Source organism: Xenopus laevis, chromosome 8L, assembly GCF_017654675.1.
Source record: "Xenopus laevis strain J_2021 chromosome 8L, Xenopus_laevis_v10.1, whole genome shotgun sequence".
Classification (NCBI taxonomy): Eukaryota; Metazoa; Chordata; class Amphibia; order Anura; family Pipidae; genus Xenopus; species Xenopus laevis.
Window position 1 is genome coordinate 126,851,480 of NC_054385.1, and position 121,896 is coordinate 126,973,375.

The 121,896-nt window shown below is 40.3% G+C and overlaps 6 protein-coding genes across 7 annotated transcripts; all 6 read left to right on the forward strand.

Annotated features, from left to right (window-relative positions):
• Positions 1-21,511: 21,511 nt before the first annotated feature.
• On the forward strand, positions 21,512-42,017 carry svep1l.L (sushi, von Willebrand factor type A, EGF and pentraxin domain containing 1 like L homeolog). The gene is made up of 11 exons (XM_018231496.2): positions 21,512-21,663; positions 22,956-23,150; positions 24,547-24,720; positions 27,203-27,376; positions 27,454-27,636; positions 31,120-31,320; positions 33,222-33,404; positions 34,151-34,348; positions 39,526-39,699; positions 41,471-41,671; positions 41,864-42,017. The coding sequence occupies exons 1-11, from the start codon at positions 21,591-21,593 to the stop codon at positions 41,866-41,868; spliced, it is 1,761 nt and encodes a 586-aa protein (XP_018086985.1). The 5' UTR covers positions 21,512-21,590; the 3' UTR covers positions 41,869-42,017.
• Positions 42,018-51,179: 9,162 nt separating this feature from the next.
• Positions 51,180-67,390, forward strand: LOC108699136 (coagulation factor XIII B chain). The gene is made up of 8 exons (XM_018230994.2): positions 51,180-51,486; positions 54,302-54,493; positions 56,432-56,635; positions 58,441-58,611; positions 61,523-61,723; positions 62,958-63,131; positions 65,630-65,827; positions 67,103-67,390. The coding sequence occupies exons 1-8, from the start codon at positions 51,423-51,425 to the stop codon at positions 67,189-67,191; spliced, it is 1,293 nt and encodes a 430-aa protein (XP_018086483.1). The 5' UTR covers positions 51,180-51,422; the 3' UTR covers positions 67,192-67,390.
• A 3,230-nt stretch (positions 67,391-70,620) lies between these two features.
• Positions 70,621-88,215, forward strand: LOC108699424 (coagulation factor XIII B chain). 2 transcript variants are annotated; one of them, XM_018231497.2, is made up of 8 exons: positions 70,621-71,001; positions 72,186-72,377; positions 75,503-75,706; positions 77,273-77,443; positions 78,751-78,951; positions 80,996-81,166; positions 84,998-85,195; positions 87,959-88,215. In XM_018231497.2, the coding sequence occupies exons 2-8, from the start codon at positions 72,206-72,208 to the stop codon at positions 88,036-88,038; spliced, it is 1,197 nt and encodes a 398-aa protein (XP_018086986.2). In that variant the 5' UTR covers positions 70,621-71,001; positions 72,186-72,205; the 3' UTR covers positions 88,039-88,215. The 2 variants fall into 2 exon arrangements, with proteins under 2 accessions (XP_018086986.2, XP_041429543.1); XM_041573609.1 differs by having other exon boundaries at positions 70,622-70,923.
• Positions 88,216-89,565: 1,350 nt separating this feature from the next.
• LOC108699592 (SLAM family member 5) lies at positions 89,566-95,352 on the forward strand. The gene is made up of 5 exons (XM_041573610.1): positions 89,566-90,347; positions 90,524-90,619; positions 92,187-92,504; positions 94,164-94,412; positions 95,116-95,352. The coding sequence occupies exons 2-5, from the start codon at positions 90,571-90,573 to the stop codon at positions 95,235-95,237; spliced, it is 738 nt and encodes a 245-aa protein (XP_041429544.1). The 5' UTR covers positions 89,566-90,347; positions 90,524-90,570; the 3' UTR covers positions 95,238-95,352.
• Positions 95,353-99,265: 3,913 nt separating this feature from the next.
• Positions 99,266-108,195, forward strand: LOC108699425 (coagulation factor XIII B chain). Its single transcript, XM_018231498.2, has 5 exons — positions 99,266-99,404; positions 101,959-102,159; positions 104,148-104,321; positions 106,120-106,320; positions 107,960-108,195. Exons 1-5 carry the CDS (start codon positions 99,341-99,343, stop codon positions 107,962-107,964), a joined length of 645 nt encoding a protein of 214 aa, XP_018086987.1. The 5' UTR covers positions 99,266-99,340; the 3' UTR covers positions 107,965-108,195.
• Positions 108,196-114,598: 6,403 nt separating this feature from the next.
• Positions 114,599-117,687, forward strand: LOC121396960. Its single transcript, XM_041572618.1, has 3 exons — positions 114,599-114,881; positions 116,737-116,994; positions 117,409-117,687. The coding sequence occupies exons 1-3, from the start codon at positions 114,671-114,673 to the stop codon at positions 117,597-117,599; spliced, it is 660 nt and encodes a 219-aa protein (XP_041428552.1). The 5' UTR covers positions 114,599-114,670; the 3' UTR covers positions 117,600-117,687.
• Positions 117,688-121,896: the final 4,209 nt, after the last annotated feature.

Genomic DNA, 121,896 nt, shown 5'->3' on the forward strand with positions numbered 1-121,896 from the left:
TTTTAACCCATTCATGCCTTGCGTATGACCAGTTTTTTTTAATCGAAGTTTTTTAAATAAAAAAAACACAACCAAACTCTAATACCAGATTTGACCTTATTTATTATTAAAAAAGCTCAATTGAATCGGTTTGCGTAAAAACATGTTAAAATTGAGCTAAAACCCAAATCGTATGAACTTTTGTAAAATTTTTTCCAGAATTTCTCGATTTTTTTTTCAGGCTTTTTCCCGTAATCCCAAATCTTTCAGATTTTTTGCCTGAAAAGGTCGGATTTTCGGGCTAATTCCAGCGCAGACCACAGAAATTTCAAAATAGTATAGGGACCTCTGCCATTGATTTACTGAATATACTCGAGTATAAGCCGTCCCGAGTATAAGCCGAGGTACCTAATTTTACCTCCAAAAACTGGGAAAACTGGACTCGAGTATAAGCCTAGGGTAAGAAATGCAGCAGCTTCTGGTAAGTTTCAATCAAAAAAATTGAGGGTTTCTGCTCCCATTGGAGGTGCCAGCGTCTCATTTTTGGATGCCGGCGAATATTCTTGGAGACTATTCTTGGACGCGGGCGACTATTCTTAGACGCCGGTGACCGTTTTTGCGCTTGACTTGAGTATAACTCGAGGTAGAGTTTTTCAGCATATTTTGGGGGCTGAAAAACTCGGCTTATACTCGAGTATATACGGTATATACTGAACAAGCTCGACATGTCTGAGATGGTGGATTTTCAGATTCAGGCTTTTTGCTGCAACGGGCTTTATTAAATCTTGAAAAATTCAAGTTTTTTTAAAAAAAAAAAACCAAAACTGAGTTTTGTCCGAAAAAGCCAGACCAGAGTTTAGTAAATAATTAGAATTGGCACTGTTAATTCTACTCCCACTTTCATCTGCATTTTTATAGGGACTACATTTGTTATTGTCTGCAATTTTATTTTATGAGTTCAAAACACTTAATACAGCATGTGGCAAAAAAAGGTTAGAGAGATTCATATACACATAGTTAAGATGTTGATTACATGCCACTAAACAAAGCAATTATAGAAATGCACAGTGTACAGTATGGGATCCCTTATCCGAACACCCCTTATCTAAAAAGCTCCTAATTATGGGAAGGCCGTCTCCCATAGAATCAATTTTAATAAATTTTTTAAGAAATGTTTAATACAACAGTAGTTTGTACTTGATCCCAACCCTATTTGATTTAATTAATTTTTAAATTATATTTTAGTAGACTTATGGGTATGGAGATCCAAATTACGGGAAGATCCCTTATCTGGAAAACCCCAGGTCCTGAGCATTCTGTGTAACAGGTCCAATACATGTAGATATTGCTGAATCTTACAATCATCCCTATAATTGAAATCAACTGTAAGAAGAACAATGAATGCAGCAATTTGATTGGTTGCCGTGGGTTCCTGCCCATTGTTAATAAATGACCCTGAGTCTCCTCTTCCCCAGGAAGTTATATTTAGTGTTACAATAACAAACAAGGAAAGAGAACAAACCCAACAGAAGTGAAAGAGAAAAGGACCAGAGAGAACATGGTTTCCCTTTTTTTCCAGTCCGTAATACTTCTTTGTGTTTTGAAAAGTAAGTTTTTATTATTTTGTCCAAATTCTCTGTTATATGTCTTTTTCTTTTTCTCTATTCCCTCTAATGACTTATCTGTGTGTCATTCTCTTTCTCTCTACTGGTTTCTCTCAACTGACCACAAAATGGTAAAATAATAATGAGAAGGTTTATGGGTATTTTGCTCAACCGCACCTACAATTGCACCTTAGGAAAGAATCCAGTGGGAGAAAACCCCTCATTACCGACATTCTGCATCGTCTTCCTTGTATGTTAGTGATGTTATATTAGACAGGAACCATCATTAAAATGAAAATGTATCTAATGGAAACGAGAGACTTTATAATTATAATCTCTTAATACCATTTTTTATTTAATGAATTTACTCTGAGGGGGGGGATACCCTCCTCCCTGTCGCTCTACCTGCAGCTCTGTGTCAGAGTCGGTTATTTTGAAAGGCAGCTCTAATTCATTGTATAAGCAAAGGGGGCGCACATCAATGATGTATTTGACCTAAGTGCTGAGGGGGTAGTGAAGGGCAGCTTGATTATTTAAAAAACAATATAGAATTAGTAATTAATTATATATAAATGGTCTTAATTTTTTCTTTTCTATAATTTTTCAATTATTTGCCTTCTTCTTCTGACTCTTTCCAAGCTTTCAAATGGGGGTCATTGACCCCATCTAAAAAACAAGTGCTCTTTAAGTGTAGCGGCAGATGGGGAGATTAGTCACCCAGTGACAAATCTTCTTTACTTCGGGCGAATAAACTCCCGGAAACGCCTTCCCGTCGGTAACAATACGAATTGCCGGCGGGATGGTATAAGAAACGCTTCGGATTTCTGAAGACGCCCGAAGTTGCTTCACAATTGCGAATTGTCTCAGAATCAGTGTCGGACTGGCCCGGCGGGATACCGGGAAAATACCCGGTGGGCCACGACCCTAGTGGGCCCCGCCGGGCCAGTCCCCCTCTCCCAAACAGTTTTTTAAAAATAATAAAAAAAAATTCGCCGCATAGCAGCGCCGTTTGCGCATGCGCGCTGAGCGCCGTTTCCGTTTGCGCATGCGCGATGCGCCGAGCAGGGATTCGCCGAACAAGTAGGTACCGGGGGCCAGAGGGGGGCCCTGGACACCAGTCCCGGTGGGCCCCGGACCCCCCAGTCCGACCCTGCTCAGAATATCCCGCTCTACATCTTATTTAAAGTTGATTATTTAAGGAGGTGAACACTTATCCAACATCATCTACATTCTGCTTCCACCGTGACTTCCAGTATCTCATCTAATCAATTGGAATAGATCAAATGGATAAAAGGATAAAATCACCAGCAACAAGTAATACACAGTCTAAGCTGATTCTGGACGTAGATACAACTATGCTTGTCCTACACAACCCCCCAACTACTTTATAACCCAAACAGGGGCAGATTAGGGGGAGGTAAAGGACAAGCAGAATGTGGGGGAACTAAACCTGTTACTTTTTTGTGCATTTCAGATGCTTTATGCTTTGATTGTAATATGGTCCATGTGGAGGGCGAAGAGCGAGGTGCTGTAACTCTGCTACAGTCTGATGTAAGAACCATTTATAAGTTGACTGTTTATACTGGGAATAAATGGCAAGAGATTTTTCAGTCTGGAAAAATGACCAATTATGGCAAAGATAGATACAAAGGAAGACTGAGTATCTCCAATTCACGTGATGTTACCATGACTAACCTACGTATGAGGGACGCAGGAACATACAAGGCAATCACAGTTGAATATGATATGGTTCTTATTGAATGTTACCAGCTCAAAGTGACCAGTAAGTACAAAAGCCTCGTCTACCTTGCCTTGGTATTCCCTTGCCTCCCTATAAGATATAACCTTGTTTTACTTCTGACATTAGAGATTGAGGGTTAATAACTTTTTACTTCCATCTCTGTCACCTTCACAGCTGTAATTAGTCATAACATCATGACATCATAACATCATGACATCATAACATCATGACATCATAACATCATGACATCATTCAGTCACTGCTATGAATTTGCCACAAGTTAATAAAGGTTTTTATAAAAACTAGAGTGCTGTCTTTTAAAATATATTTTAAGTTGCACCTCTACTCGGCCATCAAGCTCCTTATAATGAGAAACTGAGGTGCGAATTGAGGTGTAAAGCACTACTAGGTTACTACTGCTACTATTTACTACTACTACTACTAGGTTACACAGCACTGTACAATTTCAAATGGCACCAGAGGAAAGACTCTTGTAGTCTGAAAGACGCTTGTAGTCCGAAACATGTAGTGCTTTGCATCTCTAAATAAATGGAAATACTTTGTTGCATTGAACCTGATCTCCAGTGGATCTCTATGGGGGGAATGTAATTAAAGTCGCAAAGAGAAAAATAATTCGCTCTATTAACAATAATAATGCACATCTCACAATGTAATATGGTCCCTAAACTGTTATTGCATTGTGAATTTTAATTGCACATTACCAATTTTAATTGCGCTCTCTTAAGAAGTGCTTGACGGTGTCGTAATATTTTGGAGCAAACATAACGGGGCTCATTTATAAACTTTGTGCAGTTTGATTCGCACAGTGAATATATTTGCCCTGCACATGATTACATTTATAAAGCTGAATAAGGAGCAGATTTACTAAGCTCGAGTGAATAGTTCGAATCCAAAAATATTTGAATTTCGAAGTAATTTTTCGGGTACTTCGACCATCGAATTGGTCAAATTCGATCAAATTTGATCGAATTGAATGATTCAAACTGTTCGAAGTAAATATCGTTCGACCATTCGATAATCGAAGTACTGTCTTTTTAAAAAATCCAATAAAATCAAATAAAAGCTACCGAATTGAATGTTAGCCTATGGGGACATTGTAGAGGTTTTGGGCACTTTTTATTATCAAATAAAAATCATACGATCGATCGCTTAAAATCGTACGATTTCGATCGAACCTTTTGCACTAAAATCCTTCGAATTCGATATTCAAATTCGAAGGATTTTACTTTGAGGGTCAAATTCGAGGGATTTTTAGCCCTCGAAATTCGACCCTTGATTTATCCGCCCCTAAGTGTGTGCAAACAGAATTGCAATTTTTTTTCACACTGTGAATGTCTATAAGAGCTTTTTAAATATGACAAAAATCACAATTGCGAATATTATGCGCACACTCTGCATTTGAATTATGCCACAACTTTGGTGGCGGTGTAAATATTCGTAAAACAGTTTTGCAAATTGTCAATTTAAGTTACTGTCAACGCTATTTTTGCGCACAATGACCTTGCACAGTGGGCGCACTCACGCCTGTCTCATTTGCGAAAATGTATTCTCTATACGAATTCGCAAAAACCGGAAAGACTGTGCAATATTTTAACGTTCAGGAAAAAATATGGGCAATACAACCATTTTCAAATGAACACTTTATAAATGACTCCCAATGACTTTTTCAGTAAGTAAAACATTTACTGCGCATTGGCGCAAACTATAAAATTCGCAAACCGTCTTCCACTGTCGGAAGTGGTCACTAAACAGTTTCCGGGTTCGCAAAAGCGATATTAAATTTGCGCAAAGCAAAATTTGTTCATAACTTGTGCATAACTTTTCACGTTGCGAATAGTTTTTTCCGTTACTGACTTTTATTACATTCCCCCATTTGTCTCCATGAAGTCCCCCTTCATCAGCCATTTATTTTCATGTTGTGAATTCTGACAATTTTATATCTTTCTTTTTCACACAGGAAACTTGTCGTTTGACAAGATAAATAATGTAAATTGCAAAAGCACCTGAGTAATGTCATTTCTTAAAAGGTTTACTTTGAAATATAGTGATTTAGGGGAATCTTTTCTGCATGGAAAATTCTAATAGAATATAAATATATAAATGCCAAGTCTTCCATTTTTATTTTGTGGCCTCAATTCAAACCAAGGTGCAATTCTAACCAATTTTATTATTGCCTTTCAGGACGAGCACCATGAAACAGAAGTTACAATATACAAAATATAATATGGCTTGTCCTGTCTGCATTTATACTCAGCTTTTACACATGAACAGGAAAGCAACAAATCTTTGGGATGTTATCATTCTACTATATTCTGCGTTATAATGCCACTCTTTGCTTTTATATTTAAAGGGATACTGTCATGGGAAAAAAAAATAGTTAATAGTGCTGCTCCAGCTGAATTCTGCACTGAAATCCAATTCTCAAAAGAGCAAACAGATTTTTTTATATTCAATTTTGAAATCTGACATGGGGCTAGACATATTGTCAATTTCCCAGCTGCCCCTGGTCATGTGACTTGTGCCTGCACTTTAGGAGAGAAATGCTTTCTGGCAGGCTGCTGTTTCTCCTTCTCAATGTAACTGAATGTGTCTCAGTGAGACATGGGTTTTTACTATTGAGTGTTGTTCTTAGATCTACCAGGCAGCTGTTATCTTGTGTTAGGGAGCTGTTATCTGGTTACCTTCCCATTGTTCTTTTGTTTGGCTGCTGGGGGGGGGGGGGGAAGGGAGGGGGGTGATATCACTTCAACTTGCAGTACAGCAGTAAAGAGTGATCGAAATTTATCAGAGCACAAGTCACATGACTTGGGGCAGCTGGGAAATTGACAATATGTCTAGCCCCATGTCAGATTTAAAAATTGAATATAAAAAAATCTGTTTGCTCTTTTGAGAAATGGATTTCAGTGCAGAATTCTGCTGGAGCAGCACTGTTAACTGATTCATTTTGAAAAAAATATTTTTTCCCATGACAGTATCCCTTTAAACTTTTTGGATTTTTGGGCTAATTCCAGAGCAGACCACAGAAACTTCCAAATAGGATGGGGACGTCTCCCATTGACTTACTGTATATACAACCTCGGCAGGTCTGACTTGGTGGATTTTTGGATTCTGACTTTTTTGCAGCCTGACGGGATAATAAATCTCTAAAAATTTGAATTCTATAGTAAAAAAAAGAACTCGAATTTAGAAGCCTCCAAAGTTTTACATTGCTTTTTACAACTTTCATTTCTGCATTCTTAACGAAGGAAATTTTCATGTAAAATAACCTTAATTGTTCTCTCTAATAAACAATCTTCACCAAATGAGTTTTTGCATCTCATTTACCACAAATAAAATGTAATCATAGCAAGCATAATATATGTCGTTTCTCTATCATGATGCTGACTCTGTTTTATAGATGCCATATGCCATTTCTTGAAAAATTACATAAAAACTTCATCTTCAAGATTCTTCCTAATTGGTTCAACAAACTCTTCGTTATTGGACAAGAGACTAAAAGATGTCCCTGCGTTCCCTCAGTCTTACAGCCCCATGTTCATTCCCTGTCGGCTACACTGAGATGTTTCATATTTCTTCTTACAAACAATTATCCCTGAAAGAAGAGCCAAGAATTATCTCTAAATGTGGGTGCTAATCTTTTGCTGTTAAGAAATTCAGATTTTCCTTTTTTACCTCACTTGGGCAGACATTCAAAGCTAAAGGTTTAATGAAATCAGACCCCACCACTTTTCTGTATATTTATTTCCTCTGAATCAAGCTGAGCTCCTCCATTGCAATACTCTAGTTCCTCATGATTTTAAAAGATTGGACCAAGAATGATCAAAGAAAACCAGCCCTTATTCAAACTGACTTTACCCTTTCACCCTGTACCCACTGTTTCGTATAAGGTGATGTCCATTCCATGATACTATTCTCCGAGAATCCAAATGCTACTGTGAGGGAGTTGGGTAATAAAACCATTGTGCCTCTATATTTCTTAATGTTCAACCTAATGAATAGAAATATTGTTGCATCATTTCCTTTCCCTTAATTCTTATGGGCATTGTGATCAGGGACAGAAATAAGGGAGATGGAAGAGGCGTGTGCTTAGGGTGTAACTGGGTGAGTAGTTGCTAGGTTTCTGCTGCCTTCTCTACTCCATCCCCCAAGCAGTGTATGCATCAGAGAGGGTACATGAGGGTGCAGGTGCGTGAGAGAGTATGTGGGGGAGTGGAAAATGAATATTTTTGTGGTTTGTGAGCAGAAGAGGGAGAGAGTGAATGAGAAAAGGTGCTGCAAGTTGGAAGAAGCAAAGTGTTGGTGGTTACTGAGCAGGAGAAGTATGAGGTTGTTGGTAGGGAGCAGGGCTGTGTGCAAAATGTTTTAGCATCTATCTACATTTTACTAAATATACATTTAATTGTGAAATATTTCAATAAGAATTCAGGAAATAAATACACACGGGCTATTTCCAAGACATGCAGATTACAGGTATTGTACCTGCCTTTTGACTGGCAGCTAAGGTTTGCAGGAAGCCGGGCTTTGTAATGGGTCTAAGAACTGGAAAAGTAGCCACAGGGGAAGAAGAAGTTTGTTGATTGTTACCTGTCAACTCACCCGATTTACCCATGAGTTACCTGGTTTGGACCCCTTCAGTGTCTGATTGGGGTGTCCGGGGCCCACCAGGGCTGCAACTTGCCCCCCCCAGCTGCAAGTGCCACCAACCTCCCCACAAAGCAACACCACTGGCCCGTTGGTCAGCAGGGGCCCTACGAGGGCATGTGCCCATCAGGTTTTTTTCTGACCCTAGACCCGTTACTGTCTCCAAAATTGTTCTGCAAGTACATCAGCTTGTAAAGCGCCAGGGTTGACTTCATGTACATTTATAGTGGAGAGTGAAGAAGGCCAAGTATTGCTTTAGAGCTGTTACTGCTAGCATGATGTTTTAATTGTGGTTCTATGAGTCTCTCGGAAGTAATTCAAACACACCAGCTACGTATAAGCAACAGTTTATTACATACATAGAATGAAGAAGATATAAATTACCGAGTGAGCACAGTGTGCAAGCCCCCCTCTCTACCTGTACGTCTAGGAGATCCCTGAACAGTCCACAGATTGAGGCTCAAACGGTTCACAGAAGGTCCTGCACCGGCACACGTAACCCCCGCAGGCGAATCTCAACTGACCGAATGGAGACCCCCAGTTTATATAGGCTTTGCAAACAATGAGCTCATATAGTAATTCAGTAAGAAGATAAAATGATTTGGTTAATAACAGATCTTGCTTCCCATGCGCTCATCAGAATCTGGCCAGACTCCCAACAAGCACATCTGAAGCAGAGATCTTATGTAAAGGTGGCCATACACGGGCCGATAAAAGCTGCCGACAGACCAAGTCGGCAGTTTATTGGCCCCTGATGGGCTTCCCCGATCGAGATCTGGCCGAAAGTCGGATGTTCGTTGATGCGGTCCCACGATCCGACCGCCCGTTTGCGAATGCTAGGATCCGATTGTTGGGCCTTAGGGCCCACGATCGGATCTGCCCGATATTGCCCACCTCAAGGTGGGCATATCGGAGGGAGATCCGCTCGTTTGGCGACATCGCCAAACGAGCGGATCTATCCATGTATGGCCACCTTTAGCTAACTGGTAGCTGAATAGCATATTGTGCCCCCAGCTACAATAAAGGAAAGTATGATAAGGGCTGCAGAAATCATAAAACATTATTATTATTATTAACATGTATTTATATAGCACCAACATATTGCGTAGCACTGTGACATAATACATATGAGAAAAATGATCAAGTATTAGGCCATCGAGTTGATTACTTCCCATGATTTCTCTTGCACAACACTTCATTATACAGGATTATGGATTATAAGGCCGCCTTGTATACTATCATACAAAGCTTTGTTATACACAATTATAAGTCATAAAGCCGTCTTTTTACACTATATTGGGCTCAACATACGACATTGGGTTCAACAGTAGAACAGTTCTTTGTGTTATATTTTATACAGTTCTTTATCAAAGTATTGCGATGAGCTATTGGGTTTAATCAGAGTATTACCATGAGCCATTATTGAAAAAACTCCTATTAATACACATGATGTCACATGTCAATAACACTTCCTCTCCAACAGTTTTTGAAATTTTATGCTGTTTCATTTTAGGGCCAATTCCTGTGGGGTTTACCAAGGAGAATCATATGTTGTTTATTTCAGAACAAACTACGCTTTGTATATTTGCCTTTGTGTAATTCCACTTCTCTGACAATATACGAAAACATCTTAATATAGGGACATATATTGGAAACAAACAGTTATCTTATTCATAAAAATACTGTTGATTTGGAAAGTCCCATGTCTCCCAAATATGCCAGTACCAAAGATGTATAGTTTTTGACATTGCTGACTCGTAAAAAACAAAACTCACATCAGTACTCTACTACATTTCCAAAGTACTACTCTCGGTATTGGCATACTTTATAGATAATAACTACTATATAGACATACAAACTGGCAGAGAGGCATGACATAGAGACTGACAGAGAGGCATGACATAGAGACTGACAGAGAGGCATGACATAGAGACTGACAGAGAGGCATGACATAGAGACTGACAGAGAGACATGACATAGAGACTGACAGAGAGGAATGACATATAGACTGACAGAGAGGCATGACATAGAGACTGACAGAGAGGCATGACATAGAGACTGACAGAAAGGAATGACATAGAGACTGACAGAGAGGCATGACATAGAGACTACCGAGAGGCATGACATAGAGACTGACAGAGAGGCATGACATAGAGACTGACAGAGAGGCATGACATAGAGACTGACAGAAAGGAATGACATAGAGACTGACAGAGAGGCATGACATAGAGACTACCGAGAGGCATGACATAGAGACTGACAGAGAGACATGACATAGAGACTGACAGAGAGGAATGACATATAGACTGACAGAGAGGCATGACATAGAGACTGACAGAGAGGCATGACATAGAGACTGACAGAAAGGAATGACATAGAGACTGACAGAGAGGCATGACATAGAGACTACCGAGAGGCATGACATAGAGACTGACAGAGAGGCATGACATAGAGACATGACATAGAGACTAACAGAGAGGCATGACATAGAGACTGACAGAGAGGAATGACATAGAGACTGACAGAGAGGCATGACATAGAGACTGACAGAGAGACATGACATAGAGACTGACAGAGAAGCATGACATAGAGACTGACAGAGAGGCATGACATAGAGACTGACAGAGAGGAATGACATAGAGACTGACAGAGAGGCATGACATAGAGACTGACAGAGAGGCATGACATAGAGACTGACAGAGAGGAATGACATAGAGACGGACAGAGAGGCATGACATAGAGACGGACAGAGAGACATGACATAGAGACTGACAGAGAAGCATGACATAGAGACTGACAGAGAGGCATGACATAGAGACTGACAGAGAGGAATGACATAGAGACTGACAGAGAGACATGACATAGAGACTGACAGAGAAGCATGACATAGAGACTGACAGAGAGGCATGACATAGAGACTGACAGAGAGGAATGACATAGAGACTGACAGAGAGGCATGACATAGAGACTGACAGAGAGGCATGACATAGAGACTGACAGAGAGGAATGACATAGAGACGGACAGAGAGGCATGACATAGAGACGGACAGAGAGGCATGACATAGAGACTGACAGAGAGGAATGACATAGAGACTGACAGAGAGGAATGACATAGAGACTGACAGAGAGGCATGACATAGAGACTGACAGAGAGGAATGACATAGAGACGGACAGAGAGGCATGACATAGAGACGGACAGAGAGGCATGACATAGAGACTGACAGAGAGGAATGACATATAAACTGGCAGAGAGGCATGACATAGAGACTGACAGAGAGGCATGACATAGAGACTGACAGAGAGGCATGACATAGAGACTGACAGAGAGGAATGACATAGAGACTGACAGAGAGGAATGACATAGAGACTGACAGAGAGGCATGACATAGAGACTGACAGAGAGGAATGACATAGAGACTCACAGAGAGGCATGACATAGAGACTGACAGAGAGGCATGACATAGAGACTGACAGAGAGGAATGACATAGAGACGGACAGAGAGGCATGACATATAAACTGGCAGAGAGGCATGACATAGAGACTGACAGAGAGGCATGACATAGAGACTAACATAGAGGCAGTGATAAGTTGTTTCCTGCAGGAAAAAGCTCTTGTTGAACCTAAAGGAGAACTAAACCCTAAAAATGAATATAGCCAAAAATACCATATTTCACTTATTGCACTAACCTAAAGTCTCAGCTTGTCAATAGCAGCAATGATCCAGGACTTCAAACTTGTCACAGGGGGTCACCATCTTGGAAAGTGTCTGTGACACTCACATGCTCAGTGGGCTCTGATTGGCTGTTGAGAAGCTAAGCTTAGGGCTCGTCACTAATTATCCAGCAGAAAATGAGCTTCCCTGGCTGTAATATAAGCTGATGCTACAGGTTTGCTGATTATTCAATTCTGATGCTAATTGCACTGGTTTCTGTGCTGCCATGTAGTAATTATCTGTATTAATTACTAATCAGCCTTATATTGTGACATTTCTATTCTATGTGTACTGTATATTGTGAGTGGGTCCCTAAGCTCAGTAAGTGACAGCAGCACAGAGCATGTGCAGTGAATCAGCAGAAAAGAAGATGGGGAGCTACTGGGGCATCTTTGGAGACACAGATCTTTACTTTAGGGCTGTGGTTGCCTTGGGCTGGTACAGAAGCACAAAACATCATGTACAACATTTCTACCTACTTCTTTCGTTAAGCTTTGCGTCTCCTTCAAAGGGGAAGTAAGATATAATAGTGGGGACTTTATGTAAACCCATCTACCCAGTTCATTGCAAGACATAATAATGTGTATAAATGTGGGATTGAGTGGAGAGTGTAAAAATTGGGTAAACATGCCCCTCAAAGGCAGCAGAAGTTAGTTGTCCCAGAAAAACAGGATTGGTTTGTGCATTAAATACCACACATTTCCATATAATCATCTTAGATATAAAGCAATTTTGGGTATGATAAAGACCAACCTTTGGGTAGTTATAGTGAGAAGATGTAGCATTATGCTCTGCTTATGCTTTGTTTCCTTTTGTGACCCGTCCCTACTCTATCTGAATTACAAAGGACTATGCATTGGTTTCATACATTGTGTACAGGTATGGGACCTGTTATCCAGAATGCTCAGGACCTGCGGTATTCCAGATAAAGGATCTTTCTGTAATTTGGGTCTTCATGCCTTAAGTCTACTAGAAAATCATTAAAACATTAAATAACCCCAATAGGCTGGTTTTGCTTCCAATAAGGATTAATTATATCTTAGTTGGGATCAAGTACAAGCTACTGTTTTATTATTACACAGAAAAAGGAAATCATTTTTAAAAATGTGGATTATTTGGATGAAATGGAGTCTATGGGAGACAGCCATTCCGTAATTCAGAGATTTCTGGATATCGGGTTTCCGGATAAGGGATGCTATACCTGTATTACTAAAATTAAGCCATAAGCAGGTGTTAGGTGCAGGGCTTCCCTATTGCGCTCCCATACTTGTATTTCATTCTAGGACTAGATGCTAAGAGCAAAATAATAATTATTTATTTTGTGTCTTGGTTCATAAAGGTAAATGAACCCTATAATCAATTAATATATTTAGCTTTTTTTTTTTTGCCACACCAAGGGGCAGATTTATCAAGGGTCGAATTGAAAATTTGGCAAATTTGACTAGAGAGTTATTCAAATTTGATTTCGAGTTTTTCAAAAAATTCGAATTAGATTTTCGAGGTTCATCATACTGTGGTCCTTTAAGAACTCACATTGCTGTTTAAGCCAATGGGAGACATCCAGGGATCGATTTGGAGTTGTTTGCTGCCTTCCTGACATTCAAGTTTTTTTCTGAGAAAAAACTCCAATCTGTTTTTTAAAACTCTAATCAAATTCGTTTCATTCACCCGAGTTTATAAAATTCGTTTTTTTTTAATAAATTACGATTGGTCGAATTTCGAGTTTATGGGAGTTTTTAAAAACTCAAATGAATTCGAAATTCGACCATTGATAAATGGGCCCCCCCATGTTACTTTGTTTGGATTTTAATTGCTGTTATAAATTTACCAAGATGCCTTTGTCTCATTCCTTTGTAGAGACTCAGTAGAGACGCTTTCTGGAATATACCAAAAATATTGTTTCAGACAAAATACCGTTGAATTGTAACTCCAATTCAATTTACTAAAAATTGTATTGTTTTTTTCACCAATCATTTTTTTCTCTAAACCTCTAAAAACTGGAGATTTATTGAGTATAAAAACCACAAAAAAACTCTAATACAAAACTTCTCCAAATAAAAGCAGTTGAGGACCTATACAAGCCAATGGGAGCTGCCCTGATCCAATTGGACCTTTTTTTAACCATCCATTAGTTTTAGAGGTTTTCATATTTTTTTTTTTAATTAATGCTTTTTATGATGGGATCTTTTAATAACTTTTGTGGTTTTAGAAAACTAGAGTTTAATCTTGCTTTCAAAAAGCTCCAGTACCACTAAAATTCAATCTTTAATAAATAGGCCTCCAATTCTTCACCCATCTGTGCAAGTATTATATTATTTTGCATACAGTGAGGCTCATTTATGATGACAGGTGCCAGTGCAAAGCACTCATAAAAGGTATAACCAAAGGAAGCAGGGTCACAAGAATGGACTCACCAAGTATTGGAGGAGGTTCAGGTGCACTACCCTAAACCTTCAGCTGAGGGAGCGGATCCAAGCCGTATTGCAATTGGACTACGATTTGGATCCACTCATAAAAGGTACTTGCATTTATACATGTTCCCTGCATTGGTGAGTATATGCTCCTTGCACCTGCCCAGAGTACTCTGCCTAGAAGTTATTGCAGGTCCATGGTTCCACTTGTGCGTTGGGTCAATTGATGCTAATGACTTGCTGCTACTCAACATCACACTATAATGCACGCCCCTATGTTTAGTGCAGCTCACAATTGATAAAAAATACACAAAGTGGGTTATGTAATAAACGGCATTTTTTGCCCAGGAGCAGTAACCCATAGCAACCAATAGGATGTTTGCTTTTAAAGAAGTGACCAGTAAATGCTACCTTCTGTTTGGTTACTATTAGTGATGGGTGAAATTGTCCCTAAAATTTCCCGCAAAATTCGCGAAACGGTGAAAAATTCCCGAATTCTCCTTTTGGACACCAGCACAAAATCGCAAGCGAAAATGTACCGGCGTCAAAAAAGCAAATTTTTACAGGAAATTTGCAGCAAATTCCCGCCTAGCGAATAAATTCGCCCATAACTAGTTACTATGGATAACTGCTCCCGGGCAAACTTAATGCCTTTTTTTACATAAGTGCCAGAGTCTATGGCAGGATCCCACCACTCCCAGCCCAGTGTAACCTATGGTAGTGCAGCCTTAGTATTGGGACGAGTAAATACCGTTGGGCTGCGGGCAGCTTAGGGGCAGCTCGGGTGCTAAAAATCAGTGCAAAAACTAGCAATACTGACACTTCACAGTTATAGGAACATCTCAGTATCACTTTAACTCAGAAGAAAGAAATAGGAAGAAGGAAGCAACTATGTTTAGGATATTATCATTTGTGCAGTGGCTTCTGTTTAAAGGAAGTTTATATAAATAAAGGAAGTATATAAATATAATACAAGTGTATAAATACAATACAATTCTGCATAAAATTGTATAATTTTCATGTTTGGGGGGATTGACGTGTTAGGGCAGTGATCCCCCAACCAGTAGCTCATGAGTGACATGTTGCTCTCCAAACCCTTGGATGTTGCTCCCAGTGGCCTCAAAGCAGGAGCTTATTTTTGAATTCCAGGCTTGGAGGCAAGTTTTGGTTGTATAAAAACCAGATGTACTGCCAAACAGAGTCTCAATATAGGTTGACAGTCCACATAGGGGCTACTAAATGGCCAATCACAGCCCTTATTTGGCACCCGAGGAACATTTTTCATGCTTGTGTTGCTCCCCAACTCCTTTTACTTCTGAATGTTGCTCATGGGTTCAAAAAGTTGGGAATCCCTGTGTTATGGCCTAGGTAAGTTTCTCTTACCAGCATTCTTAAGCCATAGATTCTCAAAAAGCACTCGAAATAGCACTCGAAAGTTGACAGAACAAGATCAGAAGATGTGGACAACTGACGGTCTCCTTGTTTTTAGCTTTAAACCACCAGATGGTGGGGCGGGATTGAAACTAAAAATCTTTTTAATATTCTCAGACTCTTTTACTTATCTATTTTCTCTTCTAAGGACTGTGGGGTTTGCAGTTTTGTAGGTTAAGTTAGCCTCTTTCAAACAGATAGAAAGGTACAATTGAGACCGCAGCCCTACAGGTCCTGTCGTTCTACATCTTTGTGGTGCTCCTAGGGACTTAGAAAAAACTATAGTTACAATCTTGGGAGCAACTCCACCCTCTATACAATTTCACTTTTCTCAATTTTTAATCAAGAGGTCGATAACCAGGAGGTTTTTTAATTTTGACCATAGTGATTAACTCCTAGATTTTAATTAATTTATGCACAAGTCACTAAATGGAATGGTGAACTAATTGATTGCACATGGCACTTTATTAATCAGAGCACATTAGAACTATTCAACTTTGAATCAATTGCACAGGTCACTTTATATTAATGAATTACAATAGTAAACCCCTTTTTTTTGGTTAAATTGATTAAGAATATTGAGAGTGAATTTTATGAATTTTTTGAATGAACTGGAATCCTTATAAGATAAACGGCACCTTAAATTATAAGTGATTGAATAGGGAGTAACTAACTCCTAATCTTTAGTTCAATTGGTTATCGACCGTGTGGGTTAAACTGGAATAAAATAACAAATGATACCAATTGTAAAGTTTTTTTCTGTATTAGAATCATTATTAAAAGGTGTTTGAAGGCGAATGTTGCACATGACTTGTCATATCCAGTAGAGAGGAGTCAGATTTACTAGACCTTAACAATAAGCAACATTGTAACTGTTAATCAGTTCATTTTAAAGATTACCAACATAGTTTCAATTCGGACTACTGTAACAATTAAGGGTTTCCCTTTCTAAATTATACAACGAATTGGAACTATATTTGGAGAGAAGTGGTTGAACTACAGAGGTGTAGTATTTGCTACAGTTACAAAACAAGGTTCCTTTCTTTTTCTTTTCTTTTTCATTAAGATGTGGACAACTTTGAACCATTACTCTTACAAGGCTGCTTGGCTTGGGGGTCATTAATCAACATTGGGCAAATTTGCACCTGCACAATAAGTAAATATTTTTTTTTCTGCAACTTGCTCAAAAACGCTTATCACTGATCAGTTGCTATGGGTTATTGCCCATGTGCAAATTTGCCCAGTGTTGATAAAGCAACACTAAGGCGGTTATGCAATATCAAGAGCAAAGCTTGCTTCACTTCTTATCAACCATAGCAGCCAATCAGCAGGTAGCATTCACTGGTCACCTGTTAAAAAGGAAGCATCTTATTGGTCACTGCTCCTGGGCAAACGTTATGCTTTTTATTACATATGGGGGCAAGTTCAGTAAATAAGCCCTGTGTCCCTTAATCTTGCATGATTGTACTCGATGTCAATAGATTACTGCCATGAGCGCTTTTCCTTTGATGCTCTGATAGGTTAGATAGCTTACCAAAGAATATGGCACTGGTTGGGGTTTAATCTACATAGAAAAACAATTAACACAATTCAAGCATTGATGATGGTTTATCTGAGTATTAACTTGTACAATAACAAACTAATTCCTACTCCTTCCCTCCCAATGGGGAGAGCCTTGTAATCTATTTGTTGCAAATAGAAGGCTAAATGATACATTAGATGGTACAGGTATGGGATCAGTTATCCGGAAACACTTTATCCAGAAAGCTCCAAATTCTGGAAAAGTCAGTGTTCCATAGACTCAATTTTATTCAAATAATCTACATTTAAAAAAAAATTATTTAATTTGTCTCTGTAATAATAAAACAGGATCTTGTATTAGCGATGGGCAAATTTTTTGAGTTTCGCTGAAAAATTAGTGAATTTCCCGTGAAATTCGCGAAATGGTGAAAAATTTGCGAAATTCGAAAAAATTTGATTCCAGTGACAATTTAGACGGCGACGACAATTTGACCCACGCCTATTTTATCCAATTACATTAAAGTAAATGGGCGTGTGTCAAATTGTCGCAGGCGTCAAAATTGTAGTTAGCGTCAAAATTTTTGGACGCAGCAAATTTCCCTTCATGTTTAAAACCAGACTGTGCAAATTGTGATGCACTTATGTGGTTACCAGATCACTAAAACAAATTAGAAGGGGAAGTGCAAGTCTGCAGTTTACATGAAATGCAAATAACACAGCCTTATATAAAAACAAGTTCTTCAGGGCTCAGATGGTAACACTTGCATTGCATTAAGGATCATTGGTCTCTGTTGACCTTAGGTGCTCAAGTCATGTTCATAGTTACATAGTTACATAGTTAAATTGGGTTGAAAAAAGACAAAGTCCATGAAGTTCAACCCCTCCAAATGAAACCCAGCATCAATACATCCATGTTAAGGGATTGTTTCTTCTTGGGGAAAGATAGGCTAGGAGACCTAAGCAGGGATTTACATCAGACCCATTGTTCTCAAGCTCTCTACATCTCTACCAGGTTGGCAGGTTAGGATCATGTAACAGGGGGACCTAAATAGTGTTTAAGAACATTATGCCAGTGAAATAAGGGTTACTCACCCTGGTGGTCTAGTGGGGGGACGGCAGGGACGCCTGCTGCCCCCTCGGCGGGGACACAAGCCACGCGTTTCTCTTCCTCCGAAGTATCTTCCCTAAGGCGCGCGTGTCGTGCGTCTCTCCTATTTAAAGGCGTATGCGCACTGGCGTCATGACGCAATTGGCGAGAAATTCAAATGTTTAAAAGGGCTATTCAGGTTTAGTATCTTTGCCCGTTATAGGAGTTTGTTCCTGGTGCTTCTGAACTTTAAGCTAAATCTGTTTGAACCTGTTTGATTCCTGTTGTGACCCCTGCCTGGCTTTGACGATTCTACTCTCTGTATCCTGACCCTTGCCTGAATACCGACTCCGATTCTGCTTAAACCTCTGATTGACTTCCTGGTTTGACCCTTGCCTGCCTGACTCCGATTATTCTCTGCTGACTCGACCCGGCCTGATCTGACTACTCTATTGCCTAACGCTTTGTACCACGACCTTCTGCCCAAAGACTTTGCTCTACAGTCGTGCCCCTCTGCCTATCCAGAACCTCTTGTCTTGCACCTCTCATTTAAGTCCTGGTGGCATCCAAGTAGCTGAGGTCTCCTCCTGAGGCTACAGGTGAAGCTCAAGCTGAGACCAGGGTGCTTGGCATTTGTTCTGGTGTTGGGTGCTGACCGTGACAGCCAGACCTAGCGGTTTCTAGCTATTTCCTTGTCAGCTACATGTTGCATCTTTTGTCAGCCTATGTATTGGGTCCCTTAATTATATTTACAAATATCCATGGAAGACTATAGTTGAATGGAGAGGGCCGCTTCTCCAAGGACTATAAGCTTTACCAATACATAGTGTGGGCCCTTGCATATGTTGAAGGCAGGGTGTTCAGTTATAGACAGATGGGGTGTCAGTGGTCCTTGAACTTAAACAATAAAGGCTTTATTAACTAAATCTACATATGAGTCTTGAAAGGATTATACAGGAGAACAAGATACAATGGTAGGCAGAAAGCCTGGAGTCAAGGATCGCTCAGTTCAATGTAAGGTTAAAACATCCATCTGCCCACATGGCTGTTCTATGGTGCATGCAACAAATTGCCTGGTTTCTTCCCAAATGGCCCCGGGTTCGAGCCTCTGCAGAAGTTGCCTTATTTTCCGGCTACATTAATGAGTAACTGATATTTACGATTCGGTAAAGCGCCTTTGCTAATCAGCTTCTCAAATGCTTTTTTTCAAGCTATCTACAGAACCCTGTCTTCGTTAAAAAGTGCACCAAGGTCCACTGTGAGCTAATGCAAGGCACAACCCAAAAAGGGCAGTGGGGGGGGTTCTTATTGAGAACCCCTTAACAATTCGGGAGCCCCCTTACGTGAGGTACCCGGGGTTCGTATTCACTCTGTTAGGCAGATGATGGACTGCTGGTACTGCCAGTCAATTAAGAGGCCCAAGAGGACATTCGGTTGTTACGGTCATCTGGAACCAGTCCCAGCAGGAACAAGCTCTGTGGTGTGGTCGGCTAAAGCGCTGGTCACCTCAAATGTTCTTTTTCAAGCTATCTACAGAAACCTATCTTTGTTAAAAAAATGTACCAAGCTCGACTGAGAGCTGATGCAAGGCACAACCCAAAAAGGGTAGTGGGGGGGGGAGTTCTTATAGGGAACAACTTGACCATTCGAGAGACTTGAAAAAAAGCAGAGGAACGGCTTGAAACTGTCACGGTCGGCACCCTAAATTCAGAACCAATGCTAAGCACCCTGTTCTCGGCCCTTGCTCTACCTTTAACAGTCGCCTTTCACCTCGGGAGGAGCCCTCGGCTAATCGGATGCCGCCAGGTCTTAATAAGAGAGGTGCCAAGCATAGGGTTCTGAACAAGCAAAGGGGCACGACCGTAAAGCAAAGTCTTTTGGGCAGAAGGTCACAGTACAGAGCATAGACAGATAGCATAGTCAAATCAGGCTGGGTCGGGCAGGCAGAGTTCAATCGGAGTCAGATAGGCAGAGGTCAAAACCAAGATATCAATAGAGAAGAGTCAAGACAGGCATGGGTCAGGATACTGATGTCAAAATAAACGGTTTACCAGGCAGGGGTCAGGAACACAGAAGTCAGGATAGTCAGGCAGGCAAGGGTCAAAACAGTAAATCCAATCACAGAATACAGAAGCTTAACAGCACAGAGGCACCAGGAACTCACTAGGAGAAAACCTATAATGGGCAATGCCAAATACATTCTGTGGCTTTAAATACTTTTAAGCTGCGCACTGGCGTCATCACACTAGCACGCATGCGCCAACAAATAGAGAAGTTGCTGCAAATAGGCTTCCCTGCAGACCCCCTCCCACTAGACCACCAGGGTAAGTTGTTACAGAAACATTGCTTGAAACCAGTATACAACTGCTTATGGGAGATTGAATATTGGGTAATACTTGCCATGGATGATTTGCCTAACAATAAGAGTGGGGTTCAGGACAACGTGCACCCGAACCACTTCATTTAAACGGTGAGCGGTCATTGAGCCCAGCAAGCTCCCTAGCAATATGAGTGGTGGTGAATAAGTATTTACTAGGAAACTCTGAAAAGGGTGCTGGACTTTTTTGTATACAATGGTAGGCAGATACTCACAAATATAGCTTAAGAGTCAGACATAGAATGGAGGATTATTTCAAGTGTCAACTCCATCTTTCAGGATTCCTCTCAAGTGGAAACTAGATGAACTCCTGTAGTCCCTATGTCTGTACACTTGTTTCCTGCTCTGGGCAGTAGTGTACTCAGGATTCTACTACATCTCCTAGGTGGAGCTTTAGGCTGCTATGATAGCTAGCCCTACTCCTATCTATCATATCTATTATGAGTATATCCTAACACTTACTAGGCCAGACTTAACCTAGTTTCCAATCTGGACCCACCAACCTGCTCAGGTGAAATCTCTCAGAAAATGGACTATATACTATAGAACAGTAGCACCCTCTGGCCAACTATGGAATACAATGGTCATACTTTGACACAGGAAGGGGAACTTATTTCCCAACTTTGGTAAGGACCCCCCTTAGCTGTCAAGACTACTAGGCTACTAGACTAAACTAGGGCCCACTTAGCTGACCAAATCATAGGGCTGCTAAGATAGCTAGCCCTACTTATTTATCACACCTAGTGTGACCTATAACAGAGTATATCTTACATGTACTGTATGTGTAGTCCAGCAACAGAGTACATTGTGGTTAAGCAACAGTTCCCCTGTATGAGAAAGCCCTGCAAAAGAACCTATTATTTGCAGCTTCAGGCTATTTTTTCATGGGGTTAGGATTGGTGGACGATAACTGGAAATGAACAAACCCAAACAAATCTTCTGAAATCCTTATCTGAGTTTACACAATCACAGAGATGGTGTAAAAGCAAAGCACAAGGTCTGTGCTAATTCACTCACAGAGAGGAAGAGTAGGAACTTACACAGACCTACATACTGGGACACAATGTCTTTCTTGGGATCTTTCTATGTATTTGCCTCCATCCTGTGCTGTGTTGTGGTGGGAGCCCAGCGAACAGGTAACATAATATATTATAATGCTATTGTGTATCTGTTGGCCATGAATAACAGGGCTTTTTTAATGTGGCAGTACAACTAACAAATATAGACTGGGCTACGCTGATATAAACTGCAACTGTCTCTGAATTGCCCTACTGTCACCATCATCCATAAACATTTCTGTCTTGCTCCACTGTCTTGGTCTTGCCATTCCATCACACCTCATCCTTCTGCCACCATCTTACTTTTCCCCAATCTTATTTATTGTCACTATTCCTACTTCCCCTGATGTCTCCATCTTGCCTGACACTACTGCTTTCTCACACTCTTCCTACCTACAACTGCTGCTCTCTGGGGCTATGACCATTGTCCCTATACTTTGCACCAAATCTTTAGCCATGGGTACAACTACCAGGGTGAATGTCCCCAGGACTGGAGCCAACAAAGTAAAACAAATACAAGTGCTTAAGTACAAGGTGGGACAAATTGAAGAATTGTGAAACCTGTGGTTATTCAGAGGGGGTATAATTCAGAGAAACCAGGAAAGGGATGGAGGGATACACTTGATACTAAACCAGCAGATACAAGATTGTTCATGTTTTTCCTAAACATATGTGTCCTTGTGTAGATTTAGCCTAAGAGTAAGTGCCCATCCTTGGCACAAAATGCGTTAGGCTAAAGCATGTCCTAATAAAGATTTTTCATTATTATATAATATCTCCTGATTTTTTGCTAATAGATTTAGCTGTAGTTACAAATGAGGTGCTAATCTCCCCAGATAAGGCTTGGTCAGTATGGTATGTTGGTATATGGCAGGGATCCCCAACCTTTTCAAACCGTGAGCAACATTCAGAAGTAAAAGGAGTTGGGGAGCAACACAAGCATGAAAACTGTTCTTGGGGGGCCAAATAAGTGCTGTGATTGGCCATTTGGTAGCCCCTATGTGGATTGTCACCCTACATTGAGGCTCTGTTTGGCAGTACATCTGGTATTTATGCAACCAAAACTTTCCTCCAAGCCTGGAATTCAAAAATAAGCTCCTGCTTTGAGGCCACTGAGAGCAACATCCAAGGGATTGGAGAGCAACATGAGCTACTGGTTGGGGACCCCTGGTATATGGTAAAACACAGAGGCAAAAAAGAGGATGGGAGCAACAAAGAAGTAAGAGAAATGAGGGGAAATTGTTGGAAGAGAAGGGTTATTAAATGGTTTGCTCTTTATAGAAACATAAAAGAGTGAGTATAAACAAGCACAATGAATTGTAAGCTGCTCTGCACGTAAGTTGAATACAATGTTGGTTGTGTTTGTGTAGCCCAACTGTGTGATGAACCTGAGCTGCAGAATGGAGAGTTCCGCTACTGGTACTCATTCCCGTTATCTACATTGAAAGTGATTGAGTATATCTGCCATGAACATTATGTGCCACTCAACAAGACCAATGAAAGTGACACGTATGGTGTAGCCAAATGCACTGAGAATGGATGGGACCCACGGCCCAAGTGTTTGGGTAAGTTCTGAATCTAAACCCCTAGTAACAATCAGGCCTTAGTAATCACACATTTGATACTGTAAGGAATTGTTTGTCCTCTAGAGAAGAATACAGTAAGTATCTGATATTGCCTGTCCCACTGTGTCAGTACAATATGGTCTACATGCTCTATATAGTGAAACTTTCACATTGTCTTAAAAAAGTCCTAACTATTAAAGATTTTTGTGTTAAAACGATTTTTTTTTTACCATTTGAGGGGCATGCCACATTTGTTTTAGGGTGGGCTCATGTGTAGGACATTAGAGGATCTATTTTGTCTTTATTTTGCTTCCTTGGACATGTGTAATAATAAGTGGCCACTTCAAGCATTTGCACCAACATCTCTAATAAAGACATATATTTGATTTATTGACCTAGAAGGTATCTGAATCACGGAGCACCAATCAGCCAAAGGGTCCTTTAAAAAGTATCCAATTTTATTGAAAATTACATCATAAAAACAGTATTCGGCAACAGTATATCTAGCCCCACGCTCAACGTGTTTCGTGGCCTCACGCCACTTCCTCAGAAGCATAGAACACGGCCTCTCCCAACCCTCTAAATAGAGGCAACCCACACCTGCCTAAAAACATGAACCCCTGGGACTCATTTATCAACACTGGGCAAAATTGCCCATGGGCAGTTACCTATAGCAACCAATCAGTGATTAGCTTTTTAAAGCCAGCTGCAAGTAGATCAGTGAAAGCCGCAATGTGATTGGTTGCCATGGGTTATTGCCCATGGGCAAATTTGCCCGGTGTTGATAAATGACCCCCCCTCACATATCATATAGAAATCGTGAGTCTGCCACACTAAGCAATTAATCCATAAATATATAAATACGTTAATACAAACCCCATATCACTACAATCGATCAAACCCTCATAGAAATAAATATATCTTAGGAATAATTGAGGCATTTTAATAGAAAAAGAGAACATGATGCATATGATGAATAGTTATAAATATCTAAGAGCCATAAAATATATAAATCTCAATTTATAATATTATACAAAGAAAATGTAATCAAATATATAATTAGTTGATTAGTATTATGCTCCCAGCAGATTAACATATTAGAAAACCAGCACCCGATATGCTCTGTGGTTTTTAATTGTAATTTAATTGTAATTTAATTTTAATTCAGTTGGTAATTACAGTGACCCTTTCTGTGCTTTGACTTTGCTCCATTTAAATGAAAGCAAATACCATGGGGGTATGTTAGTTTACTCAAGCAAAGACCTTTGGCACAGCCGAAATTCAGGAGAAATTTGTCAGGTGCTCCAAAAACCTGCTCTTAGTTCTGGGTGTGTAAATAATCACTGTGTTTGCTTATGTCCTGTATAATAAAATCACTCCCTGTTTATTTATACAGGAAAGCCATGTAGCAGGCCACCGGTAGAGGAAAATGGATATATTATACAATTAAAGGATAATTACACAGATGGGGAAAGTGCAAAGTACGTGTGCAATGTTGGCTATGAAGTGGCTGAACACAGTGAAGCACAGTGTCTAAATGGCCAGTGGATTAATATTCCTACATGTGTGTGTAAGTACTCACTCTTAGTGATTTTGCTTCGCCGAAAAGTTAGCGAATTTCGTGCGAAATTTACGAAATGGCGTTTTTGACGCTGGCGCCCATTTTTGACGCCGGCGTCCGTTTTTCGTAAAAAAATTTTGACGCCGGCGAATTTTTGCCGCAAATTTTCACAGATGTTTCGGAAATTTATTCACTGGTGGTGAATCACACAAGTTCGCCGCAAATTCGCGCCTGGCGAATAAATTCACCCATCACTACTCACTCTACGTGATTCTTGTGTTCCTGTCTCTGGAGGTGGTTTCAGTCCAGGGGCAGATTCTGAACTGTTACAATTTGCTCCATTAGTTGAACTATTTCTCAGCAGTATCTACTACTATTGTATGAATTCTAACAGCCACCTCCAGGGTAGAGGCAGACGAGCAGATTCGGGGAGATTTAGTGCCTGGCGACTAATCGCCTCTTCTGCGGGGCGACAATCTCCCCGAACTGCCTTCTTCCTGCCTTCCGCCTGCTTGAATGAGAAAACGCCAGTACAATGCACTCGTGGCGCTTCGATTTCTGAATCACACTTCGGGCAATTTCAGGAATCGAAGCGCCGCGAGTGCATTGCACTGGCGTTTTCTCATTCAAGCAGGCGGAAGGCAGGAAGAAGGCAGTTCGGGGAGATTGTCGCCCCGCAAAAGAGGCGATTAGTTGCCAGGCACTAAATCTTCCCGAATCTGCCCTTATCCTTAATGAAACTCAGGGATTCTGTTCAGCAGACAAAGATTAAAACAATGGATCAACTAAATGTATCAATGTAAAGCAGTTTAAAGAGTCGCTGACCCCCCCCTACCTCCCAGAGCTGCTTCAGAAAGATAAGAAGGTGAAAAATTAAACTTTACACTTCACAAAAAGATAATAGCAAGTCATTGGAAAAACGTCTTTATTTCTGCTGAACTGTCTGAAACCAACTGAACTGAAAAAATTAAAAAGGTAAACGACCCCTTTAAAGGTCTAAAATCATTGAATCCATTAAAGAGATATCAATTAGTGATGGGTGAATTTGTGTGAAATGGCAAAAATTCGTAAATGCGAATTTTGACACCGGCGACTATTTGGACGCCGGCGTCAATTCAACGTGCACCTATTTTGTCCGATTGCATCAAAGTCAATGGGCGTGCGTTAAATTTTTGCCGGCGTCCAAATTGTTGCCAACGGCAAAATTTATTTGGTTGTGGTGAATTTTCCCCGGCGAATTTTCCTGGCAGTTTCACTAATTTATTGGCCAGTGGCGAAATTCGCTATGAATTTCACGTCTGGCAAATAAATCTGCCCATCGCTTCACAATTTAGCCTCATGTGATATGGAACAAATTTCCTCCAATGTAAAGAAATAAAAATCCAAAATAGTGTAACACCATTCATTAAGTTAAAATACTTTAAAAACAAATTGCACTCACGTTTGGTTGTTTGAAGTCAATCACAGATAAATGCATAAATCTCATAGGCTGTTAGCTCCTGTTTGCTCCTGAGGAAGCCGATTGGCTCGGTATAATGCGTCAGGCAGGAAGTGACCTCACAGTTGATCTCAGGGAAACCGAAGAGGGGAATACACACGGGCAGGGTCCCCCTAACGGAGCTAACAATCTGTGAGATTTATGCATTTATGTGTGATTGATTTCAATTAGGGATGCACTGAATTCACTTTTTGGGATTGGGCCGAATCCCAGAATCCTTCATGAAAGATTCTTCAGAATGCCAAACCGAATCCTAATTTGAATATGCAAATTATTTTTACTTCCTTGTTTTACGACAAAAAGTCACGTGATTTCCATTCCCACACCTGATTTACATATGCAAATTAGGGGTTGGATTTGGGTTGGCCATGCACAAGGATTTGGCAGATTCCTGCTTAAAAAGGCTGAATCCTGGCCAAATCTCAAACCGAATCCTGGATTTGGTTTGTCCCTACTTCAAATAACCAAATGTGAGTGCAATTTGTATTGTTTGAAGTCAATCACAGATAAATGCATAAATCTAACAGGCTGTTAGCTCCTGTTAGCTTCTGAGGAAGCTGTGTGGCTCTGTAAAACGCGTCAGGCAGGAAGTGACATCACACGAGGGGAATACACACTGGCAGGGCCCCCCAAAAGGAGCTAACAGCCTGTGAGATTTATGCATTTATGTGTGATTGACATCAATCTAGGGATGCACCGAATCCCAAAATCCTTCATGAAAGTTTCGGCAGAATACCGAACCAAATCATAATTTGCATATGCAAATTAGGGGCGGAAAAGTGCATCCCTACTTCAAACAACCAAATGTGAGTGTAATTTATTTTTAAAGTATTTTAATTTAGTCTGACCCCTCTACTCTTTCACTTGTGAGTATTGGTCGGATTTCTGGTAAACAAAACATTTATTTGACATTATAACAAATAGGATCTTCTTTCATTTTGATTTCTAAATACTTCTATCCCATAATCCTCTGTTGTTCCCTTTGCCCTATAGCTGTCATTTGTGGACCTGCGCCAATTGTAGGGAACGCACGGCTTGTTTCTGAGAAGGCTATTTACCAATCTTTGGAGAAAGCAACGTATGAATGTGACAGCGGTTTTGTTTTTCACACAAATAAAGAAGCTCTTTGTAAAAAGGGTCAGTGGATTGAAATCCCAGAATGCAGAAGTAAGTCTCCATCCAGAATAGTAACCACTCCCCCCTCCTGTGAGCAAAATATCTAAATCAGTGCCCTTGTGTTTCAGAACAAGGGGCGAGCTGCGGGCCCCCTCCAGTGGTGCAGGCTGGAGACACCCTAATGCCCACACAGGCAACCAATAGACATGGCTCAGTAGCCCCCTATATATGTGCAAATTATTATGTGCTTGAAGGAAATCCCCAAGTTACCTGCAGAAATGGAAAATGGGACGACCCTCCAGTTTGTATAGGTGAGTGCAGTTTCACTTGGTTAAATATCTGCATTCATTTTCTATCTCATAGAAATATTACGATTATGATTACCGTATATACTCGTGTATAAGCCGAGTTTTTCAGCCTCCAAAATCTGCTGAAAAAGTGTACCTCGGCTTATACTCGAGTCAATGTGCACAATCACCTGAAGCGCGCTCATGCAATGTCCTTCATGCGGCAGTGGCATACATCTTCCCATGCGCGCTCCTCCCATTGGCGTCTATACTACTCGCCTAGCTCCGCCCACACATTGCACCAACTGGCAGCCTCTCGCCTTAGCGCCCTAGCTCAACAGACTATTGGCTGGCTCAAGCTGTCAGTCCTCCTGCTCATCGCAGGGCCTGCTGCCTGCTAAGCTGCACGGCGCCTGCCGAGGGGACCCGATCCGGTGCCACAGTGGGGCCCATCAGACAGGACCCCACAGGGCAACTGCTCCCGCCCCTGCCCCCATCTCCCCGCCACCACCGGAACCCGCCAGGGAAACAACACAGACGACAGCAGCACGGAGAATGAGGAGCAGCCGCATCGCAAAACACTGGTGAGACAGTGACTCCTCCACGGCCCCAAACCCGGACCCGTGACAGCCGCCAACACGCCGACAGAGAATGTGGATGCCCCCAGAAAGCGGCCGACCAAGCCACTGGAGCCCATGTGAGTAGCTGCTCACCAGGCTGAGTTCTGTTCATGCAGATCGGTGGCATTCTGTAATTAAGGTACCTTTATTTATTTGTTGTTCTGCTTTTTATTAGCACTGGTGCCTGCATAAAGAGGCATTGTATAGGATCCAATCACAGGCAGGACCCAACCTGTAGCTCAGCATATTATCCCAAGTGGGGAAACCACTGCTCTACACATCTCATGTGTGTATGTACAGATATCACAACACAGTGTGTACTGGAATGCACCCTAGGCTTATACTCGAGTCAATAAGTTTTCCCAGTTTTTGTAGGTAAAATTAGGTACCTCGGCTTATACTCGGGTCGGCTTATACACAAGTATATACGGTAGTTATTATCCTCTTGCTTTGTATTCCTCAACTTTTATAATCCCTGCCTGCAGTTTGTGTATTTTGCTGTTCTTCATGCTGTCCACTCAGGACTCTTTATTATAGGGTTATATAATAAAAGTCACTAAGTTTGCCCAGGGGCAGTAACCCACAGCAACCAATCAGCAGGTAGAATTTACTAGTCACCTGTTTAAAGGAAAGCATCTCATTGGTTGCCATGGGTTACTGCTCCTGGGCAAACTTAGTGCATTATATATGGGGGTTAGTGCCTTAACTTCCATATAAATCACTGGTGGCGAAGAGGTGAAGGCGGAATGGTCCATAGTCATTGGGAATGTGGTTGGCCAGAAAGAACTATAAACAGAATAATTTAGGCATCACTGTAATAAGAACAACTTTGATAATATCCTGCGGAGTGAGATACCATGAGACCACTTCATGCAATAAAGCTATATATATATATATATATATATATATATATATTATATAGATTGTAATATCTGATTGTATTATCCTAATATTATACTAGAATACTGTTGCGCATAGACTGGATAGAGCGATGCCATAAAAAATGGAAGTATATTGTAGGTGTTCCTATGAACTAAGCACCATTCAGCAGAGCAGCCCCTAACTTTGTATAGAGTAATACCACAAAGCTATACCACCATTCAGTTGCCCTGTACCAAGCAGAATTTAGCAGGACCAGCCTCTACTGAGTGATAACATAAAACAATGCCAGCATAGGTACCCTTATGCCAACCCTCACCCTTAAAGGAACTGTTCAGTATAAAATAAAAACTGGGTAAATAAATAGACAGTGCAAAATAAAAAATGTTTCTAATATAGTTAGTTAGGCAAAAATGTAATGTATAAAGACTGGAGTGACTGGATGTGTAACATAATAGCCAGAACACTACTTCCTGCTTTTCAGCTCTCTCTGAGTTAACTCTGAGTTAGTCAGTGACTATAAGGGGGACATAAAAGTGCAAAGAGAAAAACAATTCACACCAATAACAATAAAAATTCACATTCCGCAATGCAATAGTCTTCCTTATAATGCAAATACGGGAAAATGTGTAAATCGGAGCTCATCTATCTAGCAATACCCGAAGCCCATCTGTTGTCCAGCGCATCCCACGAGAACTATGCAGGCACGCAACTCCCGTGTCAACACAGCACAAAATGAGTTCAGCGCACGGGCGCCCAGCCGGAGTATTTACAGAGACGGAAAATCTTCATCCAAAAGCGGCTTTATTATGGCAAACAATGTTATACAGTGGTAATGTCCATGCAAATCAGCCTACGCGTTTCGTGCCCACATCCATCCAGCTAGCTCTGAAGAAGTGCCATTGGATGTGGGCACGAAACGCGTAGGCTGATTTGCACAGACATTACCACTGAATAACATTGTTTGCCATAATAAAGCCGCTTTGGATGAAGATTTTCCGTCTCTGTAATTACTCTGGCTGAGCGCCCGTGCGCTGAACTCATTTTGTGCTGTGTTAATATTCTTTCTTAAAGGGGAAGGAAACCTAGTCGGTGCAAAAACCCTCCCCCCCTCCCCCGTGTAGGTGTCATAATCTTTTGGAGCAAACATAATTAAGAAGTTTTATTACATTGACTGCGCATTGGGACAAGCTATAAAATTCGCAACCTTCTTCCACTGTCGGAAGCGGTCGCTAAACAGTTTCCGGGTTTCGCAAAAGCTATATTAAATTTGTTTGCGCAAAGCCTTAACTTTTCACATTGCAAAATTGTTCCGTTACCGTCTTTTATTACTTTCCCCCATTAAAGTCTAGATAAGCTTTAGATAAGGTCAATTGAGTTAGTAGTATTCACGTAGAATTTAAATGCTGTAAGGACATGACATAAATGCTGGGCGGGAGACATATTCTGAGCATTTTTAAAGGGGTTGGCACAGCATCACTCTTGCCATCACCCAATAAGAGCAGCTTTTGCACATGAGAGTCAGGCTGGTTGTACTGGTTACCAACAGATGGAGCAATAATTAATGGTGCATTATAGCTCAGCACAAGAACAACCCATACCCCTTGCTTCTATCTGATTTACCTGCAAGATGTTCTTGGTAGTGATGGGCGAATGTATTAAATTATTCGCCAGGCGCGAATTTGCGGCAAATTTGCACGATTTGCCGCCAGCGAATAAATCCGCAAAACGGCGTGAAAAAAAATGCGTCAAAAATGAGACGCCGGCACTATTTCACGAATTTTTCACAAATTTCGCACGAAATTCGTGAATTTTTCAGCGAAACGGCGCAAATTCGCCCATCACTAGTTCTTGGTTATGGACAAACTCTTTCATCTATGAACTTGCAGATCTGAATTCAGTTGTTATAGTTGGCATGGCTGAAGGAAAGAAAACAAGACTTAAATAATGTAGAATTGGTCTCAAATCATTTTTTTTTTAAAGTTGTTATTTCATATTTTGGTTTCAGAGCCGTGTGTTGTTATAGATAAAGACCTGAGAACCAGAAATACTGATTTGAGATGGAAAGTTGGATTGAATAAGATGTACCTGCGACACCACGACTTTGTTTCGTTTCGTTGTTTAGACGGATATGAAATATCTGACACTTCACTGCTGAGAGTGAAATGCATTAGTGGCACAATCAATTATCCCACTTGCACCAAACTAGGTAAGTATCAACATGTCCCAGCAACTTAAATAAAGGCTGCCGATTGCAACTTCTGAGATCTTTATTTTTTTAAAGGATAAGTAAACCTTTAAAATAAGTGAATGCAAAATGAATGAGAGTGCTATTCTATTTCGTAATTTACATTATTTATTATTTTTAATTCCAAGATATTAAGGGATACATGTCCTGTTAATATAAATACATTTTTTACAACAGCGCCACCTGCTGGTCAGTTTCTGACCACCAAGTAGTCAAGGAAGTTGTCAGGAGAAAGAAAGAAGCTGCTCTGATGATGTTCTGCTTCGGAAATGTTTCAGAGATGTTTCTTATTTTTTTTGACATGTTAAAATTTAGTCAGTCTTGCGTCTCCCCCCCCCCATTACCTTGACCATATTGCCTTTCTGTCTTACACCTCAGCAGGATCTACTTTATCCATATATTGCTTCCTAGGGGTCCATTTAGGATTCAGTTGGGGATTTGGCTAAATCATAAATACATTTTGCAGAATATGGCTGAATTGCACCAAATTGAATAGGACCCTTTAAAATCATGTGACTTTAGCAAACAGCTAAATGGTACCCATTTTTATTAGTTCATGATGAATGCACATTTTATAATTTTCCTTATATTTGTACATGCTAATGAGGTTTAGAATCACTGGCTGAATGGAAAAAGTGATTAGTCATGGCATGACAAAGTGGCTGTATGCATGAAATGCGTAAGGCTATTGTAGCAGTGAAGCATGCTATAATAAAGTATTTATCATTTTATAACTAGCCTGAGTTGGAGTTTGGTGAGTGCCTGTGGATTCTGCTTATTTTGGCCAATTATCCATGCTGGATAGTATATTGCAAGTATGGTTTCCTTGAGGAGCACCTCAAATTGCGCACATTAGGAATAGGTATTTATTATTACTTAATTAATGTCTAAAACTGGCACCATTTATGCATCTTCAGTCACAGATACTGAACTTACACCAAGAACATATTTTCTTAACTGTGCGAATGACGATAAAACCCCATCTACATCGTCTTTTTCATGTTGTGTCCCCCCACTGCCAACAAATCCATCATGCAGCATTTTATATATATATATATATATCTATATACAGGTATGGGACCTGTTATCCAGAATGCTTGGGTACTGGGGTTTTCAGATAATGATTTCCTGTAATTTGGTTCTTCATACATTAAGGGGCACATTTACTAAGTTCGAGTGAAGGATTAGAATAAAAAATACTTCGAATTTCGAAGGTTTTTTTTTTTGGCTACTTCGACCATCGAATTGGCTACTTCGACCTTCGACTACGACTTCGACTTCGAATCGAACGATTCAAACTAAAAATCGTTTGACTATTTGACCATTCGATAGTCAAAGTACTGTCTCTTTAAAAAAAACTGTAACCACCTACTTCCCAACTTAAAACCCACCGAGCACCAATGTTAGCCTATGGGGAATGTCCCCATAGGCTCTCTAGGCAATTTGGGATAGAAGGAAAATCGTTCGATTGACAGTAAATCCTTCGACTTCGATATTCGAAGTCGAAGGATTTTACTTCGACGGCCGAATATTGTGGGTTAATTAACCCTCGATATTCCACCAATAGTAAATGTGCCCCTAAGTCTACTAAAAAATCATATAAACATTAAATAAACCCAATAAGCTGGTTCTGCTTCTAATAAAGATTCATTATATCTTAGTTGGGATCAAATACAAGCTACTGTTTTATTATTACACTGAAAAAGGAAAACGTTTTTAAAAATGTGGATTATGTTATTATAATGGAGTCAATGGGAGAAGGCCTTTCCGTAATTCTGGGGTTTCTGGATAACAAGTTACGGATAACGGATCCCATACCTGTATATGACATATGTACTCATATAATGACTTTTCTATTGTAGGACAGGGAGAGAGCTGCGGGAAACCACCAGTAGTGCAATATGGAGACACGTTAGAGCCGCAAATGAAGTCACATGCCCACGGCTCTGTAATGACTTACAAGTGCCCACAGATGTATATACTTGGAGGAGAAGAAAAAGTTTCTTGTAGAAATGGAAAATGGGAAGAACCACCAGTTTGTATAGGTATAGTTATTTTGGCCACCCCCTGTATTATAGAATGTACTGTACATGACCAATTTCATTCTATCCACAGGTCCTGTATCCACTTTGCTAAATGAAAGGGGACTGGGAATTTCTCTCCATGGCAGTACCTCCACCTAGTGGGATTCGGGGATTACAAATATGAGTGGCTTCACTAGGAAATAATAATTACACCTTCGATCAGAAAAAACTTGGAAAGCCTATGGGGACCTTCCCGTAGGCTAACATGGACTTCGGTAGCTTTTAGGTGGCGAACTAGGGGGTTGAAGTTTTTTCTTAAAGAGACAGTACTTCGACTATCGAATGGTCGAATAGTCGAACGGTTTTTAGTTTGAATCGTTCGATTCAAAGTCGTAGTCGAAGGTCGAAGTAGCCCATTCGATGGTCGAAGTAGCCAAAAAAACACTTCAAAATTTAGTGAATGGGCCCCTAGTAGATCCCAATCTACCATTTGAACACTGGTGTGCTAAGGGCACCTAGGTCCATGATGAATGAAGTGTTTCAGGAGAGTCGGGGCTTCACAGAGTGCTCTTCACAAACCGTGGGACCTCAACACTATATTGCCACATTTCAAAAAGTATTCGAACTGGAGGATTACAGGATGTGCCCCTTCCTCTATCTCTTTGTATATGGATCCATTTATATCAAGCAATGATACCATGTACCAAGCAAGGTGCTGCAATATGCTCCCACCTATAATTGTGACTTTTATTATCTTTGTTTCTTAGAACCTTGCACTGTGTTCGATGAAGAGCTGAAAGCGAATAATCTCAGACTGAAATGGGTTGCTAACGATAAACTGTACATGAGGCATGGAGAGGTGGTTTCCGTTGGTTGTGTAAATGGCTATGAGATACTTGATGAGGGGCAGCTAAGAGTACCGTGCAATAATGGTGTGCTCCTTTACCCTAAATGCCATAAGTACGGTGAGTACTGTCAAGTGCAATAGAATCAACTTTAAGGATTACTTTAAAAAATAGTACCTTCAAAAGTATATTTCCATATAATGGAAATGGAATACTGAATAGTTATATTACTACTTGAAATTTTTCGAATATATATGGAAAGGAAGGGGGGGGGTTCTAGTTTTGTTTGGGACTTAAGGTTTACCAGATAATGGATCTTTCGGTAATTTATGTTTGTGAAGATTCTCATTCATCCAGGTCATGGTATATATGTGGAAATAAGTCAAATCAACTGGACTTGCTGTTTTTTTTTTCTTGAAGACATTTTACCAGTCATCCAACTGGCTTTTTCAATTCAGAATAACTTGTAAAATAAGATCTTTCGGGAATATTTCCTCTGGAATGTTTATCATAATCCACAATGATGTTATGAAGTTAGCTTTGAGGTTTTATTAGAGGTGCCAAAACAGCATTGTATGTGGCAGACAAAGCTTAACCCAGAGCAAGTATGTTCCTTACTGGACCTATGGCTAAGTACCGCCTATTTTAAGTAAAAGGATAAGTTCTACTGGCAGGAGCATGGCTCAGGGCCGGAACTAGGGGTAGGCAAAGTAGGCACGTGCCTAGGGCGCAAAGCTGGGGGGGGCACCAGGCATGTACATCTCTGTCGCCTACCCCATGTCCAGTCCCCTCTCTCCCCAACTGCCGCTGCCATTTTCTTCACCTATTGCGCTCCTGCGCATGCGCACGGTCCATTTTCCTGCATTCACGCAGGAGCTAGTTCTGTTTGCACGCACAAGAGAGCTCCATTGTGCGCGCACGAGCTCCAATAGGGGCATGTGCGCGCGTGAGCATCTATTCGCCTGTGTGCTCTCACCCGGGGACAGACAGGCTGCCTAGGGTGCCTGGCTGGCCTGGCCCGGCACTGGCATGTCTGTGCCATGGGATCTGTCCAAGAAAACACTGGCACTCAAAGGCTAGCAAAAGCAGGGTTAGTATTTATTCTGCAAACGTGCACGTTTGCAGAATAAATACGCAAGGGTATAACCCTGCTTTTGCTAGCCTTTGAGTGCCAGTGTTTTCTTGGACAGTTTGCTGAGGAGGGTGCCGATCCCTCCAACACCGTGCACCAGGCGCTGAATTGCTGAAGGCCAGGGTGTGCGAGCGGGCTACAACACATTGCTGTGCCATGGGATCGCCAGTTTCCCACATTGTGGCAAACCTGTACATGGAGGAAGTGGAAAGAAAGGCCCTGGATAGCTTCAAAGGAATCACTCCTAGTGATTGGTTCCGATATGTGGGTGACACCCGGGTTAAAATAGACACACAGGAGGTACAGAGGAGGTCCCATGTGTGAACATCAAGACAGGGGACCACAACATCAGGTTTACACAAGAAGATGTGCAAGATAACATACTGACTTTTTTGGACTGATTGGTATAAGTCAGAGAGGGTGGAAAGCTGGAAATAGAGGTCTACAGTAAACCCACCCACACAGACCAGTACCTGCTGTTTGACTCCGACCATCCACTATATCACAAACTGTGGGTCATTAAAACTCCACATCACAGAGCAGACAAGATCCTTACAAGCACAGAGGCTAAGTTGAAAGAGATGGAACATCTCAGAGGGGCCCTGAAGACGTGTGGGTATTCATATTAGGCCTTTGTGAAAACCCGTGGAAAGAGAAGCAATAACATCAAGACTACTGGTGAAGGGGGAAAACAGGACAAGGACTTGGTCCTCCCATATGTAGCTGGGGTTTAGGAAAAACTTAGAAGGATTTGTAATAAACACTACATACCTGTCTGCTTTAAACACACTGAGGCAGCAACTGGTTCACTCAAAAGACCCAACCCCAAAGCACAAGAAGAGAAACAGTATGTATTGTCTGCCACATACAATGCTGTTTTGGCACCTCTCCCTGGAAAGTTTAATAACACCTCAAAGCTCCAATCTTGCTAATAAAATCAACGCCTAACTTCATGACATCCTTGAGGATTATGATAAACAGATTATGCTAATTGGAGCAACATTCCAGAGGATATATTCCAAAAAGATCTTATTTGTATTCTGAGTTGAGAAAGCCATTTGGATGACAAGTGAAATGTCTTCAAGAAAAAAAACATAGCAAGTTCAGTTGATTTGACTTATTTCCGCAGATATTTCGGTAATTTAAATATTCATACTTTAAGTCTACTAGAGAATCATGTAAACATTAAATAAACCTAGTAGCCTGGTTCTAATTATATATTGGTTTAGATCAAGTACAAGCTACTGCTTTATGATTACAGAGAAAAAGGAAATAATTTTTAAAAATATTTATTTTTGTATAAAATGGAATCTGTGGGAGATGGCTTTTCAGTAATTCAGAACTTTCTGGATAATGGGTTTCTGGAAATCAGATCCCTTACCTTTAATACTTTTTGGGCCACTCCAAGAACCCATCTTGCCTCCCACTCTGTGTTATAGTTGTGTTCAGTTGATTGCTTGTTTAGTCTTTTCAAACCTTGCAGAAGAATGTGTGTGGGTCTACTCTCTGTCTCACTCTTTTGTGGCTATACCAGTGCTGTAATTTGGGCGGGATGCGGTGGGATGGCATCCCGCTCCTTCTTTTTCTTCAGTCATTTCCATCCCCTCAGAACGGATGAACCAGAGCAGAACTTTTTTCCCTGGGCAGGACAGAGCTTTTTTTATTTTTCCCTAGTAAGCTCCGCCAGAGTTACTATAGCAGGGCTCTGTGGCAAACTACAGGAACCAATGGCTGAAGGGTCAGAATGACCTCACGCCAACTACTGCCACCGGAATTGCAACAAACTGCGAGTGAACTGGGCGGAGCTCCCGGGCCCGGCCACCAATAGAGTACATCACTGTAGGAAGGAAGAATGACGAAACTCCAATAACAAGGGATGCTCATACAGCTGCTCATGATTCTTATTAGGGAGGGGAAGGGGTGAGGCTTTGAGGTAGCTATCGCGTGACCTCTCACACTCCTGCACGCATGCTATTGTTGGCTGGCCCAGGAGCTCCGCCTGGTTCACTCCAGTTTCTCACGACGGCGGTGGCAGCGGTTGGAGTGAGGTAGGCGCGTTCTGCTTCATTCTGACCCTTCAGCCAGGTTTCTGTATTTTGCCACAGAGCCCTGCTAGTATTTAGTAGATGGTTTTATTAAAGCCATGCGAGGAAAGGAAAGGTGCCACTATATGGGTTATGGGGGTATTAATACATGAAATCCTGATTTAATTCCTGATATAGTGGGGGCGTGGCCACACAAGTGGGCGTGGTCTCCTAAATGCGCGCCGCATCTGTGTTCCTGTAGTTTTTTACTGTAGGCGTTGCTTTCTACTGGGGCGTGGCTTCACATGCCAAACACACACCATCGCCTCACCTTTTTGTTCCCAATTCAAGCACTGGGCTATACATAAAAAATTTAGTCGTGGGGGTATTTATGCATGAAATCCTGATTTAATTCCTGATATAGTGGGGGCATGGCCACAAAAGTGGGCATGGTCTCCTAAAAAATTTAGTCATGCAGCGCGCGGCATCTGTGTTCCTGTAGCTTTCTACTGTAGGCGTTGCTTTCTACTGTGGGCGTGGCTTCACATGCCACACACACACCATCTCCTCACCTTTTTGTTCCCAATTCAAGCACTGGGCTATACATAATTATTAAGAGTCATTAGAAAATCAACTATACACTGAAAGCAATATAATTAAATCCATAGACACAGGTGGGGTGTATCAATATGTTTAGTGTGCAATTCAGGCCATGGCAATGCGACAATCTTGTCCCAGCATTCAGGGATTGTGACTTTCTACAACACTGGCTGTCAAACATATATGCCCACTTTTGTACTCCAACTCTTTGGGGCAAATTCACTAAAGCGCGAAGCGCCTAACGTTAGCGCAAATTCACCAGCGTCATGTCATTTCGTTACTTTGCCGATTTACTAACGGCCGCTGGCGTAAATTCTCTAGCGAAGTGGACATACTCTACTTCGCACCCTTACGCCAGGCGAAGTTGCGCTAATTTGCGCATTTTACTGAACGTTACCTCTTGCGCCAGACTTGCCTTCGCCACCTCAGACCAGGCGAAGTGCAATAGAGTAGATAGGGCTTGCTTCCAAAATCGTTGACATTTTTTCTAAGTCCCAAAATAAGCAGGCGTTTTTTCCTTTTTTAAGGGTGATAGGCTGAAAAAGATAGTAAATTTTTTTGGGGGTACCCTCCTTCCCCCCTACATTTCCTAACATATGGCACCTTAACTATACAGTGGGTACATGTGTAGGGGAAAATAACAACTCTATTTTATTTTATGAAGCTTTCCCAGGCTTGTGTAGTGTAATGTATTTGCTGCTACATCCATTGTACTTTAACTTGGCGCCATATGCAAATTAGGCATCGCTAGCGTAACTTCGCTTTGCTTGACAAATTAAAGCTAGCGCAACTTCGCTACCGTTCACCTCCCAGAGAGCAACTTCGAATTTTAGTGAATTTGCGTAGCGCTGGCGAAACTACGCCTGGCGAAGTGCGGCGAAGCTGTCGCTGGCGCAACTTCGGATCTTAGTGAATTTGCCCCTTGATCTGATAACAAGATTACAGATGAATTAAAAAATAAAACTCAGCCCACTTTAGTTCAAGCACAAACATGATGTATATTTACACTGATAACCTTCACTTTGGGGCATTGTAACTGTACCCTGGTGTTAAGGTGACCATATACTCACCAATATTATAGTACAAAACTAATTTCCAATATTCAGTGCGTGTATGCCAGGCTGGCAAGCCAACCAAAATCAGCAGATAGCTTGGATATAGGTTGACTTGTTGATTGGTCCAGGCAGAGAAATTTGATCGGGTGCCTTTGAAGGAATCTGAACATCAGCCACAGGTAGAATTCTATTGTTTCTTTCTATATATTGGACAATTCAGCTCTACATGGAAAAGATCTTTTCCTGAAAGATTGTAATTGTTACGTCTATGGCCACCTTTACTCTGTGGGATTCTTGCTGAGTCCCGCTTCACTGCTTTGTGCAATAGATGATCTATTCTATTATTTGGGAACTTATATTGTATGGAGTTCCTATCTTTGTTTTCCATTCCTGTTACTGAAGTGGTTGGTCAGTAGGCCTTCACAATGTTTTTACAGTATTTTTGTTGTAATACTGTTAATCCTAATCTAATTATCTTTTGTTTAGAGGGATGTGGGTATCCACCAAATGTTCCACATGGAGACACAATACAACCAAGACTGTCTTTCAATGCACATGGCTCATTTATGGAATATAGGTGCCCAGAATATTATAAACTTGAAGGGCCCAGAAGAATTACATGTAGAGATGGAATATGGGATGATCCGCCAGTCTGTATAGGTTTGTAGACTATTATACCACGTATTCAGCAATTTAAGATAATTACAAAACTGTCCTCTGTGATAAGTCTACGTCCTTTGGAAACTCTTTCCAAATCATTTCCACATTACGGTGATGTTGACATATTCCTATCACTGACAAGATTCCGGCAGAGCCACACAAATTTAGGACAGAGAACCTAGTAATTCCTTCTGTTGGCAGTTAATCCTACCCAGGGGCGATCCTGGCCCCTCCGCCGCCTGAGGCAGCAGCAGTTGCCACTGCCCCTCCATGTGCTTACATTTTTGCGCCTGAGGAGGTCCACAAGGCGGCAGAGAGGGCCAGTATGCTAGTGCAGAGAGCCTAACTGCGCTCTCTGCGCTAGAAGAGACGAATTTCTGGTCTGAAAACCGGAAATTCGGCTCTTAAAATACCAGGAGCTGCATTTTTGCAGCCCCTGGTACCTAGTGGGGTGCTGCTGCCTGAGGCGCCAGCCTCAACATGCCTTATTGGTGAAGCGCCCCTGATCCTACCCTTATTGTGTGGGGTTTAAGGGCTTTTTCTTCATTAGTCATTTCGACTTGGGGGATCAGAGTACCTTCATGCCATATCCAGAATGTTTAGGACCTGAGGTTTTCCAGATAATGGATCTTTCAGTTATTTGGATCTGCATACCTTAAGGGGGTTATTTATTAAAGTCTGAATGGCCAAAAAATCAAGTTTTTTTGTACTATAAAATACCACTTTTTAGTGGAAAAAATACCCTCAAATTTTTCATGATTTATTATCCCCGAGGATAGAAAAAGTCAGAATACGAAAATCTGGCATCTCAGACCTGCCAAGGTTGGATATAAGTCAATGGGAGAAGTCCCGAAGATATCCGGATATGCACTGGGTTTTGTGCAAAAATCCAAAGATTTTGTGCTTTTCAGTCAAAAATCCGAAAAAATTGATTTTTTTTGGGTGGAAATCTGAAGAATTGATATGATTCAAATTTATGGATGATTTTCATGATTTTCAAATTTTTTTCCCCGAACTGGAATTTTTCAGGAAATTTTTTTGATAAATAACAGGAAATAACCCATGCAGAGTTGACCGGAGTATATTTCAGAAAATAATGAGATACATTCGGATTTTGACAAATAGCCCCCTAAGTCTACTCGAAAATCATATAAACATTAAATAAACCCAATAGGCTGGTTTTGCTTCTAGTAAGGATTAATTATATCTTGAGCTACCATGTCCCAATCCGCCATATGGGTTTTACCTTGACGTGGTATGGTGGCTTATCAATCTTATGATCATAATTTTGTAAATAAATGCATCTGCATAGATTACTTATATGACAGGGGACCAGGGAATGTGCATTGATCAATTTGTCTTCTTTTTCTCTATGTTTGTAGTTAATTTGGCCAGATCAGTAGCACTTCCATTGTATTTTAGTACATTTTTATTAAGCCATGGAGTGCTCCCAAAACCTTTCCTTTTTAATTATATTTTAGTTGGGATCAAGTAAAAGTTACTGTTTTATTATTACAGAGAAAAAGGAAATCATTTTTAAAAATGTGGATTATTTGGATAAGGGAGATGGTCTTTCCATAATTCAAAGCTTTCTGGATAATGGGTTTCTGGATAACGGATCCCATACTTATCCATGTATTATGATTTATAATTAGAATATAATCCCATTCCTATCCATGTATTATGATTAATAATTAGAATATAATGCATTTCTAACAAAAAAAAAAGAAGGTAAAAGATGGTTTCGACTTTTATTATCTTTGTTTGGCAGAGCCTTGCACTGTGTCTGATAAAGACCTGAAGGCCAATAATCTCCGGTTTAAATGGTTTCGATCTAGAGAGAAACTGTACACCAGCCATGAAGACTTGGTTGCATTTCTTTGTATAGATGGATATGAGATACCTGATGAGAGGCAGTTAAGGGTACAGTGCAGAAATGGAGTCCTTTCTTTCCCTACCTGCCATAGACGTGGTGAGTACTGATGTTGCCATATGCATGGTACCAATGACTACAGTGAGAATTTAACCAAAAAACTCTACTTCATCCCACAATCGTGTTTAATATTAGGCAGCAAAGTTAATGAATGAAAAAGTCATGTTTTCTCGTTAAATGTAGGTTTTTAAAGATACCAATGTTTATTAATATTCTCTGTTTCCTTTCTAGGGTAACCCTGATGTACTGTGTGCAATGACCCATGTTGGCAGGTTTATTTGGTGATCTCCTTCTGCAAGCCGGAGAGATGGGATTTATTTTCAAAGGCTCATATTAAATTTCACCATTTGTTTTTTTAGAGATTATAAATAAAGTTTCCAAAGCAGTTTGTATTTGTGTCCAGTTCTACGTGTGTTTTTGCTAAAGGTATGATGCATTGATTGTTGACAAATATATTATCAGTATGTTTTTATACATCACTATACAGCTGGTTGACAGACTCTCAAGCTGTTCTTTACAACTGCTTTTGTCTTGGCAAAATGCCATTTCAGGAGGTCACATACCAATTGTTCTTCATTGGTGGGGGTGATATGACTCCATCTAATCTCAAAGGCTACTTGTCACTTTTATTGCCATTGGGAAAATAATACGAATAACAGTTCTTTGTTGATATTGTATATATATAGCCTTTGATTGGGTCCCCTTAAAATTTGGTCACATATTATAAGCCAGTTTAACTGAGCCCGTTCTCACTACAGGTGGTAATTTTGGATGATCATTATCTGGTACAATGAGGTTAAAGTTACAGTGTAGGATAATTCCCACCAACCAATGATCTGCATTGGCATGCATGGGAGCTGCTTGAGTGGCCTGGTTATACAATTTTATACACTCCATCTGGTATTTTTTGTCATCAAATCCTTTAACATTCACATGTAGCAAAACAATTTGCCCTATCTGTCATTGGCCTTGGAAAATAATCAGGGCTGGAACTAGGGGTAAGGCAGAAGAGACATGTGCCTAAGACTCAACGCTGGTGGGGTATTAGGTGTAAGAAACTTACCCTGGTGGTCTAGTGGGCAGCGGGGTCCACGCCGCATCCTTGACATGGACGCCCGCTGCGCCGCTCCTGTCCTGCCCTTGCCGGTGCCATCTTGGATTCGTAGGGCGCGCGCGGCGCGCCTAAGCGTCTCTTAAAGGCGCAGGCACGCTGCCGTGATTGCGCCAGCACGCAACGGCGAAATTGCGCATGTTTTGCCGCCAATTGGATCCCTATTTAAGGCCCATTCATACCTGTAGCCAGTGCCCGTTATAGGATCATATCCTGTGGTTTCCTGAGTTTAGTGCTACCTGTTCCTGAATTTGCTATACTGATTGATTATCCGTGTTTGACCCAGCCTGTTCCTGACTATTCTGCACTCCGTATCCTGACCCTTGCCTGCCTACGACCACTCTTCCTGCTTAACCCCTTGATTGACAACCCGGTTCGACCCTTGCCTGCCTGACGATTCTGATATTCGCCTGCCTCGACCCAGCCTGTCAGACCATCCTTCTGCCTTATCCAGTCTGTCTGATTATCTGGTTCTGACCCCTTGCCTGCCTGACAATTCTGTTATCTGCCTGTCCTGATCAGGTCTGTTCCGTTTCCACCAGACACCTTGTCCTTGACCTTCTGCGCAAAGACTCTTGCTATCCGGTCGTGCCCCTTTGCCAGTCAGAACTCCTCGCCTTGTACCCCACGTTAAGTCCAGGTGGCACCCAATTAAGCTGAGGGCTCCTCCCGAAGCTCAAAGGTGGTCACACTACTGGTGAAGCCGAGCCAAGACCAGGGTCCTTGGCATTTGTTCTGGTATTGGGTGCTGGCCGAGACATTAGGTTTGTACCTCTTGTCTGCATACCTCTAGTCAATGCCCTTGTATCCCTCCAGTCCCTCCCATACTGACCACTCACTGTCGCGATGCAGAAAAACAAAGCAACACTAGGTTCCTTCAAAAGCCAACATCACTAATGAGGCAGAAGAACAAGGCAACACTAGGTTCCTTCAAAAGTGAACATCACTAATGAGGCCGAAAAACAAGGCAAAACTAGACTCCTTGAAAAGTTAAAATCACCAATGAGGCAGAAGAACAAGGCAACAATACGGTCCTTCAACGGCGAACATCCCAGAATCAAGGTCTTTACTTACCTTCTCATAAAAATAAATTAAGTTAGTCTGGCAAGATCTATTACACATAAAACCATGCTGGCACAAACTCATAGTATTATGATTTGCTATAAAGTCCAATAGAGGCACCACATTAGCATTGTTTTGAGGGATTCTATCAGAATCATGTACCTTAATGGAATGACTTTACCTCCCCTTTAAGACCTTTAATTACATTGTCCCCATAATCACTATTTAAAAATATTTTGGCTAAATCCAGCACAGATGTGTATCTTAGAGGGGGGGTTTTCATCCTTCTCTATCTTAGCACTGCATTTAAAGTCACTCGCCTTTAAATATTTACAATTCATTTTTGTATGGACACTAAATTGATTTTGTGAATGTATCTGTTAGACAAGATAACCTGTTTCAATAAATGCTGCTATGACTGCTTTTTCAATTAAAAAAAGGCTCCCGTTTAGCCAGTTTATGAAAAAAATGTCTGTGATTTTAGATCTCTAGTAGACTGGTAATGGTAAATACTTTACTACTACTACTACTACACTAATTATAAGGGCCTTATTTATCAAAATCTGAATCTTTCCAAGTATTTATATAAAAAAAAAGTCTGACCAAACTAGAATCCATGATTGGACCTTATTTATTATTAAAAAAAAGCACAATTTAATTGGATAGGGGAAAAACTAGATAAAATCGTGCGAAAACCATGTGAGTTCGAGTTTTTTTCCTGCATCACTCGATTTCTTTTCTGACTTTTTCTCAGAATGTCTGAATGATTCGGATTTTTGCCTGAAAAGTTAGATATTGTCGGATTTTCAGCCTAATTTCAGTGCAGACCACAGATTCTTTCAAATAGAATAGGGACCTCTTCCATAGACATATATAAAACCTCGACAGGTCGAATTTGGACTTTTTCCACCCTCGGGGTATAATAAATCTCAAACATTTTAAGATTTTTTTCCAATAAAAATTTGGATTTTATAGTAAAAAAAATAACCCCCAAATGTAGCATCTATTGTTATTATACTACAAACATAGACACTAAGGGGGTTATTTACTAAACTCCAAATGCAAAAATCTTGAAAAAAATCATGATTTTTCTTTTATAAAACCAGACTTTTAAAAAAAAATCATGAATTTTTCGGAATTTATTAAACCCAGAGGATGGAAAAGTCCAAAAAATCCGGCATCTCAGACCTGTCAAGGTTGCATATAAGTCAATGGGAGAAGTCCCAATGATTTTTTGATTTGCGCTGGGTTTCATGCAAATCAAATTTTCGGGAAAACTTAATAATAAATAAGCGTAAACACTCGAGAGGATTTGCACGGAGTTTGTAGCAGAATATATTAAGATACATTCGGACTTTGATAAATAACCCCCTAATAATAAATCCAGACAGTGGATCCCCCTTGACAAAGGCTATTGTGCTGAAACATTGGGGTATTCTTACTGCTGACAAGTGTATCTGTTCCTTGTTGTTCTTCTCTTTTGCCTCTAACATTTAACTGGGTGGTATGTATGTATAACTGAGCATGTTGCTATATATATATATATTGTTCTGATAAGCTACCATTTTATTGTCAAAAAGAAATATAAAGTTTTTTTTATACCACCTGTGTAAAACCTTTTTGTTGAGCGTTGCATACCCATTATATATGATGTACAGCTTTGGCTTACTGGGAATAGTGGTGCCCGTGGGTTGTCTTGCACCTCATATAAATTTTACACATTTTTTGCTATGTTTATTGGAGTGTCCTCCATTAATTTATATTGTCAAATCACAGGTAGCAACATACAGTTCATAACATACCTGAATGTTAAAGTCCTCCAAGACTCAACCTCCTCTGATAAAGCTCTCGATAGGTCCTGGAGCACTGAGATACCTCTCTCATTATTGTAAGTTATCATATAAGATTTCACCAAATTATTGGATAATGTGTGGGGCCGCTTAACATTTGCATGGTCATAGTCCATGGGTTTCCAACAACCACCATTAAACCTGCTCCATCTACTGTATACATTCTATATTAAAGTATTCAGTGTTATTGTTACAAATTAACAATATTTCTGATTAAAGTAGTGCCACGTGGAGAAACACTACAAGGCCAATTGGAGTCATACGGACAGGGCTTGGTAAGGGCATATCAGTGTTCACAATATTATACATTGGAAGAAAGCAAAATGTTACATTTAGAAATCAAACATGGGATGATAAAGCAGCCTGCAGAGGTACATGCCCACACCCTTTCATAAATATAAAAGGAAAACATTGTTTACCCCATAGTACAAAGCAGGGGAGTAACAAATTCATACCGTTCCCCCTGCAAAAAACTTTGAAGGGGCCGTTGCACTGTAATTCCTACCTGGAACTCCTTCCGCCTGCCCAGTTGCAACCCCCGCTCCCCCTCTTCAGGTCACACTGGTTCATAGCATCAGATTAGTGGCATTAGTGTTACTAATCAGTACCCAATATTTCTGGTACAGAGAGTAATTTCAACCCCCAGCCCTTTAATAAAATAGCAGATGATGCAAAGCTGATCAGCAGTTCACATGAGGGTTGCTTGGCTGCATAAGAAGCAGTGCATTTCTCAATATGGAACCAAGCTGAGTATTAGGTAAATTGAATACAGTACAGTGCAAAGGATTAAGTAAAGTGTAGTGATGGGCGAAAAATTCACGAAACGCCGTCTGCGTCTCATTTTGGATGCCGGCATCCGTTTTTCGACGCCAGCGTCCGTTTTTCAACAGCGAAAATGCACCAGCATTCAAAAACCCGGATGCCGGCGTCCATTTTTTTGGCAGTTTCGCAAATTTGTTTGCCGGCGGCAAAACACTGGAATTTGCTGCAAATTATCGCCTGGCGAATAAATTCGCCCATCACTATTCAGGTGCTTTCCTACATGACAATATAATGAACTCTGCTGGTCAGTTCCTGTAAGTGTTCAATTGAAGAGATCCATCTTCAGAAGAGAAACAGAGAGGTGTTCTAAGGTTGCTCTGCTCGGGAAAGAGATGAGAAGCCTCAGATGCCCTTTCCCATCTCCTTCCTAGCCAGAGCAATTTTATATCAGAAAACTTTCTTTGTTTTCCTTCTGAAGGGATAGCTGTTTTTTTACTGTACAGTTACAGGAACCATAACAAAATTCATTATATTGGCAGTAAATAAAAACTTAAACAGCTCTGACAAACTGAAAAAGATAATTAATGTAATTAATGCAAAAGTGCTTAGAATTTTTTTTTTAAGGGGATGTAAAAAAAAAAATAAAAATCCCTTTTTCCAGTTTCCTTATAAAGAAACCTAACTCTAATATACTTTCATTAAAAAACTATTATTAAACATGAGAGTATGCTATTCAAATTTCCCCTTCACTTTACTCCTTCTGACTGCTGTGGACACAATTCTCTAGACGGATGCTGGTTTCTCTGCAGGGAACCAAATAGTGCCGCAGAGCAGAGGTTGGCAAAGGTTAACCAGGTTAGACAAATAAAACATGAAATAACCTTGGACATTTAAAAGTATGATTGTTGTAGAGCAGCCGGTGACCATCTAGAGCAGAGGTCTCCAGCCTTTTTTTCCAGTGAGCTACAATTAATTGCAAAAAGAGTTGGGGAGCAACACATGCATGAAAAAAGTCCCAGGGTGGTGCAAACAAAGGGCTGTGATTGGCTATTTGAGAGCCTCTGTGTGGACTGGTTCACTTTGGCAGTGGATCTGGTTTAATGCAACCATTAAAATAGGCAAAAAACAACACCTGCTTTGAGGCCACTGCACCTCATTCTTGTTTCTCGTGAGCTAGAGGTTGTGGACCACTGGTCTAGAGAATAGTGTCTGCAGCAGTCAGAGGGAATAAAGCAAAGGTGTAACGGTTGGCACCCAACACCAGAACAAACACCAGGCACCTTGATCTCGGCTCGTGCTTCACCAGTAGTGTGACCTCCTTTGGGCCTCGGGAGGAGCCCTCGGCTTACTTGGATGCCACCTGGAGAGGTGCAAGATGAGAGTTCTGGATAGGCAGAGGGGCACGACTGTAGAGCAAAGTCTTTGGACAGAAGGTCGTGGTGCAAGGCATGAGGCAATAGAGTAGTCAGATCAGGCCGGGTCGAGACAGGCAGAAATTCAGCGTAACAATTCAGGACGGGTCTGGGCAGGCAGTGTACAAAGCGAGGTCAGGCAGGCAAGGGTCAAAACCGGGAGATCAATCAGAAGGGATGAGGCAGAATCGGAGTCAAATAACAGGCAAGGGTCAGGTTCCAGAGTTCAGAGTAGTAAAACAGCCAGGCAGGGTCAAAAACAGGAATCAAACAGACAAGAAGCTTAACAGCACAAAGTACAAGGCACCAGGAACAAACCTATCACGGGCAACATAAAATTAACCAATACCCCTTTAAATATTTGAATTTGGCGCCATTGCGCGCTCACGTATAACGCCTGCACCTTTAAATGGCGCTTATCATCACCAGGGTTGGAGATTCAAAACAGGATCTCATATTTGAACTACAACAAGCCAAAACAGACCCCCACAGGCCCAACTGACTATGGCATCTTGCAGCAGTCCCTCTGGCATTTACAGATTGCCAGCCCAGGCCTGATTACCACTGATAATGGGAAAAAAATCAGGACATTTTAAACCTTAAAGTGACAAATCACCTAGAATTGCTCTGTATATCTATGCACTCAATCAACCCTAGATCATAATGTTGGCTTTTTACCAACAGGTCACCGTCACATGAACTCATATAACATTGCTGGGAATTCACAGTGTGTAATCAATGGTGTTGCAATAATATCCAGGATGGTAAAAGAATCAGAGAGCCATGGATCTCACTGCCCCAGGGTGGCTCTGGGTTGGTATCGTTAGCTCTAGATCTTTTCTAACCTTATACTTTGTTGGGTTTTAAAAACGAAGTTAAAAAAAAAAAGGAAATTGGCATGATTTTTCTATGCTGGGAATATTATCATAGTTCTTTTGTACAGGTATGGGACCTGTTATCCAGAATGCTCGGGACTTTAGGTTTTCCGGATAACAGATCTTTCCGTAATTTGGGTCTTCATGCCTTATGTCTACTAGAAATTCATTTAAACATTAAATAAGCCCAATAGGCTGGTTTTGCTTCCAATAAGGATTAATTATATCTTAGTTGGGATCAAGTACATGCTACTGTTTTATTATTACACAGAAAAAGGAAATCATATTTAAAAATTTGGCTTCTTTGGATAAAATGGAGTCTATGGGAGACAGCCATTCCGTAATTCGGAGCTTTCTGGATATCGGGTTTCCGGATAAGGGATCCTATACCTGTACTATAAAATTGTGTTTTGGTTCTCGTTAGAATCGTGCTTGTTTTTAAAAAATTGGGATTCTCTGGAGAGGAAAACATTGCCCTTTAGGGATGGAAACCTTAACCTGGCCAATGGCAATATTTGCATAGACTGCAAATACCATTTTATTTTGGCAATGTACTTTTTGGCCCTTATTCTTGTGTGCCTTGTTCTTGGACCCTTAACACCTGGACAGAAGAACTTAGTCAAGAACATAGTCATGGGTGGCTCAGACTGAAGCTAAGGACTAACTATGTGCCCCAGGCAGCCAGTGCATGTCCCTGGAAACTATTAAAACTAGCGGAATTGGCGATCCTGCCTGAACTAGGAGAGCGCAGGTAGAAGAGATATGTGCCCAACGCCCCACAGTACTAAGCCCTAGGCACGTGCCTCTTCTGCCTTCCCCTAGTTCCTGCCCTTTTCCAAAGCTCAGAAATAAAATTGCCATCTTTTGGAAAATGCATCTTTCTTCTCTTCAGCTGTCAGTGGTTGTCAGGTCCTCCCACCAGGCCCCATGGAAGGTGGTACTTGGTACGGTTACAGCCCTTGTCCACTCACAATAATCACACTTCTGGAGGTTGTAAAAAATTGTAGTTTATGGACAGACAAAGCAATATGGAGTCACATCACATCATGTTATCTATACTAACCAGCAGGTCTTTCCCATAGGGTATTTATTGCCAATACACTCATGTAGGTATATATGTAGGTATCTGTAGATCAACAGCTCTTAATAAATGGAAGACTTACTAATAGGCTTTACAAACATTTTTGTAAATGTACCAAGTCCGAGGCATAACTAGAGAGGAAGAAGACCCTGGACCCAGGGGGTATAGGTGGCCCCATGATGCCATAATTAATAAGCAATTTCAACATATATTTGTAAAAAAGGACAACCTCTGGATATGTTGGGGCCCTAAAATTAGTTTGCTGTGGGGCCCAATAACATCTAGTTACTCCACGGACCGAGCCTGTGATTTATTCTAGCTGCTCCTGATACAAATTTCTTGTATTAACTAGAAAGTCAGTTCACAGGACCATCAAGAAACCCTCACATTCAGCAATATAGTGCTGATTAGTAAAATAAAAAACTACCGGGTTACATTAATTAATTTAGAGTGAAAATGAAGTCTACCAGTAGAACATACTGTATCTCCTGGTTCAAATCAAGATTTCCACATAGATGTCACAGGAGACTTCACAACTTCATCAAACTGAATTGGTAAATCAGTCGTATCACTATTGAAAGTCACTTTTTAATTTTTCTAGCTCCTCAGAAGGGAGGAACAAGGCAACGGCCCTTTGTCTGGTGGCTGTTCCATGAGCCCCTCCCCCCATGCAACAAAATGTAAGGAATACAATGAAGCAAAGTAGATAATGGGTTTATTGTGATCCTTGCATTTGCTGTTATACTGTTTATTTCTGCAGTCCTTCCCTTAATTGTTAATTGATATAAACCCATAAACTGCACTGGTGATGATGATACATCTCCTCTGTTTTCTGCCTTAAATAAATTCTCTATGGATATTGTATCCATCCTAATGTGAATGTTTTTTGAATACAAGAGAGCGCCCGTCCTCAGCAACTATATGTATACTCAATCAACTCAACACATCATTTGGAGATGAGTACGGACACATTGAATTTGTTTTATAAATATATATATATATGTAATTGCTACAGAAAATGTTTAATCCTTATATGAGCCCAAGATGTGACCCAACCATGCTAGTATACTATCTACAGGAAATGGATAATCAGCATATTGATCTCAGATATGCCAATGTAATCATCTTAGAAATCTTTTTAGCAATTTTCTGGCATTTGTGGTTTTAGAGAAAATTCTTTTTTTTTTTGGTTTCAAAAAAACTCGAAAATCACAACGATTCCAATTTTGATAAATGGGCCTCCCCCAGTTTCGCCTTACTGCCCCTTGTTTTATACCACTATCAGTTCCTGTGAGTACAGAGAATGTTTATTTTTGTTACAGAGGTTCATGAACTTTAAGCTTGTAAAAGTTAAGAGCTTGAAATACAAAGTTTATGTTGAGCAACATTCTGCTGATACTGCTGATGTTATTGTTCATGTGTCTACTTTCCAGAGGCTATGGGCTGATATTTGTGAAGGGACGGAATGGATATATATATATATATATATAGGAAGGAGAGCAAAGCCCTTGAATTCTGGGCATATTTTTTTGGTGGTTACGAAATTAGGGAGGTTAAAAAGGGATGAGCTGAATCTCTGGCTGAGGAAAGAGCAGGTGACTGGAAACTGACGAGAAGTAGTCACAATTTTACAGCCAATGGGTCCTGTTGGGGTTTTGCTGTTGATTCTGTGCTGTATTGCAGCTGGAGCTCAGTCATCAGGTAAGGGGTTGTCTACATTTATCTCTGCCTTTTACGCAAAACAAATTAACCATTAACGTGAGTTATAATACGTGAAAACCCTATTGAATTTGGGTCCAGCCTTCCAAATATTGTTGAATCTGAATCTCTTTATGGCGGATTTGCACTGGAATAGTCAGTCGCTGCTAGACTCCTCTCCTCCCGGACAATCACCTAAAGAACAACTTTATTATAGTTAGTTTCCTGGAATTCCAGCATAATTCTGGGTGCTGAATAGGAGCCTTTGATTCAAACTCAGGTACAATTTGGCTGTATCCATAAATACAAGTTATGGCTATGTTTATATTACATACATAGTAACATAGTAAGTAAGGTTGAAAAAAGACACACGTCCATTAAGTTCAACCTTTTTAGTTTTTTTTTTAATCTGCCTAACTGCCAGTTGATCCAGAGGAAGGCAAAAAAAAAAAAAAATGGGAAAAAATGTCTTCTTTACTCCGAAATGGCAATGGGACCAGTCCCTGGATCAACTTGTACTATGAGCTATCTCCCATATCCCTGTATTCCCTCACTTGCTAAACACCATCCAACCCCTTCTTATACCTATCTAATGTATCAGCCTGTACCACTGATTCAGGGAGACAATTCCACATCTTCACAGCTCTCACTGTAACAAACCCCTTCTTTTCTTCTAATCGGAATGGGTGACCTTGTTTATCATCTACAAGGACTCCAAGGTCCTTTTCCATAATGGATTTGCCTAGTGCAGTCCCATTAAGGTATAAGTGGATATATTTACATCCCAAGTGCATGACTTTACATTTATCAACATTGAATCTCAAACAGATTGCCAGTTTGTCAAGATCCTGTTGCAAGTGCCACATCCTGGATGGAATTAATTGGGCTGGATAATTTTGTGTCATCTGCAAACACTGATATATTACTTACAACACCCTCCCCTAAGTCATTAATGAACAATTTAAATAAAAGTGGACCCAATACCGAGCCCTGGGGGACCCCACTAAGAGCATTACTCCAAGTAGAGAATGTACCAGTAACAGTGGCGGAACTACCGGGGGAGCAGGGGGTGCGAGCGGGCCAGGGCCCGCACCCCCTCAGGGCCCCCCGGCAGTCCGTTCGCCGATGAAAATGCGGTCAAATGCGGCCGTACGGAGGGGGCGGGGCCTGGCTGCGCGTCACGCACCAGGGCCCGCCCCCCTCTAGGATCGCTTCTGACCATTAACAACCACCCTCTGTACCCGATCCTGTAGCCATGTTCCTATCCATCTGCCCAACAGACCTTAGTTTAGAAAGCAGTCGTTTGAGGGGCACAGTATCAAACGCTTTGGCAAAATACAAATACATTAGATTTACTGCCCCTCCCCCACTGTCCAGCATCTTACTTACCTCATCATAAAAAGTCATCAAATTAGCCTGACCTGACCTATTCTTCATAAAGCCATTGTAACAACGTACCGTGGTGGTCTAGTGGGAGGGGGTCGGCAGGGACGCCTGCCGGCCCCTCGGCGGGGACACCCATGCGTCCTCTTCTTCCTGAGTTGTAGCACTAAGGGCTCATAACGGCGCGCCTCTGCTCCTTTTTTAGGCACATTCACGGTGACGTGGTTACGGCAGCATGCAATGGCGCGAAGTTTGAAAAGTTTAAAAGGCGCACTTGGGCTGTAGTTCATGGCCCCTTATAGATTCCTTCTTGTAAGTTCCTGGGTGCGCTACCTGCTTCGTTTTCCTGTTTCTGATACCCTGTTTGACCCCTGCCTGCTACTGACGAACCTGACTTCTGAATCCTGACTCCTGCCTGGTAACCGACTCTGCTGTATCTGTATCCCTTTCTGATTGATCTCCTGGTTTGAACCTTGCCTGCCTGCCTGCCAGACTCAGCTTGTACTCTGCCTGCCCTGACCTGGCCTGATTTGACTACGCTTTCTGTCTATGCCTTGTACTGTGACCTTCTGCCCAAAGACTTTGCTTTACGTTCGTGCCCCTTTGCTTGTCCAGAACCCTTAGCTTGGCACCTCTCTTAATGAGACCTGGCGGCATCCGATTAGCCGAGGGCTCCTCCAGAGGTGAAAGGCGGCTGTTAAAGGCGGAAGCAAGAGCAGAGAACAGGGTGCTTAGCATTGGTTCTGGATTTAGGGTGCTGACTGTGACAGCCATGCTGATTGCTGCTCATGATGCCATTTACTAGGACAAAGTTTTGAATGTGATCCCTTAACAAGCCCACCACAGATGTCAAACTTACTGGCCTATAATTGCCAGGCTGAGATTGTGATCCCTTTTTAAATATTTGAATAACATCAGCTTTTCTCCAATCCATGGGCACCATACCAGATGAAAGTGAAACTGAGAAAATCAGAAATAGGGGCTGGTCAAAAACTAAACTAAGCTCTCTTAGAACCCGGGGGTGTATGCCATCAGGCCCTGGAGCCTTGTTTACATTAATTTTTATTTAAGCTTTGTGAATCATATCCTGAGTTAGCCACTGACTAGATTGAGCTGAGCCATTAGTGCAACAATAAAGTGAGCCTGGGAACTCAGACTCCTCTATTGTATTGAGTCAAGACAGTTGATAGTGATGTGTCTCCTGCCTTTTCTGGGTCATTCCTTTGTCCATGAACTGTTTATCTCCACCTTGTGGGAGCCCTATGTGTATTTTAGTACATTGCACAAATATAGAGGAAAATGTAGTTGCTTAAATAAATTGTTGCCTCCATCGGTGGACTTTGCATTGTGCCTTATGTCAGTAAATTACCCCCCACAGGCTCCAACATTCCTGTCCACATTTTTTTTTCAAAAAATAAATTTTTTTTGTTTCTAGAAAAAACCTGCGAAAAGCCCAAGCTGCAACATGGAAGAGTTCCTTTTTGGTATTGGTCGGACCGTCCTATAAATACAGCCATTACTTATCACTGTTATATAGATTACATTCCGGTGAATAAAGTGGAAGACAGCAGTTATGGCACAGCCACATGTACTGAAAATGGCTGGGACCCTGAACCAAAGTGTTTGAGTAAGTAATACCCTCCCTTGCTGCATTTTTTTAGTTTGGAGGGGGAAGATTTATATATAAAAAACTGCCACACTCCCAAGATGTCCGACATGTACTGTTAAACCCCAGATATAGCTAATTTTGGCTATATGTTGGGGCAACATGCTATATGGCCATGAAAAAAAGAGAAAATAGGAGAACCCCCAAAATAGAGCTATGCCAAACCAAGGTTTATAAAAATGTAAAAAAAAGCTTTTTAGTTTCAGTTATTTCTAAAAAAAAAATGAATAATCAATTATCAGAAAAAAACAGGGATAGTTGTGAACTCATAGGGGCAAATTCACTATGCGCCGAAGCGCCTAACGCTAGCGTCAATTCGCTAGCGTTGGGCATTTTCGTTACTTTGCAAATTCCCTAACGGATGCTGGCGTAAATTCGCTAGTGTTACTTCGCACCCTTACGTCTGGCGAATTTGCGCAACGGACGTAACTACGCAAATTCACTAACGCGCGCATTGTTCTGAACGCTACCTTTTACGCTAGACTTCCTTCGCCACCTCAGACCAGACGAAGAGCAATAGAGTAGATAGGGATTGCTTCAAAAAGTTCAAATTTTTTCTAAGTCCCAAAAAACGCTGGCGTATTTTCTATATTATGGGTGATAGGCTGAAAAAGATCTAAAAATTTTTTGGGGCTCCCCTCCTTCCCCCCTACATTTCCTAACTCAAGGCACCTTAACTATACAGTGGGCACATGTGTAGGGCAAAATAAAAATTGTATTTGATGTTTTGAAGGTTTCCCAGGCATTTGTAGTGATTCTACGTGTTCCTCCATTGAAATTTGAATTTGGCGCCGTATGCAAATTAACCATCGCTAGCATAACTTCGCTTTGCTTAGCGAATCAACGCTAGCGCAACTTCGCAACCTTACGCTACCCCTGAGCGCAACTTCCAATTTTAGTGAATTTGCGGAGCGCAAAATACGCCTGGTGAAGTGCGGCGAAGAGCGGCGAAGTTACGCCTGGCGCAACTACGAATCTTAGTGAATGTCCCACAAAGTCTCTCCAAATCTGCAAATCGGTCCCTATGTACAACCCAAATGTCCAGTATGGTAACATTTGATTAAAATTTGTACTAGATGCCCAGGTTCATGCTGACCAATTTGGAGATTTGAAGGGACTGTGATTGGGACACTGAACCCCATTTGATCTATTATACATTATAGAGTTCACAACAATCCTTGTTTTTTTCTGAAAAGGTTGGTTTTTGCTCATTTATAAAGCTTGGTTTGACATTGCTCTATGTTTGGGGTAGATCTGCCTAGGCCTGTTTATACATTCCCTTCCACTATGCCACATCTCCAAGAAACAATCATTTATGCTCATTTGGATGCTACAGGTTCTTCACCATTAACTTAATGGTCACACTTTCTTGGTGCAATAAGAAATAAAGCAATACACACAGCAGTAAACCTTAAAAGATATTAATCTCTGGAATTTTCAAGGAGGGCTTCTCCCCAAACAGTTTTGGATGTCATGGGGCATGACCATGCTCACTGGTATTTATCCCCGAATCTGAGGTTTGACAACAATTTAAAGTTTGACCAGCCACATCTTATTTCATTCATCTCCAACAAATATGTGTATGTATATAATTATTTAAAATAGCTCCACCAAGAAATTACTACAGAAAAAATTAAAAATGTCCACACTGAACATAGACATGATAGAGACGACTGTCCAATCCCTTATAGTTGACTGGTCCTACTGATCAGGAATTTGTTTGAATGTCAGAACAAAGGTTCTGAAAAAAAAGCCTCACTATCTATCAAGCTTTGGGTTGTTGAGCTCTTGTTGGAAGAAATGAAAATCAAATTATTTTATAAAATGCAGAAGCGTTGAGAATTCCATTAATAGCTCACGAGCCTTTGAATATTTCTATATGTTTCTTCTCTACCTCAGAGCCGTGCGCTATTTCCAACAAAGTCATGGAAGAAAACAGTATCAGATTGGTCTTTGAATACTTGTGGTGGTTCACTCCCAAAATAAAACATGGAGACAGCACTTCGTTTAAGTGTTTACATGGATATGGAATATCTAACTCAAGCCTGTTGGATGTGAAGTGCAATGATGGCGTTATCCATTACCCTAAATGCACCAAACTAGGTAAATGCAAACATTTGGTGAATGTGAAAAGAGTTATATGTTGATGGAGCCTGGATAACTAGACATTTTCCTTTCATGCCTGGCAGTCTATGTATCACAAATCAAATATTTGTTCACCTTTAAATTAACTTTTAGTATGATGTGAAGAGTGATATTCTGAGACAATATGCATTTGGTTTTCATTTTTTTTTTAGTTATTTAGCTTTTTATTCAGCAGCTCTCTAGTTTGCAGATTCAGTAATCTGGTTGCTAGGGTCCAATTTACCAGGGATGCACCAGAGCTACTACTTTGGATTCAGTCAAATCCCTTCATCATTTGTGAAATATTTGTCGAATACCGAACCAAATCCGAACCATTATTTGCATCTACAAATCAAGGCTAAGGAGGGTAAAAGAGAACCACATGCTCAGCTCACTGCAAAAAATGGTTTTATTTCTTTGTCTTGTAACAAAAAGTCACATGATTTTAAGGATTTGGTTCGGCCAGGCACAAAGATTCTGCCAAATCTGAAACCTGCCGAAAAAGGCCAAATTCTGGCTGAATATCAACCTGGATTCAATGCATACTTACGAATTACCTTACAATAATTTGTAAAGGAGACTGGAATATGAATAGGAGAGGACCTGAATAGAAAGAAGAGTAATAAAAAGTAGCAATAACAATATTGTGTAGCCTTACAGAGCACTTGTTATTAGATGGGGTCAGTGACCCCCATTTGAAGGCTGGAAAGAGTCAGAAGAAGAAGGCAAATTATTCAAAAACTAAAAAAAAGATGAAGGCCAAATGAAAAGTTTCTTAGTATTAGTCATTCTATAGCATACTTAGGGGCAGATTTATCAAAGGTCGAGGTGACGTTTCAAAGTGAAAAACTTAGAATTTCAAGCTTTTTTTTGTGTACTTCTACTAAGGAATAGTCATACTTTGATTCGAATTTGAAAAAACTTCGAAGTTCGAAGGTCAAATTCTTTTGATGTACTGTCTCTTTAAAACTTCTACCATTCACCACCTAAAATCTGCTGAAGTGCTGTTTTAGCCTATGGGGGACCTCCTACAACCAGTATGGAGGCAATTGGGGGAGTTTGGGAGGTTGAAGTTAAAAAAACTTTGAATCGAAGTACGATCGTACGATTCGAAGTAGGCCGAATTCGGGCCACTTCGACCCCAAAAAAACTTCGACCTCCATTCGTCTTTTTGAATTCGAAGTTCGAAGTGTTTTTAACTTCGACCTTTGATAAATATGCCCCTTAATGTTGAGCCACCCCTTCAGTACAACTGCATTAAAAGGGTGGATTTGCTAAAAATGTTTTAAATCGATTAAAAAAAAAAATGTTGGCGTCTGCAAATTTTTTCAAAGGTTTGCACATTTTTCGGAGAAGCGAAATCAGACACATTCGCTCATCACTATTAAAATGGTAACATTTGTTAGCAATTTGAAATGTTCCAAACTTTCACATTTTGACCAAAATATCACCAAAGTGAATTTGCCGGCTCCGACTTTGGGAAGTCCTCAATGTACAAGGAAAAATTGCCTCTGACAAATTGAGCTAAGAAATCATTGATATTTTCCTAAATGTTGATGATTTAGCTGAAAGGAATTTGGGATCTCAATGGCATTTTGCTGCTGTGATTACATTTCAATTGCAGCATTTTGACATTCCAATTTTGAAACTCTATATAAAAAAGTAATTTCAACCTCCTCATTGTTCAGATGTCCTTCAAGCCCCAGTTTCCTTCATCAGCTGACATCTGACATTAGATGCTGAACCACATATGAAACTAAATATGTTTTACATTTCTGTTTTAGTTGGCTGTCGGCCTCCACCAAAAGTGCCACATGGAGAAACAGAGCAATATTACCGGTGCTATGAACATAACTCGGCTGTGACATATAAGTGCCACCAAAACTATACCCTTGTAGGGGAGAAACAAATTTCATGTAGAAATGGGCAATGGGAAGAACCTCCAGTCTGTAAAGGTACATTTGGATACATATTTGAGCTTGTTAATTTGTGTTTGGATTCAGTTTAGGCAAAACTTTGGTGGATGATTCTGTAGTCCTCCAAATCCAAAATATTATATAAAGTTACTGATGTCATGCAGCATTCTGCACGAATCATCAATCTATTGCCTCCAATCTCTTTAAAATGTCTCTGTTCATTCCTAGAAGTTAAAGGTTATAGTTTATTTGCAGGCAGAAAAGACAGCAAAAAAAATGTAAAATCTCAAAAAAATTCAGTCAACTAAAGCTTTGGACCCCTGGCATTGAGCTTTTGATATTTAGACTTAGAATCCCATTTTACTTATTCACAGGACAAAAGGCCAAGATTTTGTTGACAAAACCATACTAAATATCTAGTATAGGTAATTCTAAAACAAGTGGACTTGCTGAGTAATCATTGAAGATGTTTCACTACTCATCCGAGCAGCTTCTTCAGTTCAACTGACTGGTGTGGGAAGAAACATACCGTATGGAGAAACATAGTAGATGAAACATAGTCATTACATATGTAGCTGGAGTGTCAGGAGGATTTTCAACAAACACCACATTCCTGTGTTTTTCAAAACTAGCAACACTCTAAAACAGAACCTGGTACACCTAAAGGATACAACGCCTGAAGAAAAACAAAGCAATGTGGTATATGTAGTCCAGTGTAGCGAGGAGTGCACAGATCTATATATTGGGGAGACAAAACAACTGCTCACTGTAATAAAATCCTACCCTGGTGGGGTTTGTGGGGGTCGGCGGGGACGCCCGCCGCACTCCAAGCAGGTACGCCTGCCTCTACAGTGTGCTGCGCCGGGTCTCCTAGGGCGCGCGGCGCGCTTCCTTGAGTCTTAAAGGCGCAGGTGAGCTGACGTATGATGTCAGCGTACAATGGCGCGAAATTTAAAAGTACTTAAAGGTACATTTTCTTTTTACACATTGCCCATTATAGGAGTTTGTTCCTGGTGCTTTCTGAGCTTTTGCTAATCCTGTTTTGAACCTGTTTGATTCCTGTTGTGACCCCTGCCTGGCTTTTGACTATTCTGACCTCTGGATCCTGACCCTTGCCTGAATTCCGACTACCTTTTCTTCTTAACCCCTCTGATCTACCTCCTGGTTTGACCCTTGCCTGTCTGACTAAGTTTATTCTTTGCCTGCTTCGACCAGGCCTGATCTGACTACTCTATTGCCTAACGCTTTGTACTACGACCTTCTGCCCAAAGACTTTGCTTTACAGTCGTGCCCCTCTGCCTATCCAAAACCTATAGCCTTGCACCTCTCGTTTAAGTCCTGGTGGCATCCAAGTAGCTGAGGGCTCCTCTCCTCTCTACAGGTGAAGCACGAGCCAAGACCAGGGTGCTTGGCATTTGTTCTGGTGTTGGGTGCCGAACGTTACACTCACCAATCGAATGGCTCAGCATAGGAGGGTGAACTCTACAGGACTGTCTTTCTACATCTAAAAGACAAGGCATACTCTTTTATATAACAATGTCCAAATCTTGGATAAAGAAGAACACTGGTTTGAAAAAGACGTGAAAGAGGCGATTTATGTCAAGGTGGAGAAACCAACCCTGAACAGAGGTGGGGGCCTTCGACACCACTTGTCTGCTACATACAATGCTGTTCTAACATCTGTACCCGGCTGTTTCAGAACACTTCACACATCCATTCATGCAACTCTCACAAATAACACCTCTTTCTAGGAGTTGCATGAGACATTACCTATCACAGTAACTACACAGAATCTACACCTCAGTGCATTTTCAGATGTCACCTCTTTGAAGAGTCACACTGTTCCATTGTGATTGGATTAGTGGAAGAGTTTATATGACGAGAACTCCCCACACCAGTCAGTTGTACTGAAGAAGCTGCTCGGATGAGTAGTGAAACATCTTCATTGATTACTCAGCAAGTCCAGTTGTTTTAAAATTACCTATACTAGATATACCATGACCTGGATGAATTAAAATCTTCATAGTCAAAACATACAAATGATTTAATTGTAGCCATTGACAAGCCCATTCTTTAACAAACATACTTGCAACTTCTGATTCTACATATTGCTAAGCCTTGTGTTTCTGGGAAAGAATAAATAGAAGAATGACTGAAGAGAAAGATAAGAATATATGAAAATACATGTCTAGTAGTGATGGGCGAATTTCTCCCGTTTCACTTCGCCGAAACGGCAAAAAAATTTTGAAATCTGAAAGTTCACGAAAAAAATTGTGAAATTCGAATGCTTTCCCGAAAAGCAAACGTTTTCACACAAAAAAATCGAGCAATTCGAATGTTTTCACAAAAAAATCGAGCAATTCGAATGTTTTCACAAAAAAATTGAGCAATTCTAACGTTTTCACTTAAAAATCTAGCGATTCGAATGTTTTCACTATAAAATCGAGCAATTCGAATGTTTCACTAAAATCGAGCAATTAGAACTTTTTCACTAAAAAATTAAGCAATTCGAAAGTTTTCACTATAAAATTGAGCAATTTGAACGTTTTAACTATAGAATCAAGCAATTCCAAAGTTTTCATGAAAAAAACTTCAAAATCGGAAATTGACGCTGGTGAATTTCCACTGGTGAATTTTCGCAGGAAATTCGCAAATTTATTCCCCGGCGGCAAAACATGGAAAGTTGCTGCAAATTCGTGCCAGGCAAATTTATTCGCCATCACTAATCTATAGACACAAAATCAATCGGCCTTCTGTTTGCGGGGATCATTGGCCCTCGTCACAAGGTGATATTTAGTAATTCAAAGGCAGAAAACACAGGGAGAATAATTCAGAAAATGAAAAAAAATATCACCAACTGTTAAGGGGATGAAAAGAATTCCATAAGTAACATACCTGCACCATCAGAGATGCATTAGCACTAGAGTATGTCTGTTTTATTTTACCTTAGGGCCGTGCACTCTTTCCGAGGAAGTCATGGAAGCAAATGGTATCAGATTAGACAAACCTTTGTGGTGGAGATGTTCCCCAGTAAAGCATGGATATATTGTTTCATTTAATTGTGCAAAGGCGTATGAAATATCTAATTCAAGTCTGCTGAGAACAAAGTGCAATGATGGAGTTGTCTCTTACCCTAAGTGCCTCAAACAACGTAAGTACTAATTTGGTACATGGAAAAAGGGGAGTCAAGATGTGAATTTTTCAATATTTAATTCTAGAGTCCACATATTTGTGTCATATTGGGGTAATAGGAGTAGGAAACCACTGATATTGGCAGGAAGATCAAGAAACAACTCAGCCTTACACTCTAATATTCCTGTACACAAGCAGCACAGCAAAGCTTTTAGTAGCACAGAGAATGGCTACCAGAAACAGTGTGGGATTGAGCCTCCTAAAACCTACAAGAGAACCTGACATTAAAGGCCCACAGTAAAATTGTCCTTATCTGGTGTCTATTAGAACTGGGCCCACCTAGAGATCTTCTGGTGCTCTGGCAGGCCGGTCTGACTCTGACTGGGAAGGACATGGGGCTCTAGCATAAAGGGTATGTTTATATTGAGGTCTGGAAAATGGGGTAAACAGAAAGAAGAGGTACATGCCCAGCACATGCACGTGCCTCCTCTGCCTACAGTTTCAGCCCTGTCACTGTCTATATGAGTGGAGGTTTGCTAATGTTCCTGAATATAAACTCTCCACGCATAATTCATTTATTTTCTATATGTTTCTTGTCTTGAGGAAACTTCGGGCGTTTTCCAGATGCCATCCCTCTGGCGATTTACACTCTAGCCGGTGGGGAGGCAGTTTCGGGGGGATTAGTCACCGAAGAAGAAGCGATTTGTCACTGGGCGACTAATGTCCCCAAGTAGCTTTCTGTGCTCCTGCCCTTAAAGGAGAAGGAAAGCTACAGAGGCATTTTATTGGCAATAGATTAGCTGCAATAGTGCAAGCTAGAAAGCTATATTTATTCTGTAGAATGTTTTACCATACCTGAGTAAAAAGCTCTAGAAACTCTCTGTTTGTTTAGGATAGGAGCTGCAGTATTAATGTGGTGTGACATCACTTCCTGCCTGAGTCTCTCCCTGCTCTGGGCTCAGATTACAGTAGAGAAGGGAGGGGGGGGGAAGAGGAGCAAACTGAGCATGCTCTTGCCCAGGGCAATGAGGTTAAAGATGAAGGCAGGAAGTCTGATACAGAAGCCCATGAGTACACAATAGAAGGAAAGAAATGCAGTGTTTCTTTTGACAGGGGACTCAGAGCAGCACTACTTTGGGGGTTTACTGGTATATTTAGATGGACCTTTCTGATAAGGCTTACTTTTTAGTTTTAACCTTTCCTTCTCCTTTAAACCTGTTCCATATTGATAAATTAACACTATTTCTTCATAGAGAGCTGTGGGTCTCCGCCAGTAGTGCCACATGCAAAAACAGTACAAGGCCAAATGGAATCATATGAACACGGCTCGGTGGTGAGATATGTGTGTGCAAGATATTATAAATTGGAAGGAAAAGAAAATGTTACGTGTAGAAATGGAACATGGGATGACCCACCAGCCTGCAGAGGTACATGCACAACTTTAATTCCCCTTCTATTACAAAGAGTAAATATTGCCTTGACATGACCTGAGCTCTAACTACACGGGGGCTTTATTTAATCACAGACAACAGTAAACAGTTTCAAGAATATGAAAGTTGATACGCTCCCTGTATTTTCCCCGTGTTCCCTCCTCTGGTCACAATTGTTTATTGCATCCAATCAATGGCACTTGATTTTAAAGTTTTATAGCTGGTAAAAGTAGTTACTTGTTTTTTGTTTTCCGTTTCAGATCCATTTAAAATAAGTAAAATAAGTGAATGTCTAGAGTGATATTCTAAGTGCTTTTGTAATTTACATTCATAATTTATTTATTATTTTGTTCCAACAGCGCCACCTGCCGGTCAGTTTCCCACCAGTCTGACCACCAAGTAGTCAAGGAAGTTGTCAGGAGAAAGAAAGAGGCTGATGTTCTTCTGCTTAGGAATAAAATAAGAAACCTTTCTCACACCTTTCCTAAGCAGAAGAACATCAGAGCAGCCTCTTTCTTTCTTTCAACTTCCTTGACTACTTGGTGGTCTGAATGGTCAGAAACTGACCAGCTGGTGGCGCTGTTGTAACAAAATTAATTTACATCAGCAGTACATGTATCCCTTAATATCCTGGAATTAAAAAAAAAGAAATAATGAATAAAAATTAGAAAAGTGCTTAGAATAGCACTCTCTTCATTTTTACATTCACTTATTTGTTTCTTTATCTTTCAAGTGCCAATATAATGAATTGTGTAACAACAGTGCCAGCTGGTGCTCAGCTGTTTCAATTTTAAAGTTTAAGAGACAGAAATTCAGAAGGAAAACTGAGAGAGGGTTCTGATGTTGCTTTGCTCAGGCAAGAGATAAGAAGCCTCAAATGTCCTTTCTCATCAACATAAGAACACTTCTCTATTTTCTTCTGCAGGTATATCTATTTGACTCTGAAATAATAGGAAATGACCAAATCTATTTTTATTACAAAATTAATTTTATTGGTTCTGAAACTGAAAAAAATGGATAAAAGTGTAAATTACAAAAGGGCCTAGGAAAGCACCCTGAGCAATTTTATATAATTTTTTGTTAAGGTTTGCTTTATTCTTTATTAACTCAGTTGACAGGCAACAAGCCACCAATAACCATTCCCCTTCAATTCCAATGGAAAACATCCCAGACAGTTTCGCAAGTGCCAAATCGCCTGATTCATGGCCTGAATTACAATCTATTTATTTATCAAAGTCCGAATCCAGGACTCGGTTCGGGATTCGGATTCAGCCTTTTTCAGCAGGATTTGGATTCAGCCGAATCCTTCTGCCCGGCCGAACCGAATCCAAATCCTAATTTGCATATGCAAATTAGGGGCGGGGAGGGAAATCGTGTGACTTTTCATCACAAAACAAGGAAGTAAAATATTTCTCCCCTTCCCACCCCTAATTTGCATTTGCTAATTAGGGTTCGGATTCGGTTCGGCCTAATCTTTCACAAAGGTTTCGGAGGTTCGGCCGAATCCAAAATAGTGGATTCGGTGCATCCCTACTAAAAAGTCCAACCAAACTAGAATCCACAATTGGACCTCATTTATTAATAAAAAATCCCAATTTAATTGGATCGGGACAAACACAAAAAAAATTGAGTGAAAATCCGAATTGTGCTTTTTTTCGAATTGTGAGTTTTTTCCCAAATCGCAAGATTTTTGGATCACTGAATTTTTTGGATTTACCACAAGATTTAGTTTGTGTTATTCCACCTACAAAGACATCCAAACAGCCCCCCATAGTGACAATCCACTGCATTTTACAACATTCCTTCTGGCATTTACAAAAATCTACAGATTGCCAGTCCAGGCCTGATTACCACCGATATCAACGGGGAAAAACTTTGGGCATTTTAAACTCTAGGACATCAAATCTCTAGGGCGTCAGCATTCCTTTTTACTCAAACAACCCTACTTGTTGGGTTTCTACCAACAAGTGATCATGACATGCAATTATATAACATTGTGTTATCAATGTGTTATGACCAGTAGTGATGGGCGAATTTATTCGCCAGGCGCGAATTCGTGGCAAATTTGCGCGATTCGCCGCCAGCGAATAAATTTGCGAAACGCCCGCGAAAATTCGCATCAAAAATGGACGCCGGCGTCAAAAACGGGCGCCGGCTCCATTTCGCGAATTTTTCGCCGTTTCGCGAATTTTGCGCAAAATCGCCCATCACTAATGACCAGGGCTTTTACAAGATCAGATAGATAAGCCATGGATTTCACTGCTCCGGGGTAGCACCGGGCTGGTAAAATTAGCTCTAGACCTTTTCCAGTTTTATCCTTTGTTGGGTTTTATTTGCCTTTCAAGAAGGAGCCAGCTGTTTTTGAATGCTTATATAAATATTAAAATATTTTGATATGGGATTTTTTTTAGGCAGTCATAAGTAAACAGGCATTGTTTTTAGAATTGTACGCTGTGAATTTAATCATAAAATATAATGTTTTGATTTCATGTCAGAACCCTGCATGATCACCGGCAAAGACATGGACAAAAACAATATCAACCGGATATGGCCAACGCCTTTTAAACAATACGTTAATGATGGAGAATTTGTTTTATTTTTTTGCTTAGAAGGATATGATATATCTAATAAAGATCTACTTCTTGTATGGTGTGAGCAAGGTACAATGGAGTATCCCAAATGCACTGAAATGGGTGAGTCATAATTGGTACAGGACGTCTCTAGACTTATACCCCTTATTAACTTTATTTAGGAATAAAGTCATCAAAGCTTGAGACAAATGAACAACCCCCACTTATCTTATTGTTTTCCCAACGTGTTCGCACCATGTCTAGTAACTCATAACTACCAGTCAGATATCTGGACCATATTTATTCATTAAAAAGTAATTAAACGGAAGTCCATTGTTGACAGTACTTGCTGGTGCTACTTTCATGAAACAGGTTTTCCAGAAATGGCGATTTTCTCGAGAGGACAACATTGACCTTTAGGGAACAGAGACACAGGACCATTACATTCAAGGGTTTTGTGCTGACTAGTAAAAAATAACTTAAAGGGATCCTGTCATCGGAAAACATGTTTTTTTCAAAACACATCAGTTAATAGTGCTGCTCCAGCAGAATTCTGCACTGAAATCCATTTCTCAAAAGAGCAAACAGATTTTTTTATATTCAATTTTGAAATCTGACATGGGGCTAGACATTTTGTCAATTTCCCAGCTGCCCCCAGTCATGTGACTTGTGCCTGCACTTTAGGAGAGAAATGCTTTCTGGCACGCTGCTGTTTTTCCTTCTCAATATAACTGAATGTGTCTCAGTGAGACATGGGATTTTACTATTGAGTGCTGTTCTTAGATCTACCAGGCAACTGTTATCTTGTGTTAGGGAGCTGTTATCTGGTTACCTTCCCATTGTTTCTTTGTTTGGCTGCTGGGGGGGGGGAAAGGGAGGGGGTGATATCACTCCAACTTGCAGTACAGCAGTAAAGAGAGATTGAAGTTTATCAGAGCACAAGTCACATGACTTGGGGCAGCTGGGAAATTGACAATATGTCTAGCCCCATGTCAGATTTCAAAATTGAATATAAAAAAATCTGTTTGCTCTTTTGAGAAATGGATTTCAGTGCAGAATTCTGCTGGAGCAGCTCTATTAACTGATTCATTTTGAAAAAAAAAAATTTTTCCCCATGACAGTATCCCTTTAATGGAATAAATTAACTAATAAAGGGTCAGATTCAATTCTACCAAAACAACGTAAACTGATTCATTTTGAAAAAAAATTTTTTATGTCCTCATTTATATCCATATTTCACCATAAATGTCAGTAGAGACAAACCACAAGGTATATGTCTTCGCATCAAACTGAATCTGCTCTGTAGACGCAGTGACCCCTACTAACTATGCAATTTAGGACTGATGTAGTAAATCAGTCCCATGACTATTAACAGCAATTTCTTTTTAATTCTTCTAGAGGAAGGAACAACTCAATTGCCCTACGACTGGAACATGTTAGAAAACCTCGTAAAAGAAAAGATGAAAACACAGAAGTCATACAGCTAATGGGTTTATTGGGATCCTTGTATTTGCTGTTGTACAGTTGATTTCTAAAATTGATTTCCCCTTCCCTTTTGCAATCAAAAATAAACCCATAAACTGCACTGGTGATGATGATGATGGTGATGATGGTGATGATGATGATGATGATGATGATATGCTTCTCCTCCGCTTTCTGCCTTAAATAAACTCTCTACAGATATTGTATTATGTGTGATTTTTTAATACATTTATTCTTTTTCTCAGTAGTACATTATTTGCCCCTAGAAACTCCTAAAACAATTTCTGAACATGCACTAGAATTTGTTATGGCAGTAGAAAAAGTGTCAGTTTGCATGAAATGCATAAGGCTCTTGTGGCATTGGCTCACGCTATAATAAAGTATTTATCCTTTTATAACCCCCAGCCTATGTTGGAGTTTGGCGAGGGCCTGTGGATTTCTTCACATTTTAGCCAGTCTTCCATACGATGGAATGTTTATTACAGGATTCCTTGAGCAGCATCTCAAATTCCACATATTTATAGGAATATATTGGTACTTAAAGGACCAGTACCATCAATCAAATGAAATTGTTTTAAAGTAATAAAAATATAATGCAGTGTTGCCCTGCACTAGTAAAACTGCTGTGTTGCTTCAGTAACACTACTATAGTTTATATAAACAAGCTGCTGTGTAGCCATGGGGGCAGCCATTCAAGCACAGGATACACAGTAGATAACAGATAGGTACTACTATAGTTTATATAAACAAGCTGCTGTGTAGCCATGGGGGCAGCCATTCAAGCACAGGATACACAGTAGATAACAGATAAGTACTACTATAGCTTATATAAACAAGCTGCTGTGTAGCCATGGGGGCAGCCATTCAAGCACAGGATACACAGTAGATAACAGATAGGTACTACTATAGTTTATATAAACAAGCTGCTGTGTAGCCATGGGGGCAGCCATTCAAGCACAGGATACACAGTAGATAACAGATAAGTACTACTATAGCTTATATAAACAAGCTGCTGTGTAGCCATGGGGGCAGCCATTCAAGCACAGGATACACAGTAGATAACAGATAAGTACTACTATAGTTTATATAAACAAGCTGCTGTGTAGCCATGGGGGCAGCCATTCAAGCACAGGATACACAGTAGATAACAGATAAGTACTACTATAGTTTATATAAACAAGCTGCTGTGTAGCAATGGGGGCACCCATTCAAGCACAGGATACACAGTAGATAACAGATAAGTACTACTGTAGTTTATATAAATAAGCTACTGTGAAGCCATGGGGGCAGCCATTCAAGCACAGGATACACAGTAGATAACAGATAAGTACTACTATAGTTTATATAAACAAGCTGCTGTGTAGCCATGGGGGCAGCCATTCAAGCACAGGATACACAGTAGATAACAGATAAGTACTACTATAGTTTATATAAACAAGCTGCTGTGTAGCAATGGGGGCACCCATTCAAGCACAGGATACACAGTAGATAACAGATAAGTACTACTATAGTTTATATATACAAGCTGCTGTGTAGCCATGGGGGCAGCCATTGAAGCACAGGATACACAGTAGATAACAGATAAGTACTACTATAGTTTATATAAACAATCTGCTGTGTAGCCATGGGGGCAGCCATTCAAGCACAGGATACACAGTAGATAACAGATAAGTACTACTATAGTTTATATAAACAAGCTGCTGTGTAGCCATGGGGGCAGCCATTCAAGCACAGGATACACAGTAGATAACAGATAAGTACTACTATAGTTTATATAAACAAGCTGCTGTGTAGCAATGGGGGCACCCATTCAAGCACAGGATACACAGTAGATAACAGATAAGTACTACTATAGTTTATATATACAAGCTGCTGTGTAGCCATGGGGGCAGCCATTCAAGCACAGGATACACAGTAGATAACATATAAGTACTACTATAGTTTATATAAACAAGCTGCTGTGTAGCCATGGGGGCAGCCATTCAAGCACAGGATACACAGTAGATAACAGATAAGTACTACTATAGTTTATATAAACAAGCTGCTGTGTAGCAATGGGGGCACCCATTCAAGCACAGGATACACAGTAGATAACAGATAAGTACTACTGTAGTTTATATAAATAAGCTACTGTGAAGCCATGGGGGCAGCCATTCAAGCACAGGATACACAGTAGATAACAGATAAGTACTACTATAGTTTATATAAACAAGCTGCTGTGTAGCCATGGGGGCAGCCATTCAAGCACAGGATACACAGTAGATAACAGATAAGTACTACTATAGTTTATATAAACAAGCTGCTGTGTAGCAATGGGGGCACCCATTCAAGCACAGGATACACAGTAGATAACAGATAAGTACTACTATAGTTTATATATACAAGCTGCTGTGTAGCCATGGGGGCAGCCATTGAAGCACAGGATACACAGTAGATAACAGATAAGTACTACTATAGTTTATATAAACAATCTGCTGTGTAGCCATGGGGGCAGCCATTCAAGCACAGGATACACAGTAGATAACAGATAAGTACTACTATAGTTTATATAAACAAGCTGCTGTGTAGCCATGGGGGCAGCCATTCAAGCACAGGATACACAGTAGATAACATATAAGTACTACTATAGTTTATATAAACAAGCTGCTGTGTAGCCATGGGGGCAGCCATTCAAGCACAGGATACACAGTAGATAACAGATAAGTACTACTATAGTTTATATAAATAAGATGTTGTGTAGCAATGGGGGCAGCCATTCAAGCACAGGATACACAGTAGATAACAGATAAGTACTACTATAGTTTATATAAATAAGATGCTGTGTAGCAATGGGGGCAGCCATTGAAAGGAGAAAAAGCTCAGGTTACACAACAGATAGCAGATAAGCTCTGTAGAACAAAATGGTGTTATCTGTTATCCACTTTTTAACCTGTGCCATATAGACTTTTTTCAATTTCCACCATTGCTACATGGGAGCTTGATTATATGAACTATAGTAATACTATAGCGATGTGGTATGATTTTACTAATACAGTTTTTGCAATTGGATCCCTAGTGCCGCTCCATTTACACGGACTATAGGAGCACTGTGATGTGTGTTAAATAAAAAGACTCTTGTTTCACTAAGGGAAGTGCTGGCCCAGCAATTTCTTTATTCCAAACTTTGATTATATGATTGAGAATTGGCTGTGCACCCCTGAGATTGCTCGATTGGAGTGCGGATACTGAAGATTGCCATTGGTTCTTTCAAAAACCTCTAAAATCACTCCAATTTCGATATATCGGCCTCCCCCAGTTTCACCTTATTGTGCCGTCACTTATTTTTTACCACTATCAGTTCCTGTGAATCCAGAGAGTGTTTATTTTTGTTACAGAGATTGGTGGACTTTAGAGCTTGAAATACAAAGTTTATGTTGAGCAACATTCTGCTGATACTGCTGATGTTATTGTTCATGTGTCTACTATCCACAGGCTACGGCTGATATTTGTGAAGGGACGGAATGGATATATATATATATATATATATGAAGGAGGTCAATGCCCTTGAATTCTGGGAATACATTTTCGGCGGTTACGAAATAAGGAAGGTTAAAAAGGGATGAGCTGAAACTTTGTCTAAGGAAAGAGCAGTCAACTGGGCATCGACAAGGACTAGTCACAGTTTTACAGCCAAATGGGTCTTGTTGGAGTTTTGCTGTTGATTCTGGGCTGTTTTGCAGCTGGAGCTCAGTCTTTAGGTAAAGGGTCCTCTACATTTCTCTCTGCCCTTTACACAAAACAAATGAAACTTTTAATGCTGATCCAGAGCCATTAATGTGAGTTATAATAGGTGAAAACCCTATTTTTTTTATTTTATTATATTTATTAACAATAATAATAACTATAGAAGTTATGTTTGAGAACATATTCATGCACTTTAATGTATAAAACAAGACACTGTCCAAAGGTATTTTATAGATGAAAACCCTATTGAATTTGTGTCCAGCCTTCCAAATATTGTTGAATCGGAATCTATTTATGGAGGATTTGCACTGGAATAGTCAGTCGCTGCCGGACTCCTCTCCTTCTGGACAATCGCTGCAAGAACAACTTTATTATAGTTAGTTTTCTAGATTTCCAGCATAATTCTAGGTGTTGAATAGGAGCCTTTCATTCAAACTCAGGTACAATCTGGCTGTATCCATAAATGCAAGTTGTGGCTATGTTTCTATTGAGTCAAGGCCGTTGGGTGGCTTGAACCTATTGATAGTGATGTTTCCTGCCTTTTCTGGGTCATTCCTTTGTCCATGAACCATATACTGTATCTCCACATTGTGGGAGCCCTATGTGTATTTTGGTGCATTGCACAAATATAGAGGAAAATGTATTGGCTTAAAGGAGAAGGAAACCCAGTGTTGCTCCCTCCTCCCCCCTGGCCTACCTGTCCCCCCGGGCAAATGCCCCTAACTTGTTACTTACCCTTCTGCGCAGGTCCAGTCTACGGAGTTCACAGACGCCATCTTCTTCCAAGTGATCTTCTTTCTGCTTTGAACAGCGTTTTGGCGCATGCACAGTAGGAGCTTTTCGCCGGTACAGATCTACTGCGCATGCGCCAAAAGTCAAGAACTGAAATCGGAAAACTTTGTGACTTTTGGCGCATGCGCAGTAGATCCGTACCGGCGAAATGCTCCTACTGCGCATGCGCCAAAACACCGGTCAAAGCAGGAAGAAGATCGTGTGGAAGAAGATGGCGTCGGTGAACTCCGTAGACTGGACCTGCGCAGAAGGGTAAGTAACAAGTTAGGGGCATTTGCCCAGCGGGACAGGTAGGCCAGGGGGGAGGAGGGAGGGGAAGCAACACAGGGGAGGGGGGAGGGTTTTTGCGCCCACTGGGTTTCCTTCTCCTTTAAATAGATTGTTGCCTCCATCGCTGGACTTTGCATTGTGCCTTATGTCAGTAAATGACCCCTATAGGATCCAACATTCCTGTCCACATTTTCTTTTTCAATTTTGTTTCTAGAAAAAACCTGCGAAAAGCCCATGCTGCAACATGGAAGAGTTCCTTTTTGGTATTGGTCGGACCGTCCTATAAATACAGCCATTACTTATCACTGTTATATAGATTACATTCCGGTGAATAAAGTGCAAGACAGCGGTTATGGCACAGCCACATGTACTGAAAATGGCTGGGACCCTGAACCAAAGTGTTTGAGTAAGTAATACCCTCTCTTGCTGTGAATAAGCTGCTTTTTTACTTTAAATGCATTTTTTTAGTTTGGAGGGGGAAGATTTATATATAAAAAACTGCCACACTCCCGAGATGCCCAACATGTACTGTTAAACCCCAGATATAGTTAATTTAAACATAAGTGTGACCTTCCTAGGGGCACCATGCTATATGGCCATTATAAAAGAAAAAATGTGAGAACTCCCAGCTAGGGATGCACCGAATCAACTATTCGAATACCGAAACCAAATCCGAATCCTAATTTGCATATGCAAATTAGGGGTGGGAAGGGGAAACATTTGTTTTGCATATGCATATAAGGATTCGGTTCGGCCGTGCAGAAGGATTCGGCCGAATCCAAATCCTGCTGAAAAAGGCCGAATCCCTAACCGAATCCTGGATTCAGTGCATCCCTACTCCCAACATAGAGCTAATCCAAACCAAGGTTTATAAATATGTGAAAAAAAAACTTTATCAGTTCTTTCTACAAAAAAAAATGGATAATCCATTATGAGAAAAAAACATGGATAGTTGTGAACTCATAGTCATGTATAATAAATCAAATGGGCTTAGATGTCCCTATCACACTCCTTTCAAATCTCCAAATTGGTCCCTAGGTACAAACCAAAAATGCTCAGAATGGCAACATTTAATAACAATTTGTATTCCCTGCCAAGGGCATGTACTAGTTGCCCAGGTACAGTAATGATAGACAGGAGGGGTGCAGGTATTGGCACTGGCCTAGCCACACGCCAGCAATGAATCCAGCAATGAATGAAAAGCTGATACCTCTTTATGCATCAAACGGGGTGATCCCAAGCTTTATTCCATAATGCTCTTAAAGGGATACTGTCATTTTAAATGAATAGGTTAATAGTGCTGCTCCAGCAGAATTCTGCACTGAAATCCATTTCTCAAAAGAGCAAACAGATTTTTTTATATTCAATTTTGAAATCTGACATGGGGCTAGACATTTTGTCAATTTCCCAGCTGCCCCAAGTCATCTGACTTGTGCTCTGATAAACCTCAATCACTCTTTACTGCTGTACTGCAAGTCGGAGTGATATTACCCCCCCCTCCCTTTTCTCCCCCAGCAGCCAAACAAAAGAACAATGGGAAGGTAACCAGATAACAGCTCCCTAACACAAGAAAACAGCTGCCTGGTAGATCTAAGAACAACACTCAATAGTAAAATCCAGGTCCCACTGAGACACATTCAGTTACATTGAAAAGGAAAAACAGCAGCCTGCCAGAAAGCATTTCTCTCCTAAAGTGCAGGCACAAGTCACATGACCAGGGGCAGCTGGGAAATTGACAAAATGTCTAGCCCCATGTTAGATTTCAAAATTAAATATAAAAAAATCTGTTTTTGTCTTTCGAGAAATGGATTTCAGTGCAGAATTCTGCTGGAGCAGCACTATTAACTGATTCATTTTGAAAAAAATTTTTTTCCCATGACAGTATCCCTTTAATACAGTTTACAATATTTCGAGACCGCATGGTCCTTCATCAGTGATAATATACAAAAGAGACTATACAAATTTATAGGCTTAGACACAGTAACTCCTATTGGTGGTTCATGAGAATAGTCCTCTCACCTGTTTTTCCAATGTGCATTTTATCTTCCACCTTTTGCTAAAGCTATTAACCCTTCAACCGCAAAAAAGCAATTTTTTATAGCAAAATTTTTTTTATAAAAATACTTTACCCATTTTTTCACATTTTTTTAAAAATATTTTTTTTGTTATAGTGTCATATAGATTCACTTCTTAATTGTGTACCACAACCATTATACCACATATGCACATCTATACAAACAATAGTATGTTCTGTATAATTATTGTTAGTTACTCACTGACTAGGATACGTATAGGCAGGAGATGTCTCTAAATTGTTCAAGTTTCTCTTTTGGTCCTTTCCAAACAAAAAATAACAAACCGACTATACCAATAAATGTAGTGGGAAAATAATGTTTTGTAAAATTATCCATAAAAATATTTGCATAATTAGGTGCCATATTAGCACCCATACTGGTCCCTTCTTTTTGTAGGTAGTATCTAAAATAATTTTTAGTTAACACAATCTCTAAGGGGCCGATTCACTAACTTCGAGTGAAGGATTCGAAGTTAAAAAACTTTGAATTTCGAAGTTTTTTTTGGGCTACTTCGACCATCGAATGGGCTACTTCGACCTTAGACTACGACTATCGAAGGGTTCGAAGTAAAAATCGTTCGACTATTCGACCATTCGATAGTAGAAGTACTGTCTCTTTAAAAAAAAATTCGACCCCCTAGTTCGCCATCTAAAAGCTACCGAAGTCAATGTTAACCTATGGGGAAGGTCCCCATAGGCTTGGCTAACTTTATTTGATCGAAGGATATTCCTTCGATCGTTGGATTAAAATCCTTCGAATCGTTCGATTCGAAGAATTTTATCGTTCGATCGAAGGAATTATCCTTCGATCGTTCGATCAAACTATCTGCGCTAAATCCTTCGACTTCGATATCGACTTCGATATTGGAAGTCGAAGGATTTTAATTCCTAGTTGAATATCGAGGGTTAATTAACCCTCGATATTCGACCCCTTAGTGAATCGGCCCCTAAGAGTTGCCCAGGTACATACTGATCAATTTGGAGATTTGAAGGGACTGTGATTGGGACACTGAACCCCATGACCATGCTCACTGGTATTTATCCCCAAAGCTGTGGTTTGACAACAATCTAAAGTTTGACCAGCCACATCTTATTTCATTCCTCTCCAACAAATATGTGTATATATATAATTATTTTAAATAGCTCCACCATGGTACTTGCCACCAAGAAATGGCTACAGGGAAAATGAAAAATGTCCACACTGAACATAGACATGATAGAGACGACTATCCAATCCCTTGCAGTTGACTGGTCCTACTGATCAGGAATTTGTTTAAATGACAGAACAAAGGTTCTGAAACAAAAGCCTCACTATCTATCAAGCGTCGGGTTGTTGAGCTCTTGTTGGAGAGGAAGAAATGAAAATCCAATTATTTCCTAAAATGCAACAGTTTTGATAATACAATTAGTAGCTCACGAGCCTTTGACTGTTTCCATATGTTTCTTCTCTACCTCAGAGCCGTGCCATGTTTCCAACAAAGTCATGGAAGAAAACAGTATCAGATTGGTCTTTACATTCGTGTGGTGGTTCACTTCCACAATAAAACATGGAGACAGCATTTCATTTACGTGTTTACAGGGCTATGGAATATCTAACTCAAGCCTGTTGGATGTGAAGTGCAATGATGGTTTTTTCCATTACCCTAAGTGCACCAAACTAGGTAAATGCAAACATTTGCTAAATGTGAAAGGAGTTATATGTGGATGGAGCCTTGATAACTTGACATTTTCCTTTCATGCCTTGCAGTCTGTTTATTACAATTCAAATATTGCCAAACTACAAACGTCATGTGCACATTTCTCAGTATTAAGTCCAAAAATGTTAAACAATTGATTCAGGGCAGTGCTAAAATATCTACAGTCAAGGTGATCAGAAGTGCAAAGGCATTTAAGATATTATTGGTGTCTAGCAGTGGGCACCAAAGTGCCTGTTTGGCTTGCAGTACTACTGTGTGTAAATGTAATCGGGAAGATTTGATCCAAACAGTTCAGTTTTTCTTAAGGCTGTTCGGGTCACAACTGCCTGTTACCCTAAAATAATCTGGCCAATAACCACCTCTGATGTCAAAACACCACCCCCCCCCCAAATGTCACTGCTCTGCCCCTAATGTCATCATCCCACCCCATTGTTCAGATTTTGCGGAAGTTAAAGGTGGCAACCCTATAGGCAAACCAGAGAGTGTAAATGGTGTGTGATTCTGTTCCTAAGATCAATTGAATTGAGGTTTGAAAAGTCTCCAGAGTTGTAACATGTGTCTCACTACATGAACCCCAGTCTGAGGGTTGTTAAAATAGGAAAAAATCCCTATGGTTTAGAGACCAACAACAGTGAAAACAGTAGCAAAAGTACTTGCAAAATGTAAAAGTTATTTGTTAGGACATGTTTAACCCCCTTGTGCTCAGGGCACCATGGGGTCTGCTCTCTCTATTGTTGCACTACTAGAAAAAGTGTCAACACTATAAAGTTAACAGATAGTGTAACCCCTTCTTGGCCACCCCTCTGTGCCATAGGTTATACACCTTTACCTTCTTACCCTTACAGGTCCTGAGTTCCCTTTGCTAAGTGAAAAGGTACTGGGAATTTACCTCCAAATGGGATCCATGAATACACCTACGGGTGGCTCCATTAGGAAAAACAATAATAAACACACTGTTTACAATAAAACACATAAACTTTATTTAAGAGTAAAAGCAAAGTAAATATGCAAGCACATATTACTGACCCACTACCCTGGAGAACCTGTTGCAGTCCAATCCTGGCACCTCCTTGCCAGGCAAAGTCCCACACTCCACTCCTGGTGGACAAAGAGAGTCACAGACTCTTTTCCCTTAAGAGCTCTTAAGTTTCTCCAGGTAGCGCTACCTGCCCAAATACCTCTCTGGCTGGGTAGAGGTAGTTGCTCCCACGTGGCAGCACACGGACAATACATGATACACGCTGGATCTTTTCACTACCTTTCCATAGCAGACTAACCCGGGGGGCTCACACAGAGCTGGAACAGGCATCTACAGTGACATCCATCAGCCAAGCACACAAAGCTTGAATCTTTCGGCAAGCTCCCAACACCATCCACAGTGTGAGCACGGCAAAGCCCATCCAACTGGCCTCCATCTCCAGGAATCTCTTTCTTATTCTGGGCAGCATCTCTCATGAATATCAGGGTTCTGTTATCCATTAGATGCTGAACCACATATGAAACTAAATATGTTTTACATTTCTGTTTTAGTTGGATGTGGGCCTCCACCAGAAGTGCCACATGGAGAAATAGAGCAAGACCACAAGTCCTATGAACATAACTCGGCTGTGACATATAAGTGCCACCAAAACTATACCCTTGTAGGGGAGAAACAAATTTCATGTAGAAATGGGCAATGGGAAGAACCTCCAGTCTGTAAAGGTACATTTGGATACATTTTTAAGTTTGCAAATTTGATTTTGGATTCAGTTTAGGCAAAACTTTGGTGGATGATTCCTTATTCCTTCATATCCAAAGAAAAGGATTAACTGGATTATAATATAAAGGTACTGATGGCATACAGCATTCTGCATGAATCATCTATTGCCTCCAATCTCTTTAAAATGTCTCTGTTCATTCCCAGAAGTTAAAGGAATGGTAACGCCAACAAATTAAAGCATTTTAAAGGCAATATAATGCACTGTTGCCCTGCACTGGTAAAACTGGTGTTTTTGCTTCAGAAAAACTACTATAGTTTATATAAACAAGCTGCTGTGTAGCCATGGGGGCAGCCTTTCAAGCACAGGATACACAGTAGATAACAGATAAGTACTACTATAGTTTATATAAACAAGCTGCTGTGTAGCCATGGGGCAGCCATTCAAGCACAGGATACACAGTAGATAACAGATAAGTACTACTATAGTTTATATAAACAAGCTGCTGTGTAGCCATGGGGGCAGCCACTCAAGCACAGGATACACAGTAGATAACAGATAACTACTACTATAGTTTATATAAAAAATGCCGCTGTGTAGCCATGGGGGCAGCCATTCAAGCACAGGATACACAGTAGATAACAGATAAGTACTACTATAGTTTATATAAACAAGCTGCTGTGTAGCCATGGGAGCAGCCATTCAAGCACAGGATACACAGTAGGTAACAGATAAGTACTACTATAGTTTATATAAACAAGCTGCTGTGTAGCCATGGGGGCAGCCATTCAAGCACAGGATACACAGTAGGTAACAGATAAGTACTACTATAGTTTATATAAACAAGCTGCTGTGTAGCCATGGGGCAGCCATTCAAGATATAGCAAAACAATTTTAAAGTCTCAAAAAAAATCCTCCTCACGGGACAAAAGGCCAAGATTTTGTGGACAAAAACATACCAACGTTTTTATTGTAGCCATTGACAAGCCCATTCTTTAACAAAGATTCTTGCAACTTCTTTGTGGTTGCTGGGAAAAAATAAAGAAAAGAATGACTGAAAAGAAAGGTAAGAATATATTAAAATACATCTCTATTCACAAAATCAATCAGCCTTCTGTTTGCGGCGATCACTGGCCCTCGTCACAAGGTGATATTTAGTAATTCAAAGGCAGAAAAAGACAGGGAGAATAATTCAGAAAATGAAAAAAAAATCACCAACTGTTAATGGGATGAAAAGAATTCCATAAGTAACATACCTGCACCATCAGAGATGCATTAGCACTAGAGTATGTCTGTTTTATTTTACCTTAGGGCCGTGCACTCTTTCTGAGGAAGTCATGGAAGCAAATGGTATCAGATTAGACAAACCTTTGTGGTGGAGATGTTCCCCAATAAAGCATGGATGTATTGTTTCATTTAGTTGTGCACAGGCGTATGAAATATCTAATTCAAGCCTGCTGAGAGCAAAGTGCAATGATGGAGTTATCTCTTACCCTACGTGCCTCAAACAACGTAAGTACTAATTTGGTACATGGATAAAGGGGTTTGTGTCATCTCTCAAGGTGTGAATTTTTCAGTCCACATATATGTGTGATATTGGGATAAAAGGGGTAGGAAACCATTGATCTAGACTGGAAGATCGAGAAAAAACTCCCTGTACACAAGCAGCACAGCAAAACTTTTAGTAGCACCAGAAACAGTGTGTGTTTGAGCCTCCTAAAACCTACAAGAGAACCTAACATTAAAGGCCCACAGTAAAATTGTCCTTGACTGGTGTCTACTAGAACTGGGCCCACCTAGAGATCTTCTGGCCGGTCTGACAATGCCTGGGAAGGATATGGGGCTCTGGCATTGAGGGTATGTTGATATGGAGGTAAAGTTTTCATATTTTTACCGTTTGTGATATTTTGATCAACATATATGTAAAAAAAATCACTGAAATGACTTTGCCAGGTTAGACATGGTGTCAAGCTATGATGTATTATGGAAGTATTTTCAGCAAAAGCGAGACGCCACCCTTTCCAAATCAGTCCCCTCAAATAGCTGCTGAAGGCTGATCTTATGGAGATCACCTGTTTCCCACCATACTGGAAAACCTTAGGCTTGCTCCCTTTTTAAGGGTGATTGATATTAGCAACCCCCTTAACCCCAGACATAACACTCTTGTGCCAAGCTCCCTTTTGAAGAGCATTCCAACTAGACTGTTTAAGTGCCCCATAATAATTGAACAAGGAAGGGAGGCCTTGGGTTTTAAGAGTAAACTGGCTGCTGCTCTGGACATTTTTTTATCATTTGTTTAATATACACCAGTGGCTTGATAAAGGGTTGGTAGAGCCTGAAACATCGCCTAGCTTGAGGCACAAATAAATCACATTTTTGTCACCAAATCGGAGTGCTGCTGAAATATATTTCTTGTAGTGTATATTAATCCTGCGCAGACAGAGTTACGGTCAGCACCCGACACCACAAAAGGCTGTAAGAGTGTTTGTGTAGCACTACTTTATATGCTTGTTAACCTACACCAGCCACACCTGAGTTGTACAGAAGGTGAACTGTGGTTAGTGTGCAAATAAATAGATAAATCACATAAGATTCAACCTCAAGCCTTGCCTGGCTTTTGGGGGCTCAGTGGCACACTGTCCCTTTGGAGCCCAATTTCTATGCCCTGTACATTTCCAGTCCACCACCCATGGCCAATAACCAGATAGACTACAACTCCCACAACCCCTTGAACCCTACCATGCTTAATGGACCCCTTCCTACCCCTGAACCCCATGACCTCATCTGTCCAACTTTTCAATTTCAGTCGCTGGGGCACAGTTTAGAGTAACTTCTAAAAACATCATCATCTTTCTGCTTTCATGGAAACTTTTTGGAGCCTCATAAATTATTAACATTTCTACTCCCCTAATTTATTAATAGGGCTGATTGTGTTATCCAACCTGCACCTTCCAACTCATCCTAAATCCAATCCTTAAATTCTTTCAACAGCTGAAGTCTGTCAGGAAATACAAGTGATGGAATTGCATTGTAGTCAATAATGGGGTTGTAGACTAATAACAAACCAAGAGACTGTTGTCCAGACCCGAGCCCCGGCACCTCTGACTACACCTAGTTCCAGCCTTGTCACTGTCTATATGTGTGGAGGTTTGCTAACGTTCCTGAATATAGTAACAGGGGGAAGGCAAACTCTCCATGCATAATTCATATATTTTCACATCTAAAAATCAATAAAATCAAGCTGACAACGTGCATTCCATACCAAATGTCATAGTCCTCCTAGACCCATACAACCTCCTCTGATAAAGCTCTCACTGGGTCTTGGAGCTCCCAAATACGTCTGTCATTTGATAGGTTATTGTAAGTTATCACCGATGATTTCATTGGTTTATAGGCATCAAATACTTGGGTTATGTGTTGGACTGCTTTATATTTGCATGGCCATAGTCAATGAGTTTCCTGTGCAGCATGCATCATTAAACCTCCTCCATCTACTGTATATATTCTATATTAAACTACTGCATGTTATTGCCATATTAACAATATTTCTTCATAGAGAGCTGTGGGCCTCCACCAGTAGTGCCACATGCAAAAACAGTACAAGGTCAAATTGAGTCATATGAACACGGCTCGGTGGTGACATACCTGTGTGCAAAATATTATAAATTGGAAGGAAAACATGTTACGTGTAGAAATGGAACATGGGATGATCCACCAACCTGCAGAGGTACATGCACAACTTTAATTCCCCTTCTATTACAAATAAGAGTAAATATTGCCTTGACATGACCTGAGCTCTAGCTACATACGCACTGTATTTAATCACAGACAACAGTTTCAAGAATAGGAAAGTTGATACGCTCCCTTTATTTTCCTCATGTTCCCTCCTCTGGTCACATTTGTTCATTGCATCCAATCAATGGCATTCGATTTTCAAGTTTTATAGCTGGTAAAACTAGTTACTTGGTTTCTGTTTTCCGTTTCAGAGCCATTTACGTTTTTCTTAAAGGAGAAGTAAACCTTTAAAACAAGTGAATGGAAATAGTGCTTTTCTAAGCACTTTTGTCATTTACATTGATTATTTATTTATTTTTTAATTCCAAGATATTAAGGGATACATGTGCTTTTAATATGAATGAGTTTTGTTACAACAGCGCCACCTGCTGGTCAGTTTCCCACCAGTCTGACCACCAAGTAGTCAGGGAAGTTGTCAGGAGAGAGAAAGAGGCTGCTCTGATGTTCTTCTGCTTAGGAAAAAATGAGAAACTTTTCACAAATCTTTCCTAAGCAGAAGAACATCAGAGCAGCCTCTTTCTTTCTCCTGACAACTTCTTCCTTGACTACTTGGTGGTCAGACTGGTGGGAAACTGACCAGCAGGTGGCGCTGTTGTAACAAAATTCTTTTATATCAACAGTACATGTATCCCTTAATATCTTGGAATTAAAAGAAAAAAAATAATTTCTATACATTACAAAATTGCTAAGAATAGCACACTTGTCATTTTTACATTCACTTATTTCAAAGGTTTCTTTATCCAATATAATGAATTGTGTAACAACAGCGCCAGTTGGTGGGCAGCTCTTTCAACTGTAAAGTTTAAGAGAAATACCTTTAGAAGGAAAACTGAGAGAGGGTTCTGATTCTGCTTTGCTCAGGCAAGAAGCCTCAGATGTCCTTTCTCATCTGTTTCCTGAGCATAGCAACATAAGAACACTTCTCTATTTTCCTTCTGAAGGTATATCTCTTTGACTCTACAATAATAGGAACTGACAATTTCTTTTTGCTACAAAATTCATTTATTGGCTTTGAAACTGAAAAAAAAATTGATAAAAGTGTAAATTACAAAAGTGTCTAGAAAAGCACCCTGAGCAATTTTATATTATTTTTTGTTAAGGTTTGCTTTATTCTTTATTAACTCTGTTGATAAGCAACAAGCCACCAATAACCATTCCCCTTAAATTCCAATGGAAACATCCTGGGTTCAGGCCAAATTGCCTGAATGACAATTGCACAATCCATGAGGGCAATCTACAAATTGGCAATCAATAAGCCTTATTTATCAAAGTCCAAATTTTTCTGATAATTTTAATCTAAAAAGTCTGACCAAACTAGAATCCACAATTGGATCTCATTTATTATTAGAAAATCGTGATTTAATCTAATCGGGACGAACACAAAAAAATCAAGCGAAAATCCGAATCATATGATTTTTAGCTTTTGGATCGCTGAATTTTTGGATTTTTGCCTGAAAAGTACAAAATAGTCAGATTTTCTGGCTAATTCCAGAGCAGACCACAGAAAATTCCCAATAGGGACCTCTTCTATTGACTTATATACAACCTCGGCAGGTCGGAGATGCCGTATTTTTGGATTCTGACTTTTTGCAGCATTGGGCTTTAATAGATTCAGAAAAATTCCAGTTTTTTATAGTAAAAAAAACTTGATTTTTCAAGTTTTTGGCATGCGGACTTTGATAAATAACCCACTAAGTGTTTACCACCAGATTTAGTCTGTGTTATTCCACCTTAAAAGACATCCAAACAGCCCCCCACAGTGAAATTCCACAACATTTTACAACATTCCTTCTGGCATTTACAAAAATCTACAGATTGCCAGTCCAGGCCTGATTACCACTGATATCAACGGGGGCATTTTAAACTCTAGGACTTCAAATCCCTGGAGTGTCAGCATTCCTTTGCACTCAAACAACCCTACTTGTTGGGTTTCTAATAACAAGTCATCATGACATGCAATTATATAACATTGCTGGGGTTTTTATTTTATTTTTTTAAAGGTAAGTTTTATTTTATTTTATACATCCATTATACATACAAAACAGATAATTAAGCAGACTAATCCATAGCAGGTCAAACAATCGGATATAAGATATAAGTTGACACAAAGCATAGTATGGCAAAAATGATGCGGATGGACACGCCAAAACGTGATATTTATGATGGAGCTTAAGGCCCAGATTTGGTCCTTGGAGAATGTCGGGGTGGGCTAATCCACTACTGTCTAAGTGTGGAAGGGTTTACCTGATTCAAGCATTCTACAGGGGAGAAGAACTCGGGTCAATATCACTCCAAGGGTCCAGATTTTGTCAGATTTAGTTGGTGCTCCCCTAACTTCATAAGTAAGTTTATAGAGCGGTAATACACTTTTGACCAGTTGTATCCAGGCTCTAATAGAAGGTGGGGAATTACCAATCCAATGGAGTGCTACAGTTTTTTTTTTTTTGCATAAAAAAGTAGAATGTGGTAGCAAAGTCTAGCATATTTGGCTGGAATTATCTCCTCTAATACCCCCAAGAGGCAGGTAGTTGGAGTTATCACCCTCGGGAAATTGAGATTGTCCACTAGGTAGTTAATGACTAGTGTCCAAAAGTTCAGGACATACTGAAATTCCCACATCAAATGAAAAAAGTCTGCAGCTGCTCTTGGCACCTGGGACAGGAGTCGACATGGATTCTGCCCATTTGTTTGAGTTGTATGGGGGTTACATACATATGATGCATAATCTTAAATTATTAATTTATCTTTGAGTGAAATTAGGCCGGTATAAACATTCTCTTTTGATTCCTCCCAGTCATGTTGTTCAAGCCCTGCAATTTTGTTAGTCCACCATTCTTGTGCCATTTTAAAGGGCTTAGGGCCAGATAGGAGAAGATGTTGATATAGCTGGGACATTCGTTTTGAGGATTTGAGGTTGTGAAGAATTTCCTCTATAGTGAGACAAGCCTGCTGGAGGGTGAGGGTATTGACTTGAGAGTAAAAGGTATGTCTCAGCTGGAGAGCAGTAGGAGTTGAGTTGGATGGCATTTATGTTGGAGTGCGGGATACGTGAGAAAAGTATGGTTCTCTAGGAGGTCACCCAAGCATTTAATACTCTTGGCAGGCCAGAAGGTGGAGTCCTGTAAGCGCCTGAAGTGTTGTAAATATGTGTTACCCCATAAAGGGGGATGAGGGGATAAAAAAGGTAATGCATAGCCCAGGGTCTTCACAGCTACCTGCCAGGATTTTTGAGGGGTAGTTAGTGTAGTTGCTAGAGGGCTGTAATCTTTGGGGTTGCGATATGGGAAGTTGCGAAGGCTCTCCCATGAGGATAGTAAAAGGTCTTGCAGTTGTGAGTTTGGGTTGTAGGGGTCTGGGTTGAAGCACCAGTGAAGATAGTAAATTTGTGATGCTAGGTATAAAGGAAGTTTGGTCCATCGGTATAAAGTATTAGATAGATTATTGAGATTAAGAACTGCTGGGATTTTTGAATGTGTTATCAACAATGTCACAAAAATGACCAGGGCTTTTACAAGATCAGATACTGTAGATGAGCCATGAATTTTGCTGCCTCTGGGTGGCACTGGGCTGGTACAATTAGCTCTAGATCTTTTCCAGCCTTATCCTTTGTTTTTATTTGCCTTTCAAGAAGGAGCCTGCTAATATCAATATTAAAATATTTTGATATGGGATTATTCTAGGCATTCATAAGTAACAGGCATTATTTTTATCATTGTACGCTGGGAACATAATCATAAAATATAATGTTTTGGTTTCATGTCAGAACCCTGCGTGATCAACGGTAAAGACCTGGACGAAAACAACATCAACCAGATATGGCCATTGCCTTATAAACGATACGTTGAGCATGGAGAATTTATTGTATTTTATTGCTTAGAAGGATATGATATATCTAATAAAGATCTACTTCTTGTATGGTGTGAGCAAGCTACAGTGGAGTATCCCAAATGCACTGAAACGGGTGAGTCATAATTGGTACAGGACGTCTCTAGACTTATACCCCTTATTAACTTTATTTAGGAATAAAGTCAGCAAAGTTTGAGACAAATGAACAACCCTCACTTAACTTTTTAACTTTTTGACTTTAACTTTACCACCGTGTTCGCACCATGTTTAGTAACTCATAGCTACCAGTCATATATCTGGACCATATTTATCCATGAAAAGTAATTAAAGCTAAAGTCCATTGTTGACAGTACTTGCTGGTGCTACTTTCATGAAACAGGTTTTTTTTTAGAATTGGTGATTTTCTCGAGAGGACAACATTGACCTTTAGGGAACAGAGACACAGGACCATTACATTCAAGGGTTTTGTGCTGACTAGAAAGAAAAAAAAACTTACTGGGCTAAATTAACTAATATAGGGTCAGATTCAAGTCTACCAGACATTACTTCAATTATTCAGACATAGACTGAGGTAATGGGTTGCCAAGACTGAAAAAGCTAGTAGGTTTGTAAATATGGTGAATGACAACTTTTTATTCCAGCTCGTTCAAGAACCTACTATTAATAACTCTGTTTTGGACCTTGTAATAACTAATAATACTGAACTCATCTCTAACATTTGTTTGGATGAGCATTTAGGGAAAAGTGATCATAACATGGTCAAAATCATTTATAAGGTAAAAGCAAGCTAATGTATCATGCAAAAAAAGCTAGCAGGCAAGCTATAATTGATATAGAAAAGGATATTGCAGCAAGCAGTTAAATGAATTCAAAATTCTTTTTTAAATATGTTAATAGTAAAAAAATGAAACAGGAAGGGGTGGGACCATTAATATCAGAGGGGGATCAGCTGGTTGATGAGAACAAAAAAAAAGCTGAGATTCTGAACTCCTATTTTTTGTCTATCTGTCACAGATGAGGAACTAGTCAATGAAGGTTTTCTTCTTAATAGTCCCAATTCTAGTAATACAACTAATGATGCATGGTTCACACATGAGGAAATTCAAAAGAGACTAGAACATGTTAGGATAAACAAAGGTCTGGGGCCAGTAGGTATTCACCTCAGGGTACTTAGCGAGCTTAGGTCTGTGATTGCCAAACCTCTTTACTTAATTTTTCAGGATTCATTAGGGTCTGGCATGGTGCAGAGAGACTGGCAAATTGCTAATTTGGTGCCGTAATTCAAAAAGGGATCCCTTTCTCAGCCTCAAAACTATAGGCCAGTTAGTCTGACGTCAGTTATAGGAAAGCTTTTCAAAGGGTTAATAAAGTATAAGATACTGGACTTCATAGCAAATCATAATACTATGAGTGTGTGCCAGCATGGTTTTATGCGTAATAGATCTTGCCAGACTAACTTAATTTCTTTTTATGTGAAGGTGAGCAGGGACCTTGATTCTGGGATGGCAGTGGATGTGATTTACTTTGCTAAAGCATTTGATACAGTGTCACACAAAAGGTTACTGGTTAAATTAAGGAATGTTGGCCTAGAACATAGTATTTGCACCCGGACAGAGAACTGGCTACAAGATAGACTACAAATAGTGGTGGTAAATGGAACATTTTCTAATTGGACCAGTGTTGTTAGTGGAGTACCGCAGGGCTCTGTACTAGGTCTCTTGCTTTTCAACTTCTTTATTAATGACCTGGAGGTGGGCATTGAAATTACTGTTTCTATTTTTGCAGATGATACTAAATTTTGCAGAACTATAGGTTCCATGCAGGATGCTGCCACTTTGCAGAGTGATTTGACTAAATTGGAAAACTGGGCAGCAAACTAGAAAATGAGGTTCAATGTTGATAAATGCAGGTTATGCACTTTGGCAAAAATAATATAAATGCAAGTTATACACTAAATGGTAGTGATATAACAAGTTGTCTAATTCTGGGCAGTGTCATTTTGTGGCTACTAAAGCAAATAAAGTTCTGTCTTGTATAAAAAGGCAAATAACAAGGGATGAAAACATAATTCTGTCTCTTTATAGGTCCCTGGTGAGGCCTTATCTGGCGTATGCAGTTCAGTTTTGGACTCCAGTCCTTAAGAGGGATATAAATGAGCTGGAGAGAGTGCAGAGACTAAGTGCAACTAAACTGGTTAGAGGGATGGAAGATAAATTATGAGGGGAGACTGTCAGGGTTGGGGTTGTTTTCTCTGAAAAAAGGCACTTGCGAGGGGACATGATTACACTTTACAAGTACATTAGAGGACATTATAGACAAATAGCAGGGGACCTTTTTACCCATAAAGTGGATCACTGTACCAGAGGCCTCCCCTTTAGACTAGAAGAAAAGAAGTTTCATTTGAAGCAACGTAGGGGGTTCTTCACAGTCAGGACAGTGAGGTTGGGGAATGCACTGCCGGGTGATGTTGTGATGCTGATTCAGTTAATGACTATAAGAGGGACTTGGATGATTTCTTGGACAGACATAATATCAAAGGCTATTGTGATACTAAGCTCTATAGTTAGTATAGGTATGGATATATAGAATTTATGTGAAAGTAGGGAGGGGTGTATGTATGGATGCTGGGTTTCATTTGGAGGGGTTGAACTTTGAGACTTTGTTATTTTTCAACCCAATTTAACTATGTAATATGTAACATATCTCCTAATTCAAATCCATATTTCCCCAAGTCAGTGGAGACAAACCACAAGGTAAATGTTTTCCCATCAAACTGAATCTGCTCCATGCAGTTACCCCTAGTAACAATGGAATTTTGGACTGATGTAGTAAATCAGTCCCATGACTATTAACAGCAATTTCTTTTTAATTCTTCTAGAGGAAGGAACAACTCAAATGCCCTTCAACTGGAGAATGTTCGATGACCAGTTACAACAAAGGATGAAAACACAGAAGTGATACAGCTAATGGGTTTATTGGGATCCTTGCATTTGCTGTTGTACAGTTGATTTCTAAAATGAGTTTCCCCTTCCCTTTTGCAAACAGAAATAAACCCATAAACTCCACTGGTGATGATGATGATGACATGGTTCTTCTCCATTTTCTGTCTTAAATAAACTCTCTACAGATATTGTATTATGTGTGTGTTTGACTTTTTCATACATTTATTTTTTTCAGTAATACATTTTTGCCCCTAGGAACTCCTATGAGCTAAGGGGGCAGCCTGAAGGTCAGTTAGGGGGAGATTTGGGGTGAGTGCTTATTTGTGCCCTGTGTACCCCTGGAACTATAGCAGATGACACCCCAATGTTTCTATATATCTGTAACCTTGTTATGAGCTAAGGGGGGGCAGCCTGAAGACCAGTTAGGGTGAGATTTGGGGTGAGTGTTTATTTGTACCCTGGGTACCCCTGGAACTATAGCAGGTTGACCGTTACCCCAATGTTTCTATATATCTGTAACCTTGTTATAAGCTAAGGGGGCCCAGCCTGAAGGCCAGTTAGGGGGAGATTTGGGGTGAGTGTTTATTTGTACCCTGGGTACCCCTGGAACTATAGCAGGTTGACCGTTACCCCAATGTTTCTATATATCTGTAACCTTGTTATGAGCTAAGGGGGCCCAGTCTGAAGGTCATTTAGGAGGAGATTTGGGGTGAGTGCTTATTTGTACCCTGGGTACCCCTGGAACTATAGCAGGGCGACTGTTACCCCAATGTTTCTATATATCTGTAACCTTGTTATGAGCTAAGGGGGCCCAGTCTGAAGATCAGTTAGGGGGAGATTTGGGGTGAGTGATTATTTGTGCCCTGGGTACCCCTGGAACTATAGCAGGGTGACACCCCAATGTTTCTATATATCTGTAACCTTGTTATGAGCTAAGGGGCCCAGTCTGAAGGTCAGTTAGGGGGAGATTTGGGGTGAGTGATTATTTGTGCCCTGGGTACCCCTGGAACTATAGCAGGGTGACTGTTACCCCAATGTTTCTATATATCTGTAACCTTGTTATGAGCTAAGGGGGCCCAGTCTGAAGGTCAGTTAGGGGGAGATTTGGGGTGAGTGCCTATTTGTGCCCTGGGTAGCCCTGGAACTATAGCAGGGTGACTGTTATCCCAATGTTTCTATATATCTGTAACCTTGTTATGAGCTAAGGGGGCCCAGTCTGAAGGTCATTTAGGAGGAGATTTGGGGTGACTGCTTATTTGTGCCCTGGGTAGCCCTGGAACTATAGCAGGGTGACACCCCAATGTTTCTATATATCTGTAACCTTGTTATGAGCTAAGGGGGCCCAGTCTGAAGGTCAGTTAGGGGGAGATTTGGGGTGAGTGTTTATTTGTGCCCTGGGTACCCCTGGAACTATAGCAGGGTGACTGTTACCCCAATGTTTCTATATATCTGTAACCTTGTTATGAGCTAAGGGGGCCCAGTCTGAAGGTCAGTTAGGGGGAGATTTGGGGTGAGTGTTTATTTGTGCCCTGGGTACCCCTGGAACTATAGCAGGGTGACTGTTACCCCAATGTTTCTATATATATGTAACCTTATGAGCTAAAGGGTCACAGTCTGAGTGACGGTTATGGCGAAAATTATAGTAGGGTTATTAATGTTTATATCTGTTCACTTGTAATAAATAGAGAGGCTCTTGGAAAATGTTAGTCCACAAATGGTCAATTGGACGGAATGCTTTGGAAAAACACTAAATGTCAGTAACTGGTAGTTTAGGTACTGGACTTTATTGTTAGACTGGATACAAGGTGTCACAGCCATATATTACAAAGTGAACTCAGTTGAGATAGGGACAGTTATGTGGTAAGCACATAAAGTTCAAATTAGACACCATACGTGCACAACATGTTAGTTGCCCTGACTTTAACACATGCTCCGCCAGCCTCAGAAGATAGAAATTATTATAAGCAATGAGGCTGTTTGAAAGTCAGCATGAGCCTATGAATGATCGTGTGCATCTAATATGGCTGGATGTTATTAGTAGGGATGAGTGTGATGTGAAAACACTAATTAGTGGGTTACAGATACAGTAAATGACTGACCAGACTCTCCCCACGGCCCTTCCTGCCCAACCCTCCTCCTCCTCCTCTGCCTGTCTTTATACTGTTCATTATATACTCGTGTTTGTCCCACTATCCAGGTGATACGTCTACAAAAACACCATAGCACAACATAAGAAAAGCTCAAAGAAAGACAACCAAATAAATGAAGGGGATGATCTACTGTGACATAAGAAAATATCAGAAAAAAGGGAACATGATGATTCAGGTACAGAAGGAACAGTTCCTTGTTGGTCAGATGTCTCTAGATATGGTTTATTTATATATGCAACAAAAGAGAACAATGTTTTTGCTGTTTTCTTCCTGTTTTTTAGAATAAAGCACAAAACCACATACGTTATAGAGTTTAAGCAAATGATTGATGTCTCTGTGCATTTCCCGCAGGGGACAGTTTAGAACTTCTCTTTCGTCGGGGAATCAACATCCAGACAATGTTACTCCATTCCTGCTGCCTTTTATTGCTTTTTCTTCTTCCAAAATGTAAGTGTTACATTCTATGTTCAATGTTCTTTAAATAGTTTTCTCCCTTCGTTTCACTTGACTGATTCGTCGGACTGATATCAGGGGTAACTGGTTGTACCGGGTGTAAATTGATAGGGGGAGAGATCATGTACCATTCCAGCATAAGTTACAGTAGAGCAACAAAAAATCTTTAGAGGGACCTGCCACACAGCCACTTATACCTGACCCACTACCCGCCCACTTTCCTCCCAACGCCGCCCACTCTCCTACCATTGCCCGCCCACTCTCCTCCCAACACCCACCCACTCTCCTCCCACCAGTGACCTCCACTCCCTGCCCACAAGTAAGAAATGGTGCCAGGGATGGTTCCAGTATAAAAAAAACAACTGGTCTATTGAGTAAACCACCCCCTTCGGTGTTTATCCACCATCTTGTTCCCCTTTTGGCTTGATTTTATCTTAACCCTTATTTTTACATTTCCCTTCTACTACTACTACTACTAATATGTATATGGGATTGTAAGGGTCATGTATGAAGACAGCCACAAGTGGGTATTTTATTAGAGTGAACACAGATATTTGTACAGTATAAAGTCATTCATTAAGTATAGAGGTTGACGTTTATGTTCCAGTGTTACAATAGACAAAGTGAGTAAAAGTTATGGCTCAGCCAAATATATAGTAGACGGGTGGAAAAAACTTGAAATAAGGCAATATAATTAAAAAATTATAAAAAAAATAAATAATGAAGACCAATGGAAAGGTTTGAATGTGGCAGTAATTGCACCAAAAAGAACTCTGCTTTAAAGGGGTGGTTCACCTTTAAGTTAACTGTTGGTATGTTATAGAATGATTAATTCTTACCAACTTTTTAATTGGTCTTTATTATTTATATTTTATAGCGTTTGAATTATTTGCTGCCTTTTTCTGTCTCTTTCCAGCTTTCAAATAGGGGTCATTTAAAAATCAAATAACCTACTGTATAAGGCTACAAATGTATTGTTGTTGTTACTTTTTCTTACTCATCTTTCTATTCAGGCCTCTCCTATTTATATTCCAGTTTCTTATTCAAATCAGTGCATGGTTGCTAGGGGAATTGGGACCCTAGCAACCAGATGGATGAAATTCCAAACTGGAGAGCTGCTGAAATAAAAAGCTGAATAACTCAAAAACCACAATTAATAAAAAATGAAAACCAATTGCAAATTATCTCAGAATATCCCTCTCTACATCCTACTAAAAGTTAACTCAAATGACTGGAATTGTTTGACAAGTTTCACTGCAAAATTCTCGCCCCTAGATTTGCATTTTGCCAAATTTTCACACAAATTTTTGTCGATAAGAAACAGGTCGGATTTGACCATCATTGGGGCAACCATTCAATGCCCCCACTGTTAGTGCTGCAAACCCAGCCCTGAATATATCAGCATTCATTGTGTTGCATCAGGCAAAATAGCGGCAGGAACAACTCCCTGCAAGGCCGCGATTGTGTTTGTTAAAAAAAAACATGGTGTTCTGTGTCTGAAGATTGCCCTTTGTATCTGTCCAGCTTTGTGCAATGTAAATGTATTGTATGTTCCTCGCAGGTGTATTGTGTGACCTCTCATGTAAAGCTACAGAATCAGTTGCAGCAGCTGAAGGGGAAGAGACCATTCTGCAAGTGAATAGAACAGGAATCACAGAGATCTCTTGGATTTTAAAGGGACAGCACATTGCTACATCCAAACCCAATGAACCTGTTCAATGGAAGAACCGTCAGTTTAAAACAAGACTGGGCAGCAAACCTGATGCTTCACTAATCATCAATAAAATAACCAGGGAAGATCAAGGAACATATGTGACAGATATGCGCGGCCTGGAGGAGAAAGATGATTTCATACAATGTTATAATGTCACAATGTATAGTAAGTGATTGGAACTACTACATGTCGGGGCACATTTTCTCCTTGACTACCTTCACCAACATTTGCCCCAGTTTGTCAGTTGTATTTTCACAATACATGTCATATTTACTAAAGATCACAAGTTCGTAATCAAGTCTGACTGAGCGTGTTGTACCCCATGTCTGACTACTGCCAGAGAACGTTTCTGTTGTGCCATTCCCATTACATGAAAGGGAATGATCGGCTCCAGCAGATAAAACAGTGACACATTTCTATAGGGTGTCACCTCCTCTCCTGCACATGGTGGAGGGGACTTACTAGTGTGAGATTCCCATTGGCACATTCAATATATTTCGGTCTGGGGTTCATAGTTTCTTTTCCAAATGTTAATAATCAGACCCTATGGATTTGTTTAATTCTTTGGTAAAGGGGTGGTTCACCTTTAAGTTAACTTCTTTGTAATCTTCTTTTGTTCTAGTTTTGGAATTATTTACCTTCTTCTCCTGATTCTTTCCAGCTTTCAAATGGGGGGAGGGAGGGGGGGGGTCACTGACAGCGGAAGAAGGCAAATAATTCAAAAAGTATAAAAAGGAAAAAAATGAAGACCAATGAAAATGTTGCTTAGAACTGGCTATTCTATAAATTATTAAAAGTTAACTTAAATGTGAATTACCCCTTTAAGTGCTACTTATTATTACTTATCGTTCTATTCAGTCACTCTCCTATTCAAATTCCAGTCTCTTAATAAAATCAATGCATGGTTGTTAGGGGAATTTGGACCCTAGCAACCAGACGGCTGAAATAGCAAACTGGAGAGCTGCTGAATAAATAACTCAAAAACCACAAATAATAAAAGATGAAAACCAATTGCAAATTGTCTCAGAATATCCCTCTCTACATCATACTAACAGTTTATTTAAAGGTGAACAACCCCTTTAAACATGACAAATATATAAAATGTGCCCCCAATGATAACAGGAGACCCGTGAAATCTCTTGGACCCGACCCTCTGCTGCATTATATATAATAGTTGTGAACTTTTGATTTGACTCGTACCGGCTGGCATAGGAAAAGTATGTGTCTCGTGAGTCATATAGGGGAATACAGACAACTTAGATATAAATGTAACCTATAGTTCCGCACCTACTTAACAAGCACTGGGTCCAGCACTGTGTTACTTCATAGGAAACAGATTGTGAGCTGTAGGTGATTTTGGCAAACTCCAATCACTGCAGTCACCCAAGCAATTAAATATATATATATACATATATACAGGCATGGGATCCGTTATCCGGAAACCCATTATCCAGAAAGCTCCGAATTATGGAAAGGCCGTCTCCCATAGACTTCATTTTATCCAAATAATCCACATTTTTTTTAATGATTTCCTTTTTCTGTGTAATAATAAAACAGTAGCTTGTACTTGATCCCAACTAAGATATAATTAATCCTTATTAAAGACAGAACCTAAGCCTATTGGGTTTATTTAATGTTTATATGAATTTCTAGTAGACTTAAGGTATGAAGATCCAAATTACAGAAAAGTTATCTGGAAATCCCCAGGTCCCGAGCATTCTGGATAACAGGTCCCCTACCTGTATAAATATAAGGAAGAGGTTTTTTTTTTCTTATATTGAATTCTATAATCAATTTATTTCTAATTTAATAATTTTTTTGCAGGGAGGTTAAAAGAAGAAGACCTGACAATACATCACCATACAGTCACATACAAGTCATGTGATATGAATGTGTCCTGCTCAATAAATGGAGACCTTGAGATCGGGTGGAGAGATCCCAACAACAATACCATCAAGGCAGCGACTATTCTCCTGTATAATATCAGTACAAGTCTGTATTATACCTGCTTTGCAGAAAACCCCGTCAGTCAGGTGCACAGAGTAGTCCATCCCTGGAGCCTCTGCATGGAAGGTAATTGTAAGACTGGGGGCAAGTGAGACTAAGTACAATATATAGGAAGCTGTGGACCATAACGAGTCTTCAGTATACGGGTAATGGTACCACTCAGGTATGGGACCTGTTTAGGGGTTGCCACCTTTCCGTGGCCCACGATCCAGGAAGGGGTGGAGTCATGATGTCAGAGGGCCGGGTCAGTGATATTACAGGCGGAGCAAGAGACATCACAGGGGCAGGGCTATGATGTGAGGATCAGCAATTGGCTGATCTCCTTTTCAATCAAGGTATCCTACCCGGTTTTTCCATATTTGAAAAACCTGGGCAGACTGTCATGACCTGGGCAGCCCTTCAAAACGCCGGCCTGTCCGGGTCACATCCAGACAGGTGTCAACCCTACATCTGTTATACACAATGCTCGGGACCTGAGGTTTTCCGGAGTCTTTCCGTAATTTGGATCTTCTTAAGTCTACTAGAAAATCATATAAACATGAAATAAACCCAATAGGCTGTTTTTTGCATCCAATAAGGATCCATTATGTCTTAGTTGGGATCAAGTACAAGCTACTGTTTTATTATTAAACAGAAAAAGGAAATTATTTTTAAACATTTGAATTATTTGAGTTTTCTGGATAAGCAGTTTTTGGATAATGGATCCCATACCTGTATTGTAAAACTATGTAGAGCAATTGGTGACGTAGTCCTTATTCTTTCTTTACAGATTATAAATTGCAGAATATCATAAGGCTTGTACTGTCCGTGTGCATTGTGGCCACCGGCTTCTGTTTTCTCTTCTGCCACGTGAAGACCACCAGCAGGTCACATTCCAACATCCAGTTATAATGGTCTCCTAACTGACAAAGTGCACTCCATTTTCTGGTAAAGGGGTGGGTTCACCTTTGAGTTAATTCTAAGCAGCTTTTCAATTGGTCTTCGTTGTTGAATTTTTTATCATTTTTGAATGAATTGCCTTCTACGGCTGACACTCTCCAGCTTTCAAACAGGGGTTACTGACCCCATTTAATCAAAAAATGCTCTGTAAAGCTACAAATGTATTGTTATTAGTATTTTTTATTACTCATCATTCTATTCAGGCCTCTCCTATTCATATTCCAGTCTCTTATTCAAATAAGTGCATGGTTGCTAGGATAATTTGGACTCTAATTAAATTGTCTCAGAATATCACTCTTTACATCATAGTAAAAGTTAATTTAAAGGTGAACAACCCCTTTAAAACCAATTGCAAATTGTCTCAGAATATCACTCTCTACAACATACAGGTATGGGACCTATTATCCAGAATGTTCGGGGCCTGGGGCTTTCCGGATAACGGGTCTTTCCATAATTTGGATCTTCATACCTTAAAGGGATACTGTCATGGGAAAAAAATTTTTTTTTCAAAATGAATCAGTTAATAGTGCTGCTCCAGCAGAATTCTGCACTGAAATCCATTTCTCAAAAGAGCAAACAGATTTTTTTTATATTCAATTTTAAAATCTGACATGGGGCTAAACATTTTGTTAATTTCCCAGCTGCCCCTGGTCATGTGACTTGTGCCTGCACTTTAGGAGAGAATTGCTTTCTGGCAGGCTGCTGTTTTTCCTTCTCAATGTAACTGAATGTGTCTCAGTGGGACATGGGTTTTTACTATTGAGTGCTGTTCTTAGATCTACCAGGCAGCTGTTATCTTGTGTTAGGGAGCTGTTATCTGGTTACCTTCCCATTGTTCTGTTGTTTGGCTGCTGGGGGGGAAAAGGGAGGGTGTGATATCACTCCAACTTGCAGTACAGCAGTAAAGAATGATTGAAGTTTATCAGAGCACAAGTCACATGACTTGGGACAGCTGGGAAATTAACAAAATGTCTAGCCCCATGTCAGATTTCAATGACATGACAGTATCCCTTTAAGTCTACTAGAAAATCATATAAACATGAAATAAAGCCAATAGGCTGGTTTTGCTTCCAATAAGGATTAATTATATCTTAGTTATTATTACCCAGAAAAAGGAAATCATTTTTAAACATTTTGACTATAAAGGATGGCCTTTCCTTAATTCGGAGCTTTCTGAATAACAGGTTTTTAATTAATTTAAAGGTGAACAACCCCTTTAAGCAATCAGCCATGATGTGCAACTGTCAGTGTTGGCGTTGCAGTGGGCGGTTCAGGAAGACATTGGATACGGGTTCCTTTACTCTCTAACTCATTGGATTCCATATTCATATTCATATAAAAATATTACTATAAGCAACGGCTTATACACAGAACTGAACAGCCTCCGCCCCTGCCCTTTACTGAATTTTTTTTTTAAAATGTCTCTAAAACCCTAAAAACTCAAGATTTACAAACTGTAAAAACCATGAAAAACTCTACTACAAAACGTCACCAAGTAAAAGCAGCTAAGGTTATATATAGTCAATGGGAGCTGATCCTATTGGATTTTTTTTTTAAGCCATTCAGCCTTTTAGAGGTTTTCAGATTTGTCTTCACTAGTAATTGTCCAAAAAACCTCATATTGTAAAGGTTTTGGAGATATTCGTATTCTTATTTGGATTGTTCAGCGTTTTTTCTTTTTTCTTTATATACTTCTTATATTTGGATCTTTTAATAAATGTCATAGCATTTGTGGTTTTGGAAAAACTTTGTTTATTTGTGCTTTAAAAAACCCAGAACACCACTAAAATGAAAATGTTGATAAATTGGCCTGCAAGTTATGGATTTGGCAAACTCATATATGTGATAACAATAATTGTAATAATAATAATAATAAATATATACAATTATTGGAACTTTTGTGTGTAACATTTTCATTCATAGGTGACTGTCTCTGAGTGGGCGTGAGAGACTGTTTATAGTAAGTAAACAGGGGGACTGTATGGTCTCAAAGGGTTAGTTGACCTTTAAGTTAACCTTTAGTTTGTTAGAGAATGACCTGCACAAAAAAAAAAGCCAGAAATGCAAGAGCGGGTTTAGTAAAGTCCAAGCACTTCCGTCATTGCGAATATTCTGATGCAAATATATACTGTTTATTAATGCGTATTATCGCATTCATGCTACATACATTTTCTTGCAGGGTTTACTAATGATTATCTCCAGAATATCCTCCAAATATAGACAGAATTGTCACCAATTCCTGATTCCTGATATTACTTGGTGGTGGTTCACTTTTAAGTTAACTTTCTTTTATTTAAAACACTTAATTGTTTAAACTCCCACTCATTTTACTTATTTTACCAATCCAAAAACTTGAATCAAATTCCATTCGAATGATACAAAACTCGATTTGAGTTTTTTCTCCAAAAAAAAAAACTTGAATGTCAAGCACAGAAATAGCTGAAATTAAAACTGGAGAGCCACTGAATGATAAAGTACAAACCAGCAGGCTGTGCAGTGTAAACTCCAAAGGATACAACATTCCTAGAGGCATTCCTAGACACTTAGGGGCAAATTCACTAAGATGCGAAGTTGCGCCAGGCGCAACTTCGCCGCACTTCGCCGCACTTTGCCAGGCGTAGTTTCGCCAGGGCTCCGCAAATTCACTAAAATCCGAAGTTGCGCACAGGGGTAGCGTAAGGTTGCGAAGTTGCGCTAGCGTTGATTCGCTATATAAAGCGAAGTTGCGCTAGCGAAGGCTAATTTGCATACGGCGCGAAATTCAAATTTCAATGGAGGAACACGTATCTGCACTATAAATGCCTAGAAAACCTTCAAATCAGCAAATAAAAATTGTATTTTGCCCTACACATGTGCCCACTGTCTAGGTAAGTTGCCATGAGTCAGGAAATGTAGGGGGGAAGGAGGGGAGCCCCAAAAATTTTTCGATATTTTTCAGCCTATCAGCCATCATGTAGAAAACACGCCAGCGTTTTTTGGGACTTAGAAAAAATTTTGACTTTTTTTGAAACAATCCCTATCTACTCTATTGCACTTCGCCAGGTCTGAGGTGGTGAAGGAAGTCTAGCGTAAAAGGTAGCGTTCAGTACACTGCGCAAGTTAGTGAATTTGCGTAGTTTCGTCGCTAGCGAAGATTCGCCTGGCGTAAGGTTGCGAAGTAACACTAGCGAAACTATGCCAGCGTTCGTTAGTGAATTTGCGCAGTAGCGAAAATGCCAAACGCTAGCGAATTAACGCTAGCGTTCGGCGCTTCGCGCCTTAGTGAATTTGCCCCTCAGTCTGTATCCTTTTGATTTAGTCTTTGAATTACTTTAAAACACTTTTATTTTTTGGTTTTACTGTTGCTTTAAAGTCAGTGGCTGCACAGGTGGTTGGACAAAGCACTGGAGTTTTTCCACTTTGTGTGACATTTAGGGTCAGGCCTCATGAGTAGATTTGGGGAGATTAGTCACCCCAGCGACAACTCGCCTCTTCTTCGGGGGACAATCTCCCTAAACTGCCTAACTAGGAAACTTCGGGCGACTTTCAGAAAACGAATCGCCGCATGTGAATTGCTGCAGGAAATTTTCATTTTAGCCGGCGAAGGGCAGGGGGAAGGCAGTTTGGGGAGTTGTCGCTCCGAAGAAGAGGGGATTTGCTGCTGGGGTGACTAATCTCCCCGAATCTGTTCATGTGGACTGACCCTAACCTTTCTATATTGACTTATTTTACATCATTAGCAGTTCCCGTCAATACGCAAGAGATTTATTTACTCATCTTTGTTACAAAGACTTTAGACTTTTTTTGCTAAAAGTTTATTTTGAGGTTTAGGAGCTTAAAAATCCAAAGTTCTGTTTACACTGCTGATGTTATCACTCATGTATCTGATATCCAGAGCCTCGGGACTGGTGTTTGGAGCAGGGGCGGGACAGGTTATCTAGCAGTTTAGATTCCCGACATTCCCACTTTGAGGTCACAATATCAGGGAGGATAAAAAGGGATGAGCTGAAACTCTGGCTGAGGGAAAGAGCAGACGACTGGACACCGACAAGGAACGGTCACAGTTTTACAGTCAAATGGGTCCTGTTGGGGTTTTGGTGTTGATCCTGTGCTGTATTGAAGTAGGAGCTCAGGTATCAGGTAAGGGGTCCGTTATATTTCTCTCTGCCTTTTACACAAAATACATCAGCCTTCTTTTGTGCTGTTTCTGCAATAATTTGAATAATTACATGTATAAATAGTACAATATTTGGGTCTGGGCTTCATTCCCATATATTGTGCAATACAGTGCTACGCAATATGTCGGTGCTATATAAATACATGTTAATAATAATAATCAAATCTGGAGCCTTTAAAGACAACAGCTTTGAGTAGTCGGATATGTACTGGAATCAGCGCCGGACTGGGACACCAGGGACCCATACCTCCCAACATGTAGCGCAGCAATTTTTTGACCACACCCCTTTCTGTGGCCACACCCCCTAATTACCATGTTTGTTTTACAAAATTTGGCAGGTTATGAAAGTTTGAAAATATTTCTCCTTATCTAAACTGTGTTTTTGTGTCTCAAAATTGTTACAAAGTATCTTATTTGCACCTGTTAGCTGTGCTGGGCTCTCTGCTAAAAGCCAATTAAGTGAGAAACTTTGGTTCTTTTTCTGGCTGTTCAGTGCAGAGAAAAGAGGGACTTTCCAGTACAAATGAGGGACTGCGGGTTGAGCTGTCAAAAGAGGGAATGTCCCTCCAAAAAAGGGACAGTTGGGAGGTATGGGGACCCACCCAAAAACCTTACACCAAGGGCCCACTCTCAGCTCTACTATTGTTCCTCTCCTCACTCAACCTCTATTCTCTTTTCTTTACATATTATAATCTATTATTCCATCTATTTAGTCTCTTGTTCTCATAGAAATAGGGAATGGCCATGAAATAGGCCAAATGTTTAGCTGCATGAGGGGCCACTGATATCTGGACCCTCATATGTTTCCTCTTCAGCTTTTAAGTTAACTGTTAGTATGATATAGAGAGGGATAGTCTGAGACAATTTGCAATTAGTTTTCATTATGTGGTTTTTGAGTTATTAAGCTTTTCATTCAGCAGCTCTCGGGTTTGCAATTTCAGCCACCTGGTTGCTAGAGTCCAAATCACCCTAGCAACCATGCACTGATTTGAATAAGAGACTGGAATATGAATAGGAGAGGCCTGAATAGAAAGATGAGTAATAAAAAGAAGCAATAATAATACATTTGTAGCCTTACAGAGCATTTGTTTTTTGGAATGGGTCAGTGATAGCTGAATGCTTGGGAAGTGCACTGCTCCGGGTCCTCCGAAGATTATTTTTGCAGGGGAGCCCAGCACACGGTTGTTACACCACTGAGCCGGGGCACTGGAGATCAGGTGTGCAGGGAATTTAAAGGGACAGTTCAGTATAAAAATAAAAACTGGGTAAATAGACAGGCTTTGCAAAATGAAATAAATGTATCTAATATAGTTAGTTAGGCAAAAATGTGATGTATAAAGGCTGGAGTGAGTGGATGTAACAGGCTCGGACTGGCAATCTGTTCATTCTGGCATTTGCCCGAGGCGAGGGACCGATCTATTCTTTTGTTTAAGTGGGTCGCTCTTGCACAGATCAGAATACATGGCAGCTGCACTTTGATAAATTTAAATAAGCAAAGAAACAATTGCAACAATTTAAGATAAGCAGGTCTCTTGGGGAAACTGATTTGCAGCTTAAAGGGCAATCCACCTTCATTAGCAAAACTGTAATAACACATATAAACCACAGAAATATCTTCAAACTTTCATAACCTGCCAAATTTTGTAAAATGAACATGATAATTAGGGGATGGGGCCACACAAATGGGTTGTGGTCAAAAATTTTTTGCCGCGTTACACACGACAAATCTTTTTGTCCCTCTTTCCATTTTCAAAATGTTGGGAGGTATGATATACAGGTATGGGATCCGTTATCCGGAAACCTGTTATAGAGAAAGCTTTGAATTACAGAAAGGCCGTCTCCCATAGACTCCATTATAATCAAATAATCCAAATTTTTAAGAAAGATTTCCTTTTTCTGTGTAATAATAAAACAGTAGCTTGTACTTGATCCCAACTAAGATATACAGTAATTAATCCTTATTGGAAACAAAATCAGCCTATTGGGGTTATTTAAAGCGCACCTGTTGGACAAAAATATTTTCCCCAACCACATCTAGCTTTAATTTAGCGAAGTATGAAGTCGAAGTTTTTTTTAAAGAGACTTTGTACTTTGATTATCGAATGGTCGAACGATTTGTACTTCGAATCGTTTGAATCATTCGATTTGATCGAATTCGATGGTCGAAGTACCAAAAGAATTACTTCGAAATTCGATTTTTTTTTTGATTCGAACTATTCACTCGAGCTTAGTAAATCTGCCCCTTGGGGTAAGTTTAATAAAAATGGCAGTTAGTGCCCTCAATGTACCCTAGTCTGATACGGTCTCAAGCCACACAATGAATTGATCTTTTGCTTGCCAACATCACAGACCTTGTTGGGGTCACCCCCCATCCCTGCCCACAAATTCAACCTGGTTCCATGTTGCAAACTGCATTGCTTCTGAAATGAAAACTACAGACAAATTGTAAAGAAAATTGGAAGAACCCCATCAGTGTCTCACTCACACTTGTGTATTTTTATCTTTTTCCTCTCTTAGGGCCCTGCTCGCTTTCCGATGAAGACATGGAGGCCAATGGTATTAGAATGGGCTTCTTCTTTTGGTATAGAAGGTCCACAGTTAGACATGGAGAAAGTGTTTCATTTAGATGCGTACAGGGATATGGAATATCTGATTCAAGCCTGTTACGAGTAAAGTGCAATAATGGTGTTATCCCATACCCTAAGTGCACTAAATTGGGTAAGCACTAATTTAAGACGTTTTATAAGTGGTGAAATGTATCACTCAAGGTCTGAACTGCAGTTCAGTATGAGTTAAATTCAGGGCCAGGGTCGGACTGGGCCAGTGAGACACCGGGAAAAAACCTGGTGGGTCCAGGACCCTGTGAGCACTTTAGATCAGGGGTCCCCAAACTTTTTTTTTACCTGTGAGCAACATTCAAATGTAAACAACAGTTGGAGAGCAACACAAACATTAAAATAGTTCATAGGTAGTGATGGGCGAATTTGCGCCGTTTTGCCGAAAAATTCACGAATTTCGCGCGAAATTCTGGAAACGGCGAAAAATTTGCGAAACTGCGCCGGCGTCTCGTTTTTGACGCGGCGCCTATTTTTGACGCCGGCGCCCGTTTTTCCGACGCCGGCGCCCGTTTTTGACGCCGGCTCCCGTTTTTGGTGCCGGCGTCCGTTTTTTCGAAAAAAAATTTTTGATGCCGGCGAATTTTTGCCGCGAATTTTCGTGGGCGTTTCGCGAATTTATTCGCTGGCGGCGAAACGCGCAAATTCGCAGCGAATTCGCGCCTGGCGAATAAATTCGCCCATCACTATTCATAGGAGTACTGATAATGAGTTGTAATTGGCTATTGGTAGCCTCTATGTGGACTAACAGCCTACAGGAGACTCTGTTTGGCAGTGCACCTGTTTTTTATACAACCAAAATTTGCCTCCAGGCCAGGAATTCAAAAATAAGCTTCTGCTTTGTGGCCACTGGGATCAACATCCAAGGGGTCAGTGAACATGTTGCTCATGAGCTACTGGTTGGGGATCACTACTTTAGATTGTGAGCTTGCTGCTTTCCCTGTCCCAGTTTCAATGAGCAGAGAAAAGAGGTAGTAGGGGGGAGGAGGGGTGTTGCACCTGGGGTGGGATGCCCAGGGGTGTGTGGGCTCAAATACTGCAGCCCCAGTGGGCCTGGGCCCCCCAGTCCCATATTGTTCAGGGCTATATTTAGGTGTGGGGCACTTGTTGATTCCAAAGAAAGGGTTTCAACCTCTTCTCCAAAGTGCCCTGAAGTATTTTTTTCTATATAGGCCCCCTCCTAAATTTACCACCCATGCCTCCAAGTCAGGAATTAAAAAATAAGCCACTGGGAACAACTTCCAAGGGATCATGGGGTGGGGTGCCCAGTAGGCCTGAACCCCCTAGTTCCATATTGTTCATGGCTGTATTTAGGTGTGGGGCTCTGGAACTCACTCTTCTTTGGGACAGAACAGCCTGGGCACTTGTTGATCCCAAAGAAAAGGTTTCAATCCCTTTCCCAAAGTGCCCTGAAGTATTTTATTCTATATAGACCCCCTCCTAAATTTACCAGACAAAGCATGGGCCTTAAGGTCATGTCATTGAATCATTTTAGTTCCAGATCATTTCCTGAAAATATAAGCACAAGTGCACAGGCAGCACAGCAGAGGCGTTAGTTATGAAAAAAGGGTTAATTTGCTCTTCAAACAAAGGGTCTGATTTAATTTCATGAGAAAATTTTACCCCTAATAAAGTTTCCAAATTACTCTATATAGGGCCAGATTCAAATCAGTGAGAGAACATTATTTTATGATTTATCACACGAAAACGTATGGCGAGATTCAATTTGAGGAAAAATCCTCAAGAAGAGTTTTTTTCCCATTGAATTGCTTCTGGCTCTGTGGGAATTGAATCTGATCCACACAAATTGCATTTTCATTACATACGCTTATGGAACAGAAGTAGGTCCAAAATGTGACTGAAATGAATTCCCATCTGGTGAAGTAGTTATTCCTTGGAGAAGGATGAACCACCTCATTTTTAGCCAAAGATTGTATTTTACTACCTGTTAATTGTTGTTTCTAGACATTTTACAACTCACTTTTAATTTCCAACAATGAATTAATGACAACGTTGACATTGCTGCGACGTTCAGGCACATCCAACCTGTTGGCTCAGTATCGCTAATAATTTAACATTTTTTCCTCTTAGAAAGCTGTGGGCCCCCACCTGTAGTGCTATACGGAGAAATACTACAAGACCGAATGAAGTCATATGAACACGGCTCGCTATTGACATATAAATGCCCCCTATATTATAAACTGGAAGGAAACCAAAACATTACATGTAGAGATGGAAAATGGGATGATCCACCAGCCTGCAAAGGTACATGCACAGATTCTCCCACAAAGTTACAGGGAAAAAGTAGTTTGCCTTGTATCTTGCTATGATAAATGGGAAATATAAGAAAGATACAAGATATATGAGGTCTTATATACTGAGGTCTAGGTAGAACTGCAGAGGCATCATGGCCCTCATGGCAAAACATTTGCACTGGCACAAGAAGGTTTTGTACAGTGGTTTGGAAAAAAGTAGATCTTCATGGGTTTATGTCTGTCTTCAGCTGTAAATTGTCATCCCATCTCTGTCATCAATGTTACTGGTCAATATTTAGTATGGGAGCAGAGACCTACATTACCAGAATGGTGTTTGAGGTAGAGATATTGTGAGGACCTGTAAGAGAGAGATACTATGGCGAGGAGATAGTGAGCCCTTCAGATGAGGAGCTGCTACTGTGCACATAGACAAGTAGGGGTGATGCAGGAACAGGATCAAGAATAGGGTTACATGGGTGAAGAATCTAGATCAGGCAGGATAGGGATGGAGCAGGCAATGAACAAGATAAGAACAGAGAGGAACAGGACTGAGGAGTGGACATACAGACAGGACAGGAGTGTCATGGTGTGACAGGACTGGAACAGGACTAAGAACAAGACTAGGAGCAGGGAACAGGAAGAGAACAAGACTAGATTCAAGAGTAGGAGTAGAAGCAGGACAGAAGAGCTAGGGCAAGCCTCAGTGCATAAGAAACAAGGTCAATGCTCAGGAACTGACTTTGAAGAGTATGTAGAAACACAGAGCACCAAAACATGAAGGAGAAAGTATTATAATGAAAATTCCAGATTTATTGATTGATTAAAATCGGCACATGGTTGTAGAAACATTAGAGAACCGTTTTCCCGGGGGTGATGCACACAGAGGAAGAGTTTTACACCATGGTGCGCCCAGGTAATCAATCTTGTGACTGACTTTGAGGAGGTCTGGGCTTTAATAGGGCAGAGTCAGCTCTGATTGGCTGACCCCACCCAGCCAATAAGTTTGCTTGGGTAATGCAACAGACTCAGGGCAACAGGTGTAATGGAGATGAGTGCATAACAAGCAGAGTAGCCAACAAGCAGGAGATCCAGAACCAGGAGTAGCTCCATGTGATGTCAATATTAGGTGATCTTTTATCTAAAGTGTAAAGAGGGGAGTAAGAGAATTGTATTCACTTCCATAGCCTAATGTGAGTAAGGATGTAGAAGAAGAATCTGGGGCAAAGCAACCCAAGAGCTTGGAAGGAGACAAATAGAGAAAAGGGAAACCAGTGTTAGGAACCCAAAGCTGTAACAGCAAGGGGTAGCCAGAGTTGTGGCAGTAGAGGGATGGTGTTAGTAATATAGTCATATCCACCAGTCTTAAAAACTAAGGGCAGTCCACTCAGAGAAAAGGTGGACCCCTGGTAGTTTACTCGAAGAAATGTCTATCAAGAATGGAAGGCACCACTGAATCTGAGCAATAACCCATATCTATCTGAGGAATCATTGATTCTGTAATATTGGGAGTTTTCCACACTTATTTCCTAAAAGCATGAGCACCCATTGAGTAAATTGCACTGGCATGGCATTTTACAGTTTCAATAGATAATGTACACTATCCTTGAGATCAAAAGATGAGAATATATCAAATATATCAAAATATGTCTCTAACCACAAAATTGATGACTCTTCTGAATACTGGGGTCACTGACCCTCATTCTAACATGCCATTTAAAAACTTACCACAGAGAGAGGCAGAGAAGACAGGAAGGAATAACTCGGTAACCCATTAACACATGAGTATTTGTGTTTTTTGTTTGCCTTAGAGCCGTGCAAGTTGTCTGAGGAAGACATGGAAGCAAATGGTATCAGAAGAGGCCCCTTTTTCTGGTTTAGAGGGTCAATATTACAGCATGGAGACAGTGTTTTGTTTAGATGTGTACATGGCTATGAAATATCTCAATTCAGACTGTTAACAGTAAAATGCAATAATGGCGTAATCCCTTACCCTAAGTGCACCAAGCTAGGTAAGTACTAATTTGGGGCTTTATTTTGTCACTCAGGGCCTTTCATTATTGAAATATGTACATAGAGGCCATATAGGACTTCCTATAGACTTGTTTCCCAGAAATCCATAATTGTATATCTCACGCATGAGCAGAATTGCTGGTAGGAACTAGGAAACCAGACATCTGGGCAGGAAAAGCAAGAAAACTCTCATCTCAATATCACTAAAATGCTGTTGGAATAATGTGAATTCAATAACATCTTACTATGAAGCTCCATTACAAATTCTTTAACATATATTCAAATTTTGCCGCATTATAATTAGTCACCCTTAATGTCAAAAGATGTGAAAGTATTTCAGCTTCATAACTTTAATAGGGTCCATTGATCTAGGGTTATCCACCTGCACCCTCACCTGAAATGCCATCTCCCATGCACTCCATTTTATCCAAATTATTGATATCCTTTTTCTCTTTAATAATAAACAGTATCTTGTTCTTAATCCGAACTTAGATATAATTAATCCTTATAGGAGGCAAAACAATCCTATTGGGTTTTTTTTATGCTTCAGTGATTTTCTAATAGACTTAAAGTAGACCTGTCGCCCAGACATAAAAAGCTTTATAATAAAAGTCCTTTTCAAATTAAAAATAAAATTAACAACTATGAATGCTTTTATTAACGCTCTTTTAAAAATAAGCTCTTTTAAAAATCTTAGCTGTCAATCAAATATTGTCTGCCCCTCCTCTATGCCTTGGGCATAGAGGTGGGGCAGACCATTACTTTCACTTTCCATTCAGCACTCACTAGATGTCACTTCTCTCCCCACATTCCCCCAGTTTTCTTCACCATTTAATTGTGTAACCAGGACATGGGGATGGACATCAGGTCCCCCATTCTGGTGCACAAACAAGATTCTGAAAAGATACAAGACTTGTCTTAATAACAGTGTCCACAAAATGGCTCCTGCCTACTTGTTATAATTATGAATTCCCAGACTGATGGAAACAAGATTCAAATAATCTATACAGTGTAACTAACGTTAAGTTTGCCTGACTAACATAATAAAATAGGATTTGGAATATTTTTGGGGTGGCGGGTACCCTTTAAGGGATGAAATTATGGAAAGATCGATAATCTGTTAAAACCCCGGGTCCTGTGCAATCTTAATAATAGGTCCCAAACCTGTAAAAAAGTTGAGCAGTTTCACCCATTAATATGGTGCATATAATAAGTGATGAACAAAAATGTTCCCATGAACTTCCTATGAGTTTTTGCAGGTTACCTGCAAAATTGGACAGGTTGACAGTAGAAATTGTGGTTGAGGTATGGATGTGAGTCAATAGGTCTGCAGGCCTAGGGCTCAAAGAAGACTACTGTGCCTGACAACTGGCTAAGATCACATCAGTGTTTACTATATTCTGGTAGACCTGTGTAGGTCTCTATAGTAAAGGTCAGCAAAGCATGATCTCGATGACATCCAATTATCTCCTAGTTGAGATCAAGATTTAATCTGGTCCAAAGTTGCCCACTTACAGTCGCCCATAACAATCAACCACTTTCTGCCAGGTAGCAGGATAATGCAAGCTAGTTGCTGATTGGCTGCTGTAGACTAACTATACACTTTAGCCACCATTTCTTTTTTTTTATTTCTGCTAGAGTGATCGTCATAAGGGAGAAATCCACCAATGTGCCCATTTACTGGCAACTGTTCTACTTGCACCAACACGTAACTGGCAAGAAGAAATATAAAGAAGTGAAACATCTAATGGGTGTTTTGTGATCCTTGAAATTGATCCTTGAATATTTTTACTTGCTGTTATATGTAAGAATTCTAATAAATGTGCCTATAAACCCATCTACTTTCTGTTTTAAATAAATGAACTTTAAAAACAGTATGCCTGAAGTTCTGTCTAGAACCAACCAACCAGAAATCTTTTAGTAGCATTACAACAATTTATAAGGATACCATCATCTAGATCTAGAATATACATTATCTACCCTTGTGGTCTTAAGGTTGTCTTTAAACTGGCTCCTGAGGTGGCTAGGATGGTATGTTCCCACAATTCTCAATGGCAATGGAACATCTTGAGGGTGCAGGAAAAACCTGCAAAAGGTGTTGGGTTCATATCAGTAAATAGATAATGTACAATGTTGTGTTGTCCCAGTTTTATCTGTTCATGTTCTAAAAGACCAGATGAACATTGTGAACCTTTTTGCTCTAACTATTGCTGATATTTTTTATTGGAAACACTCACAGTGACACTTTTATGAACCATATCTACTTCTTAATGAAATAAGAAACTCTCTTGGTTTCACCAGGCAAAATTTTCAGTTATATTGCATTAACCATCACAAACGTGGGACTATGGTCAATGAGGGGGATGTTGCTCCAGCTGCTGAAAGGTGATTTATAGGAATTGCTCCTCTGGGTATACTTGCATTTACTCTCTGGGACAGTGATCATTTACAGTATCTCAGACTTTTGTCATGCCGTCAAGATTAGTAGCCGTTATTTTTCAATCTATTTTTTAATTAATATCTTTGAATTAAAAAAACTCCAAGAAATCAATGTGACAGCCCAACGAGCTCTACAATTTATCCATTCTACCATCAGTACCAGCTGTCTAGCAGTTCAAAAATAAGGCAAATTGCTGTGATCATCTTGAGATACCTACAGACTGTACAGATACATATTTTGTGTTTAGTAGTATAATTCGGAAAAAATAGACAATTTCATCCTTTTGCCATAGCAACCTCACGGGGAGGAAATGATGGCTCCCTCTAACACTCTGACATGGTCTAGTGTAGCATAATAATAGGGACATCATTTGATCTAGGCCTAGTAATTCATAGTGACCAATCAGCATTAAGCACTTGCAGGTCTACTGCAGAATAACATTGAACATTAAATTGGTTGCTTTTGGTTCCTAGACCTGGAAGTGTATTAAAATAAAGGCCCTTCTTTAGAGGTTTTGCAAAATGTGCCTGTGGTGGCACTTTTCTAGGGTAACCTGCTAGAATGGCAGCCAATAAGACATGTCTCCTTTATTGGCCAAGGCAATTAGAAAAGTGTCATATCATGCATGAGCATCTGGATTAGACCAATATAGTACAATGTGCTTTGTTGTTGACATCATTACAATCAGTGGGGGGGGAGAGTCTGGTCTACATTGAAAGAAATTCATCATCCAAAATCTACTTTATGTTTGATAATAGTTAGTGTTTATTTGAACTCATTTCTTCACATGCCCAACAACACATATTGATTTGCTGGTTACACACTTACAGGACTTCCCCTTATATGTACAGAAGATTTACAGCCTAAATGTATGTTGCACAAAGCAAGTCCTGCTCACACTGCCTACACAACACAAACACTTGTAGGTCAACTCTGTCTGTGCTCCTTCCTGTGCAAAAACCCACACAAAACATTCTGATCAATACAAAAAAATTAGAGAAAAGATTTCAGTATATTAAGATAGTTATATATGAGAATATTACTGCCCTAATAACTAGAAGAAGTAGAGTCAGTTATTGATCAGGGCAGGCTTACTGTGCTGCAATCACATGACTGATTCAAAAAGTAAGAAAATTTGTGATGGGTGAATCTGACCTGCAAAACATTGAAAATTTGCAAAAATGCATTGACTATGGGCGACAACATGCAACGATATTTTCACCCATTGAATGTTGTATGCAGCGAAACTTGGCGAAAAAGTTCTCTCATCACTAGAAAATAATTACTTCAGACTTTCTAGGAAAAAAGAATATCAGAATATACCCTGAACTTTAGACCACTGCCTTAGGTAGAGACATAGTAGTCAATTACATTAAAGATCATTGTCCCTGGGTCTTCCCTTTCACCTTATCTTGATAGATGTCTTTTTTTACTGGCTTTTACATGGTAAAATATAGAAAGATTTTAGAAATCAATTCTAATAAGCGTCGGACTGGTGCACCAACGACCCACCAGACAACCTATCAAAGGCCCAACAACCTGTAGCAAGCTCTTGCTCTACTATTTACACTGTGCAACTTCTTCATGAGACATTCTCCTGGACACCCCTATATAAATATGAATTCTCCTGCTTACCTTTGTGTCAGGATTCTCAGGGATTCAAACCCTGTACTAACCTGCTGAGGCATTTAGAGTTCAAAATTTCTCTCTCCATATAGACACCTGCTGCATCTACTATATTCTCTGTCTCTCGCTCTCATTAAGGCCAGGTGTTTATAATCTGGTCATTATGTGTCTATATATACCATTTCTGCCTCCCTTTGATGGATAATTAAGGTATTGCCCCCTTGTTCCAGCTCCAGCCTTGTTCCCTGAATCCTTGTTCTGTTCCAAAATTTCTTATAATTGTCCTTTGGATTAAGACTCTGCCTGTTTCCTGGTATATTCTAAGACTGAACTCTGCCTTTTCCTGACCTTTGTCTGTCCCCAACTATGGGGCAGATTTACTAAAGGGCGAAGTGGCTAACGCTAGCAAGTTTTTTCTAGAAATGCCATCTGCGGGGACATTCCCAATTTACTAACAGGTGTAGACGACAATTCGCTAGAGAATGGGACCATCGCTAGCATCCGTTCGCACTCTATCGCCAGGTGGATTTTCACTCTGGCGAAAGGTCGTTACTCCGCAAATTTAGGAAAGTGTGAATTCTACTGAATCTTACCACTTTTGCCAGATTTGACTTTGCCACCTCAGACCAGACGAAGTGCTATAAAGCAGCTAAATCTTCCGCAATCTTCTTACATCATATCCTGTGAGCTGAAAATACTGGTGACTTTTCCTTTTTTAAAGCGGAATTGCCTGCACAAAAACAAACTTGAACTTGTTTTGGGCAAATGATTTTCTCCAGACATTTCATTCATGTGTAGGGTATTATATTAACTCTCTTGTCTTTATTAAGGTTCAATGGGCATTTTTATTAAAAATTGGTAACTTCAAGCATTTGCACCAACATTTATAATAAAGACGTCCATAGCCGCCATATGCAAATTGACCTAAGCGCAAGATCACTAGTGAATTTTTGCTAGGCACAAACGGACTTCGCTAAGAAATGCTCACACTGCCGAAGTAATGCTAGTGAAAAGTCGCCAACATTTAGCATCCAGGACGAAACCCTGCATATAAGTGAATTGGCGTATTCGTAGCGTATTTGCACCTGGTGCGAACTGGTGCGAGCTGTGTGACACTGACGCTAGCAAAATTTTGCCCGCTAGTGAATCTACCCCTATGGGAGTACTCTGCCTGCCTTTGACCTTGCCCTGTTCCCTGTTACAACCAAACTTTACCTGCCCCAGTCTTCCATTGTTACCATTAAAGGACAAGGAAAGTCTAAAATAGAATAAGGCTAGAAATGCTGTATTTTGTATACTAAACATAAACATGAACTTACTGCACCACAAGCCTAATCAAACAAATGATTTATACTTTCAAAGTTGGTCACAGGGGGCTGTCATCTTGTAACTTTGTTATACATCTTTGCCTGACCCTGACCCTGCACATGCTCAGTGTGGTCTGGGCTACTTAGGGATCATCATAAACAAAGCTGCTTGAGTTCTGCATGGCTGGGAAGTAAGGTGGGGGCTCCCCCTGCTGTTCATAAGTATGATTGTTTCCCTGCTCAGCAGTTAGGGACCGTCTGACAATTCCTATCCACAGCAATAAATGAAGGGAGAATTTCACTGCATACAGTCTGGTTTCTTATAAAAACGGTACACATTTTTTAATTAAAGTATATTGGAGATAGTTTTCTTTTTCATCAAAGAAAGTAAAAATGGGATTTTATATTTTTGCCTTTCCTTGTCCTCTAAATCTCTTGTTGCACGTCACATGGCTTCCACTTCCATTCTACCTAGCAACAGGCATAAACTGGGTTACACAGCACATAGGTTCTCTCTTACAAACCTCTCACCTGATGTAGTTCCTGACTCTGTGACAATAAATTTGGCCTCAGGGATTTCCTTGACCCCATCTCAGACTTAAATACTTAAATAAATAGTAACCCTCCCCAACCAGAGAATTTCAGTCCAACCCTAATCAATGCCAGGTTGTTGGCAATTCAGCCCACAGTGATTACTGCTGGGTCCGAACCAATGGACTATGGAAAATGAGGTCGCCTATAACTCATAGTCTTCATGTATCTGTAGAAAGTTATGTGCAGAAGAAACCCTACATGCTCTACACACCTACAGGTGGTTTTAAGTTATATTTCCTGAGAAGTTTGTGTGAAAATGTTTTGTTTAGAGGTGTGAACTGATCTCACAGGTTCTCTAATTAGAAAAGGGGAACTCTGGCCATCACAAATGCAAGTAGGGTCTTCTTACAGTTTATACAGTTAAATATAATTCACAATCTGGCGGAAAGGGAAATCTCTGATTTCTTTTCAATTTCAGATCATCATGAGAAGAAATGTATCTACAAAGCTGGACATTCATTTTCCTATTATTCTGTAAAGGTAAGTTTTTTTTATTAAGCATTATGTGTATAAAGATACGTATGTACTGTATGTATAATGGACATAGGGGCAGATCTTGTAAATTCTCAGCAGTTACATTTTTTTGTTTTTCAAATTTATCAGAAATTTCCTATCAAAACTACTCATTCAGACAGTTTTTAATAAACTGACAGATTTATTTGACAAGAAAACAGCTTTGAGCAGTTGAACTGTATTCTTTTTAATGGGGTGTTGGTGCTTAGAACAGTTCAGCAGCATCACTGAGCGCCAACATCCATCTGAATCTTTGCTCCTCATACAAATCTGTAATAGTATTTGGACAATTGTTTTCCTTGTTGGAATGAATGATTGATAACAGGTCAGTATCTTTACCATTTAGTAAAATGTTCCATTTTTTTAGAATCTAACTGTGATTTTTTTTTCATTAAGGCATTTTTTTTTCTCTTTTCTGATTTCCATTTGAAAAAAAATTAAAAAATTAAAAAATATTAAAACCATGCAGATATTTATAAGATTCCTCTGCCTTTTTTTTTAACATTTGGGGGTAAAAAAGAAATATAAAAATAAAGGACCTTCATTTGTTTGGTAAATAAAAACTTAATGTACTGGTGAAGGCGCCAAACCCCAGATTAGGTTGCAACAAACTTTTGGAACCTTGACACGTGTTCAAATAATTTTTTTCCAGTATTTAGATGTGCTTTTACTGTTTGCATGTTTCCACTTCTAAAACAAAAGATTTAGGACTCCTTACAATTAAAAAAAAAATGCCCCATTCTTCACTATATAGAAAATCAAATAAAATATGCATTATTTGCATTAAAATGAAACTGATTTGGAAAACCCCATGCCTCTAAAGTCTGCCACCAGCACATATTTCTGGAGATTTCTTACCTGCATAGATCCATAAACAGAACAGCAGTAAACTACTAAATTTTAAAGGGCTTCCCCAATAATCAGCTTAAAATGGCTCTAATTTACCCCAGAACATTTTGTGAAAATCTATATTTTTACAAGCCAAAATGTGAACAAAAATCATTGTATTTACTGCATTTTATGTACTGTGAAACCTCATTGCAATAAGAGCCCTGTATATTTTTGTAACATACACATTCCTATGAATCTAAAATGGTTAAAAATGTATTTCTACTATCAAATTGCAAAGCTTTCCTAAAATTTGACACTTTTGGAACATTTCTAATATTACTTCAAAAAAAACAAAAAACATATGGGTTGCCAGGAGTCCACAGAACAATTTGATGGTTAATATACTATACCAGGATTACCAGATCATAACAGGGACCCCAAACTGATAATTGTGTATTTTTTTGTGTCTCTTCAGCTTCTGCTGAATAGGGATGTAGCGAACTGCCGATTTGGTGTTCGCGAACGCCGTTCGCGAACACCGGCAAAAAATGCGAACGTTCGCGGACAGTTCGCGAACTTCGAACACCCGCTAAAATCGTTCGAATCGAACGATCGAAGGATTTTAATCGTTCGATCGAAGGATTTTCATTCGAATCGAACGATCGAAGCCATTCGATCGAAGGATTTTCATTCGAACGAATGGAAATCGTTCGATTTTTAGCGGTCAAAGGAATTCGAATGGTCGAATGGTCGAACGACTTGTATTCGAATCGAACGCGAACTCAAAACTCAAACGTTCGCGAACATTCGGCGGACGCGAACGGTCGAAGTTCGCGCGAACTAGTTCGCAGCAGAACAGTTCGCTACATCCCTACTGCTGAACACTTTGAAGGAACTTGTTGTGTATCCCTTCATTTAGCCAAATGATTCTTTCATTTTTTTTTGTTAGGGGATGTATGTGGAGGAAGCTGTAACGGCACAGGAGTTATTGTTGGGACTGAGAATGGAAACGTAACTCTGCAGATAAATAAACCTGAAATGAAAGAGATTTCGTGGCTCTATGAACAAGCGATCATTGTTACGACACAACAAAATGGTTCCCTTACTGTACGAAGCCCTCGGTTTAGACAAAGAGTCTACAGTGGATCTGCCGGTTCTCTGATCATTACTGAACTAACAAAGAAAGATCAAGGAACCTACTCGGCAAATGTGGAAGGAAGATGTACAGATTTTTATCTCCAAGTCTTCAGTAAGTAAAATATATACTGTTTGTAGAAACATTTGAGTTCTATCAGAAATCCCCAGAAACTAAGTTCCATCTTGGACTAACACTCAAAAAAGAGCAAAAGGAAAGGGTGTCTACAATTACTGCCTTGATAGTCAATGTATCTGTAGACTGCAGGGTCAGAAAATGTTGGCTGTAGGATCTTTGGATGTGGACCAAGACTCAGAGATAGATGTCTTGTTTCTTAAAGGGATACTGTCATGGGAAAAAACTTTTTTTTCAAAATGAATCAGTTAATAGTGCTGCTCCAGCAGAATTCTGCACTGAAATCCATTTCTCAAAAGAGCAAACAGATTTTTTTATATTCAATTTTGAAATCTGACATGGGGCTAGACATTTTGTCAATTTCCCAGCTGCCCCTGGTCATGTGACTTGTGCCTGCACTTTAGGAGAGAAATGCTTTCTGGCAGGCTGCTGTTTTTCTTTCTCAATGTAACTGAATGTGTCTCAGTAGGACCTGGATTTTACTATTGAGTGTTGTTAGATCTACCAGGCAGCTGTTATCTTGTGTTAGGGAGCTGCTATCTGGTTACCTTCCCATTGTTCTGTTGTTTGGCTGCTGGGGGGAAAAGGGAGGGGGGTGATATCACTCTAAAGGTGGCCATACACGGGCAGATAAAGCTGCCGATATAGGTCGTTTGGACCGATTTGACAGCTTATCTGCCCGTGTATGGGGGCTTCCGACGGATCTTCCCGATCAATATATGGCCACAATATCGATCGTGAAGGTTGGATTTTTAACCGACTGACCCGTCGGAGCCCCTTGGTGCATCTTGATTCGATCGTTCGGCCATACGGCCGAAAACGTTCGGATTACCCCCGATATAGCCATGCTGTTTAGTGGCATATCGGGGAAAGATCCGCTCGTTTGGCGATGTCGCCAAACGAGCGGATCTTTGAGTCTATGGCCACCATTACTTGCAGTACAGCTGTAAAGAGTGATTGAAGTTTATAAGAGCACAAGTCACATGACTTGGGGCAGCTGGGAAATTGACAAAATGTCTAGCCCCATGTCAGATTTCAAAATTGAATATAAAAAAATCTGTTTGCTCTTTTGAGAAATGGATTTCAGTGCAGAATTCTGCTGGAGCAGCACTATTAACTGATTCATTTTGAAAAAAATTTTTTTTCCCATGACAGTATCCCTTTAACTTTATTTACATTTATTTGACACAGATTGAGTTTCAGCCTCATAAACTAAGATTTGGTTTGGATTGAATGTTGACTGCCCACAACTATCTAGCGTAAGGTAATTAATTATACTTGTAAGGCTAAAGGTTATGGATACCAACCCTAAACAGCGTGGTAACGCAATTTTGGTTCCTGCACAAATGTAGAATCCATGAAAACCTAGAATATCTTATTGAGAGCCAGTTTAGCGAGGAAGTTGTCCCCTGTGTCACTAGGTTAAGGCCAGGCTTCAGACTCATTGTACCTTATAGTGAATAAACGTCATAATAAAGACAATCAGGCTTCAGAATCTGATATATATACTTTTATCTGCTGCCCAAGCCAACTAATGTTGCCCACTAATACTGAAGCCCCTTCATGCTGACACCAGACAAGTAGTTCTTGCCACTTACTTGTGAACACTGCAGGCTGAGGTTCCCCCTATTGTCATTGAAAGAAAACTGGGCCTTCAATACTCTTGTGGCCATATGACAACATTGGAGGTTGACAAACTTCAGTACTAGGTTGCACCATCCTAGTTTTGGTATTTATGGGCATTGCCTGTTGATTTGAGCCTTGCTGTAAACTAAGACTAGAATATTGCCCCATATTCTTATACTTTATATGCTTTATACTTTTGTGATTACAGAACCGTTGTCTGCTGAAGATATTCAGATCCATCACAGAATCATTAACATGGAGAACTGCAGCCTCACTCTGTCCTGCAATGTAACCGGACCAGAAACAAGAAGTTTCTGGGAAAACAGAGAAGCAAGTGATGGAATAAAGGGAAACATTACTCTGCATGTGATTTATACTAACGCCAGCTCGAAATACACTTGTACTGCACAGAATCAGATCAGCAGGGTCTCAAGATCAGTCATCCCATGGACACTGTGCAGAGAAGGTAATTTCGAGTATCATTGCGAGTTGTGCCCTATGAGTCAAACTAAGAACAGCTGCATCCAAAGCTGGGGGTTGTGTCATTACAATATTTGCATGTGAATTTTAGGGTGCAAGCCTGCAGAGGAAACCCTGGAATTACTGCCACTTTTAAGCTGGGAGTAGCTTCAGTGTTCCTTAGCATTGATAGGTGCATTTCAACATACAATTAAACAGAGAAGGTCAGATAAATGCAATAGCGCTGGGCACAACTGTAGGGAAGTACAAGGAAAATATAGGTGCAACAAGTTGTGACTAATCTTTGGACCCAAGTGTAGTTCCTTTTCATGAAAAATGCCTCTGATCATCTCGACTAATGTGCTTTTATAATAGGTTATAAATGACTTATTTTCTTCATGGTATTTCCATTTCTCTTCAGTTTCAGAATCAAATGAGACCAGACCAGAAACTCAGTATATCAGAGCTACACTTGTTGTTTTTGTGCCCTGTTTTATCATCATTTCAGCCATCATTTCTGTATATGTGTGGGCGAGACACAGACACCAGCTGGGTAAGTCTTTCTTGTGGTCTACAAGTCCAGTAAGTGATGAGAACTCAATTCTAATATAGAAAGTGAACCAATAAGCCTACACGTTGTGAATCTGGCACATGAATATACTGTATGCAGTGAGCAGTGCATCTGTCCATATGACGTTAGTTCCTCAAGTAACCCAATAGATAACATTTCTCCCGAAAAATTTGCGAACAATTTACTTAACTCGAAAATTGACACCTGCATCAATTTGGGATGCATGTCCAAAAAGTCGCTCAGTTCAATTTTGACGCTGGCGTTAAAGTCAATGGGCATCCGAACAGTGTTGACGCACTGCGATTTTGATGCAATCTACTTTTTGGACGCGCATCCAAAATATTTTGATGCCGCCAAATTTTCCCCTGCGAATTTTCCCCAGTGAATTTTCAATGTAGTTTGGAATTTATTCGCTGGCGGCGAAACACCGAGATTTGCCGTGAATTTGTGTCAGGCGAATTTAATCGGCCATCACTAGCAATAATATTTTGGTCAATTTCCTCCTCCCTGTATTCCTTGTTGGGGTCAAAATAATTGATAAATATTCAGTTCACTCATAATCTGGGACTGACTTATTCGGCTTCCAACCATTAAGATCAGTGATCCCCAAAAAAACCCATTTGCCGTTGCTCCAAGTGGTCACAAAGCAGACATTCATTTCCTGGACACGAGGCAAGTGTTGGAGGTGTAAAGAAACAGGTCAGATCCAAACAGGACCTCCTACTGGTTTGTGTTTGCTCCCTCCAGGAACTTTTGTCATGTAATTGCTCTTTATATTTGAGGGTGGCTTATGGGTGAAGAAGGTTAGGAACCATTGATTACGATTGTCTGCTGAAACTGAAAATGCCATCTGCTAGTGACTCTACTGAACAGGTAGATGGTAGAAGTAAGAGACACGGTCTCCTCAGTTCCAATAAGTTCCACTCATTGAGGCACTCTGTCTGAACAGAAATAACAATCCTATGTGACTTTGTGCATTGATGGACACACTACAGTCATAATCCAGTGGTAAGTGAAGGGCTTCCTAGGACCTAACATCCCCCAGCTCTCTTGGCCTGTGCATTCTGAATGAGGTGCAAGTTAGGACTCCATGTGTCACCCATGAGACCTTTATGCACCACTGCAATATTTGTACTCCATTTAAGAACACAAACAGTTGCACATCTGGGTGCCAGAAGCAATTTCTATTGGAGCAAGGTGCAAAGGGTAAAACACCTGGTTTCTTACACTTTGCACTTTTGGAGAACTGAGTCCTATTGACCTCAGTGTGTCCATAGCAGTTACCCTACATGAGAAGATCTTGGGGCAAATTCCCTAAAGGGTGAATTTTCATACTTTGCGCCACTTCCAAGGTGTAAATTCGTTACCACTACGCCAATTCACTAAAATGCGAATCGAATCTTCATCTCTGTAGCCAAACGCTGGTGAAGTTTCACAAGCTTTTCATATCAATGTTTCAGTAGCGTTTGTTTCTGCCTAGCGAAACTTCATTAGTATTAGGTCAGTTTGTATAGGGCAGGTACATATAGGTCATATATATTGTCTTTATTAGAGATGTTGGTGCAAATGCTTGAAGTGGCAACTTATTATTACACATGTCCAAGGAAGCGAAATAAAGACAAAAGAGATCCTCTAATGTCCTAGACATGAGCCCACGTTAGCGAATTTTCCTCTACACCTGTTAGTAAATTGGTGATCTCCTTGCGGAATGGGTTTCTGGCAAATTTTCTTCACCCTTTAGTAAATCTGCCCCCTTGATCTCTGACATTGATCTAGCTCTTATTTTTATGTTTTTCTTTCTAGATGCAGACACTGCAAGGGAGGAAGCCATTACCTATGCTGAGGTTTGCAACCAGAAGCTGTACTTTCAGCCTAGAATAGTTGGGGATGGGGAATAATGTTTGAGTAGATTGGGGAGGATATTTGTGTGACAACTGAGTGTTACTGTCTATGCAAGGGCTCAAGTCTCAGGCTTCATGGTGAGCACTAGAAGGTCCTTTCTGGACAAGGGGAAGTAGAATCCGATAACAATTTTACAGACCAATTAAAGTTCATGTGTCTGTTTCCTCCTCACTTTCTCATTGTACTCTACCTGTTTCTCACACCCCTTCTATAACTGCACACACACACACAGGGCCGCCATCAGGGGGGTACAGCGGGTACAGCGAGTACAGCTGTACCGGGCCCGGCAGTCTTGAAAGCGTGAAGGGGGGCCGAGCAGTTCTAAACTTCCTGGATTGCTGGGCCCTCCTCAGTCATGAATATTCAAAAGCCTCTGCCGCCGCAAAGTCCCGAAGCCGTCGGAAAGACCCGAAGCCGCCAGAATGACACCGAAGCCACCGAAAGGACCCAAAGCCGCCGGAAAGACCCGAAGCCGCCAAAAGGACCCGAAGCCCCCAGAAGGACCCAAGGCCGTCGGAAGCACCCAAAGCCGTTGGAAGGATCCGAAAGGACCCGAAGCTGACGAATTGAGCCGAACAAGAGGAGAATGAAGAAGACCTTTAAAGGTAAGTTCCACTGAACACCAATGTTTTTTTTTTTAACCCCCAAACCACCAATGTTTTTTTATGTTACTTTCATGGGGGACCCTGGCCACCAATGTTTTTTTTTTTTTAACTTAAGGGGGGCCCTGGCCACCAATGTTTTTTTTTTAAACTTATGGGGGGCCCTGGCCACCAATGACTTATTTTACCTTGTGGGGGGTCCAGGCCACCAAAGTTTTTTTTATAACTTGTGGAAGGGTGTCTGGCCACCAATTAATTTTTTTAAATTTTTTCCATATACTTTCTTATAACTTGTTGGGGGGGGGTTAGCTCAGATGAATGTGTGGCTTTTTTTAATGTGGTGTGGGCGGGATCTGGGGTGGGGCTTTGGGTTGTGCTGGGGCAGGGACAAGGGGGCCCAGAAGATGTTGTCGTACGCAGAGCCGGATTTACATAGCGGATGCCCCTAGGCCCACTGCCGTTTGTCGCCCCTGCCCCCTCCCCTTTATTCATGCAAATTTTCATGGAGATTGTATCTCTTGCGCATCCCCAGTGTTTTTGAACCAATGTGGGTGTGGTTGGGTAGCATGCCGCCCCCCTAAAATCCTGACGCCCTAGGTCCGGGCCTAGGTGGCCTTCCCACAAATCCGGGCCTGGTCGTACGGGGGCCCGTGATTTCTGATGGCGGCCCTGCACACACATACTGTATATTTCCTCCCTTTTTTCACAGTCTTGCCGTCTCTCACCCCCTCCGTCTGTTACTTGTGACTGTTCTGTATCATTATTAAATGCAATTTCTACAGATCTTAATTGTTTTTCCTTTCACTACAAGGTGACATTTAAAGAAACTGAGAAAAAGGAACATTTTCAGTCTACAAGAAGGGAAACGGTATATGTTCTACTGGTAAGAGTTTGGGAAATGTTTCGTTTATATCTACTTCTGTATTTCCCTTGTTATATTATACGTGTTCCTTTCCTCATGGGGAAAAAAGAAGGAAACATTGGAATAAAGTAGTCCCTTAATTATACCAACCCTGAAGTACTTGATACAAAGCATAGGCAAGTACTGATTTATAAAGTATCACCATTTCTATAAAACCCAGTCCTTTGCAACATCTTAGAAAGGGATCAATAGACTAGTCTAGTGGTAGAGCTCCCACGTGTCATGGTTTAACCAGGATATTATTATCAATAATAATAGCATAGGTAATACAATTTGGGATATTATTACTCAGCCTGCAGCCTTGTGCCTTTATTTGGTCACAGCACAACCCCTCAGTGACTTCTAATATCCTTATCATTTACAGTAGGGGGTACATTACCCCTTATAATACATGAGTGATACTCAGAGTTCCCTGTATAACTCAGCCTGCAGCCTTGTGTCTTTATATGGTCACAGAACAACCACTCAGTGACTTCTAATATCCTTATCATTTACAGTAGGGGGTACATTATCCCTTATAATACATGAGTGATACTCATAGTTCCCTGTATAACTCAGCCTTTTAAAGTGAAAGCATATCATGTGGAAGATACGGGTGACAGTTGTGTGTGTGTGTGAGTAGCAGTTGGGAGATTCAGAAAGCTGTGATGGTTTAAAGCTATACATGTACAGTATATATAAGTGAGTTTTCAAGTGTTTAAATACATTTATATAACGTGTCACTGTTATGTTGCAGGTTACAGAATCCCTCAAAGATGCTGGAGAGACTGCACTCCAAGACTGAAACTACACTGTTCTGACCATGGATATCAAGTCTTTCCCTTATTCCATTTTCATTAAAGAATTGTCTATATATTTAAGTACAAATGAAAGTTCTGCTTCTTACAGACTTGAATTAAGGGGACCTTGTAT

Excerpts from the sequence above, each read along its gene's own strand:
- svep1l.L (XM_018231496.2), top strand. The coding sequence starts at position 21,591 with ATGTCTTTCTTGGGATCTTTCTATGTATTTGCCTCCATCCTGTGCTGT. Across the intron at positions 24,721-27,202 it reads TAATATTCCTACATGTGTGT|CTGTCATTTGTGGACCTGCG; the intron begins GTAAGTACTCAC and ends TTTGCCCTATAG. Across the intron at positions 27,637-31,119 it reads CGACCCTCCAGTTTGTATAG|AGCCGTGTGTTGTTATAGAT; the intron begins GTGAGTGCAGTT and ends TTTTGGTTTCAG.
- LOC108699425 (XM_018231498.2), top strand. The coding sequence starts at position 99,341 with ATGGGTCCTGTTGGGGTTTTGGTGTTGATCCTGTGCTGTATTGAAGTA. Across the intron at positions 99,405-101,958 it reads AGTAGGAGCTCAGGTATCAG|GGCCCTGCTCGCTTTCCGAT; the intron begins GTAAGGGGTCCG and ends TTCCTCTCTTAG. Across the intron at positions 102,160-104,147 it reads CCCTAAGTGCACTAAATTGG|AAAGCTGTGGGCCCCCACCT; the intron begins GTAAGCACTAAT and ends TTTTCCTCTTAG.
- LOC108699424 (XM_041573609.1), top strand. The coding sequence starts at position 70,860 with ATGGGTCTTGTTGGAGTTTTGCTGTTGATTCTGGGCTGTTTTGCAGCT. Across the intron at positions 75,707-77,272 it reads CCCTAAGTGCACCAAACTAG|TTGGATGTGGGCCTCCACCA; the intron begins GTAAATGCAAAC and ends TTTCTGTTTTAG. Across the intron at positions 78,952-80,995 it reads CCCTACGTGCCTCAAACAAC|AGAGCTGTGGGCCTCCACCA; the intron begins GTAAGTACTAAT and ends ATTTCTTCATAG.
- LOC121396960 (XM_041572618.1), top strand. The coding sequence starts at position 114,671 with ATGAAAGAGATTTCGTGGCTCTATGAACAAGCGATCATTGTTACGACA. Across the intron at positions 114,882-116,736 it reads TTTTTATCTCCAAGTCTTCA|AACCGTTGTCTGCTGAAGAT; the intron begins GTAAGTAAAATA and ends TTGTGATTACAG. Across the intron at positions 116,995-117,408 it reads ATGGACACTGTGCAGAGAAG|TTTCAGAATCAAATGAGACC; the intron begins GTAATTTCGAGT and ends ATTTCTCTTCAG.
- LOC108699592 (XM_041573610.1), top strand. The coding sequence starts at position 90,571 with ATGTTACTCCATTCCTGCTGCCTTTTATTGCTTTTTCTTCTTCCAAAA. Across the intron at positions 90,620-92,186 it reads GCTTTTTCTTCTTCCAAAAT|GTGTATTGTGTGACCTCTCA; the intron begins GTAAGTGTTACA and ends TGTTCCTCGCAG. Across the intron at positions 94,413-95,115 it reads CTGGAGCCTCTGCATGGAAG|ATTATAAATTGCAGAATATC; the intron begins GTAATTGTAAGA and ends CTTTCTTTACAG.
- LOC108699136 (XM_018230994.2), top strand. The coding sequence starts at position 51,423 with ATGGGTCCTGTTGGGGTTTTGCTGTTGATTCTGTGCTGTATTGCAGCT. Across the intron at positions 54,494-56,431 it reads CCCTGAACCAAAGTGTTTGA|AGCCGTGCGCTATTTCCAAC; the intron begins GTAAGTAATACC and ends TCTCTACCTCAG. Across the intron at positions 65,828-67,102 it reads TCCCAAATGCACTGAAATGG|AGGAAGGAACAACTCAATTG; the intron begins GTGAGTCATAAT and ends TAATTCTTCTAG.